The sequence below is a fragment of the Nelumbo lutea genome, chromosome 8, assembly GCF_056320005.1.
Source record: "Nelumbo lutea isolate HS-2025 chromosome 8, American lotus-T2T, whole genome shotgun sequence".
NCBI lineage: Eukaryota > Viridiplantae > Streptophyta > Magnoliopsida > Proteales > Nelumbonaceae > Nelumbo > Nelumbo lutea.
In genome coordinates, this window is record NC_142691.1 from 4041740 (window position 1) to 4185918 (window position 144179).

The 144179-nt window shown below is 37.9% G+C and overlaps 7 protein-coding genes and 2 pseudogenes across 15 annotated transcripts; 5 read left to right on the plus strand and 4 right to left on the minus strand.

Annotated features, from left to right (window-relative positions):
- Window positions 1-294: 294 nt before the first annotated feature.
- Window positions 295-24934, minus strand: LOC148842259 (myosin-17-like). 4 transcript variants are annotated; one of them, XM_088958278.1, is made up of 40 exons: window positions 24489-24714; window positions 21657-21785; window positions 21491-21560; window positions 17499-17642; window positions 17145-17290; window positions 16910-17066; window positions 16704-16762; window positions 13637-13796; window positions 13356-13505; window positions 13124-13260; window positions 12723-12869; window positions 12497-12598; window positions 12327-12384; window positions 12139-12240; window positions 11949-11986; window positions 11667-11793; window positions 11421-11591; window positions 8622-8753; window positions 8393-8502; window positions 8221-8281; window positions 7767-7944; window positions 6698-6903; window positions 6406-6525; window positions 6208-6306; window positions 5871-6092; window positions 5001-5140; window positions 4257-4374; window positions 4114-4164; window positions 3952-4032; window positions 3674-3844; window positions 3293-3448; window positions 2690-2893; window positions 2014-2151; window positions 1860-1930; window positions 1640-1739; window positions 1483-1539; window positions 1315-1371; window positions 1126-1206; window positions 868-950; window positions 295-768 (listed from the first exon to the last, which is right to left on the minus strand). In XM_088958278.1, the coding sequence occupies exons 2-40, from the start codon at window positions 21752-21754 to the stop codon at window positions 645-647; spliced, it is 4626 nt and encodes a 1541-aa protein (XP_088814404.1). In that variant the 5' UTR covers window positions 21755-21785; window positions 24489-24714; the 3' UTR covers window positions 295-644. The 4 variants fall into 4 exon arrangements, with proteins under 4 accessions (XP_088814404.1, XP_088814403.1, XP_088814405.1 ...); XM_088958277.1 differs by having other exon boundaries at window positions 21456-21560; window positions 24489-24628; XM_088958279.1 differs by lacking the exon at window positions 21491-21560 and having other exon boundaries at window positions 24489-24934.
- Window positions 24935-39089: 14155 nt separating this feature from the next.
- Window positions 39090-41177, plus strand: LOC148842260 (threonine synthase, chloroplastic-like). The gene has a single exon (XM_088958275.1). It carries the CDS (start codon window positions 39316-39318, stop codon window positions 40900-40902), a length of 1587 nt encoding a protein of 528 aa, XP_088814401.1. The 5' UTR covers window positions 39090-39315; the 3' UTR covers window positions 40903-41177.
- Window positions 41178-43434: 2257 nt separating this feature from the next.
- Window positions 43435-49494, minus strand: LOC148842261 (WD repeat-containing protein VIP3-like). Its single transcript, XM_088959834.1, has 2 exons — window positions 48978-49494; window positions 43435-44295 (listed from the first exon to the last, which is right to left on the minus strand). Exons 1-2 carry the CDS (start codon window positions 49314-49316, stop codon window positions 43663-43665), a joined length of 972 nt encoding a protein of 323 aa, XP_088815960.1. The 5' UTR covers window positions 49317-49494; the 3' UTR covers window positions 43435-43662.
- Window positions 49495-51174: 1680 nt separating this feature from the next.
- On the plus strand, window positions 51175-60618 carry LOC148842262 (aminopeptidase M1-like; annotated as a pseudogene). The gene is made up of 10 exons (XR_016102841.1): window positions 51175-51772; window positions 51840-51986; window positions 52076-52178; window positions 52483-52669; window positions 52768-52861; window positions 53060-53213; window positions 53716-53793; window positions 54878-54991; window positions 59663-59740; window positions 60211-60618. The product of XR_016102841.1 is annotated as an aminopeptidase M1-like (transcript).
- An 8040-nt stretch (window positions 60619-68658) lies between these two features.
- LOC148842263 (F-box protein VBF-like) lies at window positions 68659-69218 on the plus strand (annotated as a pseudogene).
- Window positions 69219-75913: 6695 nt separating this feature from the next.
- On the minus strand, window positions 75914-78296 carry LOC148842264 (uncharacterized). The gene has a single exon (XM_088956954.1). It carries the CDS (start codon window positions 78070-78072, stop codon window positions 76225-76227), a length of 1848 nt encoding a protein of 615 aa, XP_088813080.1. The 5' UTR covers window positions 78073-78296; the 3' UTR covers window positions 75914-76224.
- An 18190-nt stretch (window positions 78297-96486) lies between these two features.
- Window positions 96487-118819, plus strand: LOC148842265 (uncharacterized). 2 transcript variants are annotated; one of them, XM_088957853.1, is made up of 5 exons: window positions 96487-96835; window positions 110404-110532; window positions 113739-113934; window positions 118067-118108; window positions 118220-118819. In XM_088957853.1, exons 2-5 carry the CDS (start codon window positions 110417-110419, stop codon window positions 118253-118255), a joined length of 390 nt encoding a protein of 129 aa, XP_088813979.1. In that variant the 5' UTR covers window positions 96487-96835; window positions 110404-110416; the 3' UTR covers window positions 118256-118819. The 2 variants fall into 2 exon arrangements, with proteins under 2 accessions (XP_088813979.1, XP_088813980.1); XM_088957854.1 differs by having other exon boundaries at window positions 118067-118086; window positions 118527-118819.
- Window positions 118820-129769: 10950 nt separating this feature from the next.
- On the plus strand, window positions 129770-135926 carry LOC148842266 (zinc ion binding protein). The gene is made up of 6 exons (XM_088958930.1): window positions 129770-130159; window positions 130357-130431; window positions 131038-131168; window positions 132657-133170; window positions 135386-135499; window positions 135594-135926. The coding sequence occupies exons 1-6, from the start codon at window positions 130073-130075 to the stop codon at window positions 135660-135662; spliced, it is 990 nt and encodes a 329-aa protein (XP_088815056.1). The 5' UTR covers window positions 129770-130072; the 3' UTR covers window positions 135663-135926.
- Window positions 135927-138736: 2810 nt separating this feature from the next.
- LOC148842267 (uncharacterized) lies at window positions 138737-144000 on the minus strand. Of its 4 annotated transcripts, none has more exons than XM_088957856.1 (7): window positions 143758-143985; window positions 143333-143359; window positions 142353-142414; window positions 140558-140674; window positions 139652-139778; window positions 139449-139566; window positions 138737-139098 (listed from the first exon to the last, which is right to left on the minus strand). In XM_088957856.1, exons 3-7 carry the CDS (start codon window positions 142360-142362, stop codon window positions 139045-139047), a joined length of 426 nt encoding a protein of 141 aa, XP_088813982.1. In that variant the 5' UTR covers window positions 142363-142414; window positions 143333-143359; window positions 143758-143985; the 3' UTR covers window positions 138737-139044. The 4 variants fall into 4 exon arrangements, with proteins under 4 accessions (XP_088813982.1, XP_088813983.1, XP_088813985.1 ...); XM_088957857.1 differs by having other exon boundaries at window positions 143301-143359; window positions 143758-143964; XM_088957859.1 differs by having other exon boundaries at window positions 143301-143359; window positions 143481-143964.
- Between the last annotated feature and the right edge of the window lie 179 nt (window positions 144001-144179).

Sequence of the window (144179 nt, forward strand, 5' to 3'; positions counted from 1 at the left end):
TTCCATACATGTGGGTCCCATGTGTATAAAATACTGGCGTTTCACTTATGATTGGTTATACGTGTTTTTTTATTATTATTGTGTTTTAATAAAAAAAAAAAGCTAAATTCTTATTTTTATTATTCGACAGTCGTAGCAATTGGCATTAGAGCTTCTACCGTGCAAACCATCTGAGGATGTTAGTCTAAACCCCAACATAATTAACTTTCATTTATTCTCAGAAGAAGCAATTGAGAAAAGTAGGATAGTATAGGACTACCCTAAAATAAATAAAAAGAATATTACATGAGCAGATGCATACAAATAACTTGCAGCCTTTAACATTTAACAAATAATTGCCTAAAAATGCGGCTACTGTCATATATTACATTTAAAGTATTCTGACAGACTAACCACAAACAAATAAACTTGAACCTATCTGGTGTGACAACATGCTGCACCCTGCTACATGTTGCTCCCACAGCGCTATGGGCGCTATACAAAAACCCCATTTGTCGACAGGACATGGAGGGAAAGAAAAAAAAATCAATCAATCAATGGACGTGTAAAATATACATTGATATGCAGAAAATGAAATCATATGCACAGGTTGTAGCAACTGCATCATGGACATGCAGAATGCATGGACAACATGATCATGGAGATCACTCTGAACGTTGTAATAGGAACACAAAACCTGAGTTCTCACGCATCAGAGGCGGAGGATCGATATCAGCTATGTCCACTTGTTGCATTGATTTAGAGATGTCATCCACAGAGAATGGTATGCTGCATTGATTGAGCAAGAAAAAGAGAAGCTGTGATGATCCATACATATGATAACAGAGAAAGAGTTGTAGAAGTATGCAAGTCTGTCGAAAAATCTACCTCGAATCATCATCTAGTAAGAAAGAGCTGCTGACAGCATTGTTTGAATCCTCCGTCATCAGAACTTTCATGCTCGAAATAACCTGTGATGACAGTTTAAAGTGATTTGTTCACCAGAAAGATATAGCAACTGAAAAAATAGGGCAAAAACTGGAATTTGGATAGGATAATTGATACATTATAACAAGCTAGATACTGAGAAATGTGAATCACACTGACATGTCAGTACAACTCAAAACCAATTGGAAAGAGACTTACATCGAAAGAGACACTGTGTGTACCATATTTGTCATCCCAGTACATTGTACTGATCCTGTATAATTGTTGTATGCTAAGCACCTGAAAGAAGCAGTTCACAAGAATAAGAAGCATGTCCAGTCTATGAAGTTTGAAACATGACAAAAATCTAGGATAGAAGTTGGAGGTGCAAAGAAAAGAGTCACAGACCGGGCAAAGGTCTTTTGTTATCTCATTCAAGGTCTTTTTGGGCTTTTGGTGTATGACCTGGATTTCAAAAAAAAAAAAGCGTATTAAGCAACACACACACACACATATTTACAAGAGATATAAAAGAGTTAAAAAAGGAATACATATGAGATAAGATATAAGTCATACCAGGAAGCCAACAGCCTGTCTGATATGCTTCAACTCATCCCAAGCGGAGCCTGCATACTGAATACAAAGCAGATCTTTCAGACAAAATTTCCAAGCAAAAAAAAAAAACCAGATATATTGTAGGAAGAATATTTATGAGGTCATGTTTGATGCTCACCTCTTCAGTAGCATTATAACACCATTGCTCCAACTCAGCCAATCCTGCTTTTACATACTCCCCATTGCTAAATGAACAACACTCACGACGCAAAAGAAGACTGCCAAAATGAATAGAATGTCAAATAACGGCAAAACAGTGCTAAACTGCTAATAGACTCCATTGAGTTGAAATGTATTCAAATCAAACAATTCCAGGCAGAAGATTCAAACAAAATTACCTGTTAAATAGCTGAACATTTATGAAAGAGAATATTTGAGTGAACACTTTGCGGACTAAGAATGGGGGTACCTGTAAAGAAGCAGGTCTATGAGATTGATGATGTTGAAGGAAAAATTTAATTACATTGCCATATTCAAACTTTTAGAACTCACATAATTAGCTCTCAAAGTCTTCAAGTAATTGTTCAGGCTTTTCGCAATGCTTTGCCAGTGAGCAATTAAAGCTTGCTGAGCAATTGCATTTGCCTGAGAACGTCCTTTCACTAAACTTGCCCTGGATGTTCTAGGTGCCTGCATCATTTTGAAAAGATAAATGCTGACATCTACTTATCTATGAAGACAGAGCAATTCAATGAAAGCGAAGAAAGACAATCAAAGATGAAATGTCAATCAGAAAAGATAAAAATTTAAACTACCTTGGATAAAAGAACATGTATTGAACCTGACATATCTGTACATGGTCTCCCAGTATCAACTTTATGTCATAGTATTTATCATTATACTTTTTCCTTTGTTATTGTATTTTAATTGTTAAGGGTTTACTTTTCATGCAAACAAAAACTTCAACTTGAGTATGGTTTGGTATACCCAATGCACATGAAAGCTGAAAATATAACAAGTTTTAGACTGGTTGGCACAAGCCCCTACTGACATCAAATTGTTGCCAGAAAATATATGAAGACATGAGAAATAAGCTCTTTGCACATCATCTGTTCAGTTAACACAACTTACCATTAATTCAACATTCCAGCAAATTCTACTAATATACAAGGATACAAATTATTGCCACAGAAAAAAAAAAGGCGTAACAAAAATTTGCAGCAATTACCTGTATACATAATCCAAGCGAGGGGGAGATCTCTTTCTTCAGATTATCTCTTATCATTCCATATATCTTCTCAAGAAAGGCTGTAAGTTGTTGCTTAAACAGCAATGCTGGATATTTGGCTTCTACTTGCCGTAAGTCATCTAGTCCCAGCATATGACCATTAAGAAAAGAAAATCCCCCACTCTGTGGAGATGCTCGAAGACCCTAGAAAAAAATTTTAAAAGGATGATATAAGAATTTTCTAAAGCCCATATGTAATAAAATGAGAGAAAGTAGATAGAGATGGTTTTGTCACATGCTAGAAGACCATCTACAGCACCTGTTAGAAAAAGTGATCTGTTACAAGTTTAAGGAGCTTGAAGAGCTAGGGCCAGACCAAAAAGGATTTGGGTGGAAGTAATAAGAGATGATTTGAGTGCCCAAAATTTAACGATGGATATGGCACTGAAAAGAATGGAATGACAAAACAGGATTCATGTAGCTGAGCCCATATAGTTGGGACAAGGCAAAGATGATGATAAAATTTTAAAAGGAAGCATAAGTTTTTTTTGGTAGGAATTTTTTTTTAAGGTTATCCAAACGAAATGAACAATTACTTCTTACCTGAGACATCCTACCAAACAAAGAAGCTGATGTTGATCTCCGCCTTTGTGGTGTGAAGCTAGTTGCACCACTTGCTTTAAGTGTGCGTTGGAGGAGCAACAGCAATGTTGATGAATTAGATAACCAGTATGATAGTACATCATTGTTATCCTGGGCCTTCACCAACAAAGAAAACCAAATATCAACAGAAGTGGCATGGTAGCATTAGAGTACAAGAAAACTAGTGACTTAGTACTCATTGGTTTGGTAACAAGATTATAGCAATTATGCAATCAAATTCTCCTAAACCTGGGCCTGATGCTTACAGGATTAAATGATGAGAATGATAATTTACCAACCAAAGTACAGATTTTGAACCTCTAAATTGAAATTTTGAGGTACCTCAATAGCTGAGCCAATTGTCTGAATAATACGGTCAAAAACACTCGTTCTTTCAACTTCAAATGATCTCCAATGAAGGAGGCACTTGTATATGACACAAGCAGAAACAGGCCTTCCACCAGAGAATCCCAGATCTTGTGAAATACATCTAATCAACAGGTCCTGATTCTCCTGCACCAAGAAACCATATGGTGAGAAAGAAGTCCTAAGACGTAAAATAGACCTTCAAAATGAAATCAGGTTATACATTTGACTTCATAAATTTGAACATCCATTACCTGCTGCTTCTCATTAAGTGATTTCTGTGGCTTTTCTTCAGTTTCAGGTTCCCGTGGATTCAATACAGCAAGACTCAAATCCTGAGACAGATAGGAAAGAAAATATATAAGTTATATTTGTCTTCACAAAGCATACCAAAAGCGCCATGTTTTTCTACTTACTGATGCAACCCTTGTTTCTCCATTTAGAATATGTCCATTCTCTGGAGTCCTCTGTCATTAGTAATAGAAATCTCAATATAATTTCATAAAACTACATGTTATGGCCCTACAGAATGTATAATAACTTTTTACACCCTAGATACCTGAATAATGGTTGTTTTCTGCCTTGCCGATAATGCTTTTCCAGTTGGTGAAAAGGCCAGTGCTTGTTGACGAAGTACTTGATTCTCTGACTCTATATTAGAAAGTTTCTCTTCAAGCCTGAACCACAGGAGTAAAACTCAAAAATGTTCAATTGCCCCAGAGAGAGAGAGAGAGCACTCATCCATCCCATTATATTTCGGTAGGTCTTACTTTTGTTCTAAAAACTCATGACATATTTTGTTGTGATTGCACATTCATGTGCACACGCGCATGTGTGTGTGTGTGTGCAAGAGAGAGAGAGAGAGAGAACAGGGATAAGTTTTGCTCATATGAGTAAGCATGTCAGCAGTTCGAAGAATTAGAAAGAGTTGAAAACAAATTGCTGATAAAGATGGAACACGAAATTTATTTCACAGCTCCAGATTACTCATGGAGCAAGATGGAAAAAAAAAAAGGCAAATCTTGCAAATATTAAAAAGATATCAACTTAAAGTTACATGCATATATGACATGTTATGGTAAATCAGGACCTCATTATTGCAATTACTCCCACATGGGCCACAGACAAGGTATGGATTTTGGGAAAAGGAGGTGGGGTGTAAATAGTGGAAGGGACAAGTGTTAAAGAGTTGAGCCAACACAGATGAGCACAAACTAAGTCATTGGTTCTTCAGATGCTAAATGTAACAAAAGGAAAGAACTATAAAATTTCCACAGTTCATTTCTCAAATCATGATAAATACCTCTGGACAGAATCTCGAAGTTGATCCACTTTTCCCTCTGCATCTTCAAGCTTCTTGGTCAGCTCAACATTTTTAGCCTGAGCATCAGCATAGGCTTGCTTGGCCTCCTCTGCTGTCTTCCTTTCTGATGTCAACAAAGCCTGTAGCAATAACAAAAGTTTAGTAAGGCAAATGTGGCCCACATAAGGTTGTCTTCTGGCGGTAATTATAATTTGTTAATTAAGCTCATAAACCAATATCCTACGCCTTCTGAAGGATGAAAGAAACTAATAAAATTTCTAAATGCCACAACTTCCAATGCTTCTATATGAAGAGGATTCAAGGCAAGCTTGTTCAAGTTGAATTTGAGTCAACAAAATGAAGCACTAGAACTCCAAATGCATAAAGGAAATTTATATGAGAAGCTCTTTACCGCTCAAGTTTAATGTACACATAATTAATGTAAACAAGATATTGGGATCCTTTATGTTCTGTCAAAGGATCCAACAACTCGGTTGAGAATTTCATGCATATACTTTCTATACATGGATTCCATGCACAGAAAAGGAAAAAGAAAAAGGGTACAAAAACATATAAAAATAGAGGAATGGAACCTTCTACAATTATACTACTGCAGATTCAAATTACTTCCTGGATTGGATTACTTGATTATATAATAGCTAATGCAGTAGGAGCCAATGCTTGACGAGTCTACCAACTCTTACACTTGTATCTATAACACACATCTATTAAACTCAGTAACTTGTGAGGAGAGTATAATTACTCTTGGAAGGTCTTCCTAATGATAATCCTCAGAAAAAAAATTCATTGGAGGTAATGTAACAATAAGACCATAAGATAGCATAACTCATTCAAGCTTAGCAGCTCTACCTTTAGCTTTTCAACTTCAGCAGTTAATGCATCAACCTTCTCTGTATCTTGAATTATTACTGGTGTCTCCTTAATGACTGGAGGTGCTTCTTCAATAGCTTTCCGAGCTGCCTCTCGTTCTTTGATAACCTTGGCATTTGCCTCTTCTACTTGTATTTGCATGGCATCCAAAGCATCCTGTAGCTTTGAAATTTCAAGGGCCTTTGCCTCCTCTAGATCAGTCTGTAAGTGAATGAAGAGAAGTTGTGTTGTAAATCTATTGTAATAGCATTTGTATGGATAGTCTCCATAGCCACAAAAGCCTCAATTCCATCACTTAAAGATAAGACATCTCTACCCTTAATCGCTTCTCAAACTGCAAGCGCCATGTAAGTTCCTCCACACGTTTTTCTAGTTTGTCTTTCGCTTCTTTTAAGGCCCCTGTTTCTCTTGCAGCCTGAGAATATGAATGGAAGATTACCAATTTGAATGGAAATACATGAATCATTACAACTATGGGCCATGTGGAAAACCACACTAAAGGATCAGATCAAACCATTCTGAGCTTCCTGAGCTCTCTCCTAGCAACTCTTCGTCTCCAACCACATTGAGAAATGAGAGCTGCCTTCTGAAGACTCCTGTAGTATGAATGATCTCTGTGGCAACGCCAGTAAACCTAAGCAACCAACAATTCATGATCATCACCACTAACAACAATTCATCCACTACTCAAATTTAAAAACAATAAAACCCACTTTTGCAACAACTGGAGCGTTAATGTTTGCTTAAAGCATATAATAGCAAGTTTTTTTGTCAAGTTATGTTCAAGTAATTCAGAGCTATTCTACCTGGATAATTATAGCAGCCTTAATTTGCTTGCGTAATCTGAATTCATCCCGTGCAGTCATTGCCCTTAAGCCTGTCTGCAATGTAATTGCAGACAATCGTAGTTTTATGAAGGACTTCCTGGCAATATACCGACGGAAATTCTTCTGTATCTTCACAGCAGCTGCTTCACGTCTCAACTGTTCATACAGTTTACAGGCCATTTTACCTACAAAGGATAGGAACAAAATGATTGTTAAAGTATATAGAAATGTAGTTTAGAGAAGAACATAAAGAAGGCATTTGTTTTTATAGGAAAATAATTTCCTCAGCTATTTGCCACAAAAGAGGCCTCTCAAATGCCTAATCTTGTGTACTGTTAGCAAAACTAATATTGTCATATTTAATGTATATTGATATATCCTGTAGAGAACACTGATGTGGGCCCCACTGCAGTGGTCCCCACTGTGTTCGTAGGACAGCATGTGTAGCTATTTGTTCCAGTTATAGTAGTGTCAGTTTGAGTCAGCTTGTTAATTCAGTTGTTACTTATTTCAGCTTTTATTTACTTTATTTATTATGTAAGTACTAAGGGCAGATGTGTCCTTTCCATTATGTACTAAACATAACCTATAAATAATAAGAAAGTGGCGGCGGCAGATTAGTAAGAATCTGTCCCTCCTTTCAACCATTTGTGTTCTCCTATTTCTCTTCTATTCTCTCACCTTTTCTCTCCTTTTCTTCTGTTTTGTAAACATAAAACCTATTAGGATTCAAGACTGATTACAGTCTTGATCTTCTACTTATCCTATTAACTTAGTAGCAAGTACGAACTCAACAACTTTCAGAATTACAATTTCTGAATGAACATAAGTCAGTCTTCTAGAGTCACACTATCACATCTCATATGAAAATGTAAGATCAACACATCGGTTTATCTTAATTATATAGAAGCAATCTTTAAGTGTTAAGCATTGGATCAGTCACATGATGCTCCAGCTTAGTAAACAAAATGAAATGTTCAATGAGATCAGAAAAAACAACTATTTGTGGGATCATATGTGGTATGAAATGAAACAAAACGAGAAGTACCTCGCCAACGAGATTGCAAATGAATAGCAGCTTTCCTTAAGGAGATGAACTCTTTCCGAGCAATATATGTACAAATTTGTCTTTGAATAGTTCTGGCTGCATTTCCAAGCACCTCTGCTCTTCGTGCATCCAATTCAGCCATCTGACCAGCTCTCAGGAACACCTTTGTCTTGCCTAACTGTCAACACAACCAACCATATAGAACAAGTACAAATGAGAAAACCCTAGTAGCTTGATACATTGTAGATAATTTCTATGCATTCACATTTATGACAAATACTTCTCTAACAAGGAAAAATATAAAAGCACTTAGGATATTGATCAACAAAAGATTTTCAACACAGATGTTGCATATGACCATGAGTAAAACGGCATTAGAAATCATTGTAAGATCTATAGTAACCCTTTGAGTAGTATGAACAAAATCATGAGTTGGCAGGAATGTTGGGATCACCTGATAACCTTTCAATCCTTTTTTCTCTAGTATCATTTGGCATGCAACCTTGTCATCATAACTGTAGAAGAAAAAAGGCCATTTGATTATAAAACAGTGGGGGAAAATCCAGGAAAAATTTTGTACCCACCATATTGAATACATAAATTGAAGAAAGAACTACAAGACTTACTTTCCTTCCAAAACTTCTGGAGCAAGAACACCGAAACGATGAAGAAATTCATAGAATGTCCTTCTAGTAGGATATCCAGCACAGCTTATCCTAATTGCTTCAAGAACACCCTACAAGGATGGTGATATAACCAAAAAGATTTTGCTTAAAGAAAGAAGAAATATTTTATATGAAACAGCAGATAGTAAAGAAGGTAAGTAAAAAAATTTCTTCTTCATATTAAACTTACACCACAACGTAATTGTTGGATGATGTTGAAGTTCTCAAAAATAGCAGGTTTGAGGACATTATTTGGCTTTACACATCTGATGTAGTGAGGTTCTGTTGAACTCAAGGTTTCCATCAAGGATTGAAGTTGTAGCTGCAATTGCAAAAAGTTTTTTGGGTCAAATATTTTCTTGAGATGTTTCAGAGATGCAAGTTGACATATATATTCAATCACTTAGAAAACACAATAGCTTATACATCAGAAAGTCAGCGGACTACAAACAAAGGCACCAAAAAACTCTATGCCCATGAAAGGTTATTGATTGTGTTTTTAATATGGGAATATAAAAAAGGTTAGGAGACCTGATAACTTCTCTTTAAATTCAATTAAAAAGTTAAATAAGCAACTGATAATGGTGGCCCTACTTCTATGTGAATGCAGAGTCAAGGCATTAAAGAAGGTTTTTTGGTTCTAATGTGCCTTGCAGGCTGCAGGAGGATTTGGGAGTTAGTATTTTGAGTATGAGGGAAAAAAACGGGGTGGAGGTGTTGAATTGCATTGGTTGCTTTTGTTTTCTGTCTGTCTTTGGTTTTGAATTTGAACTTTGGGCTTGTCGTTCTATACTCCTTGTATACTCTCTCTCTCTCTCTCTCTCTCTCTCTCTCTCTCTCTCTCTCTCTCTATATATATATATATATATATATATATATATATCAATCAATCAATCAAACAAGTGGGAGAGTAAGTGAGAAGGAGTGAAAGGTTCACATATTTTATGTCAATTCAAACCACATTAGCATCCAAAAAACAAGACGATCAATTTGACAAACTATTTTTTTATAATAAAATAAAATTTCATAAAAGAGAAAAAAGAAGACAAAAGAAAGATGATAAGATATCACCTGAGAGAGAGAGAGAGAGAGAGAGAGAGACCCACCTTACAACACCGAAATTTAACATGACTCTAAGAACAGACTACCACAACAAACCAGACCTAATTAAAAACCAAAGAAGATCCCTCGAAATTTGACAAGCTATTAGATGCACTCTTATTGTCATTGGTAATTGAAAGAGTTGAATTTGGCATGTATTTAATTCAATGAACGTCTGAGGCCATGTACTTGATAAAACCAGATTGAAAGTACAGTTGTTGTCCATCTACTTGACATGAAAAATTGATGGTGATAATTAGATGCAAGGACAAGTAGAGGGTTGTTACTGAATACTGATATATGGCATAAACAGCATCACTGAGATAAAATAAGACCACTATCCATAAGATGACATTTAAAAGCACATGCGATTGGGTTTCACAAAGTTGAGAAGGAAATGAAAACGATATATGAAGAAAGGCAAAATAGAAGAACAAGAAGAAGAAGAAAGGAAGAAGAATAGGCTTGTATATGGCAGACAATTAGACAAGACTTTCCAAAATACTATAAAAGGAGAAAGATGAAGTTAAAGCTGGTATTGTGACTCGGAAAATTTGTCCAGTGCCATGGCAGACTGGCAGAGCCATGCATAGAAGACCACATAGAAATAGCCCAAGCAATTGTTTTCCTTCTTTAGGTGTTAAGACCAAAAAATTTAGAAGGGAATTTTGTATTGGGGAATGATTCCCTAGGAGGGGAATTTTTAATAAAGGAAAAGGAGGGGGGGGGGGGGGGGCAGCTTTGGGTTATATAACTTTGTACAACATTCTTTATATACTATTCTATTAATAAAATGGGAAATTTAGAGTTCAGTCTGCCTCAGGGATTTTTATTAGGTTTTACCCTCTCCCCCCTTAAATTTTGATTCACTCCCCCATGGCCCTTGCAAGGATGCTTTGGGTTATATCACTTTGTACAACATTCTTTATATACTATTATCTTAATAAAATGGGAAATTTAGAATTCAGTCCACCTCAGGGATTTTTATTAGGCTTTACCCCCCCCCTTGAATTTTGTTTCATTCCCCCACCTGTTACAGTTCCAACTGTACTATAGTTTATGGGTGGACTGAACAATAAAAACCCCTAATAAAATTTAGAATGTATAATGAACTATACTTTTGTCACTGTTATTAGCAGACAGGTTTTAGAAAGAAAAATGAGAAAGTGACATGTCCATACATATTTAAATTGTATAATTAGTTTGACAATAGGCCCTAATTATGTCATGATTGTAGGTCACACTTTGAAAAGGTGCAAAGATACAAAGCTCATAAAACTTAAGTGTGGAACTGCTGCTCCATCACAGCTGATAGTTCCACCAATCAAATGCAAGGGCCTTTTTATCTTTATAGATAACAGTAAAAAAGCAGAACAGAATGGTGAAAAAAGAATTCATGTAACCAACCCCATATAGTTGGGATAAGGTTTGGATGATGATGATAATGATTTACATGCAAGCTTCACTTCTAGTCCCTCAAAACAGTTGTTCCTGGTTTACCCCTTGTTTTGCAAGGTCATCAGCTAAGAATCTGTTTGGTTTGCAGGAATAGGAGTCCAGAATCAGAGTTGGAATGGGTCATTCTGATTCCAACTATTTGGTTGGGCAGAATCCCATTCCCATTTCCACTAGAATGGCACTCCCCCATTTGAGGGAATGGCCATCCCCCCATCCCTTGGGAATGAAATCCCATTTCAGCTAAATCCAATTCCAATTCCAGTTTGACCCAAACAGACTATGCGAATAGACCATTCCAATTCTGAGCTGTAGGGATTCCTTGTCCTGCAAGCTTTATTAATTATAACTGAAACATGTAAGCGCTAATTTGTGTATGCTAATTGTTCCATCTGAAAGAAGTAAAAGCAGGAAGAAAGTGAACCAAGAGTACCTTGAATCGTGATCCAATGGAAGAAAACTTAGATGATTTTGATGATTCCTCTGGAAGTGGAGGAAATAAAGCCGCCACAAATGAGCACTTTGAAGCAGTCAATAAATCTTGATGTTCTGCCACCACATAATCTCGGTTTTTTTCAAGAAAATAATCAGCTTGATATGCTACCTGCAAAATGTTAGAAGGTTCAGGAAAATTTGCAATTCCCGTATCACATAAAGAGAAAGTTAATTATATAATTACCTCTCCTGCATAATGACTTATGGTGAAATCAGTACGAGAAAGCTTTGGCTTGATAAAACGCTTGTTATTCTTAAATGTCTGGTACAACTTTTGGGCAAATGTTTCATGTGTAGACTTAGGAAACATGCTGCATGAAGCAATTAAATAGACATAAGTCTAAGAAGAAGCCCTCCCATCCATCAAAGGATGCAAGCTATCATATATATGAATAATACTTCTACATGCTACCAAGAAAGAACCATTAACAAAGTAGAGTGGAGTAATGGAATAATAACTGCATACCAAGCTTCATCTAGAAGTGCTATTATCCCTCCAGGTTTCTGCACAAGTATGGAACTTATCAGTTTTCATGGTCAGAATGCAACAGTATAAGTTTCAAAATATGACGAACTTGTATATTTTCATATATGGAGAATATAATTGCATATCCCACAAGTATGTTGTTGTGTATTATATATCACATAGTTAATACCTTCTCAATCAGATCCAAAACATCTTGGTTATCAACAAACTCTATGTAGCTCCAATTGATTTCCTCCTTGGTGTATTCTTCTTGTTCCATTTTAAAGACATGCTACAAACAGAAAACCACAATAAATAAATTTAATAAAGCAAACAACAAGCAATCTCCAAATAAATAAACTGACTACGCAAGCTAACCTGGTTGAAATGTTGTTGCAGCTTCTCATTTGTAAAGTTGATACAGAACTGCTCAAAACTGTTTTACATGAAATGACAAGCATGTCAAAAACCAACCAAGTTTTCTTATTTTGACAATTGTTTAGCATCAAAGATTTTTTTTCAAAATGAATTTCCATCTAATGCCTTACCTATTGCACTTAAAACTTTCAAAACCATAAATATCAAGAACTCCAATTAATGACTTTGAGTTTGGATCCTGCCCAATCGAAATGTTGATTTTCTCCACAATCCTGTAAAAATATATAAACTTGTCATATAACCTAAAAACATTCTAAGAAACCACTTTGCAAGACTAAGCCCATAAGCTTGTGTCCAAGATGAGAGAATAGGAGGGAGTATTATTTAAGCTCTTACCAATCAAATAGACGTGAATATATTGTTTTAGCTAAAGCATCTCTGCTACCCAATGCAGCCACGGGATCAAGAGTTCTTGTAATAACTTCTTCAGGTGTCACCATGACACGCTTTATAAGAGCATCCTCCAAGCTCTGGGCATCACACCTGTTAGGCAACATAGGTTAGTAGAAACATTATTTTCTTTATCATTCAAAAATCAAGAGGCTTTATTAGAAAACTAAGTATAGGTAAAAATAGCTAAAATATACTCCTCTTTATGAGTAAGAAACTGAGTCATCTGCCCAGCCACCCTTGGTTCCTCACAGGAAGGGTAGAACCCCAAAGTAACATAATCAAACAACCAAGAAAACAAAACAGGCAAATATTTCAAATACAGATATGGAATGGATTGGATGTACTTCAGAAGTTCAGCTGTCATTTTAAGATGGAATCTAGACTTTTCATCCTTCACAACAGAGGAATCAATCTCCTTTCCTTTAGCAAAATTGATATTACCAAGGTGAAGAATTGCTGCCACAACCCTAAAAATTGCCTCCTGTAGAAAATATTTAAGATCAGGAATCTGATCAAACCATCAAAAGGGGTCCAAACAATTTTCTCTTGGAACTTAGAATCACTGGGAAGGCTCACCTGTTCTTGCTCGCTAATTCCAACAATGTCCATAGCCCTTCTAGTTGCTAGATATTCATGGGCATCATTTACTCCATCCAACACATAGCAATTGGATTGATTCAAGTAATGGAACGATTTAGGGCTTCCCAATTTATATTTCTCTGTATCCTGCAAACTTAAATTGCAACCTTAGCATGTTGACAAATAACCTTTGCAACTATAAAAACTGTATTGGAATATATTAAAGCAAAATGGACAATAGCATGAACTCAAAATAAAAAAAGTTAAAATGTATATACCTCAGGTGGTGCTGCACAAAGCATGTAAAAGCAATGGTAGTTTCTCTCAGGATCTGATATTTGGCAAACACGGGATCTTTCAAGAAGATAGGTTCTAATGGCTGCCCCAGAAATTCTCCCATTCTTGTCAAATTGTATCTCAACAAATTTACCAAAACGACTTCAAAGTAATACCACAATGAACATAAAGAGAAAATATGATTAATCTTTGAACAAGATAAGCTATAAATTAAACAAAATAAAATGCAAAAAGAAATAATTGTAAGATAGTTTATCAAGAAAGAACATATAGGCTAGTCTAGACTCTGGATAGAAATACAGTGAAAATTCTTATAGAGGTGTGCCTTATATTATAATATCACTCCAAGCTTGCTAAGTTAGCTTGAGGGCTTTTGGCTGCACATTGGATATCAGCTTCAAGGTTCCCACTTTGCAACATACTTTTCTAAACCCAGATTTACAAGCCATTTTTTTTTCTTTTCTTTCCATTTTTGATAGATAATGTGAACACATTTCATTGATAAAAATAAATATATATTGATGAAGAGAAAACAAGCTTTCTCTTCCCCTTTAAGATATAATTATGATACAATTACAACTTGGCTCAAAAATTCACCCCTTGTTTAACCAGATTATTGGCCAAAGCATTACCTGTTCTTTGAACCCATTGCACTTGCACCAGCATTCCTCTAGTTAACTATTTAAGCTTCTTGATCTCATTCCTAAACCTCCACAGAACTTCTTCCTTGTTCCTCAACCAGCCCACCACCACCTTAGAGTCCCCTTCTACCACCACCTTTCCAATCTTCATATCTCTTGCCTTTTGTACTCCTTGAATCATAGCCAACCATTCTGCCCTTAGAGAGTTCCCTTCCTATTTACAGGCCGTTTCTAGGACACGCACAGCCTGATTTTTTTTTTTTATTAGTAAATGACAAGAATTTTTTTAAAAGAAAAGAAGTTACAAAAAGAGGACGATAAGACAGCACCCGAGAACAAAGAAAACCAAACAAAACAAAAGAGCCATCTAACAAACTAGATAACAGGCTCTGCATTACATATTTGATATCCCAGGACCTCTTCTAACCCACTCCCAAAATCCTCCTTTTTTAATTGACTGACAAACTGCCTAAACAAGACTGGTTTATGATCTGACATTAGAAAAAGCAGGGCTTCTTGAATCAGATTTCCTACATGTTCCTCCCAGTCCCCAGAATACAAACATCTGTCAAGTCTTCTTATCTTGCCCATTCCTCCATGTGAACCTACAGCCATTCAATGGTGGATCAATTAAGCCATTTCTTTGGATGAAATTACTGAACCTCCTCATTGTCACACTCTCCTCTCCATCCCTCCCCCCCCCCAACCTTAACCTTCTTACTACATTGAACCCCATCCCCTTCTTACCTCTTCCAGCTCTTCCCACAACTCCCCTCTCTCTCCTTCTGTTTGGCCCATACACACAAGATAACCCCACTGCCACCCTCCCTCCATCATCTGAAAACATATCGATATGGTAAACTTCCCTTTCTTTTCCCCTATCTTCCTCATGCTGCTTGGGTCCCACAAAACCACCATACCCCCTGACTGACCCACTGCATCCACCTCAGCCCATTCTCCTCTATCTGACCCTCATATCTCATTTTTCAACCTTAAATCAAAAGATTCCAATTTTGCTTCCTGCGACAATACAGCATCCAGATTGTGTTTTCTCAGAAGATTCTTGACCACCTCTCTCCTCTTCCCATCTCTTAGACCCCTTACATTCCAAGATAGAAGCTTCATTTCCACAGCTCCCCTCTCCCCCTCTATCTGCCCTTCTATTCCTCTTCCGTCAGCCCTGCGTGTCTCCCCTCCCCCTCTTCCCCTCCTTCAGCAACTCCCCTGTTATCTCTTCCTTCTTGTTTCTCCCTTATAGACCTCTCGTACTGATCAATAGCTTTTCTCGCCACTTCTTCTCCCCCTAGAAAAAACAGACCCAAGGCTCTTTACCTACCTGGCTACCTCTATCTACCTTTCTACTAGCTCTTTGATACCCACCTTTCTCTTACCCACTGATGTCTCCTTCCTCTCTACCACCTTCTCTCTTTCTTCCTGATTGTTTTCTGCCTCGTCCCTCAGCTCCCTCCTTCCCCTGCTTCCTCTCCCCAAGCTTCTTTGTTTTTTTTCTTTCTATTATAGAGTCTACTTGTTTCCTCCACCCCCCCCCCCTTTTCTTTTTGTAAACAGCCCCAGCATTACCCCAAAACAGAGGTGGGGCAGAGAAAGGAGATGCTCCACGAGAGAAGAACGACGAGGGAAAGAGCAGGGAGATAGGCCTTCCTCGTTGAGCTCACTCACTTCCTGCCAACTAAAAACATCTTCAAATCTACCTGGAACTACCTCGATCCCTACCAGAGGCAGAGCTTTGTCATTCGAAGTTACAGACGCCTCCACTTCATCCTCTTTGCCTTCGTCTACTGTCTCCACCCCAACTTCTTCCTCCCTTACTCCAGAAACAGTTGTAACCTTTGTTACAATTGTCTCTGGAGCATGATTGTCATTCACTAGAGACTTCTTTCTTCTTGGTGCTGCAGAGATCTCTCCCTCTTCACTCTTGGCTGTGTCTGTTTGAAGGAGCTTCGGTTTCCCTCCCTCCCAAACCATAATCTTCTCACCCCCTTTATATCTCGTAACAACCCAGATCCAACCCTCACTGTTGGACAATTTCCACTTCCTGCTCTGAGAGGCTGTTGAAGCCTGTTCTCCCTTCCTCGAAGACAAAAGGGAAGTTCCTGTAAGACCCCTAAAATTCTTGTCTTTTTTGCCCCTCCTCTTCTTTTACACTCCACCAATAACCTGCTAAAGCAGTTGTCCCTTCTCCTTCTTCCTTGGTTGACACAACCAGTTGTAACCGCTTTTCTATTTACCAATGTATTTTCTTTTTATCTTTTCCTGTACATCTGGTTTTTTATTACTTCAATAAAGTTTTTCATCACTGGTTTAAATAATCAAAAGTAAAAACGAAAAAAAAACAGTGAAACATAACTTCCTACTAGGACATGCTCCAGAGGAAATAAATTCTCACCTTGAGTTGTTATTCCTAACAGTTTTAGCATTGCCAAATGCTTCCAAAACTGGGTTTGACTGCAATTCATCAACAACCAAACACAACTTGGTCATCAATGCAAAATCTTTTAATTCCAACAAAAAAGAAAGACAAATAAAATGAATTTCAGAAAAGAAAATTCACAAATTTAAAGGTACAAGACAAGCAAGATAACTTCATCTTACTTCAAGAACTTGTTGTTCAACAGTTCTTCCTTCTATTCCAGATCGCCCACCCAAGTATGCAAGATATCTCATAAGCATCTTTGTGGTCTCAGTTTTACCAGCACCACTTTCTCCACTAACCAAAATAGAGTTGCTCTTCCCTTCATTGATCATTGCCCTATATTCTTATGAAAACCCACGTATGAATACAAGTATTACCCAAAAGAATGTGATATTTGAGAGAAGTAAGAGTCACCTGTATGCAACATCTGCAACAGCAAAAACGTGAGGGCTTAGTTCCCCAAATGCTGCTCCTTTATATTGTTCCATCATATGAGTATCATAAAGATGAGGTAATCTTTGAAATGGATTTATTGCAATTAGAATGTTGCCGGTGTATGTCTGCAAGGTAAGAAAAATAATGTTAGCATATCATATAAACTATTTACAACTTGCCCATTCTATTTCATTCGAAATCTTCTTTTTTTTCTAGAAAGATGGTAAGGTATCATATTATATTAGAAGAAACAAAAGCTCATGCGCAACAAGATGCTGTATGAGAGCTTTCTCATATTATATTGAAAGTAAGAAATTATTTAATGAGACTCACATAGATTTCATTAAGTTCATATCTAGTAGCCAAGTTTTGAAGGACACCAGGCTCATGCAAATATGAAAGCTTTGTCATATCATCTACCCCTCCAGGTGGAGCCTCTGTATCCTTTGGAAACACTTTAGATATATTGGCAACAACCTGCACACATTCAGCCACTTGATCAGATCACTGAACCATATTTACAGAGAAAATAGCAAGATTAAAATGTAATAATATGTTTAGACAGCCATTTTCCTAGATTCTTTTATAATAACAGGAAATTTTCATTAAAATAAAAAATTAAGAAAAAAAACATCGTTACAAACAGTCTAGTGTTGAGAGGACACTTGAGGCCAATTACAGAAAATTCTCAGGATTACATTCATGAATTTCAATAACATTCCAAAAATTAGACCCTAAGTCTGAAGCATTCACTTGAGAAAATTCAGGTAAAATGATCACCCAATCAGTGACAGCCCTTCCAATAGATGCCACAATCTTCTCTAACTCCCATGCATATCTTCAAACACTCTCCTGTTTCTTTCCCTCCAGATGGACCAGCAGACAGCAAATGGTAAGCAACTCCACACTATTTTAGCTTTCTTGCTTCCCCTAAATGACGGCCACTTAAAGAAGATTTCAGCAGGAGACCTGAGGAGTAGGCCTGTCAATGATACCTGAAAATTCGAGGCCCAATCCCACATCTGGTCCAATTATCACAGATTTGGATGATGAGTTTATGTAAACAGAACATATTCGGATTTTGCAATCTGCATCCAATTAATAATCAGATCGGATCAGTTTCGGATTTGAATCCATGTGATCCGATTCAAATCCGAATCCAATTATATTATAATAATCATTAATTTTAGTATATGATTTTTATATTATTACATTTAAAACTATAAAATATATTTTTATATATTATATTTTATATGAATTTATATATATATGATAAACTCAGCATGTTGTAATTACATAATTACATTAATTTATTATATATAAAATTTGAAAAGTAATTAACTTTTTAATGTTTTGCATTTTAAAACACTAAAGAGGAGTCAGATTAAATCTGAATCCTGTCCGAGTCCATTAGGATTCAAATTCTAATACGAGATCTTCAAATCTAACCGGATTTGGATGCAAGATTCAATAATCAGATTGGATTCAGACTTTTTTAATCCGATCAGAATCCGATCCGTTTACATCCCTACTGGGGAGAAACAATTGCATGCTGAACAGATCTGAATAACATTTCCAGCAAAGTCCAGCCAACTGCCAACCTGCAGGAGAAGAACAAATGGAAAACTGATTCCTCACTCTCCCTGCACATCAGGCAGATACTTGCCATACAAAAGCCTCTAGACTTAAGATGATCTATGGTAAGGACACCATCCATAGCCACCAACCATGTGACTACTTCTACCCTAGGTGGGGCCGGATTACCCCACACACCTTCACATCTTTCTTCACCCTTGCCAATTTTCTTGCAAGAGGATGGTTGGGAGATAATATCTGTTAGAGGGGGGCACTCAGGTCTGGAGGCTCAGTTATGAGATTAATTTCTCTTTTAATAGTCTTCAGTTATGAGACTATTTGGTACATCTTATTCATTGTTTTGATAGTCTGTCAGCTAGTTATTGTGGCTTGTGTAGTTGCCCCACACAGCCCATTTTTTCAGTATGTGGCAATTTTACCTTTAACCAATTAAGAAGAAAAAATATCTTTGATCAGATTCAAGAAAACTTAGGCTTAATCCCTACTGTGGTTAGTTGCATAAATTCTGTCTCACTGTTGTGCTCTATCATTTATACTTCATTCCATATTTTCTTTGGTCCTTCCCTTGCTCTTTTATAGGCTTTACTTATGCCAAATCATGCCTTTTTATTGGTGCAATCATTGGATATCTAAGCACATGAACTAACCATCTCAATTCACTTTCCCTCATCTTGTCACCAATTGGTTCTACTCCTAAGTCCTCGGATGTGTCTGTTCCCAATTCTATCCTTTGTCGTCTTGTGATTCATCCATCTAAGAAGTTTTTTTGGACATGTTTCTTGATTGCCCAACACTTCAATCTCTATAATATTCTAATCTTACATCCACCTTATAAAATTTTCTTGTCAGCCTCATTGGCCTATACATGTTACACAGGACACTGGACACACCTCTTAACTTCAACAACTTTGTTCTAATTCTAGTAATATGATAAAAAGATCGTATTCAAGCAGAAAAGTGCTTCAAAATGATTAAATGGATATTGAAGTGAATTTGGATGTGGAAAAACTGAACAAGTTATAATCTAGACAAGAATAAAGACTATAAAACATTGATGTAATGGCCTTTTTCATAACATTGAGGTAAACTTAGGTTCTGGTAAAAAATTAATCAGCCTGTGATCTAGATAATGTAGAGAGAATGGGCCGAATGGGCCATAGGATGCTTTTATTTGTTTATGTTTTTGTTTATGTCGTTAATGGGCCTTTTTTATGTTATGCTTATTTAAGTTAATCACCCAATTAAGGGCCTCTCTGTAAATATCAAAACTTGTAAATTATGTTTTAATGAAAAGGATTAGGGAAGAGAGAACATTTGAAAGTCTTCTCTCTAAACCCTATTTGCCACCAACTTCTTCTTCTCTCCTCTCCTTTTCTCTTTATGCTGATATCTAACAAATTTTCACAACTTTTAAATCAGTCATTTCATTCCTTAGGACTTTTTTCCTTCTTGGTATCAGAGTGGGCTCTCTTTTTCTTTTTGTCTCTCTTTTTTCCCATACACAATGTGTATGGACAGCTGAATTGAATGAGTGATTGAAGAAACTTCAATGGATTTTTGGAGAAAATGATGCTATCTTGGTCATCATTCTGACAGTCCCTGGAGTTTTTTGCCCAAAACCTTAATCAACTGGAGAATTCTGTTTGTGGGCCCCACAGGGAGCTTCATCTTGGCGCTCAATGATTGAAGGGGTCCTTTCTCTTTTTCTTGAAGATCGATTCAAGTCTTGTGGTGTTTTGCAAAGCCTACAGGGAGCCAGCTGCTGTTTTCTGATTTCTCCTGGGTTCTGGGTGAGATGCAGCTGGCAAATTCGACTTCATAGAGGTTGGTACTTGGTGTCTATTTTTTCCTGTCTTCCTTGCTTGTCATTGAAAGCTATTTGAAGTTCTGTTGGAGTTGTTTGAGGAAGATGGATATCTAGGAAGTTGAAAACAAGTGTGGGGTGAATCCGGACAAGTTCTAGGAGCTCCCGTTGACCCTCTATTGGCTGTGACCACAGTCAAACTGGATCGAACCAACTATCTACCATGGTCCTAGTCAGTAAAAATTCATGTTTGCAACAGAGGCAAGTGGGAGTATATCTCCGGGAGCAAGAAAGCTCCTCCGGAAGATGACTCATCTTATGAAAAATGGATGCAAGAGAAATATACTGTCATTGGATGGTTAGTGAACTCAATGCAACCACAAATCAGTCAACATTATTTATGGATGAATTCAGCCAAGGAAATATGGGATAGTGTGGCTGAAACTTATTCACAAAAAACTGAATGTGGCCAGGGCATATAAGTTAAGGAGTGATGTGAATAATTTAAGACAGGGGGAGAGACCTTTGGCCATTTACTTCTAAATGTTGAAATCTTTGTGGCAAGAGATAGACCTAATGGAAATTGATATCTTGGAAAGTACTAATGATGATGAAACTTACAAGAAATTAGTTGAGAGAAACAGGGTATTTGAATTCTTGATAGGGCTGAATCCCGAGTTTGACATCACTAGACAGAATATCTTAGCCAAGGATAATGCATCATTGTCTCAAGCCTATGTCACGGTGAGTAGTGAAGAGAACAGGAGGCTGGTCCAGGTTCAAGGGACCATCCCAAGTGACCATTTTGCCAATATAGGTCTAAAACCGAAGGTGACTACAGGCAGTTCAAGTGGTTCAGGAAAAAGGGAAGTTGTGTGTGAGTACTTAACCAAAACATACAAAAGATAAATGTTGGAAACTGCACCCGAAACTCCTTCCACCTCGTTTCCAAAAGAAGGTTGATAATGTGAAGATAGGAAGTGCCAACATAGCCACTGTTCCAGATAATGACAGGTGCATATTGGTAATATGAATCTCATATTAAAAATAAAAATGAGAGGCAAACTAAAAATCAAAATGGAAGTAAATACCTTTTTCCCATTTGTAGTGGTAATATGAATCTCATGACCATTGATTCGTGAAACTTCTCCATCAATCCAAGCCAATACAGGATCTTCAACCCATACATGAGAACCAACAACAATATTAACTGGTGCTGCCTGCAAAAGCAACCAAATTTTCAAGAAACAATTAAAGGTGCTCCACAATAATTACATAAACTAAAGATAGAGGACCAAACCCTAAAAGTTCTACATGTGAACAATCAAAATGTACACAGAGGAGGGGGAGGCAATTTCTTATCTGATCCAAAAAAAATCTGAAAGTGGAATGAAGGGAAAAAGTTTAATTGCTTTTGCAAATCAATAACGTATTGAGCCCTAACACGCTCTAGAAACTACCACCTGCCACACTAATAATAGAGAACACCCACAGTGCTGCACTGCCACCAAAGTGAATCCCTTGAGGCTCACCCTGACCTAAAATTTAAACAGGTCTAAGAAAAATTCATTTCTGGTTGGCCTTTTTGCTAACTAAACAGGATTTGTAGACATTTTGCCAGATGAAATCCAGAAAAATCTACATTTTTGCCTCATTCAGGTTAACATATTCAACCCAATAATGACCAGTAAGGTTTTAGTTCAGCATTTTTAACATGAACCATTCAGCATCCATAAGAAGAAGCAATATGTTGGAAGTTGAAGGGGCTAGTAGGGCTAGGAGCAAACCAAAAATGATATGAGTTGAAGTAGTAAAAATGATTTAAGCACTCATATTTTAATAACGGGTATGGAACTAAACAGAATGGAATGGAAAGATGGGATTCGTGTAGTCAACCCCATATGATGATGACGATAATGGTTCTTAACCTGAATTATTGCTAACCCTAACCATAGTGATCAAAATCTTATGATTTAAAATACAATCCATGATTCAAATCATGAATTCCAAGGATTCCTATTTGAATTATTTTTCTGAATATATATATATATATGTGTGTGTGTGTGTGTGTGTGTGTGTGTCTTAGTTCTCTACTTATTTCTTTTCTTTTTTTTTATTTAAAACCTTTAAACAGTAAAACTTGTTTATTATCTAAAAACCTGTTTAATGACATCTTTGAGTTTATTTCCCATCATATTTGTGTGTTAATTGACATTCAAGACAAACCTGATTATATATTCCCAAGTTCTGAAGTAAAAGCAGTAAACTTATATGATTCACAGTTCAATTCAAGCTTCGCTATGATTTACAATACAATTACAATATACAGAACATTAACTAATCACAAGCCCGAAACACCTTGCAAGCACTATTGCAGTAAGCATCATCCCCTGCAGCACCTTTACCACCACAAACATTGTTGTCACCATCTCTGCAGTATCATCAACTTTTTCAACAGGCCCCTCAGTTTTGTTATTGTTGTTGTAGTTCAAATTGTCACTACTACTACTACACATGCACCAAAATGCTACAAGTATGGAGTTTTTTCATTTATCATGTCAGAAGTTTCATTCTTTATTGTGCATCCCATGAGTTATTTTCCAGTATGTAGACAAAATCAACATAGCTAGCTAAACAGCCCACCATTTTATTGGCTTCTTAGATCTTCAATCCGTTTTGAGCTGTGGGGATACTTTTCAATTAGCTTCTGGGATTGTAATTTCATTTTGTTAAATGACAGAGCTGTTTTCTGTTGTATGTATTTCTTATTGAAATGGGGTGTTAGCTCATCACCCCATTTGGCATTGTAGTCCTCCTCTATTTTTAACAGAACTTTACTTTGATTTACCAACAAAAAGATTGTTCCATGATGAAACTTAACTGGAATAGCTTACATGTAACAGGCACCCTGAAAATATACATAAGCATGGATACATACATAAGCACGTCCATGTCTATATGTGTGTATGCACTCTGTCATACTCTTCAAGTAGTTCATACCTCATACTCTTCAATGAGTCAATTAATTATAAAACTTGAATCCATGTTCATGTGCAACCCATTAGTAATTAAAAATTAACATTAAGGAAATTTGGTTTGTTATGGCTTGCAACTGATCTCCAGTGTATTCTTACTTCATACAATACTAACACTTTTTTTCAATATAGCACCCGTGACTTTTCCTCCTGGTTTATGCCCCACTACCCCTACCTTCAATCCATCTTATCAATTTCTCTTTTTTTTTTTTTTGGGAATAAATCGTCTTACAAAGCAGCTCTTTAGCTTTCCATAAATCATTCTTTGCACAAATATAGCATCCAAACACGATAAGAACACGGGCATGCAAAGGGAACGGTGAATACTTTATTTCCCCACAATATCCTTACTTTCCACATGAACCCACACAAACACCACTAAAAAAACAAAGAGCAACAATATTTCAACATTCCCTGCAACAATGACAAACTCTGATAGAGCCCGCAGTTCATCTACATAGACTTCACGTTTCTTCTTTCTTCTTTCTTCTTTCTTCTTCTTCTTTCTTATTTCTTCTTTCTTCTTTTTCTAATAAGAGGCAATATCAATTTCGTCCAGTTCAAAACCTTAAAGCTTGTACGTTGGAGATGAGCATGGATTACTTACCACCAAGGTTCAAGTAATATACCCATCCTGACAACAGTTGACCTTAACAACACAGAATCCGGTTCCAATTTCAGTGTTTCACAACAAAATTCAAATTACACAAAACAATTCAAAACAACTAGTTACTTGTTCAACCAACTTGTTCCAAAAATGCATACCGAAATAAAAAACAAAATATCAAGACATAACTCTCAGAAAGCAAATCAATGATTACATAAACAACAAAAGAGGAAGAACTGAAAAGAAGAAAACTGAGTAAGATTCATCTTTTGTTAAAATACCATTGACGACTTTAAGGATTCGATCTCCTTCTCTAACACATCCGAAAGGATAACTGATGAACAGGCAAGGTAGACCGAAATTCAGTAACTCGGATCGGGGACAAGAGAATTATAGCTTCGGAATCTCCGCGGCCGTTTCAAGAAGATCGAGGTAATTTACGAAGCGGAAATTTTTCCCCTTTCTTTCTATTTCAGAATTGTTTTTTCCTCTCTTTCTCTCTCCCCCGAGTACTGAAAGTCGTAGAGTTTATAAATACGAAATCAAATATAACCTTCGAATTTTTCTCTCTCTAAGCTCGTTCGCTCAATATCTTTCTCCCTCTACTGTTCTCTCTCTCTTTCTCTCTCTCTCTCTCTCTCTCTAAACTTGTCTGGTCAGCTGGAAAGGCTGGTGGGACATTCGTGGTCTCCCAACCAGCTTCTAAGCGCCTCTCCTCTTCCGCACCAGCTTCTAAAAGACGACATGAGCGAGTAATTATTCACTATTTTCTGAATCTGGGCTTTCGTTTATCCTTAATTACAAAATCACCATTCCCTCCTTTTTCATAACTTCCTGAGCATTATAGATACTGTCTTTGGGTTCCTGAGTTTACCTCAATACCCATCGTTACAATTACATATACGGACATTAGCACCGATTATGCGCCTCGACCACGGGGTGCCAACCTTTAGTAATTAGTAATTTCACCATGACGAATCTCAGTGTTGTTGAGAAGAAAATTTTATTTATGAATTTATCATTTCATTGGACTAAATTAAGCAGGGTCAAAATTGTAATTGCGTGTTTTTAATACTTAAAAGAATTTGGGTTTTTCGACATCGCACGACAAGACAAACGGGTATCCGCTCGCCTCTGCTGGCGCGTTAAATAATTGGGATTTTTGCAAAACTACCGGGAATTTTTTTTTATTTTGGTATTAGAGAAGGTTACGAGTGCTTCGGGCACATGTGGGCAGGCTGTCTGAATTCGGAAACAGCTCCGTCTCCGACACAGATAGACCAAAATCACCCTCGGGAATTCCAAACTGCAACCTCCAAAATGGAGGGCATTTTCGTCAGCTCACTATTGGAGACTGTGACGACACGTGGCATACGTGCTCCCACCAAAGGATCCCCTACTTGGTCCGACCGGAATTTAAAAAAGAAAAACGTCCGTCGGTTCACTTGGACACCGATATACTCATATACGTTTCCCGTGGAACGAAGGGAAGGGTTTAGAAATTACAAGCAAGTGGTTGCGTTTTGCTTTGGTTTAATTCATGCAGAGAAGAAATCCACGCAATGCAAGTATTAACGTGAATACGGAAATATCGAGCAGCGTATTCAAGTAAATTAATTCATGCATAATCGCATTATTTAATGCACAAATTAAATGAATTAATTTGTCATTTGGTTTTGAATAAATATATATGTTCCGGCCTGGAGGAGACGGTAGAAGAATTGAATCACAAAAGCATTAAGTGAATAATGACCAGGTCTCGTCGGGGATGGCTTTCCCTCAGCGGCTTATGGCGTTGCACGTACGGTAGGCCTGAAGCTGTATTTAGTGAAAACATTGGATTGAGAAATTGACTTTCCGGTGAAGTGCTTTGATAGCTTTTTTAAAGCTCAGTCAACACAGAAGCCCTCTCAAACGGGCTCCAGGTTTATACGGGTGCAAATCCAACTTAAGACTTCGTTATGTGACGAAGGAAGAATCAAGAAGAATAAAGGGTTTTCACTATGTCGACTCACGACCCTTCAAGTCTTCAGCATTTAACAAATATACGATCCAAATCCCCTCAAGTGGAGACTCATATGTTGATGTTTTATCCTTAATCATGGTACGCAATATATCTTTATCATATAACAGTATTCAAGAATGCCATGGCCTTCTTCGTCTCTCTCTCTCTCTGGGGTGTTTAGTATGGTGGCATGGCATTGCATGTCATTGCATCTTTGTGTTGGTCAATACTAAGTAGGGAGAAATATTTGTGATGTTTTAAGTAGAAAGTAGCCATTTGTATTCATCAACTCAAAATGTTTCAGGTAAAGAAAAATCTTCACACAAATTTGTATTGATCAATCCATAACAGGACAACAACATCACTACAACAAATACCCCCTCTCTCATGAGCATTTGCATGGGCGGACTAAAGTACTATTTTAATCATAAAAGGTGACAACTGGCTCAGCAATGTCTTCCGCTGGTTGTATTGAAGGCTTGGAGGCTTGGAGGCTTGGTTCCTGCCTTCTTAGGTGATATTTGCTGTTGTGGGAATGAAGTGTGATATAACGATTGTTTATTCCATTTCAAGACACATAGGCGTCATTAAGTGCCACATAAGTGAAATGAAAGCACAGCAAGGAAATGTCGAAATTATATTTTTCCTCTCAAACCTTGTTTGTTTTTTGATAAGTTATTTTTGCTCAGGTAAATACAGTTACTTGGGTAAGTTTTACTTAGGAAATACTTACCCGAGTAAGTGCATTTACCCATGTTCTTTTACTTCTCATGTAAATAAGGCAATGACCATTTTAGTCATAAAATCTATTATTAAAAATGGCATTTTTGTCTCATTCAATTGTTGGTAACTTTCTCCCTAGGTGGGAAAGTTATTTGCCCACCTAGGAGATGGGTATCACTTAGGAGGTGTTCTTTTTCTAGATTTTGAGAGGGGGGAAAGTTGGTCAATGGGATTTTGATTCCCATTGACCAAGAAACCCATGTTATTTTTTCAGATATATGGGGGACTATGGAAAGTTTATTTTCCTATGTATCACTTACTCGGATTAGTGATACCCATCTCCTAGGTAGGTAAATAACTTTCTCACTTGTGGGGAAAGTTGCCAACACTTTAATGGGACAAAAATTCTCCTTTTAATATTGGATTTTTATAGTTAAAATGGTCATTGCCTTACTTATAAGGGAAATAAAAGAACATGGGTAAATGCATTTACCTAGTTAAGTGTTTCCCCTGGATAAGTGACACCTAGGAAAATAAATTTTTCCTTGCCCCCACATAAATCTGAAAAAAGAACATGAAATTCTTGGTCAATGTGAACCAAAATCCTATTGACCAACTTTCCTCCCTCTCAAAATCTGAAAAAATAATGCCCCAATAAGTAATTTCACATAACACGGGATAAAACAAAAAGTAGAAAACATTTGTACCTGATCAGCCTACCAAACAAGATTCGAGCATAGTCACCTATATGGCACTGATGTATCACAAAAATAGAATCACAATAGACATACAACACCATGATACCAAACACCCACCTAGGGATTTGGGAATTGGGGTTTTGGACAATCTACCCTCTCTTGTATAATTCACTTGTCACAAATAATAATAATAAGAAGAAGAAGAATTGGTTTCCACCCACACGCTGTTTAGTAAATCATGCTAAGGCACATGGAAAAGCCTCAATTAAGCAACAAAATCAAACACTATTACCATCTTATTCCCCAAATGGTCCAGCATTAATTCTGCCTGATGGCTTGTTAATATGAGAAAACATTGACTTGACTGGTTCCTATTTTTAGATATTCTAAAAAAGTGAACCGTGGAAAAGTGGACTGACCCATCAACATTTTGGTCCAATTGGGGGCCTAAAAAGGTGGTGAAAAACCCTAGCATGGATCCAACTAAAGTTAGTGGGTCCTTGCTACTTTACTAGGCTGAAGAGGTTAAAGCTAGTAATGCTTGGGGCAGATGGAGATCTCAAATTCTGAATCATCGACAAGATCTTTATTTCAAAATAGCAAAATCATCTTCAAAAAGTGTAACACATTGCATGATTTGGAGATCATTTTGCTTGAGAAAGAGGGGATATATATATATATATAACTCATTGACTTGTGATCCTGAAAATATAGGATTGGAGGACTGATCTCACATGTGAGGTTAAGAATTTCACAAATTACTGAGAGGCCAATGAATACACCAAGATGATCAAAGGACCAAATTCACCCATGCACACATGTGAAAATTTATTTTTGTTTTAAAAAATATAATTTTGATAGCTTAAAAAATTATGATTTATTTTGGAAAATCATGGAAAACCATGAGAGTTTCAAAAACGATCATGGTCCAAAATTGTTATATGGGACTATAGTGTTCCTTGAAATTGGCCAAAAGAGAAACCGGGACAATGAATACCACAAGGTCCAATCCAATCTAATAAATATTTTACCACTAAGTTTGGATTCGTCTAATTCAATATGTCTTATTGGTCTTTCCAATCCATTTAAATTGATTTCGGTTCGAACAGGATTCAACACAAATTTGGTCCACTGACACCCCTATCCATATATACAAGGAAGTTTTAATACCAAGTGTTAAATCCATGGTTTTTAAAAACAAATCGGTGACTGAACCAGTTAGGGGTTCAGTTACCGGTTTGAACGGTCCAACTGTTTGATTTAAATGGTTGGCCCATTCTGATAAAAAAATTAAAAAATTGGAAAATGGTCAAAACCGTTTGAACGGTTCGAACGATTAACCGGTTGGTTCAGCGGTTTGCTGACCAAGATCAATGGTTTTGAGGGAAAAAAGCGGTTTTGGAGGAAAACGGAACTGGTCAAGTGACCGGTTTGACTATCCGGTGCGGTTCAGTTTTGAAAACCATGGTTAAATCAACCTATCCAAAAGCTGCATGACTGATGAAACTAGGCAACATGGTTTTTAAAAACGAACTGGTGAACGAACCGATCAGGGGTCCGGTTACCGATTCAAACGGTCCAACTGTTCGACCCAAACGGCCAGCCCATTTTGACAAAAAAAATAAAAATAAAATAAAATTTTGGAAAACGGTCAAAACGGTTCAAACGGTCAATCATCTGATTCAGTGGTTTGCTGACCAAAATCAACAGTTTTGGGAAAAAAACGGTTTTGGAGGAAAACAAACCGGTCAGGTGACCGGTTCTCGGTTTTCCAGTCCAACTATCTGATCTAGTCCAGTTTTGAAAACCATGCTAGGCAGATCAAGCCATTTAACCATGTAGGCGCTAGTACAAATATATGGGAGTGCAAATGTAAAAAATGCAAATTATTGTTTTATTTTGTTTTGGATTTTACTTTGTTCTATTCATGTTTTAATTTACTTCATTTGTACTGAAATCAAACAAAATAAGCTAAATTTTGAAATAAAAATAGGTCAGAATTTACACTCAAATAATTTGCACTGTCATGGTTTTGCATCAGTGCAAATTTATTTGCTTTGCAACCAAACACAGCCTAATGGACAAATAGAAGAGCTTAATCATACTAAAAAAAAAAAAAAAACTGCCAAATTCAACTCAAATTTATAAAAAAAAATTCCTACCTTGTGGACCTCCATCATATAGGCCTATAAGGTGAGCTTCTAAGGCGGGGGTAGAGCTAGAATTTTTTCTTAAGGGGGGCCAAAACATAGAAAACATGGATAGAGGGAGCCAAAAGCTCAGGTTGAGTTTGGAAAGAGTACAAATGCAAATATATAGAGTGCAAAACCTTATATTTTGTATTATTTTATATGTATTTACGTTGTACATAATTGCATTTATATTCTTTCCAAACGGAGCCTAAAAAACATGGATAAGAAGGTCAAAATATAAGTGGAATTTAAATAGATTTTGTGAGAATTTTGAAGTCATAGGGGGCCATAGCTCCCCTCCGCGACCCCGTGGCTGCACCCCTGTTCTAAGGTGCTACATGTCTTTGTAGGAGAGATTGAGAACCCTAAGAATTTTCTTTTTTATCTTCTTTTCTTTGAGTGGGTGGGGGGTGGGGTGGGGGGGGGGGACTGAATAGACAAATCATTGCATAAAAGCATAAATTATGATAAAGTAACTATTAAAAATTTTACTTTTTCATCTTTGTATCGTAGAAATTGCATGTTATCATTTCATGACAAATCAACTTATAAGTTTAATACCAATACCCACATTATTATATCCAAAATGCAATTCAACATTTAAGGTGATTTAATAAAAAAAAATGGCAGATCAAGATTATAAACGAAAAGGAATATGAAGGAAAAAAATAATTAAGCTACCATAGTTGCAAATTCTACAATGTGTGAGAAACACAAAATGGCGGGTCTTACCGACAGACATAAGGGAATAATAAAAAAGAAAAAAAAAAAACTTAGTTATATAAGTTGTCATTGGCTATTATGACTAATTATTTTATAAATGTGCATGTGCATAATACATAGAAATTTCAAATAATGATAATGATAATGATCTCAATATTCTTATCAAAACCTAGGGGTGCAACTTCCCTGGGCTAGAGATGGAATATTGTTAAAATTTCAATGAGTGTGTCATTGTGGCCCAAAAAACCCCAAGTCCAGTGCAATGTAAACTCTTCTAATTAGGCACTCGATTTGCACCCTATTAAAACCCAAATAATATAGATTTTTTATATTTAAATAATATAGATGAGTAATAGAAACATGGTGTGTATTGGTGGATTTATTGTATTTCAACTTAAAAGAATGGGTTTTTTTATCTTCTTACTTGCGCTTTATATCAATGCTTTGAACTTTTAATTTAAGTGGATAAGTTGGATTGATTGACTAATCACCCTAGACAAATTGGCTTAGTTAACAATTGGATGACCATACTTGTTGGCCTATTTAACTAGGTCAACAAGCTACGGAGAAGAGTTTTTGTGTAATTTAATCATTTCCAGCATTAACACCAATAATTAACATTTTTACACATATTTTTTGTTTAATATAACAAATATATGATATTAAAGATATGTTCAAATATTTTGTAGTTTTTATAACATTTTATATTGTGTTAATTTTATTATTTAATTTGTGACAACACAAGTTGACATGTTTGACTCAAAGGAAAGCATGATTCTAATCAAATTTAGAACATTGATTTTTTGTTTTTTTTTTTTTTTTATCTCATGGTCAATTTGACATGTTAGATAGATTAACCTATCACCCGACTTGGACATTGGGTCTATTTACCACCAAACTACTTGGGTTTAGCCAATTGAACCATTTCACCCAACTAGTGGGGTCATGGATTAGACCATAATTATTTTTTCTTAATTTTTATGTTTCACTAGCAGGGACTCATGTGATGCACAAAAAAATCTAAAAGATTTAATAATTTTATTTTTCATTTAATGTTGATTTATAAAAAAATATTGTTAATTGAATATGAACAGATTTTTTTAATAAATTTAGTTTTATTAATAATTTGTAATAATTTTAATAGTTATATTACTTTTATTGTTTTTAAATAAAACTTTGATTAATTTTAAATAAATAAAAATAAGTATAAAAGCTAACATTTTTATTAATTCTATTAATAATTAACAATTATATAGGAATGACAAATGGGTGGGTTCAAGGTAGGGCACCCCATCCCTATTCCTGCCCCCATTGTCAAGACACTGTACTCTCGCCCCATCCCTAGTGTCACACGAGTTCAGGGCAAGGCAATCACTCCTCAATGTCGGGCAAGTACAGGGGCAAGGCAACCCACTCCTCATCAAAGACAAAGAATCATCAAATTCCCCTGTCCTGTCCTTGGTATTAGGTGGGTTCAAGTAGATGTGTAAATTGGGTCATGTCAGGTCAGCACGACACAACCCGCATGTGGCCCGCACAAAGTGTGAGTCATGTCGTGCTAGCCCATGAAGCGTCCTGAGCTGTGCCTCCCTCCTCTAGGACAATTTGGGGGCTAGTTTGGCACGACCCACAGCTCAAGCCCGCACGGGCCCATTATGTGTCGTTGGTTGAGCTGGTCCATGGGTCGAACCTTGGGCCAGGCCATGCCGCACACCAAGCCAAACTCAAGAGAAGGTACTCACTCCCCATCCAAGGTTTTTAAAATTGGACCAGATAGGGAACCATTATGGGGTCAAACAGTCTAATTATTCCGTTCAAATGAATGACCCACTCTGACCAAAAAACAAAAAAAGGCCAAAACTGTTGTATGGGTTGATGCTGGCAAGGTTTAAAAAATAAATACAATATGCCCCGTATTGGGCATGTCGTATCATATCTTTTGGGTCCCGAAACACCTGTTTTCGGGACCCATCTTTTTTTAATAAAAAAACAATTTTTAGCTCCCCAAAAACCAAACATTGAAAAAAAAAAGTATTTTCGTGTGTTTATAAGTACCGATACGCATAGGCGTATTGATACTTTGAACCATGGTTGACGGTTCAACCGCCCAAGTCAGCATTTCGCTAACCAAATAAACGGTTTTTGGACAAAAAACAATTTTGAGGTGAAAAGGTGTCCAGTTCCCAATTTTTCCGGTGTAACCATCTAGTTTGATATAGTTTTGAAAACATTGTCTCTGTCAATCCAATATTCAATTTGATGATAGAAATTGTCAAAAGGATATATTGAGTATCAACCACATGGTAAATTTCTAAGAGTACATTAAATTGTCTTTAATATTCAAAAATGTAATTTTATGAAAAATTTGGAAAATTTATTGTACTTGTGTAATTTTGAAAATGTATTCAAATCTATTTAAGTTTTTATTAAATAATTTATTTTCTTTTTAAATGGTTTACTTACATAATTATATTAATTTATCTTATATTTTATAATATAAACTAACCAATAATTTCCTTTTTCTAACATTATACTAATTTATCTTAATCATTTGTGTAATTATTTGTTCAAATTATAGTTTTCCATTTCCCATAGTCATTTATCTTTAATAATTTTCAATGAAAATTACATAAATTTTCAATAGTTTTCCAAAATCTATCAAATGTAATAATTTTTCCTAAAATTTCTAAAATATTCTAATAAATTTCAATAATTATTTAATGCATTTAAAAAAAAAAGTTTCCAAATACTTTATATCTTTTAATTTCAAAAATTTTATTTTATGAAAATGTAGTTTTATGAAAAATTTTGAGAAATTTATTACATCTATGTAACTATGGGGATTTATTAAAATTTTTTAAATTGTTATTAAATATATTTTTTTATTTGGTAGTTTACTAAAAAAATTACATTAATTATCTTTTATTTTTCAATATAAATTAATTAATAATTTCATTTTCTAAGTTCCCCATTTACAATAATAACAATAACTAAATTTTATACTTTTTGATAATTGTTAAATATAATTCTCAATTTTATAGAAATTAGTTGAAGAGATTTCAATTTCTATAAAATGTTGTTAATGAGTTAATTATTAACAATATTTATTAATTTTTGGTAATTTACTATCCATACTAATAAGAGGATTTAATTTTTGGTAATTTACTAACTGTATTTATTAACTTTTGGTAATAACACTTTAATACTCATTGATAACCGTATTTAACTTTTTATTAATTAATATGAATATTTTAAATGAGGGTGAGTGGATATAAATTGGGGGGATGCATTTTGTGAAACGAAAGTTAAACAATAAAAATACATAAGAGTATATAATTGTTTTATATTTTAACTTTTTAATAAACAATCCAATCAAACTCAAACCGAGTTGGTCAAATTTATAGTATTTCAGATTGGCTTTGATTTAATAAATATATATTAATATTTTATATTTTAAATTTAATTTGTTAACACAAGAAAGTAGGAAAATTCTCATATTTGTTAGTCTAAAATATTTTATATCATAGATTTAATTTTGTAATTTATTTTTTAATAATATCATTCCAATTTAGGAAATTTAAAGTTAATTTTCAAGTTTAAATCTTTTGAACAAACAAACTAAATAGAAAATAGACCCAAATCGATATAACCCAAGTTGGTGGATTTTTGCTAATGGTTAATCGGTTTTGAGTGATAAACTACTGACTTTACCAAATCGATTTGGTTGGCGAAACAATCTACAATTGAATTGAACCACTCATTGAACACTCCTAATTTCAACTAAATTTATAGTCTAGTCTCTAATAAATAGCAATAGTTTAATCTCCAATAATTATTGAAAATGTATAACAAACGTACACAATCATTGAAAATAAGTTTATAATGAAAATATAATAAATATATAATAAAAAAATAATAATTACAAAAATATAATAAATACTGAAATATACTAAATTATTCAATAAATAGTGTAATCTTAAATAATAGTTTAATATCTAATAAGTATTAATCTATATATTATAGAAATATATATAATTACTAAAAAATAAATTTATAACAAAAATATAGTAAATACGATAAATTAAATTTTGAAAGTTAAATAATAGTTGTTTAATCTCCAATAATTATTGATAATTTTCTATTAAATAACAAAAAGAAATACATTTATAAATAATATTGAAAGCATATTTATAAAAAAAACAATAAATAAATACTGAAAATAAAATAAATATTAATTATAGTATATATAAATATATAATGAATATGCACTATTATTGTAAAATTATTACTAATAAATATAATATTATTGATAGTTATTTTCTATAATTATTAATTGATATGAGTGAAATTAGTTATTTACAATATTATTTAATTATTGAAATAATATTGTTATTTAAATTCTGAAAATATTAATTATTTATTGAATTTAATAGTCCAAAAAACTATAATTGTACTATTATTACATAACTCGTTAATTTAACTATTTGAAAATTTGTCATGTTAAATATTTTGTTATTTAAATATTTAAATAATATGTAAAATATTTAAAATTTTGCATTATTTGAATTTTATTTATTTTAATGTTATTACATAATATTAAATATTTTGTTATTGAAATATTTAAATAATGTTTTATTTTCTAATGTTAATTTTTTATTATTTGAATAACATTTAAGTTGAATAATTCATAAAATTATAATTTATATTGTTACTACATAATTCCATGATGAATTTTGTAAAAATGTTGAATTATTAATAATATGAATATTATTAAATATATTAATTTTTTGTGTTTTGAATAAATATTTTAAATTTAGTATATAATTTCGTTATAACATTTAAATAGTTCTGAATTTTTTAAATTGAAATTTTCTTTAGATAGACATAGATAAAAAGTGGGGGAGAGGATAAATACAAATTATAGATAGTTTAGGAGATAATCTATCTACTAAATTAGAGATCATTTAAGAGATAAATAGGATTTAGAGATAATTTATGAGATAAATATGAATTAGATAGAATTTAGAAGGAAGTAGGGGAAAGTGGTGCCACTTGGCTAAACATTAGAAAAACAAATCCCTATTTCTTTATGGTTGTTAGAAAATAGTTAAGCATATGTAATTTCCTTATTGGTTTAATGGATAATTGTGTGGAATTAAAAAAATAACAAATTCAAAAAAACAGAAAATTAGGAAGGAGGGTTTGAAGCAAGGAGAGGTATGGGGATGCGCATAGACCAATTTTAATATATATATCTATATATATATATATATATATATAGAGAGAGAGAGAGAGAGAGAGAGAGATTTTTATCATTAATGAACATAATATTAAAGTCATGTTTTTCTAAAAAATATCTAGTATTATATATATTATTTAATTATGACATCATGAGTTGATCCATTTGATCTAGAAGGTTGAACCATTGACATACAATCTGAATTTGATATAAATCCAACATAGAAGATCTTATCAAAATTCAAATATAAAAGAATAAATTTTGGACTTTCCTACATCTAATTCATTTGATGGGTTTACACCGGCTACGTAAGAAGAGAAAGACTTATGTAATTTGGTATTTTGCCTACACCCATAGGAGAGATAGATCCATTATTCACTAAAAAGGATGAAACACACTATATGATTTATGGTGATTTATAATTCTTTTTTTGATAAGCAGCATTTAAGGATCATTGCACTTTCATTATAAGATAAACAATAGGAATGACCCCCCGTAGTAGGTACGGGACCATTAATCTAAATCATTTCAAATTTTTATATTATTTATAGTAGACATTTAGGTTAGGATTTTTGTTTGATTTAAGAGACTTACCATGTGTTATCTAGATAGTGACCCCATATTAAGGGGCAAATGTAATATCATTTATTTTGAAATTTACAATTTAACTATAAAAATTTAAATTAGAAAATTTAACATGGGTCTTACATCTTTGTAATTGACAATCTATTCTGACCTACTTTGTTTGAAAATAGATTTTTTATAGGTAGCAAGCAACAGAGAGGAAATAAAGAATAAAATATTCAAAAACACATAAAATATGTTATTAAGGTTTTAGTATTTTCAATTGGGATTAAGTGAAGCGATTATCTTAAATGAAATAAATGATGGTATGTGGTGGGGGCTATACAACAACCATGCATTTAAACAAATCAATATATATATATATATAGGTTGGGTCGGGTTGCCCGAGGGGTCAACCCTAACCCTAACCCGAACATCAACCCAACTTGTTGGGTTCAGGCCAATCTGGCCCAAATTGCAGCCTTAGTTGATTCCCATACTCATCTTTTGAAACAATGCTGTAAGGCTGCAACTTGGGCCAGGTTGGCCTGAACCCAACCCGAAAAAAGTTGGGTTAGGTTGGGTTGGGTTGATGTCCGGGTTAGGGTTAGGGTTGCAATTCATGAACCTGGCTTTACTTTGGATTGGGTTAGGATTGACCACTTAGCCAACCCAACTCAACCCGAACCCGGTTCTATAGTACATGTCATATATAAATATATGTTATATGTAATATATAATATACATTGATTTGTTTAGATTCATGATATTTGTATAGCTCCCACCACATAGTATCATGTATTTCTTTTAAGATAATCACTTCACTTAATCCTAATTAGAAATAGTAAAACCTTAATAACATTATTTTGTGTTTTTTAAAAATTTTTTTCTTCATCTCCTCTATGTTGTTTTCCACCCAAGAAAGATCTATCGTAAGTCATAACTCATAATAAATTATGGTCATTTCTAACTTGTTTTTTCTGAATTTTATACCAAAAGAACAAAAAAAAAAATGTCAACAAACAAATACTAATAAAACATAGTATTAATATATGTAGTGAAAGCTGAGTTAAGATCTAAAATCAATAAATTCTACGAAGTTTTAAGGGATGGGAAGAAGGTTGGTTTGGGCCCTATCCGAAATTGGGTTGGATTGGATTAGGGTTGAATTGGTTGGATTGAAGGTCGGATTAGGATTTAAAACTTGGGATTGGACTAGGATTGGTCTCATCCCAACCTAACCTGGCCCAACTTGCAACCCCAACATTTCCGGGCATTGAGCTTGTCCATAATAGAATAAAAGTTTTTCTTGGCTCCGTGAGCCGTAGTCTCATTGGGGATCGTAATAGTAAAGATGATGAAGCAGGAAAGGACAAGTAAAACTTAGATATATAATGATGTCAGAATCTGATGTATCTGGGAAACCAACTCAGTAGGCCCAAAATGAGAATTCATGGACACATTTCACATTGACAAATTAAACTTACAACTTTTTTCAATGGATCATAAATTATGTGTAAATTGAAATAACGCAAACACCAATATACCACAGTGCCATGAATCCCCTCAATAGGCAAGAATGATCCGTTGGGAACCAACCATGAACAAGAATGATCCGAGAGCTTAAAACAAGAATGATTTGGAGCAATTCAAATCATCCAATGATTCAATGAGCGAGTCTCTCAGAAAATATCGCTTAAGTTCACGTTTGTTGTATTTGTAGTATAGGCTTTGTATCATTTTTCTTGAGGAAGAAGATGATGAAAGTGTGTTTTATTTTTACTAGTAATTTTGACATTTTCAAAAGTTTTAAATCGCATATAAGGTCATGTGTATACATAATTGACTGACCATTAACAATAGGTACTAGATTGTTGTGCTTTGAAAGTTCAGGTATTGGATTGCCACATTTTAAAGTTTGGGGACCAAATTGTCACTCAAGCTAAAGTACATGGTATTGATCGGGAATTTTCCCTATTAATTATTAATTATTTTGTATTTTAATAATTTCCTTTATTAATAAAACATTTATTAATTATTATATTTTTATATTTTATGCGATGAATTATAGTAAAGGGAAAATTCCTGATTAGTATCCCATACTTTGGCTTGAGTGACAATTTAGTCCCTGAACTTTACAATGCGACAACTCAGTACCCAAACTTTCAAAATGTGACAATCCAATGCCTAAACTTCAAAATGTGACAATCCAGTACTTGTCGTTAAGCTGCCCGTTAATTAGCTGTTAAGTGACACTTAAAAAGTAAAAAATGCCCTAAGAATGCCATCTAATTCTCTTTATCAACCATCAAAACATTGACAATAAAATGAATAGTCCTAAATTCTAGATTCTACTAAACAACCAACTTTTTTGAATAGTAGATGCTAGGATTTGGGACTATTCAATTTTTTTGTTAACGTTTGGATATCATTAGAAGAGAATTAGACGGCATTCAAAGGACATTTTTGATTTTTTAAATGTCACATAATGACTAATTAACGTACCGATTAAACAAGTATTGGATTGTCACATTTTAAAAATTCAGGTATCGGATTGTCTTTGGAGATTAAATTCACTCCAAGTAAAATATAGGGTATGATAGGGAAATTTTCCTAATTATTATATAAAAGGTGACTTTTTCACTCGGACGATTGAACCACTGGCCGCAAACCGGGGTAAAAGCGATTCCGTTTCCGGTCAGTTTAAAAACACTAGTAGGTAGGTGCAAATGATTTTCAGAAAACCGGTTTTAGTAAAATTTTCCCACGCTGCTGCCTTACCCCGAAAAACGGCAATAATGACTTGTTGCTCGCAACGTATTCGATTCGATCTCCCGGTCCCCGGTACGCTCGCTCTCCAGTCTCCACCCTCCATATTTAGCAGAACCAAACAACTCTGCCCGCCGTCGCCGCCCCCTCTCCTCTCCTCGGACTTCTGAGAGAAAAGAGAAAGAGAGAACAGAAATGGCAGTGTGTTCATTGTTTCAGGCTTCTCCTTGCTCTCTCCGGCAAAAACCAAAATCCATCGGTCGAAATGCTAGAGTCCACGACCACCCCATCATCATAAAATGTGATTCTTCGCCTGATCACTCAAATACCAACAAACCCTCATCTCCTTCGACGGTCCTGAAGCACCGCCGCCCCGCCGATGAGAACATCCGCGACGAAGCTCGCCGCCACAACTCCTCCACCCACAAGCATGGCTTCTCCGCCAAATACGTCCCATTCAACGCCGATCCCGGCTCCACTGAATTCTACTCGCTTGATGAAATCGTCTATCGGAGCCGCTCCGGCGGCCTTCTCGACGTTCAACACGACATGGAGGCTCTCAAGAAGTTTGATGGTCAGTACTGGAAATCCCTATTCGATTCTCGAGTAGGCAAGACGACGTGGCCCTACGGCTCCGGCGTTTGGAGTAAAAAGGAGTGGGTCCTTCCGGAGATTGACAGCGATGACATTGTTAGCGCCTTCGAAGGCAATTCCAACCTTTTCTGGGCCGAGCGTTTTGGCAAACAGTTTATGGGCATGAATGATTTGTGGGTGAAGCATTGTGGGATTAGTCACACAGGAAGTTTCAAGGATTTGGGGATGACTGTCTTGGTCAGTCAGGTCAACCGGTTGAGGAAGATGAACCGGCCGGTTGTTGGCGTAGGCTGTGCTTCAACTGGGGATACTTCTGCTGCTCTCTCCGCATATTGTGCTTCAGCGGGTATTCCGTCCATTGTTTTTCTCCCTGCAAATCGAATCTCGATTGCCCAGTTGGTTCAACCAATTGCAAATGGGGCTTTTGTTTTGAGTATCGATACAGATTTTGATGGATGTATGCAGTTGATTCGAGAGGTTACGGCAGAGCTGCCAATATATCTTGCGAATTCTTTGAACAGTCTGAGGCTTGAAGGGCAGAAGACTGCTGCCATTGAGATATTGCAGCAGTTTGATTGGGAAGTGCCAGACTGGGTTATTGTTCCCGGGGGAAATCTGGGTAATATTTATGCTTTCTATAAAGGCTTCCGGATGTGCAAAGAATTGGGACTTGTTGATCGGATCCCACGACTCGTCTGTGCTCAGGCTGCCAATGCCAACCCTCTATACCTTTATTACAAGTCGGGGTGGGGTGAATTCAAGCCGGTGAAAGCTAATACTACTTTTGCATCTGCTATACAAATTGGAGACCCAGTTTCTATAGATAGAGCTGTCTTTGCTCTCCAGAATTCGGATGGGATTGTGGAAGAAGCAACTGAAGAGGAATTGATGGATGCCATGGCCCTAGCAGATTCAACTGGCATGTTCATATGTCCTCATACTGGTGTTGCTTTGTCAGCATTGATTAAACTTAGGAACAGTGGCGTTATTGGCCCTACTGACCGGACGGTGGTGGTCAGCACAGCTCATGGACTGAAGTTCACACAATCCAAGATTGATTACCACTCAAAACAAATTGCGGATATGGCCTGCCGCCATGCTAACCCACCAGTGCAAGTGAAGGCAGATTTTGGTTCGGTTATGGATGTTCTAAAGAAGTATTTATTGAGTAAGGCTCCAAAACATTAGTCCTTTTGTGGGAATTGGAAGTTTAGGATGCTTACTTTTCTTTTGCTCTTTAGTTGTTGGCGTTGCAATTTTATGCATTCCCTTCTCTGTAGGATTGAGAACCATTTAACGAGTTTGAGTTCTCAAGGTTTGGTAGAGAGAGAGAATCTTCTATGGTGCATTAGTTAGTGTTTTCAATTAGACAATGGTTTTGTTGGTACATCCTGTTTACCTCAACATTTGTAGCATTGAATTTCAATTTTAGAGAGTATCTATGAGATTGCAAAAGTTCTGAATGACTTTTTTTTTTCCATATACCCATTTTAGTAACCGGTACATGATAGAGTTCACTGTCTAGAGTAAACTTTCTAGTGCCTATCATCTTGTGAATCAATGGAGATTCAATTACTGTCTGATTTGCTTCTATAGTGAGAAAAAGAATTACATCAAGCATTATCATCATCCACCATATGTGAAAATTTGAAACTTGGCACGCATTATATGCATGTATTCATATTTATCAAAAAAAAATTATATGCATGTATTCATGTATATTTATGCATATATATCGTGGTGGTCTACTGGTACTTGAGCAAGAAGTTTACCCTTGGTATCAAGGGAACTAACTGGAGGTAGATGACTAGTGGTTAATGATTTTACAAGGGGTCTTTTTTGATAGAAACTTCAGGATGAGAGGCTCTCTAGAGTATATCTTTTTAGTGATGGAGCAACTTCTAATGGTAGAAAACAGTATGGGTTTCCATTCATCAAAAGTTATGTGTGCATTGAACAAATATTTGGCCTAGGAAAATAAGATTATTTCACCCAAGAAGTATTTCATTCTCTTCAAATTATTCAAACTGTAGTCGGAATATGATGTGAATTTTGGCCATAAAAATTAAATTTTGATTTGGTTTCACTTAAGGCCACTGGTGTTAAAGTTAGGGTTTGAAAATATGTTTGTTGAGGGATTATGGTGGGTTCACAAACTTGTTTCACAATTAAACTAATCTGGAGTTCAGTGGTTCCAAATGAAGTTGGTGCCTTTCTAATATTTTTCTTCTTGTTTTTTATATGTAGTGTGCCCAAGGTGACCTCAGTTGGAAGAAGGGTTTCTCAACTATTTATATCATGATAAATTTTTTTGGTTACCTACAAGGATTCGTTCAATTTTTGGATTTTGAGAGGGGAGAAAGTTGAATATCAAAAAAGGTGTGGGGTATATGAAAAATTTATTTTCCAGAAGTGATACCCATCTTTTTTTTTTTGGCAACAGAAAGGCAGCAATGCTAGCAAATTTATTTATATGAAGGGGAGACCGTCAATCTATTACATATGTAGCTAATATTAATATTATATATACAAGACCAATAAGCAAAAAAATTAGCTATAGTGTTCCGTTCATGTCCAACATGTTCTATCTGAACCTCCTCAAATGATCTTAGTAAAATGCATATATAATCTAAAAGCATTGTTTCAATCCATTTGTCATTGTATTCTTTATTTTGGATTTTTGTCACCGCTTGCGCTGCATAAAAAAATATAAGGACTTTTTTGAATCCTTCCTTTTTAGCTGCTTCAAGTCCTTTGATTATGGCACATAGCTTAACATCTTGGCATCTAGCTGCTTGACATGGAACTCCAGCAGATATTAGATGGTTCTCTTTAAACACTATAGCATAAGTTACACTGACATGTAAGCATGAAGATTTAAATTAGCCATCTTCTTGGATGGGACAAACTTGTCCTTTTTAATAATGGTATTTTATGGCTAAAAGGGTCATTGTTTTATTTGTTTGAGAAATAAAAAAAAATGATAAATGCAATTACCCCAAAGGATACCCATATCCTAGTTTCATTTGCATTTCTTGGTGGGCAAAATTGGTGAAAAAGGATAGGGTGAACTTCATGTATAACCAATGATTACGCTCAACATCAATATTAAAATACATGGGGCCCGCAATCATTTAACTTTTAGTGTAGCCCCGTTCCACAGCTCACTGAACAATAATTGCATTCAATTAGGGAATATTTCCCCATGAAATAAAGCATAAAAGTACATAGATGTTGTCAAGGTTTAAAATATCAATACATCCGGAGAATCCTATTTTTTGTTTTTTTTTAATTTAATAAAATTACAGTATTTTATATATTTTATTTGTTAAAAATAATATTAATCAAAACTCCTTTTAGACCGGCGGATCAAGAGTCAAAAGATAAAAAGTTTGAACCTCGTATTGAGTATCAGATCTTGAGCAAATGGTTGAGACTTAAGAGTAAATAAAAATTGCTCTTGCATTCAACTCTAAGACCACAAGAATAGGGAATTATATCGACCAGAAAGGACAGAAGACTTTGAGACTGAATGAATAATGTAAACCAATTTAGAAGGAAAGTAATTTAGGAAAACCAAGAAGCACTTTGCTGGTTGCAGCTTATCTATCTTTCTCCTTTTACAATTGCATTCATGACTGTTACAATTGAAGACAACTGCAAAAATAACTCAAATGACTGAAAGGAGATTAGTGGGAGGGCAACACAGGAGAAAAGAAATGATAAAGTCAAACATTTCACAACTTAAACATGTTAAAGTTCCTTGCATTCCATGATCACAACATTTCCGCCAGCAAAATCAAAGATAAATTAGAATTAGAAATTGATAAATAGAACAAAACTTTTTCAGTTTTTTTTCGAAACATAAAAATAAAAATTAGCAAGAAGCTAAAGACACATGTTGAAGCAGAAGCAAATCATCAGCATCCCGCCATCTTAACGAACTTGCTACCTTCCCGAGTAATCATACAAAGATATGCTCTTATCGTCTGACACGCTCACAAGCCGACCGGCCCGGACACCAGTTCCCCCTGGTGGGCGGAATGCCACTCCCCAGACCTGGTCTGTGTGATTGCTCATTGTTTGTACAGCGGCCCTCATGTTTAGATCCCAAAGCCGGACAGTGCGGTCACTGGAGCCTGTGGCTAGTGCCGCACCATCTGGGCTCACATCCAGACTCAAAACCCAGCTTGCATGAACTGACATAGCCCCAACCAGGGTCTTACCCTCTGCATCATACATGTGCACATGCGCATCATCTGAAGCTGAAAAAAGTACCCGTTCATCTATTGGGGAGTACACAAGTGAGCGCACGGGCATGAAATGGCCTTCCAGATGGTGGAGGAACTTCGCCCGGGCTACATCAAAGATGGAGATTGTACCGTCCATGGAACCGCATGCCAATCTTCTCCCATCTAGACTCCATGCTACTGAGAGGACAAACTTACCACTGCCACTTCTATCAGAGGGCCGGGATCCTTCAGGGCGTGGAACAGCTAGGGTGGCTAATAGTTGCCATGTTGCAGTGTCCCACAGCTTGACGGATGCACTGCCTCCACCAGCAACTGCTAGAATGGTACCCTGAAAGAGGTCAAATGCATTCAGCATGTTTAAACATTAAAAGAGCTAGTTCAGTATTCATGTGTTAATTAAGGCATTAGGTATACAGGTAGTACTGCAATAGCTTCTTTTTTTTTGAATAGAGAGTTGATATTATTATTATTTGATAGTCTCGCTAACTAGTTTCATAATGCATGCAAGAAGCCTAGGAATGGTGGCAACCTCACAGAAAATTAGATAAGAAATTGTAACTTGAAAACCAAAAGCAAAAAAGTCCAACTGCAATGTGATCATAGGCTAGAAATTGCATGTAGTATAAAACAAATTAATGGGGAATTGAGCACAAACACATGCAACTAAAGACTGGGGAACCACAATAAACTATAATGCGACAACCATAATCATATTTCTGCCCATACAACCTGGATGTGGCAGTATTTTGTGTGACCATACTATGGGAATGAATAATCAGTGCATTTACAAAATCTAATATTGATAACAAACAAAAGTTGAGAACACGTTGTGAATTACTCAAATGAGTTGTATCAGCATTTTCAGTCATTAGGTTGCCTCCATCAAGTATAATGCCAAAGCCTTCTTTTCTTGACCAACTGGAGCCATCGGTTATTAGGCTGAAATAAGTTAATTTTACCAGACTCATTTGGAAGGTGTGCAAACCAATAGCATGAGCATTAAGCAATTTTTGTAAGACATGGTTAGTATACTATAAGGCCTATGCCTTCACTACCCATGGTATAAAGTAATGAACTTGCATGAAATTAGCATGTGCAACAAGAAGCTTGGCCAAATGGACATAAGTCAGTTTTTCCTGCATGTTTTGGAACTTGGAAGCTAGTGAATCCAAATAAAACCCAATAGAAGAGAATGCCATGAAGAAAAAAAATCTTAGATCTGCACATAGTTTTCTGGGCACTAAGACTAGGCGGAAGCAGAGTGCCTTGTTACCACATCACCTAGGTGATGATAATGAATATATCTTATTAAGAAACAAAAAGTAAAAAACTGAAGGGGCAGAATCCACATTCTGATCATAGTTAGAAAGGATTAATGATAAAAATTAGTCTTTTATGATGCCCTTTTAAACATTTTCCTTGTACAAACATGATATGGTTTATCAACATTACACCTAAAATTACGGCACCTCCCATATGGAAACATTGAGGCAAAGCATAAGGTGATCCAAAAAATGCTTTATTGCCCAGGTGTGGCCTTGACAACTATGGATCTGCAACAGACCACAGAAGTGGGTCATGGTCCATTGATAAAAAGTTCAAGCTCAGTTCAGATAGCACAGCAGGATGTAATATCACAATACACTTCCAGATAATATTTGTCTTTCTAGTTTTCCACAATGGCTAGTTTCAATTATCCAAATACAGCTAGTAACCATCCTGATCCCAGTACACGACACCTTATAATCCAGGAAAACAAATTACCCATACCCAGTAAAACAATACTCCAAAACACAGAGACACTGATGAAATCACAGACTCATTAAATGGATATGGTATAAAGAGGTAACCTTTGTACATCGACAATCCCTCCCCAGGGTATTTTAAGGTGAGTATCCCTATGATGTTGAACTAATGTAGGATTTTAATCACAAAGTGGTTCTTGGACTAAAAACCTACCTATGCAACTACTAGAATTGTATTATTAACCAACTTGTAAGTAAGGGAAGCTGAGTAACACAAACATGTATACTGGTGTAAGTAGGTATTTCATGAAATCATGGATACTCTGAACCTTTTAAGATGGATACTATAAACTATTGCTAAGGGACCATTTAAGAATGGATGAAGTGACTGAACAGAATGGCCTATTGTTTGTCTTTTAGTGAATAAGTCATTAAGTAGGTTACAAACTCCTCAATGGTTAAAAGGCATGTTAGGCTGATTGTTTTATCCACTAAAAGACAAAGCACTATCATATAATTCAGTCATTTCAGCTGTTACAAATGGCCCCAAAGTAATATATGTATTTATTTTGCAGGAAAAGAAATTGTATAAAGCTTCAAAGTTCAAACTATGAAAAACTTCTTTTAGTTGGTAAGTCTAACATTCTTTCCATTTCTTTTTCAGTGGTAACTTTAAATGAACAAATAACAATTTTAGTAACTCAAGAAAACAAAATTATACAATACAGACATTGATGCAGTACTGGATCCTAGTTGCAACGTCACTGTAACAGGGATAATTTGGCTTGATCATGATAATCTTCTACAACCATTTGAGGATCCTGGTCAGGACACTTCATGGTCGGAAACATTTTGAAATGAAAACCTCTTTCTTTGAAGAATATCCCTTAGTAGATTCCTTTACCTTAGCACATCTTCCATCAAGACAATGTTCTCCTCCAATAACCTTTATCTATTTCATGTTTTCTTTTAATTTTTTTTTTTTTGTTTTGATAGGCAAATAAAATGAGTTTACTAAGGAGGGAATTTATAAAAGTACTGGTGCAACATGGGGACTTCCTAGGATGTCACCCATTCTAGTACTATTCTCACCCAAGCACATTTAATATCAGAGTTCTTTTAAATTTTAAGGCTAGTTGTCAAGAAGGATGAACATGCTTAAGGAAACCTCATCCAAGGGCATGATAGACAAGTTTGGTTGCATTAAGTGAGTCCACAAAATTAAGAAAGCAGGTGAGCTATAGGTAATTACAATTGACAGCATATTAAATTTCTGTAAGGAGCTGGGGTTGAAAAGCTAGAAAATGACTTGAATGACCGGTACTTAGGAAGGACTGCTACACAAACAAATGCAACAGCCAGGGGATGTTGATGCTAGTATTAAAGACCACAATGTTTAACAGGCTAGTATAAACTAATTCCTACATTTTCTAAACAAAGATTTGGGAAGTGCGACCTTTAATAGATCCCATGCATACATAGATATTGGTGAGAGAAATTTGGCACAAAGGGCAGAAAATAGTGTCAGTTCTTTGATTCTGTTGGGCATTGACAGACAGAAATTTTCTGATTAAGTTCACAAAATAGTATGGGATCAGATTGCAAAGAATAAGGTTTATGGTAGACAAGAAAAATGGGAACTTAAAATAAAGTCCTAATGTAGGCATACCAAGAGAACTGCATGGATGGGGAAAGCAGCAGTTCCTGGTGCATTGGGGTCTCAATTAGTCCTGATCTTAAATGATTACGTATAAATACATTTTACCTCATCAATCAATTCAAGATTAAGATTATTAAATGCTCTGTTGAGCTCTTAAGATTTATTTCTATAATGTGTTTGTACCATGTCCGGAGTGGCAGAGTAATTAGAACCATCTCATTTTTGTTCCTGCCACTTGTCACAGATTCTAGATGGAATACATTTTCCATTTTGTTGGTCAACGGCATATTATGATGATTGATGAAATAATTCTTTGTCATTAGGTTCCATATTTGTTGCCAATGTAATAGGGTGGATGCAAGCTGGAAACCTGGGAGTGTGGTCTCTTAGACAGCCTCTGAGAGAGATTATTAGCTAAGCAAGGGAGATTGGGGTGCATTTTAAATGGGTAAGAAGGTCAGCAAATGGAATGGCTGACACTTTATCTAAGCAAGGAGTTACTAGGGAGGCTTTGTTTTGGGACTGTTTGTAAGTTTTTGATTTTCTTTTTCCATCCATTTTGTGGGTGGTAAGGCTGTAATCTTTTCAATTCTCTAATGAAAGTTACCGTTTCCTATAAAAAAACAAAGGATGGCCAGCTCAATTTAAGTTCCAGTCAAACCCAGTCTGGTTTCTGAGAAACTAGTTTCCATCCCGTTTATTGACTTCAGAGTCATCTTTGTCCGTGCACAAATCTTCTCTGCATCATAAAAATACATAGTTTCAAAATGTTACTCTAGCAGTGTCAAGGACTACAAATTAAAATTAGAATTGTTATTTTTCTAAATCTAGTATAAGGTACTTTATCATTTTTTATCAAATATAAGGTACTTTATCATCACTCTCAACAATCTGGTTTTGATTTTTTTTTTGTTGTTCATATACATAATCGCAAACAGTACAAGGACAATAAATGTCAGATTCCATGTTATTTTGATTGGTTCAAGTTACTTTTAACCTCGGGCTCACTATTGCTGATTATTTTATTTGTTCAATTGCTTACCGCTTTTCAAAGTAAGGATTCTGCATAAATGCTGGAGAATATGCAAAATCAGCAACCATGAGGACTAGTCAAACGTACAATACCTACTAGACTACCATGGACAGCATCAACTGATACGTTTCAGTGGTGAAACAAACCCTTCTAATTGAGCTATTTATCCATCCATGGCCAAATTCCATAGAGATAAAATCTTCTCCCTATACTTAATAGGTAAATGAGATGCTTCGACCTAAAATTTTAAGTTCAACTCAAGAGTAGACCCTCTGAAGTAGGTCAGAGTTCAGAAGGTAATGGAGTTTTGAGTCTATCAACTGATTGAACTGCTTCCAAACCAAGATAAGCAATCCTAAAAGGCCGATTCATTATACTCTGGAAAAGAAAATAGTCGAATCAAAGAGATAAAACTAAGCAAATACTAAATTGTTTCTTTTCCTTTCTATTAATCTATTCATCAATGGATTGAAAAATAAACAGCAAAAAGATTTTTTAAGTTAAATTTCACATTAAAACCTTAGAAAAGCTGCAAATAAGAATAAATGACAAGAGACAGTAAGCTAGTTGACCTTGGGATCAAACCGCATTTGCCAGACTTCCGACGGTGGAGCTTCGAGAGTGGCGATTGTGGCGTTTGTATCGACATCAAAAACCCGAACAAAGCTATCGAGAGAAGCAGAAGCCGCGATCACTCCGGAAGGATGGGCAGCGACAGAGACCACGCCGAGGCAGTGACCCGTGTTGGTACCCTCCAAGACGAGCTCGTCTGACCTCCATAATTTCACAGTCTCGTCGAGAGATCCAGTGAGCAGAAGAGCAGGTCGGGCGTCAGTTGCAGGAACCCAAGTAACTGCCCATACTGATTCGTCATGAGCGTTTTCAATCGATTTCAGTCCTGCAAGCTTCATTGCTAAAGCATAAAACCTATAAACAGGAGCCCTAAGAGAAAAAGTGAGAAGAAGAAAGCTCCCTCTATCTCTGGTGCTTTTTTCTTCCCTGTGCGCCAACGAAGCTAGTTTGGGGAAAAATGGAAAACCGCTTTTACACTAAGTCCATTTTTTTGGACCCAAATCTGATTTTTGGCCTGTTACTGTATTGATTGGTAAGTTCTAATACAATTAACAAGCCCAATAGATGGAAATTGTGTAACCAATCACGATTTGACACGCAAAGTTCCTTACAAAGGGCTCATACTAAACAGGGTCTTTTTTTTTTTTTTAATCAAACCGGTACTACCGGTTTTTGGAAAACTGATAATCGAAATTGAACCGAAATCAATTGGTTAATTGGTTGGTTCATCGATTTTTTAGTTTTTTAATTTTTATAATATATTATATATATATCTAAATATATAATAAAATAATAAATAAATAAATATAATATTTTAAATAATAAATAATATATCATATATTATAAATATATATATTAAATTATGATATATAAATATATATATATATATATATATATATATATATATATATATATATATATATACGGTCGGTTTTCTATATTAATTAATCGATTTTTTTTTTCTCACCCCTACCTGATTTGGACTCATGTTATTTATTTATTAGACAAAATTTGTGAGAGTGATAAAAACCTTCCCTAAGGACGGCTGAGGTTATAATTTTAAAAAATCTTACGAGTTACCCTCCCTTCTCCCTTCCATTATTGTCTAAGTTCATTACCAAACTAAAAACATTGTTGTCTCCACAATTGAATTAGAAGTTATAAAATTGTCCTTATTCCTTACTACTTGTTATGGAATATTTTAATATAGTCAAAATATTAGATTTGTCTTTTCAGATTTCATTCAATTATAAGAGTTTACAAAAAAAAAGAAAAACTTTACGCTTTTTAATATGATATAAGAAATTTTTAAGTTAAAAATTAAAAGATTTTTTTGAATAATTTTCATCCGAATTAATAAATATGAAGATAAAATAGGTATTTAAAAAAAGTAATACATTAAACAAATGTTTTTTTTACCAGGGCAACAATGGAAGAGATATAACTGCAGAATTCACCGAGTTCAGATCTGTGCCCCACAATGTCCCACAACACATCCCCTCAGTGTATTGAGAACATCTCCCAATGATAACATCATCATTTTTTGCATATCATCGGGACATGTTCCCAATACATAGCGGAGATGTGAACTCGAATTACCACACCTTTTTCCCATGACTTTCACCATTTATTTATTTTTCACATTTCCTTTAAATTATTGTTAGTTATTAATGATTAATAAAAATTGTCTATCTAAGCATTTAAGGTTCCGTTTATTTTTCAAAAAGCTATTCACTTATCCGAGTACGTGTTTCTCTTTTAAGAATTGTTTTTTTTAAGAGTCCCCATAAATCTGAAAAATGAATGTAGAAAAAAAAGTTAGAGACTTTTGATCTACAACCCCCCTCAAAAATCAAATTTAGAGCCTCATCCTAATCTACTAATGACCCCCTATAAGCCCGAGTCAATTTAGAGCCCTATTGACCGACTTTTTCTCCATAAAACGAATGAAACCTAAGTATTTTATTTGGCTAAATTGACTCGGGCTTGGCCTCGCACCAGGTCCAACCTGCAAATATTTTAATAAGTTTGATTGAACATTAAGGGGGTAATTTGGTTATATAAAATCCTTAAATGCGTATGTGAGTTTTTGGAAAATAACGGAAATATAACGGAATGTGAATTTTTAGAGAATAAAATTCACGGGGGGCTCTATGGATTGAAATTTCTTAATTTACTGTCATTGTCGATAATGCAGATGCAGTGCAAAGACAGAAATCAGATGGGTCCGTTGGATTGGAATCCTGGCTATTGATGAACGGTGTAACCTAATAGTAGTTGATCCAGTTCTGTTGTACCTGTGCACTCCTGAATAGCCCATAACTCTGTATTGACTATCGGAGAAGGAGATTAACCTGCAAAACAATGGAGGTCTGGCAGTCAATGAGTCAATGGTGTAACCGAACAAGCAACTCTCTTTGGCCACCGGTATCCAGAGCTCTTCTGGATAATGGACGTCCAATCGAAACTCACTATTACCTCACGCCCTATAAATATCTATCCGAAGTCTGTAAGTATAGTTCAATTTCTGCACACACACACGGACATACACTGATACAGAGTTATACAGAGAGGGATGGAACAGAAGTATGAACATTTCAAAGGCCAGAGTAGGCTACCAAAGTTTGCAATCCCAAGACGTTATGATCTTACGCTGAAGCCCGATCTATCATCATGCACGTTCGGCGGTGACGTCGAGATTGATGTCCACATAAGCAAGGAGACCAAGTTCCTTGTCTTAAACGCGCTTGATCTTGCCATCGATGGCGTCTGGTTCAGAGCCTCTCATCATCGGGTAATTGATTTGAGTTCCACTTGATTTTTACGTTAAGTGTCCCATTCTTGGGTTACTTTATTTGCAGGTGGGTTATCCATCAGATGTATCAGTGGATAACGATGACGGGATACTTGTTTTGGCCTTCGATGATGTTCTCACTGTGGGAGATGGGACTTTGGGAATTAAGTTCTCCGGAGTCCTTAACGAACACTTGGAAGGGATTCTACAGAAGGTCATCAGATCATATATATGTTTTCTCTCTGTTCCTTTCTTGGTTAAACTCTAGCTATCCAATTATATTAACCTTAGCTTATCTAACAGTACCTATGTGGTCGGAGGAGAGAAGAAAAGCATGGCAGTTACACAATTCGAAGCTGTAGAGGCAAGGCGGTGTTTTCCATGTTGGGATGAACCTGCTCTCAAGGTACTCTCTCTCGTGGGGTCCCCCATAAATTCAATTGTTGATCATAATCCCTTGCATCCGAGCCAAGTGTTTCTGCATTTTTTTTGGGAAGAATCTGCGTTGTGGTTATATTCCATCGTTTCCTTTTAATAATAAATGATCTTATATAGCATAAGTATTTCAGTTTTTTAGTTTCTTTCTTAAATGCATATATGCACATACTTAAATACTAATCAACTATGCTTAACCGTTTTTAGGTCTATATTCAGTAAAACTGGTAATTTCTTTTTCCAATTTTCAGAAAACCAACCAATTATTTCTACAGGCTTCTTTCAAGATGACAGCAGAAGTGCCATCTGAGTTGACAGCATTGTCCAACATGCCTGATTTTGATGAAAAGCTTAATGGGCATCTCAAAACTGTTCATTTCCAGGGAACACCAATTATGTCAACTTACTTGGTAGCCTTTGTAGTCGGTCTATTTGATTACATTGAAGATACGACAACTGATGGTATGCCCAAGCATATCATCTTTTATATTTTTCTATTCTTTTATCTGATTGACTATTAGCTCTTGTTTTTTATGTGTTCTTCTAATTTGTGCTTGTAGGAATTAAGGTTCGTGTATATTGCCCAATTGGTAAGAGTGATAAAGGGAAGTTTGTTTTAGATGTTGCTTTAAGGGCACTTGATCTATATACAAAGTATGTTTTTTAATATTTTGTTCTATCTTTCTTTTCCTTTTTTTTGGTGATTCAATGTTACACATTATCAACCGAGCAATACAAAAAAAAAAAAAAAGTTTGAGTTCTGGTTCTGTTGATTCCTTAGCATGCAAGTAATGACTTTGTTGACTCTGAATTCAGTTCATTTTCTTTTTAACTCATTATGAATTCGCGTAGGTATTTTTCGATGCCATATGCACTTCCTAAACTGGATATGGTTGCAGTCCCTGACTTTGCCACAGGGGCTATGGAGAATTATGGTTTGGTCGTATACCGTGAAGTAGAATTGCTCCATGATGATTTGCATTCTACAGCTGCTAACAAGCAAATGGTAATCTTTATATCTTGATATACTTGTTTCATATATTTAGATTACCGTTGAAGCCTATGAATATATTTTCTTCTGTATTAAATAGTTACTGCTTTTAAGGCTTTTAAGTACTCCTCCCCCACCCCCACCCCTCAAACAAAGCTCTGCTATACGGGGTATTTATAGAAGAAATTTGAGATATAAAGCAATTTCTGTACTTTAGTCTAACCTGAAATTTCTTTTGAAGCCATTTTAATGATTATGTTATTCTGTCCAACATACAACTGTTGTAGCACATGAAGTAGCCCATCAGTGGTTTGGTAATCTGGTAACAATGGAATGGTGGACTCACTTATGGCTTAATGAGGGATTTGCAACATGGGTATTTCTCTATAGTTCATATTTACATTATATGTCTAATGGACATCGATGAGCTTTCATGTTGCAAATGATTTGCTGTTTTCATCGATATTTCTGTTCTTAGGTGAGTTACCTAGCCACTGACCATTTATTTCCTGACTAGAAAATTTGGTCTCATTTTCTTGGACAAACAACTGAAGGTCTACGGATTGATGCACTGGAAGAATCACACCCTATTGAGGTAAATCTTGTGAACTGTATATAACTCTACAGGATCTATGCCGCCATTGTCCGTGGTTCAGAATTCTTTTCACTACATGGTCATGGTGAACCTGGAAATTCAAAATATGTTGCTTGAGATTGGGAAACCAGATAGCTAGTGATAGGTTTATATCATGTGAATCTAACCCTGGGCATGTGTATTCAAATGACTCAGCTTTAAATATCTTTTGTTATAATATACAAGTATTTTTAGAGAAGTGTAGAGGCTTATATCTCAATATCAATATGATGCAGAGCTCAGAAAAGGCATCATGCTTCAGCCTTAGTCCTCACAGACTCATAAATCACTTGATACCTGAATCAGAATTTGCTGCACTTCCATTCATGAGTATTTATACATGCGTAATGGGATACCTATCACAGTGAAAGGAAGTGCAAAACAAGTGTAGCGCAAAAAAGGTGCAGTAGATGTGGTTTCTTAACATCCATCTATTGCTGGGCTATATTTGTATCATACACTTTTTACACCAATTGGAAGGGCTTCATCATAAAACCAGATGAGACTTCAGAAGAGAAAACTTTACTACATTTTCTTTTACAGTTTGAATAATCTAAAGATTTTTTGCTTAACATTTAAAATCATTTTGATGCTTTGTTTAATATAGGATTTTCCTTAATATCACAATGCTTCTTTCTTTTTTTTACCATTACTTGTGGCCCAGACACCTTTTGTCTTTGTATCAAAATCACAATTTCAATTACCTTTCAATACGAATTGGTAAGTTTTTTAAGGTTTGTTTCTGTTTGGGGAAGAGAGAAGAAAATTGGAGCACAAGGTGGTGTGGGCTGCTGCCCCACTCCTTATAATCAGGGCGAACATAATTAGATGTAGAACCCTGAGAATATAAAACCATACATAACAAGAGTAACTTTTTTTTTATGTTTCTCATAGAAAATTGAAATAAAAGGTCAATATTAATTGACACACTTTGTTTCTCTAAACATTATTCACTTCCACTGTTTTCTTCTTGTTGTTTCACTCTACTTCATGATGCATGTTTCATTTATGTTCTTCTTCTTGACTTAAAAGATATCTATTTCAGGTGGAAATGCACCATGCTCGCTCAGTTGAAGAATTTTTTGATGCCATAGGCTATAAAAAAGGTTCTGCTGTTATTCGAATGCTGCAACATTATCTTGGGGATGATACATTTCAGGTGTTTAAGTTTCTAAGTTCTTATAAAAAATTATGTTTGGTATATCGCTATTTTCAGGGCTTATATCTGTTGATGATATGACAACATGCCATGCATCAGGAAGTTAGCAGGATTTTGTTAACTTAGCTTGACAGAACCACTGGACATCATGCTCAAATTAGAATCATATTGAATGCACTCTCCATATTTTCTTAGAATACTAAATACAAATCCATCAAGTATTTTGCACTGGTCTGAGATTGACTGGGTTGCACAGTCAGATCCCAACCCATTCTCCATACTGGATTTTATAAGGATTGTTTTTTTCACAACATTGACTTGGTCAAATCCTTCATAGAGAAGAATGCTTGGTGTGGCATTGTTCACACCAAGAGACTTTTTATTTCTTCTTTACAAGCAAAATTACAAAGGTGCCCTTGAATAGGTTCCCAAATACAAAAAACACAAAAGGACAGAAATGCCCTCACACTCTTAACACTCCCCCTCAAGCTGAGCATAGATATTTATCATGCCCAGCTTGTTCAAATTGTTGTCGAGCTTTGATTTGGGAACACTTTTAGTAAGACAATCAGCCAACTGGTCTTCAGACCTCACATAAGGTAGACAATCTCTCCACTGGCAACTCTTTCTCTAATGAAATGTTGATCAACCTCTATATGCTTTGTACGATCATGTTGAATAGGGTTATGGGCTATGTTTATGGTAGCTTGATTGTCACAATATAATATCATTGGAGTATCAATTTGCACTCCCATTTTTGTCAATAAGTTTTTCAACCACAACAATTCAAAGACTCCATGTGCTAGCTCTGTACTGTACCGCTGCACCAGGTCGAGCCACAACTAATTGCTTCTTACTTCTCCAAGATACAACATTACCACCCACCAAAGTACAATAGCTAGAAGTAGACCACCTATCATCAATAGAACCTGCCTAGTCAGCATCAAAATAGGCCTCTACCTTCAAATGCTCATGATTAGAATACAATATCCCCTTTCATGGACATCCCTTCAAATAGCAAGTATTCTATTCATTGCTTGCATATGAGATGATCTAGGCTTGTGCATGTATTGGCTGACTACACTCACAGCATATGATATATCTAGTCTAGTCAGACACAAGTAGAGAAGGCGACCAACAAGTCTTTGATACACACCTTTGTCAAGAAGGACATCTCCATCATCAACTCCCAACTTATGATTGGGATCAATTGGAGTTTCAACCAGTTTACAATCTAATTTTCCTCCCTCTTGAAGCAAATCAATGACATATTTCCTCTAAGAAATATAAATGCCCCTCTTTGACCTTGCTACCTTAATCCCTAGGAAATACCGGAGATTTCCGAGATCCTTAATTTCGAATTCAGTAGTAAGGAAAGACTTCAGTTCAGCAATCCCAGAGATATTGTCTCCTGTGATAACAATATCATTGATATACAATCAATATAGTTGTTTTTCCATTTGCTCTCCTAATAAATAGGGTATAATCAACTTGTGATTGTGAGAATCCAATTTTTAAGACAACTTTCCCGAATCTGTCAAACCAAGCTCAAAGGGATTGTTTAAGGCCAATAAAGGGATTTCTTCAAATGACAAATATTTCCTTCACTCCTATGGATGTTCACTCTTGAAGGAAGTTCCATGTAAACTTTTTCCTAAAGGTCTCCATTAAGGAAGGCATTCTTAACATCCATACAAGGGCCAAGAATAGTGGGCAGCAAGAGACATGATAACTTGAATTAAATTCATCTTGGCCACTGGCGCAAATGTTTCCTGGTAATCAATGCCATAAGACTGGGTGTACCCTTTTGCTACAAGTCGAGCTTTGTACCTTTCAATTGAGCCATTAACTTTATGATTCACTGTGTAAACCCACTTGCATCAAACATAAATTTTGCCTTCTGGAAGAGAAACAATTTCCCATGTCTGTTTTTTTTTTTTAGTGCCTCCATTTCCTGGTTCATAGCATCTTTCTAATGAGGGAATTGCACTGCCTCAATAACATTGTGAGGGATAAAAACTGAAGCAACAAAAGAGATATAGGCACAATAAGAGGGTGACAAGGTATCATAAGAGACATAGTTTGAGATAGGATATTTAGCACATGTCCGTCTTGCTTTACGAATTGCAATAGGAAGATTGATGTTAGAATCTATAAGAGCAGGCTCAACAATAGATTCAATACAAGCATCGGAAATAGGAAGAGGTTCAGAATCCAAATTACCTGACCTGGGAGGTCAAATTGTAATGGACCTTCAATCTCTGGAGTCATCCTCTTTCTTCGTATGACGAACCATTGATGCCAAGACCGAAAAATAGGAGGAGGCACAACAGGAGGACTACTACAACCACAGGGAGGAGGAGGAGAAGAAGAAGGATTGACAACATCAGTTGCAGGAATCAGCGTACAAAAGGGAGTTTGATCTTCACTAATGCCCTCCCCCTGAAGAGAAGGACGAGAGATAAAGAAGAAGGGAGTAGACTCAGAGAATGCAACATCTTTGGACACATAACTTTTTCCAAAACAAGGATCATGACAATAATACCCCTTTTAGAGAGAAGAATAACCCAAGAAGACACACTTGATAGATTTTGTATCAAATTTCAGCCTAGAAGGACTCATGTCATGGACGAAGCAAACACACCCAAAAACATTGGGAGGAAGATGGAATGTATCATCGTCAGGAAAAAGAAGCAGATGAGGAGACCGGAGATGTAGGGTTTGCAAGGGAAGCCTGTTAATAAGATAAACAACTGTTTGAGTAGCATCCCCCCAAAACCGAGTTGGAACATGCCTATGGAATAACAAGCCTCTAGCAACTTCACTCACATGTCTGTTTTTCCTCTCTGATACCCCATTTTGTTGGGGAGCATGAGGGCAAGAACTCTGGTGAATCACTCCTTTTTCTTCAAGGAATGTTTGTAAGTGCTTCTCAAAGTACTCCTTGGCATAGTTAGATATAATAATCTTAATCTTTTTCTCAAACTGTGCCTCCACCATACTAAAGAAGCCTTTCACGATTGAAGGAACTTCATCTCGGCTCTTCATCAAATACATCCAAGTATACCGCGAGTATCAACAAAAAGAATGAAATATTTGTAGCCACCCATACATGGAATGGAATAAGGTCATCAAACAGCAGTATGTATTAAATGAAAAGCAACATTGCTTCTTTTGTTAACACATTGCTTCTTCTAATGGGTTTTGTAGATGGTATTCTATGCATGTGACCAATCCATGTCAGTCTACTGTCTCTCATTTTATCACCTGATTGAGCTACTCCAAGGTTCCTTCCTCTGACTTCATTTCTGACTCTGTCCTTTCTAGTTTTACCACTTATCTATCTAAGAATTCACATTTACAGCACACTCATTTTTTGGACATGCTGTTTCTTAACTGCTCAACATTCTGCTCCATACAATTAGGGTTTTGAACCTGTTGTTGACCCAACTGGTCACACCATCTGGCTCATCATCCTGTCATGATTCCAGTATTGGTTAACCCCTAACCAGTTTTTACTCAAAAATCCGTTGGCTTGGTCAGCAACCAGGATTATTGAACTGTCAACCTGCTTTACTTGGACTACAGGTCACAGGTTACAAATTACAATATGTATATTTTTAATTTTAGGTTTAAATTTTTTAATAGTACCTATATCTATGTAAATGTATCTGTGTATGTGTATGTGGGGGGATCCATAAAATTATGTATTTATGAATTTATTATTTTCTGCCTAGATTATTATATACATATAAGTTATTTTATCAAAAATTAAACCTAAGAAGAAAAAATAGAAATTATATATGCAAACTTTGAGAGGCCATAACTTTGCATTTGATAAGCTGTTTGGGTATTGCGACCATTGGTTTTGGGGTGCCTTTTTTGCATTCTAGATGGTGGAAATCAAAACAGATGATCGATCTAGTCCATTCAAAAATAAAGCGAAGAGGTGCAAAAACTTTTACACAGCATAACTTTGCATTTGGTGGGCAGATTAGGGTTTTTAGCTTTTGTGTAACTTCCCACGAACTATGTGCTGCAAGGTCTTGGCCCAATAATTTTACCAAAAAATTCCTTTCTTGGCCTTAAATCTCAATTTTTAGCTTTCTTAATTTATAAAAATTAAACCTGAAATAAAAAAAATGCAGAACATAATTATGTATTCTGAATGTGTGTATGTATAATGACGTGACAGGTTCACCTGTTCAACCTGGACGGTTGAACCTTTGACCTGCCACCTGGAGGGGAAAATAGTTCAGCCTCTAGGTCAGTTTTTAAAACACTGCATATAATATAATTTATTTTTAAAACCTGCTGCTTGGTGCAATGGTAAAATCTCAGATTGACAAGCATGAGAATGCAATTAGAGTTTGAGAGGCCACTTTCTGCAAGAAATTGCCAAACGTTTGGTCCATATCCAGTGACCCCTCCCAAGACCCTGGATAACCAGAATCAACATTGGGAATTGGCCATTTGGCTTTTCACTTCTAACCATGCAATTCATCAGCCATTCACCTATGCACTTCATTGATCTTCTCTGACTAGTATATGGTAATATATTCCATGATCCGAAAAATCATCACTTTATGCTTTGTAATATTGTTCAGCACTCTCTGGTTTACCCACTAGACTTCAATTTTGTGTATATTGTCTTATGTCTTCTGGTTGCAGGCACACTGGGACTTCATCTTAAACAAATGGGGTTCTGGGGGTCTACTTGCTCATTTCATTAGAGACATTGTAACACTGGTTAGTATCAATTTTATGCTCTTTGAAAAAGTTTTTGCAGTTTGCATTTTAACAATGATCAGGTCGTGATATGAAAGTTTGGCAACTGATGGGTGGCTTTTTTAACCCTAAGGCTGTGTTGTTTTAATATAAAATGGGTGGAAAGGTTTTCAGGCTGAAAAGCCTGAAATATATTTGAGTCATATTTTCCCCTTTTACAATGAAAACTTTGTTTTCCTTGTCATCTATATTAAAACAAAGGGCAATTTCCTTAAACTACCCTTACTGTTTAATTAATTGACTCACTCCTTTGTAGCTCAACCAAGCGACCTATCTAGTCCGCCGTCCGAGCTGTCCTCCAGCAGGGAGCTACCAGATCGCACACCATCATAAATAATATTTGAAATGTTTCGTTCTGAATCTGCAAAATGATTAGGTTAATCTTAAAAAGAAACCTTCTGACATACTTAACCAAATTTTTTCTGTTATAGTTTTGTAGCAATGACAAAGCAGATGAAGTTGAGGCATTTTTTGCAACACATGCCGATCCTTCAATTGAGATGAACTTGAAGCAAAGGATTAAACAAATCAGGAACAAAGCAAGGTGGGTTCAAAGTTGGCAGAATGAGCAATCTCTCAGTGAGCTCATTTGGTCTTTGGCTGGTCGAGAATAATCATCCATCTCTTATTTTAAGGCTAAAACTGATCTACAGTTGTTTCTCTAGCAGCTTGTAATCTCTCTTCCTACTTGTTTATACATTGCTCTCATACAAAATAGTATATTTACAAATGCATTACAGAAGTAAACATTTGATAAGAACAGTCTAGAGCAACAAGGTTGAATTCTTGTTAAATTGCCTATTCTCTAATTTAATAACAGAAGTAAACATTTTCTCTTATGGAGTTGGACTTTTTTTTTTTTTCGGTTTTTATGTTTTTGATAAGAACAGTCTAAAGAGAGGCAATTGTAGCAGGAAAGTCAGCTGCAGGTACAAGTTACATAGATGGGTGGATAAATATGAACAGTTTGCTAGTTGGTCCATTTGATATGCTTAAAATACTCTCGAGTAATGGCTGTTTTGCAAATGACCAAAGTACCACCAACCTGCAATTGAAGAACCCACTTGAGCAAACAAAAAATGAACACGAGGGCAAATTAATGCTAGGTTTTAGTGTATTAAATGGATAGTCCTGATCAATGCAAATCTTTATGATTACAGTCAAATCTTTTTTGTTTGGTAAAACTAGGAGCTACACAAATGGGGTTTTAGATAATTTTAAGCATAGTTAGTGAAGTCAAATGGAGTTTTAGATAAATTTCTTACATTTTTACCTCGTTAGGGTTTCCTGAAATTTATTCTAAACACCAGTAGGATTAGCACTGAATTTCAAATCAGCTAGGCAAGGATAGAATGCGCCTGGTTTGTGGCTTAAGGAGACCATCATGGCTAATCTGGATCCAGTTTACCTTGCTTCGGTCGAAAGGGTGTGTTTTATAAATTATAACTGAACCCGTTAGATTTCTGCACTCTAAACGACGATGTGAATTTTCCCCTTTGAGCCCCACCCCGCCCTGCCACAAATGAGGCTGGTTTTCTCCCATCTTAAACAGGGGATGGGACAGGGATAGAGAAACCCAAATATTTTTGCCTCGAATCGATGATGGGTTTGCATCGAATCCACCTTAAACACAGTGGTAAATTTTATAATATTTTATAATTTTTTAATTTTTAAAATACCCTTGAATTTCTTCCAACTTATAAATAACCTAACATTCCATAATTATATTGTTAAAATATCTTCAAATTCCCATAATCTTATATCTAAAATACCCCTAAAATTTAATATATTTTAAATAAGTTCTTCAAATGGGAAATATTTGAAGATTCCCAATACGATGTCTGTAGGGCAACTGGGCAAAGTAGTTAGAGTCGGGCGGGCAGTTTATGTTAAAACCGTTAGCAGGGTCAGAAGGCGTACATCCAAACCGGATTGCCCGAGTCAATTCGGTTTTATAACGCTTCTGATCATATGCAACCCAAACCGGATTGTCCGGATCCAAGCTTTTCAGTTTGTGAAGCTGTTAGATCGGAATTTTTGTGGCCAATGCGAATAGCTCCACGTGTAATCGAAGGACGGTGGATTCGAATTCACATCTGCCCCAACAGAAAGCGACAAAAACGTCCCACAGCACATCCCAACCGTCTATTGGGAGATGTTTCTGAGATGTGCATGTGGAGCGTTTTCGGGGCGTGTTGGCGGGAATCACCTTCCATTTCTATTAAATGGCGGGTACCACTTTCTGTTTCTCTTAAATGGATTGAACGAAGGCCAGCAGGGAGAAGGAGAGAAGGGTGAACAACTGAACGGTGTGCGTGTAAAAGAATGGAGAAGAAATAGAAACAACGGTAGTTCGAGACTACTGAAATTCGCAGTCCCAGAACGTTAATGATTGAAGCTCAAACAGGATATCATCGCAGTTCTCAATGCAGCTGATCTGGTCGCTGATAATGGTTTTGTGTGGTTCAAGAGCCGAAGCTCGTTTAAGGTATAAACAGATTCTACAAAATTCGGCTTCGGATTTGCATATTGTAAGAATATAAAGCGAAGATATAGCCATTTTGCTTTTCTTTTTTTATCAGGAATTTCGACCAAAGTTCATCATGTTATTGGAACCTGATGGAAGATTTGGCCGACCTCTCTATTACGTGACATGAGGCAAAAATAACAGCTCGGAAAAAGGGGCCAAGCCTAGGCGGGAACAAGGGGATACTGGCGGAATGAACTCCCTACAGGGGGCCCAAACTCACCATTTGTAACAGTTCGGGATACACTTCGCCGAATTGGCCAACTTTGTAACAGCTCGAGATACACTTCGCCGAACTGACCCACTTTGTAACAGCTTGGGATACACTTTGCCAAACTGACCCACTTTGTAACAACTCGGGATACACTTACACTTCGCCGAACTGACCCTTTGTAACAACTCGGGATACACTTCGCCGAACTGACCCACTTTGTAACAGCTCGGTATACACTTCGCTGGACTGACCCACCTTGTAACAGTTCGGGATACACCTCGCCGAACTGACCTGCCCTATAGATACCTCCGAGCTCAAGACTTCGCCTCGCTCAGCATTTCGCATCACCTTCTGGACACCAAAACCAAACAAGTCGTACCATGCCTGACACTAATGAAGTTCGTGCCCGAGGGCGCCGCGCATGACTGACTTGGGATCTGACGTTTGGCGGCAGCACTCTAAACGGCCACCTGCCACCGCCACTGACACCGCCATCTCCAGTTAGAAAGACGGTTAGGCAGTGACGGTTTTGTCTCAGCAGAAAGGACGACGACCGAATTGACAAGCACAAGGGTAATCATACTAGACCTGACAAGGGCCTCGGGGCGAGTGCACGAAGTGATTATAAGAGCCCCCTACCCCCCGACAAACGAGATATGCAAACTTTGCGCTATCTGGTATTACCTTGCTTTTGAAGGATTCTAACTTGAGCTTCAGAGCCTCTACACCGGGTTCCCTGCTACCCCGTTCAGAAGCAAGGCCGCGGACAATTAAGACCGGCCGGATCACGCACCATCAGAAATCGATGACGTTATTCAAAATGACAAGATGAAAGGATTCTAATAAAGGTAATCTACTATGCTTTCTCCCTTTCTTTCCAGCACATATAAACGGAACTTGTCCTGTTTTATTTATTTATTTATTTATAATTTTTTATTAGGATTAATAATTGTTTTTACTTACTACTCATGCGCTTAACGAGGAGAAGAAGAATATGGCGATTACACACTTTTCACTTAGACGCGAGTCTCTGCTTAATTTAACATGGTAGGACGAACCCGCTGTTAAGGTGGCTCACATTATTTTATGTTTTCTATCTTCTTATTTCTATTTTTATTCTTTTCTTCCTCTATTTGATATTTTTCTTTTACTCCTTATGTGATTTGTTTCGACTAGCTTTTAATATTACTTTACTTGATATTGACCGTTCCGGAACCATGTGAATGCAATTATTTGCTTTTTCTTAGAATTTGGAAGCATGATTTCGTAGCCCAAATAGGAAACACCGGGAAATGTTAATGAAGATAGATATGAAGCCATGTTATAGCATTTCAAGAAATTAATTCCTTTGAATATCAATATTCCAGTAAAGAATCCATCTTAGGCGATGGAGCCATGTATTCAAATGCTAAGGAGAACTTGATTGAAATTAAGGTGGAAAGTTAATTTTGTGGTTTTAAATGATTATTAATATGTTTTAATAAATGCTTTTTCTACTTCCCCCATTTATATGTTACAATGCTTAATCTTTTTTCTCCCTTGTGTCATTTCCAATTTTATTTTCTCGTCTGCTCCATGCAGATGGGATTATGACCATATCTGTGGATTGCTATTTAAATGAATGCCAGATAAAACCGGTAAATCTCTAATTGTAGATAACATATGTCCTCCGTTCTTTGACAATCACATTGTTTCTAGGCAACATTCAAGATGACATTGGATGTGCCATCTGATCTGATGACTTTATCCAAGATTCCAGCCATTGAAGAGAAAAGCTTGATGGGCATCACAACTCACAGGACAATCTTCTTTCAGGAGTCATCGTCATGTGTCAATTTATTTAATCATGTAGAAAATGAGATGTCCGATGGTAGAGAACCATGGGTATTCTGACCTCGTTTATTTCTTCCACTGGGTTACCTGCCTTCCCAATCTGTCTTCCATCAATGTTCAGGGCCTCAGGGGTCAAGGTTCAGGCATATTGTAAGGGAAATCAAGGAAATTTTGCTGATCAGGATGCTCAGTCTATACAAAGTGTATGCCTTTTTCTTAAAATTGATAACTTTTTAATGATTTTCAATTTGAGAATTCAGGTGCTTGTGTGGTGTTTTTGGATATCCAACACCTTTTTTTTTTTTTAATTTTTTGAAGTTACACAGATACCTTTAATGCGCTATATAGATACTTTAATTTGCTATATGTACTGCCTAAATTGGATATAGTGGCCATCCCTGATTTTACTGATGAGTCTATCGAGAACAATGGGCTGGTCACATATTATGAAATATGTTTTGTCCTAATTCACTCTACCTCATGCTATTCTTAATTTGTTTAGTCCTTTGGCTGTTCTTTGTGAAATTCCCAGAGAATGTGTCATCATGTCAATTTACTCAATTTTAGGTTGCTGTTGTTGTGGCCTAGAAGCTGGCACATTAGTGGTTTGGAAATCTTGTAATAATGGAATGTTGGACACTGTTATGGCTTAATGAGGGGTTTTCAACATGGGTATACTTACAGAGCCCGTTGTTTTATTATGTCTCTTAGGACTGAAGATGTAGTAAAGATCCATTAAATAACTTGTGTGTTTTGAGGTGAACTACTATTTAGCAGCTAACAAGTTATTCCCAGATTGGAAAATTTGGTCTAAATTTTTTTTGTGCAAATTAGCAGAATCATACCTTATTGAGGTAATTATTTGTGTTTATTGCTTCATCTTATTGGTATGATCTCCTTAAGTTGGAAAACTGCTTGCTAACTCTATATTTAATTCAGTGTAACCTATTTCATAATACTTTATTGTATAAGACTTATGTTTAAGGAGGAGATTAGCCATGCAGGTGAGATTGATGGAATTTTTGATTCTGTAAGTTAAAGAAAAGGTACCTCTGTCATACAGATGCTGTGAAACTTTGTCCTGAATGTTTTCAGGTTAGGTCATTTGGTTTCTTGTATCCATTATTTCCCTACATGGTTACTTCAATATCTCTATATCTTGGTCATGCCTTGGATATTTTAGAACTAGGTCTGAAGCATGTAAAATATTTGGAGGATTCATACCCGTTTATTACATTATGGTTACTTCAATATCTCTATATCTTGGCATGCCATGGATATTTTAGAACTAGGTCTGAAATATCTATTTATCACATTTAATTATCTGATTAATGCTGGATAGAAAAGGGATAAGGTAGGTTGATGAGTAGTTGAAGTTAAAAGGAATTTAGAGGACTGTCAGCTAGGTTAATCAAAGCTTGGGAGTTTGGAAATAGTACAGGAATTTTCTGACACTAGTCAGTCCCATAAATCTGACATAAGGTATAAAGAAGGATGCTAGATGCTAGTTGGCCTTTAATGGTTTGATCTTCCACCTAAGGGCTGATTATTCCTCAAAATTGAATGCCTCCTTAACGAGTGGTCAAGCTCAACCTTGGAGGTTGATCCTTGGAGAATCCATGTCCTTCAGGAATGTGGGGGTATTTAGGGACAAGAGATTCTACTGTCATACTCAGATCCCACTGAATCTGGAGGCTCAGAGCAGATACGATGTCCCTACTCTAGGGTCTTAGCCTTGTGGTTATTGGTAGGGACGGCGCAAATAGATATTAGCTCCCAGAGGAGAGGATTCTTGGGTGGTGATTGGTTTAGAGATGGGGTGTAAGGTTCTTGGGCCATTTGCCACTATACCAGGGAGGTTCAAACTCTGGCATCGGTTCAGTCATTGAGATGGGATCAGATCTTTTGACTTTATTATTTTTTTTGAAATTCAGAGAATCTGTGTGTGCTTACGTGCATGCGCGTAGGCCTGTAATCGGATCAGACTCGGATCGGAATCTAAATCCGAGTTCGATTCGACAGGATGTTAGCTGCATCTGATTCCGATCTGAAATCCAATCGGATTGTGTGCAGGGCATCTGAGTTTGAATCCGATCGGATTTTTTGGATTTTGGATTTTAATCCGACTCCAACTGATGCTATTGTAACAAAACAAAAGTAAAACAATTCTGTAATTTTTACTCAAAAGTTTTGAAACAATTCTGTAATATGTAAAACATAAATTTTTATTTCAAAAGTTTTGAAATAAAACAATTCTTTACTTGAAACGAAAGTAATTTATTCAGCACAAATGAAAAGATAATATGTAATCTATAATTTATTCAGAACAAACAAGAATAGGAGGTCAAATTAAATCTGTAATCTGTAATTTAAACATGTAACCTGTAAGGTTACAGGTTAGATTAAACCCGTAATCTGTAATCTGTAAGGTTAGTTAAACCTGTAAAAGAATGAAGAAAAGGGCAGAATAAAGAACGGCAAGTTGGCGACAGCCAGAGTTGTAGTCTTGTTTTTGTTGGCTGTTGCAGAGAGAGAGTTGAGAGAGGAGAGAACGGCAAGGTGATGGCAAGAGAAAATAACCTGGGCTGAGAAGAAAATGTCGAGTGATTTAGGGTTTATGGCTGGCCGACTGGGGGTTTGAGGTCTCAAAAAACCATTCAACTTAAAAGTTTAAGCTGTTAAGTGAAGTCTTTGAATAGGTTTTATTCTCTAACATGCCCCTTCACACGAAGCCCATTGGGCTTGAAGCATGGACAGCATAGGCTCACTCATACTTTGTGCTGAAACTTAATTAATTATATTATAATGGGGTGACGAGAATCGAACACTAGATCACTTGGTCAAATTGGCTCTGATACCATCTTAAAGATCCATTCGACCTAAAAGCTTAAGTTGTTAAGTGAAATTTTTGAATATGTTTTATTCTCTTACATAAGAAATAGATTTTCTCATTTACCCCCGGAGAATTTATTTATTACATTAATGTATAAAAAAATATATAGTATACTAATATATATTGGACTCGGATTTTTATCAGGTCGGATGGGGTGAATCCAGCATCCAAGTTCTATTCGATTTTTAATCAGATTCTTCTACTATCCAAATCCGATCCGATATGACATTTGCCCATCCGAATCCGAGATTATCGGATCGGCATTGCCTGTTTATCCTATACAACGACTAGAAGATACCCGTAAAGGAATGAAGCACTTTTTCCAGCTCAATCCATTCCTGGTTTTGCAGAAAACAGTAGCCTCCTACTCTTGCGAAGCAATTTGAATATGAGATTCTGTCAATGTTGAAGTGAAGAACAAGCAACGCATTCAGGTAGACAAGCTATAATGCTTCTGTGGTGAGAACATAGCCGGGTAATTGACTATTTAATTCATTAGTTAAAAATGAATTACGACCCTCCGATATCACATGGGAGATGAAGAAGAATACACCATACACGTCATTCATCTCCTCGAGTTAATGCAGAGGATCGAGGGCACTTAATAGAACACGTGAACCCTTGTATTCTCATCAGTCGTCACTCAGAGGAAGAAACATTTTGAGTGAAAGAGATTAAGAGCCAGAGATAGGTGTGGTTCAGGAAGCTGAATGGCTTATCATTGAGGACATCATAGGGCTTTGTTCGGAATTTGGCATTGTATTCCATTGTCAAGTTCTCTCATGCGCACAAGGGGAGGTAAAATAACTACAATAACATGTAGGATTAAAAGAAACTACGAGGACGGGATTTGGAATTGAGAACAAAATCAACAAATACAATAAAAAAGTTTGGTCAAATAAACGTAATACAGTAAAAAATAATTATAACCAATAAATCAGTAATCCAAATTGTTGGTCAAATTATTTGTGTTTTTTATGATTTTAAGCAGTTTGTAACATTCTCTTGAAAATCATCAATACGTGTATTACACGGAAATTTGCCCTGTTCAGATTTGTATCAGAATAGATGTGTTACTACTTGCTACTTAGATTCCAGTATCCCGACCCGAGCTCACATCGTCTGTCCCTTGGGGACGGAATTTTCTGTCCTTCCCAGTAGAATTTGAACATGTCATAGATCTTTCTACGTTTGAAATTAACGGAGTCCAAACCTTAATGTCAGTTCAGACTCTAAAAAGTGATGAAATGCATTTGAAATTTTGACAATCTGCCCAAACTCTCAAAGTCTTTCATTCCTTCCTCTATCCCGAATTCGTCTTTCTCCCTCTTCTTTTTCTTCCTCCTCTCTTACATCTGGTTCCACCAGTGCCACTGACCACCAGATACTGTTGCTACCAACTGTTGGAGATCATGTTCAACTGCTCAATCTTCTCTCTCTCTCTCTCTCTCTCTCTCTCTGAATTTCAAAATTTCAGGTTCTCAGCGGTGGCTGATCTCTTAGACGGTTGCTAGCTCGAAATCCATGGCAAGATAGACAAGATTGCCGTCCCGAGAACAGTTTACAAAACATACCTTGTATTCAAATTGGCGAAGAGCAGAAAAGGCCTCGACTTTCTCCAAACAAAGCTGTCTATAAGGTTTACTAGAATTAAGGGCGGAGATATCCAGAGTGTGTATCTGGATCCCTAATTGCCTCCCCAGCTGTATACTGGAGTGATTTTCAACCATGTACATAGCTGTAGGTTCACCTTGCAACCACCCATATCGCTGCCATCCATGTTGTTGGGTCAATAGGAGGCACATTACCCTAGGAGGAGAAGATGGATGGGTGGATAGAAATGGATGAGTTATTTAATGACATAGGAGAAGATGGGAAAGTGGATATGACTAACATGGAGGTGAAGGGTGGTTACCGGATGTCTAGTCTTATTATCCAAGGAAAAGAGATTAGGCCTAAATATAGTAAATAAATAATATAGGCTTTTGTTTTGCTCTACTCTGTATATACTATATACCTTTTCTTTTGAACAAGTATGTTTTGACAGAATCCATGTAAAATTCAGCTATGCGATGTGTTCTCGTCATCCTTGTTCTTGATCCATTTGTGCTCTATGGATTCAAAAATTTCATCAAAGGTGGAAAAAATTGGATTGCAAGCTTGAAATCCATTAAATTATTGTTGGTCAGTTTCACATCATTATACTAGAATTAAATAACATTGGCAATGTTTGATTAAAAACTTGGGATGTCATTAATCATTATTGCTTCTTTTTTTATCTTTTTTTTCTTTTTAATTTTCAAGAGCCTCCTCCAAAGTCTTACTTGTTCCAAGCAAAAATGAATCGGTTCGCCGATTCTTGGTCCTTGCCTCATTTCAACAAGAATAAGATATGGGTGATTAAAAATATCAATCATTTCATTAAAAGATTCTACAACTTTTAATGAATTTGTTTGAAATGGACAATTGCCAACCAAAATTAGAAAACATTGTTATAATTCATTGTTCTTTTAATTGTTGTTCATTCTGAAATTCTCTCTCCCAAAATGAGCAATTTGATATGTCTACATATCTTGGAATTGCTAACCAATTTACTTGGTTTCATTCCTAACCATCACATGGTATTCTGTGAGCTCAAACTAGGAGAGGGATTGGAGATCATTTTGACACTAGCAGAATTAGTGGCTTTTAGGGTACAAAGACCAAAACATAGTTTGCAACACTGAGTTGTATGTGGTTATTTTCCTTTGAGACATTTCCTTTTTTTTAATTTTGTCTTCCTGTGCAAAAAAAAAAAAATCCAATAAATCGATTGGTTATAACAAAGAACGTTGGTTTCGATTAGGGTGTAACAGGAACATTAGCACAACTCAATCTTGGTCGGTTTTTTTTTTTTTTTATGAACAAACAAAAACCATTAGGTAGTAGAAGGTACTAATACAGAGTGAAATATTTTCACCATTAGAGGCTTAGTTAGAGCTACTTCATGAGTAGCTCTATTACAATCCCTACTAATATCAAAAGACATACACAACCATATTTTTGTCCAGAATGCCTCAAAATCCCCAACAAATATATCCAAATCTGATCCATTAACAGCCAACTCTCACATTTCTATAGCCCTCTACATTTTCTTTTTGGCTCTTTATTCATAAGAGAAGATCAGGGGAAACAAAGCCTCATCACAGGCACAAAAGAAAGGACGAAGCCACAAGTGATTCAATCCAATGTAGACAAAATCAAGTGATTCCTGATCTAAAATGTCTTATGATCCAATGTGCCATTATATCCTCTAATGGAGGGAATAAATCAAATCCTGGCACTACTCAAGGAGAAACACAACTTCCTAACATTGAATGTTGTTAAATGGCGGTCCATTGATTCTGCTTCTTGCACTGCACACCAGAAGGAATATCCACTTGAGCTCTTGCAATACAAACTAGAAGTAATTTGAGTGAGAGGGAGAGAGGAACGGGCATCTTGAAACGAGTGCCGCTTGTAGCGGTTGCAGCATAGGAACAATTGGTAACTGTGGTGGAACTAGATATGAGAGAGGAGGAAGAAGGAAAAGGGAAAGAGAGAGAGAGAGAGATGGGTTAGAGATGAAGGAATAAATGAAAGGTGATCAATTATATGCGTAGTTGTGTATGTAATTAAGTGTGAATATGCGCATATACGTGTACAATACATGATTATATGTAAAGCTAAATTTAGATGATTCAGTCATGTCCATGGAATACCACCTATAGTAGTACTATAAGAAAAAAAGTGATTAATTATTGGTTGAGAAGGGCTGGGGGTAGATCAAATAGGAATAGATAAAAGTAATAAGAAATGATTTTTAAGTGCTCATAATTTGGCATTAAACAGAATTGAATGATGAAACACTATTCATGTAGTCGATCCCATGCCATATAGATTATGTACAAGTTGAAAAGTGAATATTTTTTAATTTTTAATTCAAAGAATAAAATTAACTCATTGAACCCTAAGCAGATCAGATATAGATTGGATTAGGATGCCATCCGGCCCTGTTATGCCCTATGTAGGATCAACATGTTTGTATCTCTTAAAAACAAAAATTGTGACACCCTTCATACGTTGGGAGTATCTCCTATAATTGTATGTTAAATTCATCTAGAGATGTTTTGGCTTCAAAAAGAAACAGATAGTATCAATGTTTTGTCAACGAAATGGTTTCTTTGATGATGGATAATGGGTAGGGGTGGCCACGAGCCGAGCTTCTCATGAGCTATTTGAGCTCGGCTCGTGAAAAGCTCGATAGAGCTGAACCAAGCTTGATATATAGGCTCATTTGCTAATCGAGGCGAGCTTGAGCCCAGTGAACTTCGGCTCATGAGGCTCACGAGTCTAGTACAATAAATAAATATTTTTTTATTATATACATGCATACACATATATATATATATATAATAAATAATTTTTATTTTTATGTATAATAATAAATAATTCTTATTTTTGTATGTAAAATTAAATAAATGTTTTTATATGTATATTTTTATTTTTAGAAGAAACTTGATTTGCAATCGAACTCGAACTTGAGAACTTTAAATTGATTTGAGCTCAACGAAAATAGCCAAGTATTTACTTCGGCTCAACTCCCGTGAATCAAATAGATTGCCCAGTATTCCACTAAACCAAATTCTTGAGTTCGTATAGATATATTAAGAATATATTACTCTGAAACATTAAGAAACTGGATTGGATGATCAGTCAAGTCTGTTGAATTACGGAGTCCCCAAAAAATTAAAATTAAAAACTTGTTGAATTGCCGAGTCCAATGACTGGTTAAAAAACTAGTTGACTTGCTTTCGAGTCTCTCGAGTTGACTCAGTTTAACCATAGTCACAACCAGGCTAAGCTTAATTATTAGGCTACGCAACCCCAAACTAAGCTTATATCCAAAGCAGCGTAGCTTCTCACTTGTCTTTTATTCAGAGGGTGGTCCGTGTGGAGCCATCATGGAGATTAGTTTCGGCCAGAAATCAACTTTATAGGGGACAAATGTCAGCACTTTTTTTTTCACTATGGACAAAAGCAAGGTACATAAGGAAAATACTTTCATAAAGCATTAAACATGATATCAAGGTTCAAAAATATTGGCTATCAAAAAAGGCTTTTGAAATGGCAATTCTATTTGGGAAATGATGAGAAACTTGCATAAGTCTTACAAATGCATTCATAACACTAATTTTGTAGTTGAATTAACCATGAAAATGGTTTAAATGCATAAGAAATATGTACTTTTAACATTTTGCATGGTCATATATTGCCACCAACATATTGCTTATGAATCAATTGTAGTTTACAATTGTATTAAAATGGAAAATATGCATCTGCAAACTATAACGAAAATACACGAGTGGTGAATCAATTGAAAATAATATACTGTAAAATTTTATTTTATATATAACAGCTTAGAATATATTAATAAACTTAATATGCAAGATAGTTCTTTCACATTTTTATAAATATTGATATCAAAATCCTATGTTATAATTCAGGCAAAATCTATCAGGCAAAAATTACATTTTGAAGCAAAAAAGTGAATCAGTGATAAAAGAGATATCACAGATGGCACTTTTAGCATTGTTGAAGTTTTTAATGTGATTGATTTTTTTTATTGTATAGCTTTTGCACTGTAATTACATTCTTAATTAAATTTTAAAATGCATAAATAATATAAAATTGTATTAAGATCTATATTTATCCTATGTCAATCGTTATTGACCCTATATCCATCTAATATCTGCTGTGAAGAAATTCACTTGTTTCACCTAAAATGCACCCCCAGTGACATCTCCATGTTGACTTTGAGCATTCTCATTTACATCACTAATTCACCATCTGTGAGCTTGGAATTTAATTTTAGAATTTCCCGTGGGCTGTGTTTGGATCATGGTGGAATTGAAATCGGGGACTGAAATGGGTCAGTGGCCATCTAAAAAAGTCCCAACTCTGCTAAGAAGCCAGTAGACTTGATGAGTCCACTCCATCATTTTGAGACTTCTGAATCTAGCAATGGGCGTAGTAATTTGAATTCCATACATTGAAGTGAGACAGAAAAGGAATTCAGTTACTTTGTTTTTCCTTAACAACATAACAGACAGAAATTAGCTAATAAGGCCAACAAGAAACAAACAGAGAAAGCTTTCAATCTCTACAAAGTCCTCCACGAGACCCTTAGTTGCTGCCAGTTACCATGTACCCTGCCTCGTTTCTTTCTATTTCCAACAACCGAGAAGATACATCTCAGCCCTCTAGAAAGAAACAAAATATCTATAGATTTCTTTTAGTTTTGTGTACATATTTTCATAAAACAAAGAAGCATGCCCTTGAATTTATTTGAACTTATTCTATATACACTTCAAATGTCTTGAAGATTGAAGCTGCATCTGTAAAATGGGACATCGACAGAACAAAATGACAAATGCTTTGACCAAACAAATAATAGAAAAAGAGGAAAGATGACAAATGTTGTGGGAAGTTGTTGGGTTGGAGTCCTTTGTGCTTATAATATGAATAAATTAAATATGTATTTTATATTCTGTATAGATAAAAGCACAAGGTTGGTGTGTGTAATTTATTTGGGATATAAGCAACTTAAGAAATAGAATATTAAATTTAATTTATATAATTGGAGCTACATAATGTGAATGGAAAACATCATCATCGTTACTATTTCTTATTGAGCACACGAAGAAGAATTTCCCCCTGGGGGGAGGGGGGTGTTATGATATGATACTTAACAGCCAAGGAAACGAAATGACAACATCACCGAAAAAGGAAAAAAAAAAATAGAGGAAGTAAATGAGAGTGAAGATAGGCTCCAAGAAGGAAAGAAGAGGGCATTCTTTTCCTTGTGTTGATAAAGATGGATTTGGATTCTTTGAAGAGTGAAAATAGTTGCCTGACAGTCGATGTCAAACAAATAGAACAGGAAAAGATGGGAGAGAATAGTTCAACTGTTGGATTCAAAGTTTGACAGAATTAATTGCTGTTAAGATTCAGGCACCTGTTTGAAAGAGGGGGAGGGGGCTCCATTCAAGAGAGGGTCTTGGGAGATCAACACGACTCATCATCATCATATATAAGTCTTCTCCCTACCAAATGGGGTCTGTGCCATATGAATACCGTTCCATCATTTCATTCTGTTCAGTATCATATCCATGGTTAAATTGTGGGACCTTAAATTTTTTCAACTTATATATCCTTTAAATTTTAATCCCTCCAATTGCTTCTCCTTGATGGTATACGCCTAAATAGATTCATTTCTGAGCCTATCTTCTCTGGTTTCTTCACTCCAGATATCTCTGGGTGCCCAATAAGCTTCTATAGAAATAGAAGCTTAAAGCTTGGTTATTGTTGGTTCAGAATAGCTACCACCATGCCTGTCAGTCCAGTCAGTGGTCTGTGACTCTGGTAAGCTTACCAACTCTCCGTCTCACCACCATGTGCTTGCCGCGGACACCATCAAAATGGGCCTACGCCTCTCTCAACTCGGTCTCCTTATATATGTAAAAAAGGAGGAAAGGAAGTTGGTACGCAATGTGTCCTTGTAATAATACCAAACGGCTGCAACGTAGCCCACGCAATTGATGTAGCTCCATATCTATAATCATGGATTTCAACTTTCACTTCAGCCATCTTCCAATTTCAACTCCCCTTGGGCGGTTCTCAACCATGACAATAGTTTTAGATTTGAAACATTCAATCAATTTACTTGCTCAATGGCGTGAGGGCATGAGGCAGAGGCCACCTCTCTCTCTCTCTCTCTCTCTCTCTCTCATCAGTCATCACTTCACCTAACCCCTTACTATAATCATATATCCACCACCTAAAACGCCCAGTTTGTCACCGGATCTCTCTGCCCCTTGGTCTAATATTTGACTCAGGATCTCCTGCTCATAAGAATTCTGTTCAAGTCTATTCACATAACATCTCAACCACATATGGAGAATATTTCATTCTCCTACATAATATTATGCATGGGAAGATGTTCCCTACATGGAGGTAGTGTGTTGTGAGTAGACGTGGACAGAATTCTTGTGGGCAGGAAATCCAGAGTCGTAATATTTTGCCAAGTTCTGAAACAATTGCTTTCAATGAAATGCCAAAAGAAATGCTTCATTTAATTGGCCAAAATTTTGAAATATTTTTTTACAATAAATTTCTAAATATGTCAAAACTAATAAAATTTTGAGCGACATATTTTGCTTGTAATGGTTGAGGTATAAAAATAATTTATCCTTATTATTTGATTTTTTGTGCTTGAAAAAAAAAACAAAAATTTTGATTTAATTTCATCTTGGTTTTTGGATTTTAAAAAACCCTTGCCATGACCTGTCAATGAATTGGGTCTTGGCCAGTTAGGAGTAGAGAGACATGCACCAACCTGTTAAGGAAAGAGGGAGCCCTGATCCCAACCCACACTCTATAACAGGCCCACGATTAAACCTCCAATTGCTCGGCCCATAATTGACTCGACCCATCGACAAGACTCTCGTGCGCGCGCAAAAGCAACAACAGAAAATTATAAACAACTGCTTTTGGTGTCATTCCATGTTTGTTACATACATTATCTGTTTATATTTGAATGACAAATATCAGCCAAACAAAAAAGAAAAAAAAATGGTCTCTTCCCAATAGTAATCAACCAGCAGTAATTGCAATTCATAGGCTAAAAGCCTCCAAACTCGCAACTTATACAAGAACAAAACAAGAAAAAAAAAAAAAAAAAAGAGAGAGAGAGAGAGAGAAACAGAATAGGAACTCTAATTGGAGAAAAAACACAATCAGAGCCCAAAGCTTTCTAAATCTAATTGTCTAAATATCTTCTTCTTCCATCTTCAGAGAGTTCAGAGTATTAACAAAAAAAAAAAGGAAAGAAAGAAAATGTGTCTTGTAAAGAACAAACTAGATCAGTAAAACCTTAAAAAAATAGTGAAACAGATTTTTCAAATCTGACTGGAAGCGGGGCCTTGGGCGGTTTCCGAGATACCCATCTCGGTTTTCTCCCTGATGGACTTCATCTTCTCCAGCCTCAATCCAGCCCGGAATCTAGCAATGAAGGTATCAGCTTTGGTGTTAACGTCTGGACTCGGACAGAATGGTGATCCACCCACCTCTGGGCTTGGACAGAATGCCGATCCGACCATATCTTCGCCGTTCATCATGGCTTGCATAAGTGTCGGTTCCTTCCTTGATGAGAGATCCATGAAATCCATGTCAGGCGAGCTGTCACGAGAGCTGGTTCTACTCCGTATTCTGACGTAGTCACCACGAACTACAAATTTCAGGTCTGGCATTCGAAATGGAGGTGGGGGTGGGGGTGGTGGTATTGGAATTAATGGAGACTGCCCACCACTGTTCAAGTTATCCTCTCCATCGTAGAAGCTGCTCATCTTTGCTGGTAATGGAGGTCGGCCGGATACGGTCGGTTTTCCCTGCCGGGAAGAATCGTCCGGAATTTTTGGTGCAGGTGGCGCTGGTGGAGGCGCAATCTTGGTCGTCTGTTTCGATGAACGTGATGATGAGGCGGGTGGCGGCGGGGGTGGTGGAGGTGGTGGTGGTAGCGATGACACTGAGTGAATCCGTTTACTCTTGCTAACCTTTTTGTGAGAGAATAAGCTATGAAAGAGGGAGGCAGGAGGTGGTGGTGGTGGTGGTGGAGGCGGCGGCGGAGCTGATGGTTGCGTTCCTGAATGCAAAGATGGTGGAGAGTGAAGGGAACTATCGTAACCGTAACTATCCTTGTTCTTCTGTTTCTTCTTCTTCTTCCTTTGATGGTATAGCGAGGCCAATGTAGTTGCTATGTCTTTCGCTCCACTGCTTCTCCTCTTTTCGCTTTTGCTACTCTTCTGTTCCGATTGTTGCGATTCCCGTCGCGGTGGGGGTGGAGGAGGGGGAGGTGGTGGCGGCGGTGTTTGAGCCTGTGGCTGTGGTGAATGGATTTTCGTGACTTCTGGTACACTATCATCGAGCTCTTGTGCTTTTTGTTTACGTTCAATATTTCTAGAGGGTCGCTTGATTTTCTGTTTAATTGCCGGTGGCGGAGGCGGAGGAGGAGGTGGTGCAGGTGTCGGTGACCTTGGAGGCGGAGAAGGAGGAGGTGGCCTCGATGAAGACAATTCATTAGGTGAAGGACGAGCCACAAAAGTATCCACTTGGATCGTCTTCAGTTCGGGATCTTGCCCCTGGAATTCACGTATATGTCGTCGTCGAACAGAGCCCGATTGCGATCGATAAGTATCGACCTCGATGTCGTCGTAGAATCGCAACCTGTCATCGCTCCCGGAAACCCACGAGGATTCTAGCCTAAGATCCGGGTAGGAGCTGCTGCTCCTCCTCAAGCGTCCGACCCTGGTGGAATCGGTGGAGGATGTCATGGGATTGTAGAAGCTGCGGTCGTGATACTCGAACCAGGGACGTGGGGTTGAGGATGGATGCGATTTGTCGACCACCTGGGAGGTGCTGCTGCTGGCAACATTGGTATATTCATCATCAATGCTGCCGGAGGACTCGTAGTTCCTCCTGCTGAGAATCCCACAGATGATGGCGAAAAGAACGAGTAGGAGATTAAGTGAGTCCCAGCTCTTCTTGACCAAGTTAGGTCGGAAAACTTGAGAAACGAAGGAGAAAAGGGAAGGAATGACAAAGAGCAAGAGAAAGAGAGCGGCGAGAGGCAATACGACGATCAGCACGGCAGAGTTAAGAAAGAAAGGAGAAGAAGAACGACGGTGGCTACGGCTGATGGTGGTACTAGTTTGTAGCCAAAAGGGTGGTGTGTCTGCATCTCCTTCCATGATTTGGGGTTGGTTTTTTTTCTTGCTTTTGGTTTTGCTTTTGATGAGAGAGAGAGAAGGGAGACAGACAGACAGACAAAGCAGAGACGCACAGAGACACAGAACAGAGAAGAAAGGAGAGATATCTCGCTCGCTTAAAGAAAGAGAGAGGAGTCGAGGACAAATGAGCTTTTTTTCACGCCTTTGCTTTATTGTTTTTTCCGAGTAACGTGTGGTACAATTAATTGGCATTCTTTCTTGATTGCAGATAAAACATATTAAAAGAGTTGTCAAGCGAGTCTTGTAATGATTAGTTATCTTCTCAAGGTACACACACGTCTCTGAAGTTATACCCACAGGCCACAAACAGTTGTTGTTCCTAAACCAAAATCAATTGAATTAAAACCACTGCTGAATGTTTTAACACTCTAGGTAAAGACGCAAAGTAAAAAAAAAAAAGCGAGGATTGATCGTTTGGTGTCTCCTGAACGATTGAACCGGAAATGGTAGAGGCGTAGAGCTGCCCTCTTTATTAGAATTACTTTAAGGCTGGCTTAAGCTTAATTAAAACGGTTATTTGTAATCTAATTTAATGGTGAAATGTCCCATCAATGAAATGATCTGATTAATCAATTTCCTTTTGTTCTGGGTCCAACGAAATGATGAGATGAGAGGGTTAAAAGCACTTTTTTTTGTTAAAAAGCACTTAAATTAAAAATTAGTGCCTTCTTTCAACCATCCCAATCACTATGCGATCTTCACTCGCCAAGAGTGCCTTTGAGCTTTAATTAAGGTAATTCGAAGTTAGAATTCTGATTTCCACCTCAAGATTGGGCCTGAAATCCGCATGGCAGATTCCCTCTGATTAGCTGGCTGTTTTACTTTTCTTGACTGAACCATGGTTTGATTTAAACATGTGGAGTTAATGGACTGGACCTAGCCGAAAAGCTCACCGTCGTCGATCAGCAGAAGGCAAAAGCCAAGAGCCAAGGCAAGCTACGAGCCTACGACCTGCATGTGAGAGAGAACACAACACAAACACTTGGTAGACATTTTAAGGGGGTCGTGACTCGTGAGCTTACTTTTGTTAGTGGCAAGCATCACCATCAACCCAAGCCCAGAAAATGTTAATCACAGCACAGAAGGAAACAGTGAGGCGGATTTGTTTCGAGCCCAGAAAATGTTAATCACAGCACAGAAGGAAACTGTGAGGCGGATTTGTTATCTCTATAACGATTACACGAAACCTTGGCTAGTCCCCACGAAACTTCCATTGCTTTGGCTTGGGTACGTGGGACTCCAGAAGTCCAGACTCCTAACTATATGGGCCAGGGAGACAGCTTTGAAAACGACAACCAGAGAGAAAAGGAACCCGTTTTTCTTTTTATTTTCTGTTTTCTTTATTATATTGGTTCTATATAATATTGTGATATAGTGGACACTGGCCCATTTTCTTGGCCCCTTAAGCCCATCCCCTCTAAAAGGCCAACCCAACCTCACCAAAAGTTTCCTTTAAGTGCAATTTGATTCCACTTCAATCAATGTGGAGTTGTGGATAATTAAGAAGTTTATTCCCATCTTAAAGTATTTTATCACTAATTCTGCTACTTGAGAACGTACAATAATGTTTTAGTTAAGAATAATTAACAATTTTGGTTGCTTTCTGCCTTTGCTCTTATCAATGGGGAAAATGAAATCATTCTATCTTTCCTTGTACATTTTGAAACCAGCTGAAACTTCCTCTCGGCTCTCGGTTATAGGAGTTCGGATTTTGCCCTCAGGAAATCCCTCCTCAGTCTTTTACAGCCATGTATTGACAATATCTTCTTATTTGTATGTTTTCGTTATGGGGAGATATTCCCAATGCATGACTGTAAGGGCTGTGAGGACGGATTTTGTGAGGATGAAACCCATTCCTCTTATATTAGATATTCATCACATGGGCCAATAGAATGCCATTTTGTTACTTTTAGAAATTTTTGTGATTTAAAAGAAATATATATATCCCATCACTGCATATTTTGCTTATATAAAGACCAAGATGCCCTTGTATTGCTTATTGGGTATGGAATGTACTAGGTTTCGAAGTTGGAAGAGTATTCTATTTGGGGGAAATCTAAAGAATCCATACAAACTACAAAGCAAGATATTAATGAAGATCAATTTTAATAAATAAAATAAAAAGAAACCCAGCATAAAGATGGAGATGGAGATTGGTTTCTATTAAAAAAAGAATGTTTTCCATAAGGATAAATTTATGTTTAGAGTTTGGATCTTATTATTATACAAGGGTATTTGTAGAAATGGATTTGTATCAATGGGAAGATGTTTTTTTATTGTCAATGCACATTTCTATTTTTTTTTTTTTTAGTGGAGAGGGATGTTTGAGCCTGTTTTTGAAAAGCAAGGGAAGCTTTTAGCTGATTCCAAAAAGTATAGGAAAAGTTTTTGAGTATTTTTCCCTTATTAATTAATCAAACCTGAAGAAGTGGTTTACCAAATAAATAGTGGGTCTCTTTCTGTATTGGAGAGAGAGAGAGATGGTCCATCTCCATCCATCCATGTGCTCTAATCTATTTAAACAGTAATCTAAAAGACTAGACCTAGAGGGGAATAAAATTCGTGCATGGCCAAAGATTACCTCAATCAAGGTCCTCCATAGAAAAATGCACCCCCACCACCATAAAAAAAAATAACAAATATAATTTGAGTTTGTTTTCTATCATTTCAGGAAGATAATATAAATGGGTTTCCGTTGATAATAGTTATTAGGGCTGAAAACATTGAAATAGTAGTATTTGGACGTAAACAATGGGCACCTCATACGGTTCAATGCCAATTCTTAAAATAGGCAGGAAGTGCACAAGGCCCCACCAATGTATTAAATCTGGGATCGGCACCGTTCAAACAACTTCTTGTAATCTTACATTGAGAATATCACACCATGAAATAAATCATAGAATTATGAAAATATTTTCAATACAAGGCTGTAAAGGCTGTTTGAAGGGAGCTTTGCAAGTGAAGTCAAGTTCATTAAATCTCCCCTTTAAATCTCATGATCCATCTTTACACAAGTTCAGATCTGTTACCAACAAACAAGTGCTCCAAACAGTGTATCAACTAGCCATTATAGGAAGACATCGTGAACATCTCTCCATGTATGAGGAGATATTCTCAATAAGCAACTGTAGTGGTTTTTTGGGATAGTGTTGAGAGTGTTATGTTAGTCGCATATCCCCACCCCTAATTTAGTCTAAGTTCATTTGCCATCAAAACACGTTCTAACCCTCTACCAACATGATCTTACACTGTACATCTCATACATGACAGGTTCCACTTTTATGGTGGGTCTCAGTTCCATGGGAGGTGTGTAGTATTAGATCAAGTTGATAGAGGGTTGGAACATGTTTTGTTGGCATAAAATCTCAACCCTTTCAATAAAACTCTTTTATAATCAAATAGTGACTTTGGAGAAGGCAATTTGACCATTTTTGTGGGGGTTTGCCTCACCCCGGCCTGGTTGGGATAGGTCTTTTGACTATTGATTGGGTTTTGGGATGGGTTTATTGGAAACACAAAACTTTGGGGATCATTGATGGGGTAGGGATGATATTTGTCCACTCTGCCCCAGCTATATTATATTACATAATTTATATATAAAATTATCAATATATGATAATATATATTATATTATATTGCATAATATAATACAATTCTTGGTATATTTTAAAAATATATAAAAAATTGCAAGTATGCAAGTAGGAATGGTCGGGGTAGGGCAGGGTAAATTTGAAGATCTCCGTTCCACATAGGGATGGGGATGGGATGTAGATTTCTAGCCCTTGATGGGGGTTCAGGGCAGGGCGTTTGAATTCAAGGTTGGGGACATGGTATGCAAGACCCAACCATGCTCGCCCCATTGCCATTCCTGAGTAGGGGTGCAAGTCAGGCGGGTTATGCCAAGTTTATGGGGTCCAACCCTAAAATTTGGGCTTAAGGCCTAACCCCGGACCGAGCCCAGTCTTTCCAACTCGAGCCCAACCCGCACTGTAATTTGATGCACTTGGGTTACGCTCAGGCTTAGTCAATGAACCCACTCTAAATAAATAAATAAATAAATAAATATATATATATATATGTGTGTGTGTGTGTGTGTGTGTGTGTGGGTGTGTGTGTGCATTTATGTATGTATGTATGTATGTGTATAGTTAGCTTGGGTTCGGGCTACCTAAGGGATAGTCCCTGGCCTAGCCTAAAAAATAAAAAAGCCAGACTTCTTGGGCCCGAGCCCAACCCGATGACCAGAAACTCATGTAAAATTTTGGGCTGGGTTAGTTTGGGCTCACGCTAGGCGTGCCCAAGTTGCACCTTTATTCCTAAGGGACTCAACTTGTAATTTTTTTTTTTCCAGTTGTAATGGAGACATGTCAATGGACCCTGTCCAAATCAAAACTAATTTAGACGTTGCCATGTTGGACAGACCAATAAGACATATTGAAGCGGATCGGTCTAGACTTAATGATCCAAAGTATTTATTGGATTGGACCAGACTAATCAGATTAAACCAATATTTGGTCCATTGGTAAAAGATAAGAATACAAGTATCAATGGACCACGTTTGGATTGGAATCAATCTAAATTGAAACCAATTTGAACAAATTATATGATCCATACATTGATTTGGACCACTCCAAAATAATAATTGGATTGGATTTGACTTGATCTATCTATAAGTGACTCATACTAGACCGGATTGGACCAAATCCGGTCCAATTGATACTCCTCCCTATAATAATGTACTAATCCTAACTCGTTAGGATCAACTATGTTTGGTTATGATGCAAATGCAAATATGTACTCTGCATAATTACCTTCTTTTCGGCTCATAAATGCAAACACGATTCACATTTTTATACTCATATTTTTTGTTTGAAATCGGTGCAAAGCATGGGCCCCATCATTAATGCTCCAACTACCTATGTTCCAATTCCTTAAACTTTGGTCAAAAAGCAAATTTACCAAAAACACAAAATTGTATCCAAAAATAGGTATAGTAATGTTCTCTAAAAAAATGTCAGAAAATTCATTTTTGTAAGCCTGGAACTTAGGTCGGGTTGGTTCGAACCCAACCTGAAAAAGTCGGGTTGGGTTGGGTTGGGTCAAGTTGATGTTCGGGTTAGGGTTAGGGTTGAAATTTACAAACCCGACTTTACTTCGAGTTGGGTTAGAGTTGACCACTCGAGCAACTCAACCCAACTTGAACCCAATTCTATAATACATATCATATATAAATACGTGTTATATATATGATATATCATACATTGATTTGCTTAGATGCATGATAGTTGCATAGCCCCCACCACATACTATCACTTATTTCTTTTAAGATAATCACTCAACTTAATCCTAATTGGAAATACTAAAATCTTAATAACATATTTTATGTTTTTTGAATATTTTATTCTTTATCTCATCTCTATTGTTTGCCACGCATAGCTTGTTGCATAAAAGATCTAGGGCAAATCTCTTAAATAACCCCAATTGTTCACGAAATTGACAAACTTTATCCTTATTGTTTATATATTGTCTTAAAGTACCCTTAAGTTTTCTGACAATTGACATTTTCGTTAAGTACTAACAAAAGAAAAAGAAATGTCGAATTTATCATTCACTATTCCTCAAATTTCATCCCCTATTTCACCGTCTGCCTTCACTGTCTCTCCATTCTTATAAATTGACAAACTGTATCCTTGTTGTAGCGGCGGCGATGAAACATGAACGAGAAGGAATGGGGGAGAGAGAGAATAAAGGGAATGAAGAGAGAAAGGGAGGGAGAGAGCCCTTCGCCGGTGGCTGTCGAAGAATCAGATGCTCCGATTGTTTTTGCACCAAATAACTTCTGAAATACTTTTGACTTCTTTGTGTGTATAGTGAAAATGCGACAGAAAAGAAGGAAACGTTGTATCATTTCTCGTGATTCATAAACTATCACTTATCTTATTCTTAAATATTTGGCGAGAAGAACACATAGACGAACCAGTTGAAGCAAAATAGAAAGTAAGAAACAAGAAACCTTAGCTTAAGAAAACTTGAAAAGTCCATTAAATACGAAGAAAAACACCAATATGATAGAAGTTCTTACTGTTCTGTTGAGTGGGCAGAACTTGATATTAGAGTTTCAGATGGTCTGGCTCTGCTCATCCAATAAAGTTGACCTTGATTTCAACGTTGGGTCCGGGAGAAGCACCCGAGTTCATTCCCCTAGAATGGCTAGTTAAGGGTATAACCGTAAAAGAACTAAGTGCCATTGTAGCTCTGCTAGAAACAGAGTAACCGACGCTTAACAAGAACATCGAGAAGGGCTCGGATGAAGGAAGATTTGGCTCAGCCTCGTAATTACGCAACGTGGCAAAGGCGACAGCTCGACACAACAACACGCCTAAGGTGCAAGCACCAGAGGAACCAACGGTCCAAACTCCCTATCAGCAGTTCGAACTCACTACTGGGAACCCGAACTCTCTCTTGGGCCCCAAGTCAAACCCAAACTGGCCTACCCTATGGCAGTTCGGAACACACCCCGCCGAACTGGCCTACCTTATAGTAGTTCGGGACACCTCACTGAATTGGCCTGCCTTATAGCAGTTCGGGACACACCTCACCAAATTGGCCTGCCTTATAGCAGTTCGGGACTCACCCCACTAAACTGGCCTGCACTATGGCAATACAGGACATACTTCCGAACTCAAGACTTCACCTCGCTCACCACTCCAGAACTTCACCTCCAGGATGCCAAACCGAACAAACAGTACCATGCCTGACACCGAGGAAGTTCGTACCCAGGGGCGGCGCACCTGACTGACTTGGAATCTGACGCTTGACGGCCGCACTTCAAATGGCCACCTGACACCGCCATCTCCAGTTACAGAGACGGCTCCGACAAGGAGCAGTGGCGGTTCTGTCCCAGCAGAAAGGATGACACCCGAACTGGCAGAAACAGAGATAATCATACCCGACCTAACAAAGGCCTCGGAGTGAGTGCACGAAGTGGTTATAAAAGGCCCCCTACCCCCAACAACAAGGTATGTGAACTTTGCTCCATATGGTCTTTACTTTGCCTTTGAGAGAATACTAACTTGAGCTTCAGAGTTATCTCACCGGGTTCCCCCCGGAGTTCCCTCATCTTCTCCGTTTCAGGCTCCCCGTTGCTCCAGTCAGAGGCAAAATCGTTGATAGCTAAGACCGTCCGGATTGCGCTCCATCAATTGGCGTCGTCTGTGGAAACGCTTCTAAAAGCCTCCCTCTAAATCTCTCTTACCTACTCTTCCAAAAAGCTCCAGCACTCATGTCTTCCTCCAACAATGCCGAATGTGGCACAAAAATGACCACCACCGGAGAGCAACTTCAAGTTCCCGTGGTGTGCATTGGGCAATCACCATCCCTCTTTCAGTGGATGGGATCCCTAGTTTGAATGTGCCACAAGCAGTGGTGCCCCTGAACCTTCCTTCGTTGAACACCCCTCTTCCACTCCCTATTGAATCAAACTTCACTAAACCAACTGTTGTCCCACTAGCGACCCGCCAGAACTAGTTGGATGACCTAATGCAATGCATGCGGGCAATGCAAGCCCAAATGCAACAATTCCAACAGCACCAACTCCAGCAACACCAGGTACTACACCACCTCTCTCAACACCATTATCAGCAGCAGTTCCCTCAGCTACCGCTAAACCAGTCACTACTTCCCCCCCCCGGCACCCTGTTTCGAAGCCGGTTAAGGCCTCCCCTCAAGGTGGACGCCCTCACCGAGGAGAAGCTTCCCAACTCCAGAACCCCCCTAATAGTCAGGCCTCATCCTCAGGCCGAAAGCAAAGAAAAATTACCCCCGCCTCGCAGCTCGCAGGTGGGTCGGGAACCTCACCCACAAAGTCACATCGGCGCTCCAAGCCCGAGTTCTCACTCATGGAGAACCGGTTCAGCACCCTGGCAGCAGACCAACATTTCGGGCCCATCGAGCTCGGCAACACGGAGGCCAGCAGCGCTAGCACCAGGCCCGCTCAAAGAAGGCGTCGGTGAAGTCGCTGAACTGCTACCCGTGTCCTACCCGAGCTCAGAGGCAAGGAAGAGACGAGCTCGGATGAGGTAAAAACTGTCCCAATTCTCTCAGTTCCTTCCCCCCTTTCACCAGAACTTCTGGCAGTCCCCATGCCCAGAGACTTCAAACATCCATCTCTGGACAAGTATGATGGGTCCTTTGACCCCAACGACCACGTCGACGCTTTCCAGTTACAAGTGCACATCGCTAGGGTCAGTGAGTCATGCATGTGCGTGGCCTTCACCACCACCTTTAGGGGGGTGGCCCGCACCTGGTACCGGAACCTAGCTCCCAGGTCAATAAGAAGCTAGGCCTAGTTCGTGCAGATCTTCACCGCACACTTTGTTACCAGCAAGCGGTGCCCTAGAACCTAGGAGAGTATCTTCGGAGTAATACAGAGGGAAGGAGAATCCATACGGAGCTACATCAAGCGGTTTAACGAAGCATGCTTGTAGATACCGTGATTAGACCCCGCGGTACAGCTCGCAGCGGCCAAAAGAGGGGTAACGAACAAGGAGTTCAAATGGCACATGGTGGCCAGCCAGTCAGCAACCGTGGCCGATTTCCTCAAGCTCACGGACAAATTTATGAGAACAGATGAAGAAATCAACCAAAGATCCGAAGGCGGGGTCAAGAAAAGAAAAAGAGAAGGTGAGCCCACCAACCCAGGCGACAAAAGAAGCCAGGCCCGAGAGGCGAAGCCAAGCCAGCCGTCCCAAGCTCCCTTAGCAGTTCGGACGGATTACACGCCTAAAGAGTAATCCAAACGAGAGAAATAAAAATCTATATTGTAATTTTCATAAAGATCACGGTCATTGAACTGAACAATGTAATAATCTCCAGGACGAGATAGAGGGACTCATCCGTCGCGGATACTTGAGAAATTTTGTACATAATGACAATAATAATAAAGCAAGTCGGCAAGGGGAGCACAGAAAGGATGCCTCCGAGTCCAGCAGCAAACCGACCAAAGCCTTGCAGCGACCTTCCCCAAAAGAGAGGCCAGTTCGGGGAACCATCCACGTGATAGTGGGCAGTCCGGTGGTAGCAGGTTGCACTTCGGCAGCAGCACGGGCGTCAGTTCGCGAGGTGGCCCGAGAAGAGCAGAACCCTCCAAAGAGGCCGAAGATGGAAGAACCGGTAGTTTTCATAGAAGACGACGCACAAGGTGTTCACTATCCCACGATGACGCGCTCGTCATAAAACTAAGGATCAACGACTTCAAAGTCCGGCGTGCACTTGTGGACCCAGGCAGTTCAGCGGACATTTTCTTCAAATCGGCATTCGACCAACTACTGTTGCAGAGAAGCGAGTTGAAGCCCACGCACACTCCTCTGGTGGGTTTCAGTAGAGAGGAAGTCAGGCCCCTAGGGAAGATAACAATACCTGTGGAAGTCGGCACATGGCCTTGTGCAGTAAGACTCAACCACGATTTCCTGGTGGTCGCGACCCCCTCCCCATACAACGCCATAACAGGGCGGCCAATTACGCATATTCTGTGGGCAGTGGTCTTCACCTACTATCTGGCAATGAAGTTCCCCACGGACTTCGGTGTGGGGGTAGCGCGGGGTGACCAGCTTGAGTCTTGCAAATGTTATGTTGCCGCACTAAAGGGAAAAACCAAGGCAGCCAACGACATCAAACTGGAGCAGCCTATAGAGTAGGGCGAGGGAACAAGCTTTGCCCATTGAGGAAACGGTCGCGATCCTGACCTCGACTACAGATCCGGTGCGAGCGCTACGGATCAGTGCTTCCGTCAAGGAGCCTCTACAAACTGAACTGGTGAGTTTCTTACTTCAAAATTTAGATATTTTTGCATGGTCCGCGGCGGATATGCCCGGTATTGACCCTAACCTTATAACTCACAAACTTAACATTGACCCTGTAGTCAGACCCATTAGACAGAAGAAACGCAACTTAGCCCCGGAGCGCTGGAGGGCGGTCGACAAAGAAGTCGAAAAGCTCCTCGCAACGGACTTCATAAGGGAAGTTCATTACCCGAGCTAGGTAGCCAACCCAGTGCTGGTGAAAAAAGCAAATGGCAAGTGGCGCATGTGTGTCGACTACACCGACCTGAATCGAGCTTGCCCAAAAGACTGCTTCCCCCTGCCCCGAATTGACTGCCTAGTGGACGCGACCTCGGGACATGAGCTGCTAAGCTTCTTGGACGCCTACTCAGGCTACAACCAAATCAAGATGGACCAGCTTGACGAGGAAAAAACCAGCTTCATAACCGAGTTCGGCTTGTACTGTTACAAGGTCATGCCCTTCAGACTAAAGAATGCTGGGGCTACCTTCCAAAGACTCGCAGGAATTAATAAAAGACTTAGATTCTGTCTTCCAAATTTTGCGCTAATATAGAATGAGACTGAATCCAAACAAGTGTGTCTTCGGTGTCACCTCGAGTAAGTTTCTAGTGTACATTGTCAACAGGCACGGTATTGAGGCCAACCCGGACAAGATAAAAGCCATCCTAGATATGAGTCTACACCGAAAAGTAAAAGAGGTTCAGAGGCTAAACGGCCGCATAACCGCTTTGTGCCGCTTCATGTCCAAATCGGCAGACCACTGTCTACCTTTCTTTAAGGCAATCAAAGGCAAAGGGTTCGAATGGACCCGAGATTACGAGCTCCGTTCGACGAGCTAAAGACCTACCTCGCCATTGTGCCAACCTTAGCCAGACCCGAGGAGGGCGAGGTCTTAGAACTGTACCTCTTGGCAAACGACGAGGTGGTCAGTTCGGTACTAATAAAGGAAGTAGATCGGGTCCAGTGGCCCATCTATTATGTTAGTAAAGTTCTGCAGGGAGCAGAGACGAGATACCCGCAAATAGAAAAAATAGCGTACGAACTGGTGATTTTAGCTCGAAAACTCTGCCCGTATTTCCAGGCTCACACCGTTGTCGTCTTGACTAACAAATCTCTGAGACAAGTCTTGCTCAAGCCCGAGGTTTCCAGTCGGCTGACGAAGTGGGCCATCGAGCTCAGCGAGTATGACCTCCAGAGTACAAACCACGGACTGCCACTAAGGCCTAAGCCTTAGCAGATTTTATTGCCGAGTGCACATTCAGCCTCGAAAACCCTGAGCAGGTTAAGCCTGAGATCCCCTAGTTCAGGTGAACCCGGAGCTCCCAAGCCAATAGAGTCTAAACCCCGTGAAGTAGCTGCCAGTGTGGCATCTCTCCTGGTTAGGCCGAGCGCGAACTGGGATGAGGAGCTCTGGATCCTTCACGTAGATGGCTCCTTGAACCAGCAGGGCAGCGGGGCTGGAATAGTCTTATGCGGCCCGAGTGGCACAAAATTTGAATACACACTATGCTTTGAGTTCGTGGCATCCAACAATGAGGCAGAGTACGAGGCACTGATAGCCGGGCTGAACCTAGCGCAAAAGGTAAGAGCAAAGCACATAGTCATCTGCAACGATTCCCAGCTTGTGGTCAACCAGGTTACGGGCGAGTACGAAGCACGCGATCTCTCCATGATCGCATACTTAGCAAAAGTAAAAGAGACCCTGCTCACCTTCCAATCACACTTCATAAGGCAAATCCCGAGGTCAGAGAACACTTAGGCCAACGCTTTGCCCCGGTTAGCCAGCACGAGTCACAACACCATGAGAACCGTGTACATAGAGGACTTACCTCGGCCTAGCATTCTCGGTGGGGCAGAGGAGGTCGCTCCCATCCTTGAAGCAGAGTTGAGCTAGATTAACCCACTCGCGAGCTTCTTGCTAGATGGAACCCTCCCTACAGACCGCAATGCAGCCAAGAGGGTGTAGTGCCAGGCAGCCAAATACGTCATAATAAATGAACGGTTGTACCGACGGTCCTACACACTCCCCTACTTGCGTTGCCTGCAACCTGCCGAAGCCAAGCTCGTACTCCGCGACACTCATGAAGGTCTGTGCGGCGGACACCTGGGGGGCAGAGCACTCGCCCAAAAGGCACTTCAACAAAGATACTACTGGCCAACGATGAAGGCATAAGCCATCGAACTCGTCAGAAAATGTGACAAGTGTCAAAAGCACGGCAATATCCACCATCAGCTTGCTTCCGACCTCAAATACCTCACTAGCCCATGGCCCTTTGCGCAATGGGGAATCGACCTCCTGGGGCCATTCCCGCCAACAACAGGTGGGAGAAAGTTCCTAGTAGTGGTAGTAGATTACTTCACAAAATGGATAGAAGTTGAACCTCTGGCAATAGTTACAGCCCGAAACATAGAGAACTTCTTTTGGAAGAACATAATATGTCGCTTCGGGCTACCTCAGGTATTGATCTCAGACAACGGCAAGCAGTTTGAGGATATCAAGTTCCAAGAATGGTGTCAGAATATGAAAATTCATCAAAATTTCACATCAGTCGTGCACCTGCAGGCAAACGGTCAGACAGAAGTAATGAACAGAGCCATCCTGCGTGGACTAAAAGCACGTCTAGACCGAGCTAAAGGGTTATGGGTGGACGAGCTACCAAGTGTTTTATGGGCTCACTGGACTACAGAAAAAACCGCCATGAGAGAGACCCCCTTCAATCTCACCTACAACACTGAAGCGGTAATCCCAGCGGAAATCGAAGTACCTACACTATGACTAGAAACATATGACGATCAGACAAATAGAGACGAGTTATGAACCAACCTCGACCTACTGGATGAGGTAAGAGACCTCGCGCACATCCGGACAGCAGCCTACAACGCTAGAGTAAAAGAATGAAGCTTCCGAGTCGACGACCTGGTTCTCCGTAAGATTATGGTGCCCGGACCCAGCGTCGGCAAACTTGGACCAAATTGGGAAGGGCTCTATAGAGTAAAGAGAGCGCTCGGGGGGGCATACGAGCTCGAAACTTTGGAAGGCAAACAAGTACCCCGAGCGTGGGACATCGTTAACTTAAGGCGATACTACCTATAGATCGCCAAGCGAAGTGGACGAAATCGCTACAAGAGCCTAAGGGCTAGGATGCCGAGCTAACAAGAGGAACCTCGACATAGGCAAGCAAAGAAAAGGGCATATTATCAGTTCAACAAAACATCAGTCAAGACTAAAGCGAAGCAGAGACAAGTATTAAACACCGAAACAGGTCGCACAAGTGCAATAACCCGGGCAAGAAACAGATCGGGCATATTATAAGTTTGGCAAAATATCTATTCGGGAAAAAGAACAACACTTAACCAAAAAGATTGTCTATTCCATTGCAAGAAAAGGAAGAGTACATTTAAAAAAATTTACAAGCCTAGAGCTACTTCTTCCTCGTCAGAAGGCACTTCAACGACACCCGAAGGTCTTGCCTTGCCCTAGGAATCCGGCTCGCCATCAACAGCGTTGGCCATCTCCTGAGTTATAAGCGAAGTGGATATGGCACTAATATCGAGATCGGGGTACGTGTTCCGGATCATCCACCGGCTCAGTTTGGATCCCCTTCTGTAAGAATCCACCATCAGGTCGTCAAAGCGCGATGAGGCGATGTAGTCATCAACGACATTCTTCTTGGCATCTTCGATACCTTGGGAAAAGATCTGTGTTTTCTCCCTTATGTTCTCTTGAAGATATTTGACCTGATGCTGCAGGTCCAGCCTCAAGTTCGCCATATGCTTCACGACCACCCCCATGGCCTCGGCATCCCTCTGAGACGTCGCCTGCTTGGCCATAGCAGCGCAAGCAGCCTCTTCGGCAGCATGAGCGGCTGCCTCAACAGCAAGGGTATTCGCCTCGACAGCTTGCGCCTGCCTCGAGCTCCTCTCCACCTGGGCCTCTAAGGCGTGTATAGAAGAGTTCACCTATCAAAAGGAACAAGTGATTAACGACAGCAAGAAGTATGAAAACAAAGAGGACCGACAAGAAATTTGACTCACCACCATAGCATGAGTTACGACACGACAGGCAATCTGGTTCAAGGGAAGATCGGTCCATGCCGCGATCGGTCCATGATAGGCAACAACATGCTCCTAAACTCCCCTTGAGCTCCCGAGCCCAAGGGCCCAGCTCGCGTATGAGCGGACCCAGAGTAAGCAGGAGCACTAGAGTAGGCGGGAGCACCCGTGTGAGTGGTCTCGGCTTAAGGGGCCCTTGCCGTTTCCTGCATTGAAGGAGCCACCTCGGGCTCCTTGGGCGGATCCTTCGACGTGTGGTCTGGAACTTGAGGCTCCTCATCCTGGGGCAGCTCAGTACGAGTTCTCTTGGCGACCCACTTCCTCCTCTTCATGCCTTGGAACAAGCGCCCCCCGCGAGTCCTCTTTGAGTCCATCACACCTACAGAAAAGAGTTCGACATCAGAAAAAAAAATGAAGGAACAAAGTGAACAAGAAACCTTTGAGCAAGGAACCTACCCGAACTCAAGCCGGCCGCAATAAGTTTGGCATCCGTCAAGTAATGATGACATTTTAACCCTTACCGTGCCCATTGCTGGAGGCCCTTCACCGTCTCTTTATCGAGAGTGACACCAAAATCAAGGGCGGCCTCCCCCCACTTCACACCCCGAAGTAGTCCCCCTTCCACGCCGGGACCTTGTTGGAAAGTTCGTGTAGAAGCTTAAAACCTGGACGAGGAGACAGGTAATACGCCTGCCTACCCCCGGGAAGAGAACCCACTTGTTTCTTGAGCATTAAAATGGAGGAGAATATCTCAAAGTCTAAAGGGAAGCCCTATTTGCAAAAAAGGGAGGTTGTCCCCACCAAGTTCCGAATAGAGTTCGGATGAAGCTGGCCAACGGTAATGCCGGAGTGGTTTATGACCCTGACGAGAAGGGGATGGAAAGGCAATCGCAGCCCCGCAGTGAGCTGCTTCTGAAATATCACGATCTCATCAGGACCGTGTTCCAAGGAAAGCTACCCGAAGGAATGAAATAGGTGTACCCCCAGGAAAATTGTAAGAGATAATAAGAGATTGGAGCCCCTCAGGCGTCATGGTCGAAGGACCAAACCTATCTAGCATCCGACCTCGACGAGAGGTAGACGCCAAATTGCCCGAAGCGGCTCGGCCTACGGGTTCAAAGTCGTCATCAAGTTCCACCTCAGGATCACTAAGGCCATCGGGAGATGAGACTCGACTCGTAGAACCTACATCAGACCTACTTGAAGAATCGTCTGAGCTATCCAAGCTAGACATCGAGGAGAAAAGGTGGATTCAGGAAAGTACTCACCCGATAATTATTTTGAAGGCTCCGGAAACTGGAACAAGCAAAAACCTTGAAGGCGAAATAACAAGCTTAGACGCGAACTGAAAGGCCTGGACGCGAGCTCAAGAAGCAAATCATAGAAGTGACAAATCGACTAGGGTCCCCTACTATTTATAGCCACAGTAACCAAGAACCAACAGTGCAGATCAAAGCCAATCCGACGGCCCGCATTCACGTTGACCGCACGTCCCCTGAGACCGAGACGTGATTGGCGCACGCCTTTCTGAAATTAACGAAATGTCAGCGCACGTCTTTCTGAAACTGTCGATGCGCCGATGCACGTCCTTTTGAAACTGACAATGCATCACGCACATGGCACGCTTTTTTCAAAATCAAAAGACCCGATGTCACATCTCCCAGTGGCGCGCTTTTTTGAAAATTGAAATAAGCGCGCGCCGCCACGTCTGTCAGCATTTGTAAGCAGGTAGACATGTCTCCCACCTTTTGGGACACTCAAGAAAACCGAAGAACCCTGACAAATCACCTCGCGCTATCAAGATCCGAAGTACGGACAAATCCACCTACCACCTCGTGAAACTCCCACGCGCCAGGGCAGGACCCTTGGCACAAGGAGTGGGGGGCAATTGATGAAGGAAGATTTGGCCCGACCTCATAATTACGCAATGTGGCAAAGGTGACAGCTCAACACAACAGCACGCCTAAGGCGCGAGCACCAGAGGAACCAGCGGTCCGAACTCCCTACCAACAGCCACTACTCACTACTGGGAACCCGAACTCTCCCTTGGGCCCCAAGTCAAACCCGAACTGGCCTGCCCTATGGCAGTTCGGAACACACCCTGCCGAACTGGCCCGCCTTATAGCAGTTCAGGACACCTCACCGAATTGGCCTTCCTTATAGCAATTTGGGACTCACCTCACCGAACTGGCCTGCACTATGGCAATACAGGACATACTTCCAAACTCAAGACTTCACCTCACTCACCACTCCAGAACTTCGCCTCTAGGACGCCAAACCGAACAAACCGTACCATGCCTGACACCGAGGAAGTTCATACCCAGGGGCGGCGCACCTGACTGACTTGGGATCTAACGCTTGATGGCCGCACTTCAAACGGCCACTTGCCACCGCCACCTGACACCGCCATCTCTAGTTACAGAGATGGCTCCGACAAGGAGCAATGGCGGTTCTGTCCCAGCAGAAAGGATGACACTCGAACCGGAAAAAACAAAGATAATCATACCCGACCTGACAAAGGCCTCAGAGTGAGTGCACGAAGTGGTTATAAAAGGCCCCCTACCCCCAACAACAAGGTATGTGAACTTTGCGCCATCTGGTCTTTACTTTGCCTTTGAGAGAATACTAACTTGAGCTTCAGAGTTATCTCACCGGGTTCCCCCCGGAGTTCCCTCATCTTCTCTGTTTCACGCTCCCCGTTGCTCCAGTCAGAGGCAAAATCGTTGACAGCTAAGACCGGCCGGATTACGCTCCATCAGGCTCTTTCTGCTTATATAATGACCTTTAGTTTGAATTGATAGAAGAACCCTTACAAGTAAATCACATTCGAAGTATGAAGTTCAAAAGTTCAAACGACGGAATCACTGCAACAAAAATAAGCCTCTTGTCATCGTCTGTGGAGGGCCTGCCGCTGCTGCACCGACGGTGATGAAATAGGAGCGAGAGGGAATGGGGGGAGAGAGAGAACGAAGGAGATGAAGAGAGATTGAGAGGGAGGGAGCCCTTAGCCGGTGGTTGTCATCTGCGACGGCTGTGCCGAGAGGGAGAGAGAACGAAGGGCTCATCGTCGAGCAATCTCCCTTTCTTTCTCTCGGCAGGCGACGATAGCCACCGGCGAATGGCTGCCTCCCTCTCTTTCTCTCTTTGTTCCCTTTGTTCTCTCTCTCCCCATTCCCTCTCGCCCCTATTTCATCACAGTAGCTATGCAACTTGCAGCAGCGACGGGGCCCTCCACGCACTCGGATATAGATGACCATGTTCCTTCGCCGATCTCTCTCCTCTCCCCTCTCTTCTCTTGTTCCATTTCTCCTTACTCTGCTTCTGCTTCCTCCATCTTCATCTACAGAGAACTACCATCGGCATCATCATCTTTGAGAATGTCCGTTGCAGAGAGAGAGGCCAGTTCTGGATTGACGAGAAGGAAAGAGGGTTGGCTCTAGCACCGGCGGCAACCGTGTGGTCATTGTTGCTGCGACCACGATAACAAATCATTGCTATCTATGAATTTTAAAATTATTACCACTCACAAAATCATTACCATCCCTGTCATGACATGTATGTGAATAGTACGAAAATTAACGATAAGGGAAGTTTTAGACAATTATTAGAAAATTTAAGGATATTTTAAGATAACAACTAAATAGTAAGGTGGAGTTAGTCAATTTCATAAATAATAGGGATAGTTTAAGAGATTTATCCAAATATCTATTATAGGTCATAACTCATAATAAAAGTGTTCATTTCAAGCACTTTTTTTTTTTCAAAAACATCAATAAAAAATACTAATAAAAATGTTGGGTTAATATATGTAATGAAAGTTAAGATCTGAGATTAAAAAGTTCTATGAGATTTTAAGGGATGGAAAGAAGGTTGGGTTGGATTAGGGTTGAAGGAAGTTAGTTAGAGTTGGGGGTTAGAACTTAGGATTGGCCTCAACCCAACCTAACTCGGCCCGATTTGCAGCCTTACATTTTTTATTTCTTAACCATTATTTTTTTTATATGTCAAACAAACACTAGCAAATATGAATTGAGATACATAAATACATTGGTTTGGCATTTGTATCGCAAACAAACATAGCTGATAGGAATTGATGCAATTATAAATGGATCAATCACATTAGGATATCAGTTTTGAATCAAACAAACCCGAACTTGAAAAACCGATACCATTTGTAGCCCTAGTAAAGAGTAAGGATAGTGGACTTGTTCTTTGAAGCATGGTTTTCAAAACCAGACTGGACCGAAAAAACTAAGAATCGGTCACCTGACTGGTTCCATTTTCCTCTAAACTATTGATTTTAGTCAGCAAACTGTTGAACCGGCCAGTTAACCATTTGAACCGTTCGAACGATTTTGACTATTTTCTAATTTTTTTTGTCAAAACAGAACGGCCATTTGGGTCAATCGATCGGACCGTTCGAATCGGTAACCGAACCCCTGACCGGTTCGTTTTTAAAAACCATGCTTCGAAGTTCAAACGTGAAAAGCGAAAAAAAAAATCGTATATCCTTTTTGTATGATAAAATTGCCCCTTTATTAAATTCAACAAAATCTACCCTTCCTCTTTCCCTCCTGCGTGCGAATGTTTTCTTCCCTTTCGAGTATCCGATCTCTTCTCTCCTCTCTAACCGCTCAAATCTCCTTGCATCTCTCGTTCTCTCGAGTCTCCAATCCTTTCTCCTTCTCTGTAATAACTTGAGTGTCCCTGCATCGTTCTCTGCTCGTTCGAGTGAAGCTTCAGCTCTGCGTCTTTTACTTCTTACTCGCATGTTTTAGGGAAGGTCTGCACATTTCGGTTCTCTGCTCGGAGTTTCTCTTCACCTCTGCCTGGTAAGATATTTATTTATTCCCTTATCAGTTTCTTTCTCTGCCTCTCTTCGCTACTTTTCTGGAATGGAAAATCAATAAAATTTACCGATGGAGGGTTAATAATGAACCCAGTTTCTTTGCCTTGCTTTCATCTAAGAAACTGTGCTTCCATTCCAATGTCGCCGATGGAGGGTCTTTTGTGCTTTCGTAACTTTTACAAGGCAATCATATGACTAATATTGCTATGTACTTTCGTAACATAATTCAGTTCGGTTTTCAAGTTGCCCACTGAATGTCTGTAATTAGGAATTAACGGTTTTCATGGTGTGGTGACTTTTATTGATTATTATATTAGATATTGACAACTAAAAAAACTAAAAGTTGTTGATAGGAAATCTTTCTCTTCATAACCATTTTAGTGCTTAGTCTGTCTTCCCGTCTCTCTTGAGAACAACCATAAACATAATACTCCTGTCTTGTTCTGCTTTGTTACAAAGAAAAAAAAAAAAGGATTTTCTGGTTTACTTGGCTCTTCAAATTGAACAATAAACTTTATTTTCTCTTCTGATTTGTGGGGTTGCATTTGTAGCTTATTTCTTGGAAGCATATCGTCAAGTTGTGAAAGGGGATCTCTTGTTAGAGGTGGAATCAGGAGTATTGGATATAAGGTAATTGAGACGGACCCAACAGAGTATTGTGTGGTTGCTCTAGACACTAACATCTTTTGTGAGGGAGAGTCAGTAAGGAGGGAGGATGAAGATGGGTTAGATGAAGTAGGTTATGATGCTGTTAGTGGAGTCAGAAAGCAGATGGCTCAAATACGAGAACTAGTGGAACTTCCTCTAAGATTGGTGCTTTTTTCTTCTGTATTAATAGACCAGAAATTATGTCAAAATTAGCTGGAGAGAGTGAAAGTAATCTCAGAAAGACATTTGAAGAAGCTGAAAAGCATGCACCCTCTATTATATTTATTGATGGGATTGATTCCATAGCTTCTAAATGAGAGAAAACAAATGGAGAAGTGGAAGGGCGGATTGTTTCTCAGCTCTTGACACTTGTGGATGGATTGAAGTCCCAAGCACAAAGAAGGAAACTGTCACTTGGCCCCTACATCTTAGGATTTAGGGTTCAGAACCTTTCTCGATTTTTGAAAAGCAAGAAAAGTTACCGAACTCATATATGACCAAATTAGAAAGAAAAATTGTCACCTTGGCCATTAGTGTGAAGGTATGCATCATATGGATTATTCACCCAAATAAGTAGATGAATTGTTTATTTCCTTCTCCAAAAAACTCAATCAGAGCAATGAATCTGCCTTTTGTATTCCATCTTCTTTCTACTAGGTACCTTCGATGTTCTTCTTTAGAGCTCTTCCATTCTGTATGTTTGCCTGTCTGTAGTGCTCCTTCCATGAACAGTTTGAACCACTCAACCACCTCAATACCTACCAGCATAACCATGGCTTTCCTCACTTCTCTGGTCTTCAACATTTCATTCCCTTTTACTTTGAACCTCTCAAAGAAAAAGTTTTTAGCTTCAGCCTTCAGAAATCTTCTCCAGGTTGCTTTCTGCATAAACTCCATTTTCCTCAAGAAATCTCCCTCACAGCATCCCCCTATACAAATAAAAATGCTGTATTGGTAGTAATAATTGTTTATAAGCATTAATTCATGGTTTTGTGATGAAATATGCTACATAGAGTCACGAGGGCAATATTGGAATTTAATTGAAAGTAAGGACTTTTCTTACTAATGTTACCAAATCCATTAGTCTCTTTTTTAAAAATAAGGAGCATTGATAAATGATGCTCACCAAACACCAAAAATTGACTTTTAAACAGAACTTTTTAAATCGGACCTTTTAGGAAGTCCAATAAGTTACCTAATCACAACCCCAAACACAGCCTTAGTTCTCTTTTTGAGGTTTTATTTTTGATAAGCTGGTTCTCTTTTTTAGGTTGAAAATCTTTGTGTAAACATCAAAGGAATAGTGGTTTAATTTTACTTTACCTCTTCTCTTATCTTGAAATTAATGAAATGATACTTTACCTCTTCTCAGAAAAAAAAGACACATTAGATACTAGTTGATCTCATCTTGGTGAGAGATCTGACTGGAACCTTTTACTTGTTTGTATTATGTTATGAGGACAAGCCACTATGTTCCTCTATATATGAAACCATATCATTCTTTTCTTAGTCTCTGGTGTCTATATCCAATTGAGGGCTTCATTTAAAGAAAAAGGGGTGGGAGTTTGCTATGCTAGACTACAGGATTCTAAAGTACTTTGGATGACAATCAGCTAGAAAAAGAGCTAAGCTACTTTGTCACTTACCAAGGAAACAATGCAAACCAAATTTAGGATTTGGATATAAGTTGACCCTAGCAAAAATGGTTACCAGTTCATCCATTTCAATGGAACAATAAATAACCTCATTAATCTACTAACAATTTCTGACTTTTGAGGTGGGAAAAATTCTGAGATTGAGATAGTTTCATTTCCTAATAAACATGAATTTGCTAAGAGTCGTCACTAACCCTGGACATTATACTGCAAGTACCAATTAAAAGCAACAAAATGTGAATGGTCCATTAACATTTAAGGAAACAACAATAATAATGGGGAAACATAGATCACCGGACTGAAATATATCAAATCAACAACAAAAAGTGTTCAGAATCTCCAAAAACCAACAGTGAAATGGAAATAAAACCAGTCCTGTTGATAAACCAGAGATACCCCTGTTAAACAGATCAAAGCTGGTTTTTTGAGAAGACAAGATCGAATACCCCTTCTGAGTTTTCTTTGTGCCTGTGGATGGATGAAACCTGTTCCTTTACTCATTTTGCTTGGATTCTGAGGAAGCGGAAGAGGAAATCAGAGATGATGGCTTGAAAGGAACACTGATTAGGAGAGGAGAGAGATTGTGGGTGGTGGAGAAGATAGAACTGCAGCCAAAAAACGCCTCTATCCACACTAGAAGCTGCTGTTTCTCTGCAAACAGAGGAAATGGAGGTGGGTAGAGCTGAAGAGTTGATTGTGTTCAAGCATTAAGCCCTACTCTAAGTGACGACCCAATTATCACCCTCAACCAACCCACCCTTAGCCCTTCTCTATGACCTAAATGGATTACTTGACTGACCTGCCTGTTAAATGGTTGGGTTGCAAGTGGCTGAGTCGGATGGGTCAAAAGTTGCCATCCCTGGCCTTGGATGGACAACAAAAAGCTGCCAAACAATCAGATGAATCCACTCTCACCTTCGTTCTTTCCTCAGCTTCTATAGTATGATCTTAGGAAATTCTTCACCCAAATTACCCCTAAGAATGTATATAGCTCTTTCAATCATTGACTGATTTTCCATCCAAGTCTATAGCTACCTTTTGTCATGACAGTGCAATAACACTAGCTTGGCACATCTCTGTTTCTAATAGCCACTCTGTGGGCTCCCACCCTCTCATTGTGTCAGCTGGTTGGAAGTTCAAATCATTTGCTCAATTAATGCAGTTCTGATGTTCACAGGACAAACTATTCTTGTACTTTTTGCTATATTATAGCATCACAGCAAAAACAAAGAAAAAAAGGAGAATGCACACTTGATTTCAGTTCCTCTGAGAAGAGCTGCCGGGAGGGAAGTTTCACTGGAAAATGTGCAGGTGTGGGAGAGGAGTGGCAGCCATTGACTGAAATAGGGCTTCAAAATGCAAGAGAGAAGAAATATAAGGCTATTTGAAGAGTTATGGGCAAAATTGCGTTTTCCAAAACAAGGGGAATTGGAGGGAGAACTTGAGAGAAGCATACCTGATAAAAATGACAGAGATAGGATTTCAAACCTTCTCTAGTTTTATGTTAAGCAGAGACAGATAGATAGCCTTTGGTTATCATGTGATCTGTATGGATCTGCTACCAGCACCATGCGCATTGCCAGAGGGAGAGGGAGAAAGAGCAAGAGAGAAGTATTTGGTTCCCTGGGTAATCTACGAATTACTTTAACCTCCCCTGTGTTTTAGTCCCTGCAAAAACCTCCCTACCTTTCAAATAAATATATAAACACACCCCTTCCGTTAAATCTCCTACAATGGAAGTCTAAAATGATGGCAATACCGAGATGGAGTCTGAAGGCTTCTCACCGGTGGGTAAGTGGAGAAAAGCTCTGAGAGTGAAAAGGAAAGAGATACTATTGGAGGAGATCTTCTACCAAAAAGATTTCACGATAAAGATAAGAGAAGGCAGGAGAGGAACGATTCTGCTAGTGGGCGAAGCTGTGCCTTGGTTTCAAAGTTTTCTAGATGGAGCAGTCCATGTAAGCTGGCGTGAATCCTAGATTGCTTCTTTCAAATAGCCGCGGAGAGAGTATGTTGCAGAGAGAAGGAAAAATGCCAAAGGCTGGTTTGTAATGTTGGAGGAAAAGTTCGAGAAGAAGAAGAAGCAAAGCATCATTATTCCTGAAGGCGGCAAGACATAGGGATGGACTGAGATGGCTAACATACTACACATGAGACTAGCCAATAAGGAGTCGATGACGGTGAAGACATAGGCAGAGAAGGTAGAGGGTGGACGCAGCAAGAAGGAGGAAATGATCGAAAGAAGGAAGAAGCTGGAAAAGTTGGGTTTAGAAGAGCCGGCTGAAAGTCAAGATAACCCAACGATGGGATTCACAATGCCAGAACCAAAAGTTTCAATGGTAGGGGAGAAAGGAGCATGGGAGAAGAAAGTAATCCTCTCTACAACGAAAAATGTCAAAGATTGGAAAGGGTTATTAGAGGAGGTGACAAAGAAACTCAGGCTTCACCGAACTGTTATTCTAATACCTTTCAATGAAAAGAAAGCAGTTCTAGATGTAGGAGACGAAACAGTTGAATTTACCATTTTGGTAACAAAGGAAGGAATTGTGAGAATCGAAAGATGGTGTCCTCTGGCTAATGAGGTGATCTCTGTCGATGGGAGCTTCAAACTGAAACTGCTGGGGCTACCCTTTCATTTATGGCAAAAATCCATCTTGGACAAGTTAGTTCTGGTGATGGCTGGTGTTCTCTTGTCGTGCAAGACCTTAGACTTGAGAGCAGTCAATCTAAGGGTAGCAGGTTTGAAGCTGGAAGCCGTTTCAAGAACACTCAATCTATGTGCAGAAGGTTACTGGTACAAGATCTGGGTTGTCTCAGAAGTTGAAGCGTCATAGTGGTATGGGAGGGTGAAGCTCGAATAAGATGATGATGTGGCAAAGTGGGTAACACTTGGCGAGAAGAAGGAGGGGATGTATGGACACATCTACATTTTGGGGAGGAAGCCTCTTCTAGAGAAAAGAAGAATTTTTCTTTGGAAGCTGAAAAGTCAAGTATGAAAAGCCGAGCAACCTTTATGAAAAAGTTTTCAAATAATTTTAAAAATAAAAGGAACACTGTTGCTGGTTCATCCTATACAGAAATGGTCAAATGGGGAACCGGTCAGACCAGGGGAGGGGCCACTTAGAGCTGGTTTCGAACACCACATGATCCGCTAATACTGTTGGCTCATGTGACTAATACTGGGTCGGTCTGGGTCGAACCTCAAGGAGAACCATGGTGCTACTGTTGGCTCATGTGACTCTTTAAGTGGTCACGTGAGTCGGGCATCAAAGGAGGCGATGGTAGACCTTAGTAAGGGTCTATCTTCTTCTCCATTGGCGCTGAAACCAGATGCAAGTGTACAGTTTGAAGGTGGACAGAACTCCTCGAGGCAGAACATGCGATGGCTTCCAGTTGTTAAAACTAGAGAAGGCAACCAAGAGAAGAGGGGAGAAGACAAACCAAATCCAAGATACACCAGGAATAGCAGAGATGAACTTGAAGGAGAAGATGACGGCTGGGTAAGCTGCGATCTATCAGAGGATGACATAGAGACGGATTGGGAAGCAGGAAGCCAGACTGATGACCGTAAAGAACAGTTGGAAGACACTTTTAGCACAACTATTCTTTTCTCTGAGAACGTAGAAGAGGCTATCGAAGTGCTGAAACCATCTACAGACAGTGGGATGTTTAACGAAGCCGAGCGCTACTTGGGTGCCAGGGAAGAAAATTGAACCTCAGGTGAGAAGGATTCAGGCCAGAATATGAACGAGGGGCGAGGAACTGGTGCGAAGACAACAGTTAATCACCAGATCTCAAACATGGATACATCAGGTGGGGATGAACGACATAGCCTTGGAAGTACTAACAATGGTGAATTAAGTCTAGGTTGTGGCCTGCAAAGTCATTCTCTGTTGTTGACTGGTCAAACCCATTCGATTGTTGATTGTCCATTCTATCCAGACCCAGGTATGGTTGTGTTTTCGGATTTGGTTACTAACGCCCACTCTGTTCATGATGCCTGTCTCCTAGATTCCAGTTCTGCTTCCTTGCCGAATACCCTTGGATTAGAAGCTGATAGAGGTGGTGTTGGTGGGGAGATACATGAGGGGGGTGAGAGGGAGCTGAGGGTGTGGAACTTAATAATAAAAGAGTTGGATAATTTGACTAGGGTGGAAATGGAGAAGGAAGAGGTGATAGAGAGGAAGAACAGTGAGTCCAAAATAGTTGAAGGAAGGGTGGAGCAAGAGAAGGAAAGCAAGAGGCACAGAGATGATGGAAATAAACAGACTAAAAAGGGAGATGAAGAAGAGGACTCTCTAGCTGAATTTGTTGAAAAGCTAGGGTGCAAGGTGAAAAATCTGAATGAGCTGAAAATTTGGAGATTAAAAAATGAAGCTGGGAAAAGGAGGAAAAGAAGGCTAAGTGAAGTTGAGAGGCTGAAATTGGATGTGGAGGGGGACAAAGAATTTAGTGAGAGGAAGGGTAGGGCAAGAAAAGGAGGTTCTTAGGAAAGAAGGTTTAGGAGAGGGGCAGACTATATTGGAGTAATGAAGATTGTAAGTTGGAATGTGAGAGGCTTGGGGAATGCAAGAAAGAGAGCTTTAATAAAGGGGGTCCTAAGGAAAGAAAACCCATATATATTTTTTTAATCCAGGAATCTAAACTCATGACTTTTGATAAAAGGTGGGCTAGAAGTGTGTGGAGAGCAAATGGATTGAGTTGGGTAATGAGTCCATCTTGGGGTTCATCTGGAGGGATAGTCACATTGTGGAAGGTGTGGAAGAATTAATGGGAAGATTCTCAGTCTCTGTCAAATTCAAGCAAGTGACAAATGGGTTTAAATGGGTCTTAGCTAATGTTTATGGCCCTACTGGCTACAAGCAAAGGAATGATCTGTGGGAAGAGTTGGAAGACATTAGAGGTCTTTGGGATGGGCCTTGGTGTTTAGGAGGGGATTTTAATGTGATCAGATTCAGTGCTGAGTGCAATAAGGTAAGACAAAGGAGTACTACTAGTATGAGGAAGTTTAACGAGTTTATCAATGCCTTTGAACTCAAGGAACTAAATCTCTCACATAATAATTTCACCTAGTCTAATCTCCAAGTTGATCCAATTTACTCCAAACTAGACAGATTCCTATTTACAACAAATTGGGAAGAGCACTGGGGAGATTTGGTGTCAAGGGCCTTGCCAAGAGTTACCTCCGATCATTGGCCAATTATGCTAAGCAAGGCAGATTTTGGAAATAGTGGTCTGTCCCCTTTTAGATTTGAGAATATGTGGCTTCTGCACCCAGATTTTAAAGAGAAAGTGAAGCAGTGGTGGAATGAAATTAACCTGAGCGCAAACTGAGTAGGAATGAAGTTCCACTGGAAACTAAAAGAGCTGAAAGTCAAAATTAAGGAGTGGAATACTCTTCACTTCGGGAGGATAGAAGAAATGAAGTAACAGTTGATAAGCCAAATTGAGGAATTAGATGCAAAAGGAAGAACTGGGATGTTTTGGGGAAAAGGACAAATAGGTGAGGTGGGAGTTGAGGAAAAATTTGGAGGACAATTTTTAAAGAAGAAATTAGTTGGAGGCAAAAATCCAGACACAAACGGGTGAAAGAGGGAGATAGGAATACAAAATTCTTCCATGCTATAGCTAATGGCAGAAGAAAGAAAAATTCCATTTCTAAGTTGGTGGTTGATGGTACAATTTTAACCCAACAGAATGAGATTGCTAGGGCCTTTGTGGAATACTTCAAGTCTATCTTCAGAAGGCCTCTAAACGAGAGATTAAGGATTGATGGGTTGGATTGGCCTTGGCTCCCCAATGAATTGATTGAGTGGTTGGAAAGAGAGTTTGATTTGGAAGAAATAAGGGATGCCATCTTCTCTATGGATAGATCTAAAGCCTCCGGCCCTTACGGTTTCACGATGGCTTTTTATCAAGATTGTTGGGAGATAATTAAGGCTGATATCCAAAGTGTTTTCTCGGAATTCCTTGAAAGAGGGGTGATAAATTTAGGCCTGATCTCTACTTTCATTGCCTTAATTCCAAATAAGGAGGGAGCTTGCCACCCTAAAGGGTTTAGACCCATCGGTTTGTTAAATAGCCTCTATAAGATCATTGCTAAGGTGTTATCCCGTAGAATTAGTGAGGTGGTTCCCACAATCATAAGCCCCAATCAATGTGCTTTTGTGAAGAATAGACAAATTGTAGACCAAATTTTAATAGCAAATGAGAGTGTAGAGGATTTTAAAAGAAGAGGGAAGGAAGGGATGGTATGCAAATTGGATATAGAAAAAGCTTATGATTTGGTTGATTGGTCCTTATTGCAAGAAGTACTAGAGTCCGCTGGTTTTGGGCAAAGGTGATGCAAGTGGATAAAAGGGTGTAATAGAACGTGCCAGTATTCTATACTGGTGAATGGCAGGGTGACAAATCATTTTCCATCTACTAGGGGTATTAGGCAAGGGACCCTCTCTCCCCCTTCTTGTTTACCTTGATTGCTGAAGTGTTAGGGAGGCTTATTGAGAAAGCAGATGCTAGAGGATTGGTAAATGGTTGGAGAGTTGGGAGGGACAGGGTTCCGGTCACTCATTTACAATTTGCAGATGACACAATTATGCTTTGTGGCGGGGAGGAGATTAGGTGGGTTAGTACTTTAAAGATGGTAATCAAGGTGTTTGAACATGTGACTAACCTCCAAGTAAACTTTGATAAGAGTTGTGTGATTGGCATCAATATGAGTGTCAGAGAGGTGGAAGAAAGGGCCCAAGTTTTGGGTTGTGGGATTGCTCAATGGCCATTGAAATATTTGGGGCTTCCACTAGGGGATAACCCTACCAAGAGGAGCTTTTGGAACCTGATGATTGATAGATTCACAAAAAGACTAGCCTCTTGGAAGAAAAACTACCTATCTTTGGGTGTAGGATAACTCTGATAAAGTCAATCTTGGCAAACCTTCTGATTTACTTTTTGTATGTGTTTAGAATTCTTGAGGGAGTATGTAGGATTCTGGAGAAATTAATGAGGGATTTCTCATGGGGACCAGGGGAGGAGAAAAGGGACCATAGAGTTAGGTGGGACTTGGTTACAAAAGCCAAAAATGATGGTGGCCTGGGTGTGGGTAACTTAAAGAAGAAGAATGAAGCTCTTTTGGGGAAATGATTATGGAGATTGAATAAAGAAAGGGAGAATTTGTGGGCTAAAATAATCCTAAGTATTCATGGGCAAGAGACAGACGACTGGGACACGAGGATCTCATCTAGGGCTACAAGGGCGTCTCCTTGGAAGTCTATTCATGCCATCCTTCCTTTTTTTCTTCCTTTTATCAGGTATGACCTTTGTTTTGGTATGTCTGTGAGTTTTTGGGAGCATATTTGGGTGGGAGACATTCCTTTGAAAGAGCAGTTCCCGTCTTTGTTTTCCCTCTCAAGGTTTAAAAATGAGCGTATAGCTACTTTTCTTACTTCGTCTGATTCTGCAGTTAATTGGAACCTGGGTTTTAGAAGGCAACTCAGAGATTCTGAGTTGGATTCCATCTCTGACTTGCTTAAGATTCTGGAGGAGGTAGTTATTGACCCCTCTAGAGTGGACAGTAGGGTGAGGTCTCTTGTTCCGTCGGGTATTTTCTCTTGCTCTTCCTTTTTCAAAGAATTAACATAGTCCAATCCGATCCTGGGTTCTCCTTTCCTAGTCTGGGAAGTTTGGGGTAGACCAATCCCTCCCAGAGTAGGTGTCTTCTGCTGGGAAGCTATCCTAGAAAAGTGTAACACTTGTGACCTACTTCAAAAGAAAAGGCCTAAGTGGTGTTTATCCCCGCACTGGTGCATTTTATGTAAGAAGAATGGTGAGAGATGTTATCACTTATTAGTTTCTTGCCCTTTTGTGAGAAAATCAGCCCCCCACAAGATTGCCCCCCACAACGTCCCACAACACATCCCCGCCATGTATTGGTAACATCTCCAGATGATGATACCAGAAATTATGATGTCATCATCGGGAGATGTTCACAATGCACGGCGGGAATGTGCTGTGGGACGTTGTGGGGGGCAATCTGGTGGGGGGGCTGATTTGAACTCGTATCAGAAATATGGTGTTGGTTTTTCTCTCTTTGGTTGTAGATGGACCCCCCCTCCAAGTGTGCAGAGCTTATTTAGTACTACATCAGTGAGGGGTTTAAAATGTGGAGATGTGCTAGAGCAGCTGTTTGCTGGAGTGTGTGGGAGGAAAGAAATCAAAGAACTTTTCATTAGAAAGAAAAAAGCAGGGAAGCCATCATCGAATTAATATATGTTAGGGTGGTTCGTTAGGTCAAGTCTATGAAGATATTTGAAGGTTGTTCAGCAGGAGACATCATTCGAAAGTGGGAAGAAGTGGTCGGTCTGCTCCCTTGGCTTCTTCTCTCAATCCAGCTTGGACTCCACCAGCTTTGGGATACATTAAATTGAACTTTGATGCTAGCAGTGAAGGAAATCCAGGTCCTTCAGGTATAGGTGGAGTGTTCCGGGATGAAGAAGGTCGAATTATTGCCATGTTCTCAGCACCTATAGGCTGGGGGGATTCATTGAGAGCTGAAATTTTGGCAGCTTTGGAAGGGATCAAAAGAGCCAAGCAGTTGAAAATCAGAAATCTGTTGGTGGAAGGAGATTCAAGGTTGACAGTTAACTGGTTGCAGGAGGAATATTCTAGTCTGTGGAAGTTCTCAAATGAAAAAAAGAAAATCAACCAGATTACTCGAAACATGCAAATTCAGGTTCAGTGGGCCAAGAGGTGTGCCAATTCTATGGCAGATTTTTTGGCCAAACAAGGGGTGGGAAGAGCAAATCTTTTTTGGGCTGTGTTGTAATATGATCCTTATTGTTAGGGAGGGTTAAGTGTTTTTACCCCTCCCTTTATACTGTATCTTTCTTTAATATTTTTTAATAAAAGTTACTGTTATTGATAAAAAAAAAATGATAGCAATACCCTTAAGGCAAAAACTTTGCCATACAGGTGCAGGCTCTAGCTCTCAACCTGACAGTTCATTCAGATGGATCCCTAGATCTGAAAATGCTTTGGAAGATTCATTAACTTAGGGTAACACAGAAAAGCTTCTATGGGTAATGCCTGGCTGGGGAGTAACTTGCAATCCTTATCTAAGTATCCTTTGCAGCCTTTGGGTTATTGGCTCATGCTGTCTAGATTTTTGGATAGTATGGCTTGTCTTGGAATGAAATCAACACTGTTAATTATATAAGAAAATAGTATTTTAACTCCATTAATTTCAATAGTTTCAAAAATAACGCAATAATATTTATTTATCAAAAAAGAACGCAATAATATAGTACATAATTAATGGAACAATTTCATATCTTTTTCTTGATAGGTAATGTAAAGTATCATTAAAAACAATTTCATATGAAATTCATTGTTATCAAATGTCCAACCAACCATTGACTAGTCAGCCGAGGGCTGGACCAGCTGCATCCTTGACTAGTTGGCTGATGCTCATGATGCAGTCACCTTGAACAACTACGCACCAATTAGGTCAACTAGTAGATTACCAACTCAACTGCAGAGTCATTTTAAATCTTTCTTTCTTTATTTATATCCCTAATTAAAACCTTAAAACAAGGGATAAGTGATACATAGATAGAGAATGGAGTGTATCAAAAGATTTAAAACACATGCTAATAAGTTGCACCCATAGCAAAACCAGCAGCAACCCCAAGATTTATAATTATACACATGCCCCAGAAAACTTGCATACAAGAACACAGGTTGCCACCTTAGCCAAAAGTTGAAGTTTCCTCTAAAAAACTACCCAACTGAACTCTTATTTTGAAAAAGCACTGAACCAACTGCAAGGTGCCAACCCAGCTGGTTGGTAAGGTCTCCTGCTGGTCGTAGTGGAGACTTGGGATTGAATCCCACCTGCACCTGGGTTGGGGGATGGTCTACGTTGTGTAGCCCTTCAACAGAAATTAAAAAAAGGCATTGGGTTTCCTGTATTGCCTTTTTTTTCTGAATAATAAATTATCTTCATTCATAAAAAAAAAAGAAAAGAACAATACATCCTCAGCAAAAGAAAACACAGTGGTAGTCTAATCAATCTGGACTGGACCCTCTTCAAACACAAAGCAATGCCATCAATTCTTGCCTCTTCCACCCCTAATTCTACATTTCATCTTCTCTTCAAACCTCAGAATGTCCTAAGGGGATCCCTTCCCAATCTCCCTCCAACCTCCGCTGGTCTTCCTATCTCGAGCTACATCGCTCAAAACCTTCAGTTAGTGATTTAAAAGGCATGCCTGAGGCGCACAGGTGAGACGCATTTTAGGGTATGCGCCTCACCTAGGTCCTAGGCGCAGCCCTTTCAAAAGTCGCACGCCTGGTGCGCCTAGCGCCTCAGCCCAGGTGTGCCCCCTTTTGAAAATTTGACGCTTTTTTGGCATTTTTTTTTAATTCTCTGACATTTTTTTTTGTATTTTTGCGCCTTGCTTCAAAAAGGTGCACGCCTCGCCCTGCGCCTTGCGCCTCAGGCACAAATTGACCCCTGTGCCTTGCACTTTTAAAACACTGCCTTCAGTACACCACTCTAAAGACACTAAAGATGTCCACCACAAAATTTTCATGGTTCCTCCTAGCATCCATGACACATTCATCAAGTCAAACTCTTGTATCTTCTTCTTCCTTCCTAGAAAAGGTGGCTGTGGCAAAGCTTTCTCCACCTAAGAAAAATTGAGTGAGTTAGACACTTCAACTATCCCAACTTCTTCAAAAAAAACCCCCGACTTACTACTTGATCCACCAGGAAATCTTATCTATCCAATGCATCTAATCTTATGTGGGATGTATGTATCATTTAAGCCCCGTTTCGTTTGCAGGCATAGGGGTCTGGAATCGGAATCGAAATGGGCTATTCCGATTCCGACTGTTTGGTTGGGTGGAAACGGAATCCCGTTCCCATTTGTGGTGGAATGGCATTCCCTCATTTGAGGGAATCACCATTCCCTCCCCCTCCATTGGGAATGAAATCCCATTCCTGGTGATTCCAATTATCATTCTCGTTCCTCTCTGAACCAAACAGACTATGGGAATAGACCATTCTGATTCTGATTCTGATTCCGGCTGTGAACCAAATGGACCCTTAATCATCTTTTGTGTACTGTAAATACCATTTTTTAAAGACTTTTGCTATGGTTTCACTTGATCCAAGTTAGTTAATATTTAATTCATATGAGTGTTTAATTATTTATTTATTTATTTACTAATATTAACTGCTTTTACACAGATAAGCAGAAGTAATGGCGGGACATGAAGATTCAGGGGCTTCCAAGAAAAAATCTACTGATTCTTCAAATGATTTACCAACCTTCAATGTGGAGAACTTGCAAAATAACACGAAAATAATCTACTATAGGTTTGTACTTATGCATCAGTATGTGTTAATGCCTTTCTTGTTTCAATTACTTTTACCACTCAAATAAAAGGTCTAATCGTCTTTTACATGAATATCCTATGTCTGCTTCATGAGAAGGTATTTTCAAAGGTGGAAGTCATTGAATCATCTATTACATGAGAGTTTGAGCAATATTGTAATATTACTAGTTACAAATTTGGGTATCACATCTGGACTTTGCAGGATATGGTAACTTTCTATTGAAGTAATCATGTTTGAGTAGCAATGCTACAATCACATGCCTTACTACCTATATTTGAAATATTACATTTAATATTGCTGTTTGTTTGGTTTCTATTATGTTTACTTTATTGCTTTATTAATTTTGGTTGGTAATGAGATTTATTAGTAGGGGATAGGAATGATGCATGGGTTGATCCAAGAACTATGCTTAACTATTTGTTTAATTGTTTTTTTTTTTTTTTTCAAAATGGACAATTGATTAAGAGAGGTTGGTGGATTTCCTTCAAATGCTATGGGGGAGATTGTACTTGTTTACACTAGCCTGTGGAAGAGAGGCTAGATTATCCTTGTTAACATTTACCTGGTTTGTTCTTGAGACTTAAATTAGTGAAAAATATTAGCATTGCTATGGGAAATGTTTAGATTTACCAATATTTAAATGAGATTAAATTAATGAAAACAAATTTCAAAAGCGCTTATAAAAAAACAAATATCAAAACCAATAACTTTGTATTGTTTTATATTACTTTTACTTATTTCTTAAATTTATGAACTTTATTATTGTTAGATAATTTTGTATTAATTTTAAATGAATTTTGAATGGATATTAGTTTTTAATTTATTTTATTACTTTTTATTAATTTACTTAATTTTACTATGTTTAATTAATTTTCATTATTTTCAAATGGAATGTAAATGGATTATAATTTTTATGATATTTTATTTGTAGTAATCAATTTTAAATTTTCTTATTGAATAATGTTAAAATGTGATATTTTTATTATATATAATTAATTAAAATTTGTTAATAGTTATGCATTTTCGTTAATAATTGTAATTAAATAGAAATATATTAGTGAATTTTAAATTATAATTTTAAGTCTAAAATGGAATTTAAATGGTTTATAATTATAATTAAATGTAATTTTATATTTCAAATTTTTATAGTTTTGTTATTGAGTAAAGAAAATTATATTTATTCTGAAATGTAATTTACTTGATTAATTAACTTAAAAATTAATTATCTTTTAAATGGAAGTAGGTTACTTAGCATTGATAAAAAAAGTAGGTTATTTATCCTAATAATCTACCATGGGTTATAAATTATAAGTAAATAGAATTTATTTTTTATTATGAAGTAAATAATAGTTGTATTAAGCTAATTCAATGTAATTAAGTTAATTATATTCTAAATTGTGACTTGATAGAATTTAATTTTTTGTGGAGGGGTTGGGAAGAGGATAAGAAAATTCACCTGGTTAGTTGGGATCAGGTCTGTTTGCCTGTAAAAGGAGGGCTGGGAGTAAGAAAACTGAAGACTTTTAATTCTGCCCTCCTAAGTAAGTGGATTTGGAGATTTGGCTCTGCAAGAGATGCATGGTGGAGGCATCTTTAGCTGCTAAATATGGTGTGGACTGGGGTAACTGGAAATACTTGGACCCTCTTCAGGCGTGGGACTGTTCCCTGTGGAAGGGTATTATGAAAGGTTTCCCTTCTTTTTCAGAAGGTCTGGAATATAAAGTTGGAGATGGTAAGAGGCTGAAATTCTGGAAGGACCCCTGGTTCTTTAACACCCCCCTTGCTGAGGTCATTCCTAACCTCTGTCAGTGTTCCTCCTTCCCTGTTGCATCAGCCTTTGACTCTTTTGAGTGGGTGGGTGGTTGTGCTGTTTGGTGTCCCCTCTTTAGAAGGAACCTCCATGACTGGGAACTGGAGCAGCTGCTGGAGTTATTACAGCTGTTGCAAAATCAGCATATTTCTGTTAATATGGAAGATGAGTGGAAGTGGAAGTGGAGTGGAGATGGTTGCTTCTCAGTTAAATCTATGGCTGAAAAGCTAAGTCAAGGTTCTAATACGGGGTTCCCTAGTAAGCAGATTTGGGTTTCTACTAGTCCCTCCAAGGCAAATTTTCTTGTCTGGGTGCTGGCTCTAGACAAATGTCTGTCAAAACTCAAAAACTACTTTGATTAGGCGTGGGGTTCAGATTCCTGATCTGAACTGTGGGTTGTGTGACACTGTGTTTTGGTTCAAGAATCTGGTGATCATCTTTGCATCCATTGCCCCGTGTCTGCTAAGCTATGGGAGTGCTTCATCAAGTCAGCCGGCATCGGCTGGGTTATGCCTCGTCAAGGAGGTTCTGTGCAGTTGGAAGCTTTCTGGTCTGAGTAAAAAGGGGAAGCTGGTCTGGAAAACAATTCCTGCAGTTATCCTGGTCTCTGTGTGGTCTGAGAGGAACAGTCGTGTTTTCTGCAACAAAGATAAAGCCCCTGAATACCTGCTTAAGACTGCTGTCAACAGACTTGCTTCCTGGTTATCCGTAATTTCAGACTTTGAAAACCAGAATGTATTTCAGCTTGTTGAATCTCACCCCATTTGGACTTTGTAAAATGGTGGTCTTCCTGGTGTTTTCCCACTAGGTTGCTGTTGTATTGTATCTTCTCTCATCAATAAAATTTTACATTACCTTTTCGAAAAAAAATTATAACTAAATGTAAATATATCTAATAGATTTAAAATTATAATTAAATTGAAATGGATATAGATATTGATAGAGTTGATGAATTTTAAGAAATCTAATGGAGTAAATGAGAAGAAGGATAATTAGTGGCATGAGTTATTGTAGGAGAAAGAGTAGAGAAAGTTAATGATGAATTAATGGGGAGAGATAATGGGAAAAGTCTTAATGTTGATCGGTTACTTGAGTTATTTTGTTCAATTTTAAAAATAGAAAAATTCAAAAAACCAGAAAAAGCATGGACATCCTTGTGCTTCAAGTTGTAATGGTATTTGTTACTTTTCATGTCACCTATATTATTTTTATTTGGAAAGTTCGTATGTTATTGTATTTTAAGTTGTGTTGGGCATCTTATAGTTTTTCTTTCTTAGCATCTTTCAACATGCCATTATTCACCTTTATTGATGTCACATCTACATTTTTTTTCATTTCCTATTTTACTAAAACCTAAATCCATTTATGTTTGCAGTCGAACATTTTTGTCAATCATTGGTGGCGTAATTGCTGGCATTTTGGGATATACTGGCTTGACTGGATTTGTCTTCTATTTCCTTATCATGGCCATTACTTCTATGGGACTTGCAGCAAAGGCAAAGTTCTCCATTCATTCATACTTTGATTGCTGGAATAGACTCCTACTTGATGGGTTTCTTGGTGGGATTTTGGTATGTATGGCTCTTTTTAATAGGAGTTATGATTAACTTTTAGTTTATTATTTATTGTATCCTTTTTTTAACCATCGTTATATACTATTTATCTTATGTTTACTGATAAAAATTGTAGCTTTTGTTGGTACATTTATATATTGTGGTATGCACTGGCATCCCCCCCATGATTCAGTTGACTGCAAAAAATAACACATCTATCTTGTCGAAGTCCAATCCTGCATGGCATTCTCATCATTGGGATTGGGAGTGGTTTTTATTTCATTCAATAAACAAACTTGTTCAAATAGAGTGATATTTAACATTCAAGACTCAAAGAACAATATTTCCTCCAAATCTTCACCCTCACATTGCACGTTGTACCTAAATTCCTGTAAGAGGCAATTAGAGCTGAACCAAAACAAGTAATAATTGACAAAAAACTGAAGAGAAGAATGAAAGAAACAAGCTTGTTCAAACAGAGTGATATTTAACGTTCAAGACTCAAAGAACAATATTCCCTCCAAATCTTCACCCTCACATTGCAGGTTGTATCTAAATTCTTGTAAGAGGCAATTAGAGCTGAACCAAAACAAGTAATAGTTGACAAAAAACTGGAGAAGAATGAAAGAAACAAGCTCAGAGAAAGAGAAGAGGGAGATGGAGAAGAGAGTTAATCGATCCTCTATCTAGTCCCCTAAATTCTTTTATTAGATCTAATCTGATATAAAGGGACAAATACATAGATGCCCTCAGTAGTGCGGCTAACTTAAACACCATAAAGAATAATTAATGGAAGGCCCATAACAATGAGGCCCACTAAGCTACAAGAGGACCTAATAAAAGAATAAAAAGAATAAAGGAAAAGAATAACGATTGAGGCCCATCCAGCCAGTCTCTCATCATTGCAAGAACCTTTGTGTAGGAATTAAGAAATGGTTTACTTTTCCTCCTTTCTAGGCTCAACAGCAATTGATTGGATCCAAAGCCTAAACTTGAAACATGCAAGCACCCTATTCAGCCCAACAATCATATTGGGATCTGAAAGTGATCTTGTCATGGTGTCCAAACCTCCCTTTAGATGAAACTTATATCTTAATTGAGATTATTTGCACTGAAATTAAAGGCATGTTTTGGGTGGCCCCAGTAGATTCATCCCTGACCCTAGATAACCTTGCCTCCACATCAATATTTTCTCCATGTTTACCATCCCAACATCCTTCATTTACAGTGAAGATGTTGATTCTCCAAACGTATCCCTGTTGAGGATGGAGTTTTCTTTCATAGGAGGGTTTATATGTAGGCACATTATATTTCCCTCAACAACTTAACAACTTTGATCCTGGAAAGATATGAGAGGTGCTGAACATGAAGCAGCTTTCTGCTGTTTCAATGTGATTAATTGAAGTTCTAAAAGAAACAGATGAACCTTTCAAATCTTCACTGAATATCATGAAAACATCTCCCTCATCTCAGATCTTGCTCTGTCCGAACTCCCAACAAGCACACAAGATTTATCTTCTTGCAGGACAAGCACCAACAATCAACATTGATGAAGCCTTGGCATGCATTTCTAATTGCTCTGCAAGAGGCTACACCAAGTTTGAATATGATGACCTAGAATGTGATTCATCTTCTGTATTTTTTTTTTTTTGAGAGAAGGTGAATTATAATTGTATTAAGACAAAAGTATAAGGTCCTTTGTACAATGAGAAATTGTATGAGAAACTGCCAAGTAGAACCTCAGAAAAAGTCAACCCTCAAAAAAGAACAGTCAAGAGTATTGCCTTTAAAAACATTATCTATAGACACGAATTTCTAATAGCGCCTAAAGCCAAACTGATGACTTTGGCTTCAGAAGTTGCTGTTTGCTCAAAAATTCTATTGTTCCTCGTACCATAAAGCCCAAAGGATTGCCAGGGGAATGGCAGACCAGCATACTTTCCCTCTCTTGGTCAAACCAGAAATGTGCCATTCCTCCAACAAAGCTTTCATTGAAACGGGCATGCACCAGCTCAGTTTTAGAGCCTCCAATGCTTCCAATTGGCTGGGTGGGGACTATAATGAAGTGACTGAATTCTCAGAAGGTGTTCCCTGGAAGGAAGTGATTGAAGCCAAGTATGGCAGAAGTGAATTGGGTGGGGACTCTAATTAAGTGACTTCTTCCTATGGTTGCAGTCTTTGGAAAGGCATTAGAAAAATTCAGGCTGAATTCTCGAGAGGAGTTAAAGTTTAAGGTAGGGAACGACATCAGAGTTAAGTTTTGGCATGACATCTGTTGTGATACTTTTTCTGACAAAAGGTTGCTTTTTGTAAAGCCTGCCTTTAAGCTGAAATGTTATCTATTCACTTGTACAGCCTCAGTGCGCATGTGGTTTTTGATTATTAATGAAATATATACTTCAAAAAAAAAAAGAAGCTACTAAGGAGCTCCAAACGTCAAGTGTTTCCTCTCATACATAGGAAAGTTTCTGGGACCATGGAATGCAACAGGTGCTCCCCCTTCCCCACACACTCTCCAGAAATGACCATCTAGTGAAGCTTCCTCATTTATCTACTCATTGAACATAAAAAACTGTCATACAATGGGACCAACATCTTTCATGTCATATCAAACGGAAGTGTTGATTGGCTGGGCCGCTGGAGAAGGGTTTATAAAGACTTGTAAAGAGATTTTGGTCCCTTTGGGAGGGTTGGCGTTTAATTCTAGCTGCTTAAAAATGGAAGCTAAAGGACTTCATTGAGTATTAGAAATGCATTTGAGTACATTTTCCACTAAATAAGATGAAGCTAAAGGAAAGAGTAAGGGGCATAATTGTCTATGTTGAAAGGTTTTAAAATGAAAAAACGGAGAAATGACCAAGCTTTAATATTGGTTGAGGAGACAGCTGGTAAGTGGCTGTACAAACACTTGTTCCAGCTCTATGTTTTTCACCAACTGTGACTTTGGTTTTCCATGCCTAAAAAATGTTGAAGTTTGAAAAAACGTGGCATGAAATCCCTCCTAAATGGGCGATTAAATGATGGAAGTCAACGAGGCTCAAGTGGCCAAACTCCAGAATGAACTCTACAATGATTGAGGCTTTCTTTTTCAGGATTTCAAGACCAAGAGTAGACCATTTCCATTGGACTCTTGGGATGTCTCTGGAGATTAAAATTCCAAGAGAGTATTCCATGGAGAGGAGAGGCAACATTAAGGACTTTTGCATGTCTCTCAAGCAGCAAGAATAGATTCAGTAAAAGGAAGAGAAAAAAGGTCAAACTGCTTCCAGTTCTGCTTATTTGTCAAGAAAAATTAACTGAGAGAAGTGGCTAAGTGGATTTTTGCATATGGTTTACAACGTATTTCTAAAACTTTTACTAGAAAACTGGCATGATTTTCCTTGATATTTTTGGCCTGCAATATCAGTATTTCCCTTTGACTTTGTCAAAATCCTGTGAGACCCACAGACTCCCAATGACTCCAAGCTTGCTCTTCCTGATTAGGTTATAGATATCGAATGCTTTCTTAAGAAAGTCTTAGAGATCCAAGGAAATTTATTAGGGTTATTGGAAAAAGATCAGGGTTTGTGAGAAAGCTATATTTCTTGATAGTGGTAGCTTGTTGGAAATATGAATCACTCGTTCTTGTGGATACCTAGGACTGAGGACAGCCTTGCTAATATGCTAACTGGGGAAGGGATGCAGAAAAATGGTTTGGACTGGGTCTGCCAGACCCTTAGAAAGATTTGTACTGATATTGTTTTCATCCATAACACAACAATTGTCAGCTCTAAGCTGTTTGTACTCATTTGCCATGTGGTTCTTCATGAATTGTATGGTTTTTTCCCAAGAATGAATGCATTTCTTGTTATGGTTTCTTGCAAACAAAATGGCTAGAAAATTCACTCTGCTTTGAAAAAAACGCTTCAAGTCTTCAACAGGTGATTTTCTTACCGATGGATGAAGCATGAGGAGGGTTTGAAATCCTGTGTTAAGAATTGTTAGAGTTACTTTGTATTTGTTTCCAAGTGCATTGGCATTTTTTTGTTCTCTCTCTCTCTTGCATGTATGTCTGGCCATTTTTAAGTCAAGGTTGTTGAGGCTTTCTTTATTGGTATTGCTACAGTTGTAGTAGTTCTATCTAACTGACATTATCTTTGTATGTTTGCAGTCATACGTTTTGTTCTGGACGTATCCTTACTATAATTCAAAGGTAGTGTGATCTTAAAAAGATGATAGTTCATTATGTTAAATAACATATCAGAATAAAGAGTAATACTAACAATTTTACTTATTGATAATGAAACTACTTTAAACAAAATAGGGTTTGGGATATGCCTCTACTGAAAAGGTATGCTAAATCAACCTGTTATTGAAATATTGGAATAAGAGATTGATGCTTTGCCATTCAGTGTAACTCCATAGACCACCTGTTATCCAATTGGCAAAATGGCTTCTCATTTATTGGACTACTCAATCAGAATTTCCATGGGTGGGATGGCAAAGGAGTTAATTTTGTTCATGGTCCTCAACTACTGGGTGGGACTCAAATCATATCATTCTTATTTCTTCTTTCTCCTTACCCTACTTTTGAAAATTAATGCTCTATTGATTTTCCTTAATGCACCAAGTTTTGCATATGACATTGTCCATATATTCTAAGGAAGCATCTGCAATAGAAAGGAACCACACTGTGATGATGATGATGATTGAACCCTGTTATTGTTACTGCCTGCCATTATCTGCTTTCTTTACCACCAGTGCGGGAAGGATGGTGCCTTCTAAGACCTTTCTGTGGTTTACTTTTCTGAGTACTTTGATGGTTGGGAGCAGTCTGTGTACTCTCCAGATTTTGCTTTCTTTTTATAACTTTGGAATTATATTCTGATTATTTCAAAATCCACAGTATATTGGCTTCTCCTAATTGATTAAGAACTTTAGTCGTCGCTGTTTTTTTTTTTTTTGGGGGGGGGGGTGTTAAAGAACCGATTATTCATTAAGATGGTGTTTGGTATTGATGTAGCTTTTCGGAGCAAAAGTGCAGCATCATGGATGTGTTTAACAAAAAAATCGCCAAAAAAAAATTATTTGGTTGAGCCGTTTATCAGATAAACTCTCTCCTTCTCGAAAATCATGAGTCGTTTATCAAAAAAAAAAAAAAAAAAAGCCAAATCTGATGTTTTTCATTTTTAAGACCGTTTTTTTACTGTTTGGCTTATATGGCAGTGGTAGAGGTGTAAATCCCGGTATGATGGTCTGTGGGCCATGCCAGGCCCGACATGATCATGCAGGCCGTGCTGGGCCTGGGGTTTTAGGTCAACAGGACAGGACGGCACGGCATGGCATGTGCCGCCCATGGCTTGTAGGCCGGCGTGGCATGGCACGTGCCGCCTATGGCCCGTAGGCCGGCACAGCATGGCATGTGTCGCCCGTGGCCTGTGGGTTGGCACGGCCCAACCCATAGCCTAGCATGGCCCATATATATTATTTATATATATTTTATATAAATTATAATTATATAATAATATATAGTATATAATATATTAATAAAATAAATAATTTTTTAATTTTATTATACTAATTTATTTAATTATTGTATATATAAGCAATTGTATATACAAAATTTATATAAAATTAAAATTTTAAATTTTTTGTCAATTTTTTTAAATAAATAGCTTTGACCCAATGCACAGTCTGATCAGGCCCAAGGCTCGGCCCACGGGCCAGCCTGGCCCGTGGCACAGCATGGCATGAGCCTGCACGGACCTGGGCTGTGGGTCATGCCAGGCCGATCCCCAAATTTTTCACCGGGGAGGGTGGTACAGCCCACAATTTACGGGGGCTGGCCCACACGGCCCACTTTACACCTCTACGCAGTGGCGCTAATGGCGCTGTGTAAAAATATAGTACAAAATGATTTAAACAGATTGTCTCGCTTTTTAAGACAATTGTACAGAACGTTTATTATATAAACGCCATCAATGCCCCAACTGAACAACCACGTAAGAAAGAGAGGCAAGGAGTTCGGAAACTGCTACTGTTTCTGTATTAAGTGATGGACAAATGTTCTAAAATTGCAGCGAACGAGGTCTAAACTCTAAACCCCACTCATCAACAACAGCGGAACAACTACTTTAGTGTCGCCGTGTCGGTGTTTGTTCATAACACATAATTGGCTTGCGGGATAACCACAGTTTATAACTGTTGGAGATAAATCGATAATATATCATGTACTTCTGCAACTTCAGTCGATTGTGAATCTGATTCCACCACCGGGTTTGTCCAGCCATGATCCTTCCAATGCGAAACGTAATTGTTATCTGATAGCCAACAACTTCAAATGCAACTTATCCCATAGAAATAGAATTACTATTGTTGACGTCTACCCCTCGAATCTCTAATGATAGAGAAAAACATTTCCTGTGACTGTCGCATGCAAACCCTAATGAAATCCTAACACACTGGTGATTGAAATAAAAAGAGAAAAAAGGGTAAATCTCTTAGACTACCCCTACAGTCCTATTGTTTGCGAAATTGGCTAATTCTGCCTTTACTATTTACATATTTTTTTAAAGTATCCTTAAGTTTTCTGACAATTGATACGCCTGTAAAGTGTAGTCAATAACGAAAAAAATAAAATATCGAATTTGCCCTTCACTATTCATCAAAATTTCAAAATAAAATCCAATTGACTGTGCAGATCGGTCCATTTATGCATGGGTGCCAGAAACACTACCCGATCCAGATATTGGTTAGAGTCTCCATTGTTTTTTGAATCGTATTGAGTAGGAAATCCAGTTTGTGTATCGAGTTTTTGAATCATTTGCTCCATTTTCATGCGCTAGGATGAAAATTGGTGGTGCAACCGTTCCACTCCCCGTCTTTCATTGTGATCGAGCTGAAAACGGTTGCAAATTCTTATACTTTGAAGGCATGGAGACGTAGAGCTCCACCAAAAGCACATATTGAAGATGGTATGGGTAGCGCAATTGGAGGGAGAAGAAAGATTAATCTAGCATTGGATGGTGCTCTTAACAGAGCCATGAACGGCTATAGATCCACATGTTGGTCTCCTGTCAGATTGTCTTGATGATGCTCCCCGATTTTCCAATCACACCACCGGCATTAATATCGTGGTAGAAGAGGATGTGATATGTGGCGTAGGCAGAGGAGAGTTTTAGGTTTTTTGGAGGCGAATGCTTTGCGTACAAAGGGACCTACTCTTTGTCATTGTAGATAGCGGAGGAGACGAGGAGTTGATCGGTGGCATACTAAGACCTCTAGCGGTGAGTATCTGATCGGTGGCGGTTTGGGTTTGAATATTCAAAACCTACTGTTGAGAATGTTGTGGGGATGTTCGTGTTGTGGTTCTAGCTACCTGGCAGAAATCAAACAACATTGCTACTGAGATCTTCTTCGCCATTGAGTGCAAGAAATGTTTAGAAAACCTAAAGTTGATTAACATTCCCATTCGAAGTGGCGCCAATGTATTCTTCCTCAATTTCACAAGGATCGAACTTGAATTACTAAAGGCCGTGCTCTCAAGCACATCGATGATGGTTTTATAGATAAATATCTTGAAACAAACTCTTGAAGCAAATAAGAAGGTTCAACATATCTTGCTTTGTAGCAAGGGACCTACAATAGATGAAGTTCTTGAAAAGTGGAATAAGTTTCTACAAACCTACAATGAACCATTCTCCCCTCCTTATACTTTGAAGGCATAGAGACGTAGAGTCCCACCAAAAGCACATACTGAAGAATGTCTGGGTAGCGCAGTTGGAGGGGCAGAGGGAGAAGAAAGATTGAATAAAGCAGTTGGGCTTTATTCCTCAAACAACTAGTTTTTTGGGGGTTTAACAGGAGTGGAATTGCACATTTCCAACTCGATCTTCTACGGAGAATTTTATTTTCAAGCTTCACAGGACATACCCTCAACTCCGTGCTTCAAGCAACAATGCTTAGATTTTTCTCAACTTCTTCAGGTAATTTGGATTATGAGAAATCGAATTACCCCAGTCAAAACCTAGAATTCAAACATCAAGAGATTGAGGGACCTATGGTCAAACTATTACCATTCGGAAATTGTAGTGGTCATCGTCACCTGTGGCAACGATACCAAAATGACCGCCACCGTTGCAACTTCCAACAATGGTGGTGAACAATAAGAGTATTTTAGGAATTTTAAAATAATTACCACTCACGTGATGTCAATGTGAACAGAGTGTGATGAAAAATTAACGGCAATGGAAGTTTTAGACAATTGTCAGAAATTTTAAGGGTACTTTAAGACAATATGTAAACAGTAGGGGTAGTTTTAGAGATTTACCCAAAAAAATTCAATTGATGTGATGTCATGAATTTATTGCAAATGTTGGCGTGTTTGCATTTTATCTGGGGTCTTTGGATTGTCGCAGTTGTAGGTTGCTGGCGGATCAGTTGCAAATGAAGCCATTCATCGTCGGCGGAATATCACTATCATCAATAGTAAGGGTTAGGCTTTTCATGGGAGAAGACTGTTTTAGAGAAGCAAAGAAGAAGGAAGATTTACCTACTCTCTGTCTCCGATCGCTGGAAGAAGATTTCACCGTCATTGATGCCTTTTGTCTTCGTTGGTTGGAGAGGATAGCAGAACAAGGGTTTGGTGGGTCGATTTGGGTGGAGACTAGAAAGACACGGGAAAGAATAGAATAGAAAGGGTATGTTTTGAATGAGGGATGACTAACGGCGTTCGTAGTAAATGCCTGTTCACCACCCTCACACAAATATAAAATGCACATGCACTTATGGACGCGTGTCATTCTCTCATAATGTTCGAATGGTGTTTGAACGCATAGAGCTTTGACTGAAGCCCAAACCTCAATAGAATGCCATTTTGTTACTTTTAGAATTTTTTGTGATTTAAAATATATAAATCCCATCACTGCATATTTCGCATATATAATGACTAAGATGCCCTTTTATTGCTTATTGGGTATAGAATGTATTAGCTTTGGAAGTTGGAAGAGTATTCTATTTGGGGGAAATTTACAGAATCCATACAAACTACAAAGCAAGATATTAATGGAGATAAATTTCAATAAACAAAATAAAAAAGAATGGATTTGTATTGTCAATGCACATTTCTATTATATAAGGGTATTTATAGAAATGGATTTGTAATCAATGGGAAGAGGCTTTTTTTTTTTATTGTCAATGCACATTTCTATTTTTTTATTTTATTTTAGTGGAGAGGGATGTTTGAGCCTGTTTTTGAAAAGCAAGGGAAGCATTTAGCTGATTCCAAAAAGTATAGGAAAAGTTTTTGAGTATTTTTCCCTTATTAATTAATCAAAACTGAAGAAGTGGTTTACCAAATAAATAGTGGGTCTCTTTCTGTATTGGAGAGAGAGAGAGATGGTCCATCTCCATCCATCCATGTGCTCTAATCTATTTAAACAGTAATCTAAAAGACTAGACCTAGAGGGGAATAAAATTTGTGCATGGCCAAAGATTACCTCAATCAAGGTCTTCCATAGAAAAATGCACCCCCACCACCATAAAAAAAAAAATAACAAATATAATTTGAGTTTGTTTTCTATCATTTCAGGAAGATAATATAAATGGGGTTCCGTTGATAATAGTTATTAGGGCTAAAAACATTGAAATAGTAGTATTTGGACGTAAACAATGGGCACCTCATACGGTTCAATGCCAATTCTTAAAATAGGCAGCGAAGTGCACAAGGCCCCACCAATGTATTAAATCTGGGATCGGCTTCAGTAAGTGCAAGTACATGTTCAAACCGTTCAAACAACTTCTTGTAATCACACCATGAAATAAATCATAGAAGTATGAAAATATTTTTAATACAAGGCTGTGTAAAGGCTGTTCGACTTCACACCATGAAGTCGAGTTCATTAAATCTCCCCTTTAAATCCCATAATCCAGCTTTACACAAGTTCACATCTGTTACCAACAAACAAGTGCTCCAAACAGTGTACCAACTAGCCATTATACGAAGACATCGTGAACATCTCTCCATGTATGGGGAGATATTCTCAATAAGCAACTGTAGTGGCTTGTTTGGATAGTGTTGAGAGTGTTATGTTGGTCACATATCCCTACCCCTAATTTAGTCTAAGCTCACTTGCCATCAAAACACGTTCTAACCCTCTACCAATATGATCTTACACTGTACATCTCATGCATGACAGTTCCACTTTTATGGTGGGTCTCAATCCCATGGGAGATGTGTAGTATTAGATCAAGTTGATAGAGGGTTGGAACATGTTTTGTTGGCAGAAAATCTCAACCCTTCCAATAAAACTCTTTCAAAATCAAATCCACCTAAAACTTCACAGACCTATCATTGCCATGTTAGACAGTGTATGCCCTTAGTTCCAATCAGATTGATGTACTTATTGCCATTTATTGTAAATGAATAAAGTGTATAATTGATTCGTGTTGTTATGGTGTGTTTCTGTGTAATACCCTTAAACTGGGCACTTATGAGACTCGTGTTAGTTTAGAATCTTCACAGTTGTTGGATAAATCTGGGGAGATTTATCCTACCAAGGCTGACACTGATGTGCCACCAAATTGGTTGTGGTGGCTTGTCTTAACTGCCAGGGTGAGACCTGAGGTACATGCAGTGTAGGTTTTTCTTGAAACCATGAACTGAACCAGATTCCGATATTGCCCTAGACCTTGGAGATAGATGGGTAAAACTGAATGTTACACCTGACCCCTAAACTCAATTATGGTATTGCACTAGGTGTCAGATTGAGTTGTCTTTAATATGTCAATCAGTGAGATCCTTAGAGGGGGCTAAAACCTGGGTTTGTTGGGACAATCTGAGAATTCACCTGAGTGGGTGATCATAGTGGCGACATCATCCCCTTTGTTGGACAAAGTGAATGGTTGTAGAATGCACTCTTTCTGATGGAAACCTAAACTGCTGGCAGTGGATTTCAAATTTGCTTGAAATTTATTTTTGCAAAATATATTTATATAGAGATATGCATGCATACATATATACATACATATATACATACATATATATATATATATATATATGTGGTTTCAAATTGTTTGCAAAATGTTTTAATTCGTAGGATCAATGTGAGTAGAGAGTGCAACACTATACCTTGCAGCCGAGGGAGATGTCCTCTCTTGTCGGGCAGTGTTTGATCATTAAGGGCTGAGAGGTTAAGTGTATGACCGTTTAAAGATAATAAACCTGATGGGCTAATCTCATATAAGTCCATAGTCTTTGAGTCTTCATAAGGTTGTTGGACTCAGGGACCATCTAATGTAGATGTTGGGCCCACTAAGAGCCCATATTGATGGGTTCAAGGGTTTATTTGGCCAGGCCTTGTAATAGAGGTTGGGCTAAACACATATGCCTTTTGTGGAGATCAATGCTAGGGTTCCACACCATACAAAGTGAACCAAGTTAGCTAGCAGTTAAAGGAAGTGAGCCTAAAAGCTTAATGGGCCTTAAAAGCCTACATCGAATTGGGTATTTAATTAGCTTAAATAAGAAGGTGGCAAATTGGGTTTATAATAAGAATATGATTAGCTGATGGATAAGATAAGTCTTATCCATTTAAGAGTCTAAATTCAAATACAAATTTGAATCAAATGAATTATTTCCTAATTAGATTAGGAAGATGATCCAAAAGAAGATTATAAATAGGAGGGTGAATTTCTCTTCAATACAGAGCATTATCTTTCTGCTTTTTCTCCCTCTCTTCTTACCGCCACCTACCCTATTCGATCCCCATATTGGATTGATTAAGATTTGATCTTGATATTATTTCTTGTTAAAAGAAATAATCTTGAAGTTGTGCTCACATCTTTCGCGTGATTCTTGCTGAAGAATTGGGGTTCTTGTTGAAGAACCTCCCTACTAATCCTGCCTCATCCTAAGCTGTGTCACCTTCAGTGGATGACGAATTTGACACTCTCTTTGGGCATGAGCACTTACATTGGGAGGAGCATTTGCGTGGATTCCGTATTAGGTACCTCTCTCCCTAATCCTTGGTTCAGATATGGTCCAATTTGTTTCAAGAACGATCATTGAAAAATGCAATTTTTCTAAAACTGTGAATAAGATTCCCGGAAAGGAGAAAGAAATTTTTGAAAATTCGCCCAACCTTCCTGCATGGTTCAGCCACCCATTTGATGGATCTTCATTCCCTTCATGCCAAACTTTACTATGAAAATATTACTGATTAAAAAATTGAATATTAATTTTGAATATTTGTGAGTTTGGATCCAGTTTCATCTTTTGTCCATAAAATTTGCGAGATTTGCTTGAGAAACAAAAAAAAGGAGAATTTGTTCTTTTTAAAGAAATGTTGTGGTGTTTTCATTTTCAAATTTACAACTAATTTATATTCTAGAATAGGTATGGGCAAATGCTATGATGCATATGCCGAAACATAAAAGCTTACCTCATATATGAGTCACTCACTCACACACACCCCTTGTGAATCTATCAATCCCCTATGGATTTGATAAATTACCCACCTGTGACATCACCCCTTTGTTATATATATGAGCTAGGTTTTATAGGTGGTGTTTGGAACCGTGGACATTTATTGAATAAACTCTGCCACATAGGAGTCACTTCAGCATTTCCCTCATTAGGCGGATCCATACGCATAGAACTTTGCAAAAGCTAATATTGATTTATGTGCGCATCTACCATTTGGGAAAGTTTCACTTTATTGCATCCCCAACGGATAGACGTTTATTCATTGTTTTGATGATGTGGTGTCTAATGGCACCTAATGGCATCTAAATGTCAATAAACAGATTCGTTATTTTTTTCTTTATTTTGCAAACAAATCAGACATAAACGTTAAGTGAATAAACTCCCACGGTTCCAAACACATATATATTTGTAGTAAAGCTCATAAAGTGTAAGCCCCACATTTCATTGTCAACGGAGGGGTGGTTTGTTGGTATTTCATATATTCTTTTGTTATTACCGTATTAGCGATGGAGCTTTATTATCCTCGCAAGGGTCATGTAGTGATAGGATAGTCCGATACATACAAGGCCTAACATTGAGTATACAAAATGGAGAGCCAGCATTGGGAAGGCTTGAACATGTAGTTGAATCTGTTATCCACAAGATTGCTATCCACACTAGTTACAAGACACTACAGCCATGCATCTGTAACATAAACAAATATGGAAGATGTTTATGTTGTACAACTGCATTGCCTTATGGGTAGATGTGTGTAGCATTCTTGTGGATAGCAAATCCCAAAGTCTAGTGGCTCCGGAGATGGCAATTTGACCATTTTCGTGGGGGTTTGCCTCGCCTCGACCTAGTTGGGATAGGTTTTTTGACTATTGACCGGGTTTTGGGATGGGTTAATAGGAACACAAAACTTTGGGGACCATGGACGGCTGTCCACCCAGCCCTGGCTATATTATATTACATAATTTATAAAATTATCAATATATGATAATATATATTATATTACATTATATTATATATATTACATAATATAATGTAGTTCTAGGTACATTTTAAAAATATATAAAAAAATTGCAAGTATGCAAGTAGGAATGGTCGGGGTAGGGTAGGGTAAATTTAGGGATCTCCGTTTCACATTGGGATGGGGATGGGGTTTAGATTTCTAGCCCTTGATGGGGTTCAGGGCAGGGCATTTGAATTCTAAGTTGGGGACAGGGCATGCAAGACCCAACCCTGCCTGCCCCATTGCGATTCCTAAGTAGGGGTGCAAGTCAGGTGAGTTGGGCCAAGTTTATGGTTAACCTAGGTTCTGACATTAAAATTTGGGATTAAGGCCTAATCCCGGACTGAGCTCGATCTTTCCAACTCAAGCCCAATTTGCACTGTAATTTGATGCGCTTGGGTTACACTCGGGCTTGGGCAAGGCTCGGGTTTGTCAATGAACCCGAGCATTTATGTAAATATGTATACATATATGTATGCATATATGTATATGTGTGTATGTATGTATGTATATATGTATGTATGTATGTGTATAGTTAACTTGGGTTCGGGCTACCTAAGGAATAGTCCCAGGCTTAGCCCGAAAAAAAAACCTGACTTCTTGGACCCGAGCCCAATCCGATGACCAAAAATCAAAGCCCAACTCGCGTAAAATTTTGGGCTGGGTCAATTTGGGCTCACACTAGGCCTGCCTAAAATTGCACCATTATTCCTAAGTGTCTCAGCTTGTAATTTTTTTTTTTTTGTTCAGTTATAGTGGAAACAGGTCAATGGACCCTGTCCAAATCAAAGTATTTATTGGATTGGATTAGACTAATCAGGTTGATCCAATATTTGGTCCATTGATAAAAGATACGAATACAAGTATCACTGGACCAGGTTTTAGTAAAACCAATTTGAACAAATTATACGATACATACGCTGAATTGGATCACTCCAAAATAATCATCTGATTGGATTTGACCTGATCTATTTGTAATAGATTCATGCTAGACCGGATCAGACCAAATCCGATCCAATTGATACCCCTCCCTATAATAATGTCCTAATCCTAACTCATTAGGATCTATTGTGTTTGGTTGTGATGCAAATGCAAATATGTATTCTGCCTTCTTTTCGGCTCATGGATGCGAACACAGTTCACATTTTTAAATCCTTTTTATACTCATCTTGTTTGTTTGAAATCGGTGCATAGCATGGGCCCCATCATTAATGATCCAACTACCTATGTTCCAATTCCTTAAACTTTGGTCAAAAAGCAAAATTACCAAAAGCACAAAATTGTATCAAAAAAATAGGTATAGTAATGTTCTCTCAGAGAAAAAAATGTCAAAAAATACATTTTTGTAAGCCCACAACTTGGGTTGGGTTGGTCCAAACTCAACCTGAAAATTAAAGTTGGGATGGATTGGGTCGAGTTAGAGTTAGAGTTGAAATTTACAAACCCGACTTTAGTTTAAGTTGGGTTAGGGTTGACCCCTTGGGCAACTCAACCCAACTCTATAATGTCAGAAAATACATTTTTGTAAGCCCACAACTTGGGTTGGGTTGGTCCAAACCCAACCTGAAAATTAAAGTTGGGATGGATTGGGTCTGGTTAGGGTTAGGGTTAAAATTTACAAACCCGACTTTAGTTTAAGTTGGGTTAGGGTTGACCCCTTGGGCAACCCAACCCAACTCTATAATACATATCATATATAAATATATGTTATATATATATGATATATCATACATTGATTTGTTTAGATGTATGATAGTTGCATAGCCCCAATCACATACTGTCATTTATTTCTTTTAAGGCAATCACTTCACTTAATCCTAATTGGAAATACTAAAATCTTAATAACATATTTTATGTTTTTTTTTTTTGAATATTTTGTTCTATATCTCCTCTCTATTGCTTGCCACCAATAGTTTACTACGCATAAAAGATCTATTATAAGTCATAACTCATAATAAAACTATAGTCATTTCAAACACTTATTTTCTTAATTTTGAATTGAAAGAATGAATAAAAACATCAATAAACAAATACTAATAAAACATAGGGTTAATATATGTAACGAATGTTGAGTTAAGATATGAGATTAATAAGTTCTACGGGATTTTAAGGAATGGGGAGAAGGTTGAATTGGGTTAGGGTTGAAGGAATTTAAAATAAGGTTAGGGTTAGGGTTGGGGATTTAGAACTTAGGGTTGGCCTCAACCTGACATAACCCGGCCTGGCTTATAATCCTACATTTTTTATTTCTTAATCTTTACTTTTTTACATGTCTGATAAAACGCTTACAAACGCTAATCATGATACATAAATACCTTGATTCGGCGTTTATATTGCAAACAAACGGAGCCTATAGATGCAATTATAAATGGATCACATTAGGTTACCGGTTTCGACTCAAACAAACCCGAACCAGAAAAACGGATACCATTTGCAGCCCTAGTAGAGTAAGGACAGTGGACCTGTTCTTCGAAGTTCAAACGTGAAAAGCGATCCAATTCTCTTACCAAAATAAATAAGAAAGAAGAAAAGCGATCCAATTCGCTCAGCAATCCTAATAAAATGGCTAAAACCCATTCTAAACCCTAGGAAGTCACCTCAACGGAACTCCAAATTCCACCTCCATAACTCCATTTCTTAAAGTTGTTGTCCTGTGGATATCATCATATTTCCTTAACGTTTTTACGCAGAGAGAGATGGTTTGGTTTCAGTGCGAGGACTGCGGTGAGAACTTGAAGAAGCCCAAGCTGCAAAATCATTTCAGAATTTGCTCTGCAACAAAGGTCTAATTTATGTTCTTTCTCTGTCCGGTTATCTTTATTTCTTTCTCTATTTTCATTCCATTTTGTGCAATCCCTCGGCGTTTACTGTGTTTTCTTAGTATCTGATAATTCCTTTTTATTCCCTCTATTTTTGTATCCATAACTGGTTGATTCTTCCATTTTTTTCTCATTATTTTTTTCGCTATTATTTGACACAGTTATCGTGCATCGACTGTGGAGAAACATTTGGGCAACAAAGCGTTCAAGGCCACACACAGTGCATTACAGAAGCGGTTCGTTTACTCAAATAACAATTTCAACATATGGATCTCTCTATCTTTCTGACTTTTTGTTTGATCTTTTTCACTCCCTTTTTGGAATTTTTGTATGGAATTTGGATTTTAACTTGCCTAGCAACTTTACTAGAGTAAAAATCGTTTGGACATTTGTTGAGTTCCGATTATTTGTCGAATCTTTTACCCTCACGCATTTGCATTGAAAGCGTCTAGCTTCAGAAACTCCTTTAACCTTGGTCTCTATCTCGATTTATCTAGAAACGAGGTTTTCTTATTCAATTTTATACTTTGAATCAATCCTTGCCAATATCCCACAGTATAAGGTGCTTAATCTTCAACGAGTGCTATTTTAGGATAAATAATTCTCTGTAGAATTCGATTTGAAACAATTATCTGGCATTCACAAACTGTCTGAACTGAAATGACAAGAAAAGATATAGATTTTTTTCCTCATCAACAACCGTAGTGAATCCAATTTATACGGTGACTGTGTGTCAACTGCTATGAAAAATAAGGTATTTCATCTCAGGTGGCATTCAGCCATACCAGTATAACCTTATAATTTTATCTGACCAAAAGGAGTATGCTTTTTTTTTTTTTCAGGAGAAATATGGTCCAAAAGGCCAAGCAAAAACTTCAAATGGTACACCAGCTAAGCCTAACAATGAATCGAAGCAAAAACCTGATATTGATATAAATGTTGGGTTATCTTCACGGCCCCCGTGGTTTTGTAGGTGAGTTCAATCTCTGATTCAACTTTTTATTATTGTTATTTTAGGGGGATGCTATTTTGGTTTTTTCTTTCTTTTGAGTTTTATAATTGCTCTGTACAATTAAATCTGTTAATACTGAATGTTCATTGTTGCTCTTTTAATTTGTTCAGAAAACTATATGCATGAAAATACACTTGTCTACATATGAAGACTTTGGGCATGTTTACACAAACTAGTGATTGTGAGCCATCAATAATTCAAGTGATTCACATGTTGATGTGTATCAAATGAATATAGATGTGAATCAAGTTACATGAAGTGAGTTTATTTTGTGATTGAATGCTCCCCCTCCCCCTTAATGGTGCTATTTTGATTTTCTTCTTTATTTTAAAATCGATTTGTACAATTGAATATGATAATACTGAATGTTCATTAGCTTTATAATATGTAAACAAAACACAACACACACATACACTCTTCTACATATAAGGACTTTTGGCAAAATTATCAATGGTTTAAGTTGTACGCATGTTGATATGTATCAACTGAACATATGCATGAGTCAACTCATCAAATTGTTGCTTGAGCTTGCACATTCTGAATCCCCACCTTGTCCATATGTTAACCCATAGGAAGGCATCTGCTAGTCAAGCCATTTTGTATAAAAGTTCAAACACTCTAGGAAAATCTTGCATGTGGCAAGTTAACTCACAACTAGAAGAACTCTCCATCGTTCCTTTTCTCACTCTATACTCATGCAACAAATTGCCCCATATGATGTTGCCACCTATGCAAAGTAAATAATTTTAAGGAGCTATTATTAGTCAGGCAGGCGAAGCTTCATTAGAAGCTTGGTGTAGGCTGTGGAAGTCGATAATTTGCAGATCCTGAACATTCCTTCACATGACATATTTAGGTGGAGTTGTGCAGGGAGAACTGAATGAGGCTAAGCACAGCTGCACAGGGGTACCTGTCACCTAAGCATCTAGAGTCTAGACACCCTTATAGGTGATGCATTTAGCAAATAAAAGGTTTAATTTGTAGGAAATGTTCCGTGTTGGCATGGAATGATGGGACATGCTTCAATTTCATCATAATTTTACATTGGAAGTATAATAAAACTAGGCTAAAACTGTGTCAAGGGACATTATTTTTGTCAATTTTATTAGCCCCTTGTCACCATTTTGCAAAGGGTATTCCCTGCCAGAAAAAAAAACCCATTTCCTAGGGAAGAAGAGCGCACCCACAAATGATGAATCACATATCAAAGATAGGATTGTCCATACTCCATACCTGATGAACCTCTTTTTTTCCGATCTGCATCCATACCTAATGAATCTTTATTTTTTCTTACTATCTAAATAAAACTATGATTTTGGAGTTAATAAACTTGTTTCAGTTAGAAGTTTTCAACATTTTCCTTTTTAATAGTATCATATGTTTCTTGTTTGTATCTTTCTTTTGCTAATCATTTTTGTGGTTGTTTCTTTTTCAATCTTATATTTGCAGTCTATGCAACACCAATGCTACGAGTAGGCAAACCTTACTACTGCATGCAGAAGGAAAAAAGCATAGAGCAAAAGCCCGGGCCTTCCATGCTGCTAAGCAACAACCTAAAGGGACAGAAGAATCTACGCCAAATGTGAAGGATTCAACTGTTAACCACCACAATGAAGAAATACTTGGCAATAAAGATGTAGAAGAATCAAAAGGTCAAGATCCATCAAAAGGTACTATTCTTCTTGAGAACACAGAAGCAGATAATGTACCATCAAAGAAAAAAATAAAATTGGATGCATCTTTAAATGGAGGTACTAGAAGGAATGAAATTAATGAAAATTCAGTTGAGACAAGCAATGGGGAAGTTATTCAAGCAGAAAGAGCAGAAGCAGAAAAAGCAGATGGTCAGATTAAGAAAAGAAAACATGTTAATGTGCCCAAAGAGGAGGACAAAACTGAATGTACAGAGGAGTCAAATAAGAAAATAAAGTGGAAGAAGCTGGTTACTTCAATCTTGAAATCGGTATGTATCCTCAGTGCAAAATACTTCTGGCTGTCTATTTTGTTTTCTTGATCTAAAGTGAAAATGTATTAAATGTCAAATGTGAAATATAGAGTATATGGAAGTTTCCAGGTGTAACCCCTTTGAAAAAGGCACATGCTTGAGCCGGGCGTGTCCTTCAGCCTGGTCCTGCGCCTTCAAGGATAGTGGCTAGGCTGGGGCTCCGCCCTTGAACCCTCTTGAGTTTTGAGGCATGCCCAAACAAGTTTATGTAAAGGTTCTAATTCCTAAATCCTTGGCTTGTATATAAAGCAATTGTTTTTTTAGTTGTAGGTCATTATATTTTAGGATTAGGAATCAAATGTTGCTCGATAGAAATGTCTTGTATTAAGAAGAATGAGAGAATGACACTAGTAAAAAGGGGGGTTCTGTCGGAGCTTGTTTGAACTTGTGTCAAGGGGTTTAGTAGAGGCAGAGGGTCAGCCTCATAGAAATAGGAACAGAAGATGTTTAATATTGCATTAGCTACCTGATGTAATGCAATTGGGAGAGGCATAAACAGATTGAAAGTTTCACATGCTTGAATATTTATGTTAGGTTTGATTTTATTTCTACATTTTCACTTTAAATATGTTTTATACATCATGTTTATATATTTTAATTTGATAAGCCAATAGGCGTTCAAAACATTTGGTTTCTTTTAAAATTTAAGTTACATTTTTTGAATTAATATGATTTTAATTTTTTTGAAATTTTTAAAATAATTTTTGCCTGCCTTCATGAAAGCATGCGCCTTGCCTTGTGCCTTGTCCCTTGCACCTCAGGTGCAAAAAGCCCATTGTGCTTTTTTTTTTTTTTGTGTGTGTGTCGTGCACTTTTAAAACACTCTGCACTGCGGGCTCCTAATACTTGAATATATACTAGTTCGATACTATCTTTTGGCCAGAAAGATCCCTGTAATACATGACTCCTATACTTTACCTTTGGCCTAATTTAGATATGGAATATAAAACATAATCTCCAATAAGATGGGGCTTCTTTATTTATCAAAAAAAAAAAAAAAAGATAGGGCTTCTCCTTGTTATTGAAACACCCAAGCATCTGTCTCCTTCCACATGTCTGAAAAAGGCTTGTATAGATATATCCCTTTTCTCTTGCCATGATATTAGTTCATGGAGGAAATTGGGACTTCTTTAGAAGATCCTGCATGTCCTGATAAGAACAACAAACTTAGGCTCAACAAAGAGGGAAAATGCTCTGGCCTCCCACTGCAGGAACTATCATCCTATGGTTCTACCCTCATAAGAAAACATTTCTTATGCATTTAAGTTCAAGAATATCAATAGCCTCTCTTAATTGCAGAGCCTTCTCCTAAAGCCTAATCTTTTTCATCTATCCAAGGCTCACATTCCTTTACAAATGCAGACTCATAAAAAGACACAGATATTGTTTGATCTTATATGGGAAGGAGGAATTGTATTATTGATATATTTCCAAGTGCAAGCCCAAAGCTACCTAGGGCTCCTAAATATTTGTCATCTAATGCTTTATCTTTTAATGCTTTGAGGTCCTTGCCATGTTTATCATCATATTCCAAGTTTTATCCCAACTATATGGGGTCAGCTACATGAATACTGTTTCTCCATTCCATTCTGTTTAGTGCCATATCCATTGTTAAATTATGAGTGCCTATATTATTTATTACTACAACCCATGTCATCTTTGGCCTGCCCCTAGACCTTCTGGTCCCTTCAACTTGCAATTGAAAAAAAAAAAGGCATGGCTACCAATAAGAAAAATAATGACACAAGCTGTAGGAAAAGCAGTTGAACTAAATGGTGGAAATAAGGGAAAATAACAATTCCTTTTTGTGAGCTAAAGAGAAGGGATGTGACCAGAATATTTGTCCATGTTGCTTGTATCTGATTATCAACCAGCTGATAAGCTTTTCAATAAGCCAAGAAATAATAATTTATGTGGAGTCTGGCATGACTCCAAAAAGATGGATTTATTCAACAATGACATTTAGAAAGATAGCTACATGGGTTTACTTTAAGATTGTTCTTTATAAGCTTTTCAATAAGCCAAGAAATAATAATTTATGTGGAATCTGGCATGACTCCAAAAAGATGGATTTAACCAACAATGACATTTAGAAAGATAGCTACATGGGTTTACTTTAAGATTGTTCTTCATGCATATACAGTTATTTTCATCTTTGTTGTATGTAAATCAGAGCCCTGATGGAGTTCTGAAGATGAAAAAATTACAAAAGCTGGTTTTAAAGTCCCTCCAGGAGTCTGGCATCACTGAAGATGAAGAGCAAGTCAAGAACATGGTCACGCAGAAGGTAAAGTCAATATAATATCCAATTCAATGTTACTCGATCTGCTTGCAGGTTGCACTAGTTACAAGCCTTAATTCACAATTTCTTTATGGCGCAGATAAACTCAAGCTCCAGATTCACACTTGATAATAAGTTTGTTCGCTTGGTGGACAGAAGCCGGGGCTGATCTTGGTGGACACAAGCGTTCCAGTTTTGGCAAGGAAAGCAGTTTCTTTTTCACTCGTTAAGTCAAGAATCATTTTCGATGTATTTTCATTTCTTGTTATGTATGGACTTTTGGGGATCAGGTTGAACTTATTTTTTATTTTCCAGTCTTTTCTAATGCTAGAAAAGTTTGTGGAAGAAAATTTTGACCAGGTCCAGACTCAGACACGATTATAATTAATATTCTTTTTGACAAGCACATAATTTAAGACCATGTTTGTTTAAATTCTCATTCTTTCTCATTCGCTAAGATGAATTCTAAAATGAACAATAATCGGTAAAAATAGGCAGAATTAGAAAATATTGCTATAAATCAAACACTTTTTTCTTAAAAATGAATTTCTTTTCAGATTGATAAGTGTCCTGTGTAAAAGTACTTTTGTAGAAGTGCTTTCAGAAAAATATTTTGATAAAAGTACCTTCATAAAAGTATTTTTACAAAGTGCTTTTATAAAAGTATTTTTATGAAAATTTTTTTAAATGCTTTTATAAAAGTTTTACGAAAGCACTTTTATAAAAGTACTTTTATAAAAGTGCTTTCGTAAAAGTACTTCTAGGACAGTTTTTTAGGCTCCATTTGATTTGTGGGAAGATTTGGGTGGGATGGGAAAGTGTAAAAATCTACTCGTCCATTGTTTGGTTTTATAGATGTGAAAATAATGGGAAAATACTGTTATGAGGGAGAAGGGAGAAGAGAGAAGGTGAGGAAGAAGGAAGAAGAGAGAAGAGGAAGATGGAGGGAGAGGCAGAGAACTCTATGACTGAAGCTCCGATCTGTGTCTGCAAGCTCAGATCTAAGGCAGAACTTAGATCTATGTCTGTGAATCCAGATCTAAGTTCTACCATGGCAGAACTTACTGTGTCTGTGAACTCAGAAGAAGAAAGAGAAGAAGAGAGGAGAGAGGGAGGAAGGTAGTGGCTGAGAGGGAGTGCCGCCACTGCCGCTCTGTTTTTGGATTCGAACGGGGAAGGAGAGGTAGCAGATCACCGATGGTAACGAGGAATGCACTGGTCCTCTCCTTGTTTGTCTATGAACAATGCTTTCTCAAATTTTTTGGTACAACCCCAAATCCACGATTTTGGGATCTGACATCCCATGATTTTCTCATCCCATTCCTCTTTTTCCCTCAAAACAAATGAGAGAAAAAAGGAATATTTTTAGAATATTCCTTTTTCATCCCCATCCCACAAATCAAATGGAGCATGATTATTTTTAGAATATTCCTTTTTCATCCCCATGGCAGCAGTTTATAGGCAAGAGTTTCCTCAAAAAACAAAAATGAGCTAAGTGGGGCATGATTATTTTTAATGCTTTAAGCTACCTCAATTTTTGTGCCATGGGTTGATTGTTCATGGTAAGAATTTTATAACAAAACACTAATAAGGCCCAAAGAACCAAATATGAGTTGTGATCCAATAAAAAACTAATATATTGTCCGGTAATATTGGATTTGTAGCAGTAAATCACTATCTGATATACACTTGGCCATTCCGAAATCGAAATTTAGAACGGAAAGTTTATAATTGGCACCTATATATTGTTTTGGTTAGTCGATCGTTTCCAACTTTCCATTGCTTTACTGGCTATTCGTCAGATGCCGATTACAAAAGTAAAGCTTTGATTTGCAAATGCAAATGTTCAACGGGTTCAATTCTGCAAAACTTGCAGAGAGATGTTGCGTCGTCATGATTTGTCACGGTATGAAAATGAAACTGGAGTGGTGATGATTAGCTGAATGCAATAGCTGTTCAGCAGTCAATCAATTTTTTGGGATATCTGAACTTCTGGAGTGACTGAAAGCAGCCTAATCAACTTAGCTGAATGTTCAGATCAACCCTCCTAAATGGGCACCGGGGATTCATGGGACTGAACTGAAGGAGGTTCACTTGTGCATCTGCATGTTGTGGCGAGAATTCATACCCCTGGTTGGGCCAAGCACAACAAACATATTACTATTTTAGGTGTTTCAGGCAGGTTCAAGGCTAGCCTGGCCAAACCAACGGGAGCGTGAGGTTGGGAAACAAGGTTCTGAGTATTCGTATCGCAAAGAATATAAAGGAAGGTGATTTTAGCTTTTAAGGCCCCATTGTTTGCAGTGGTGTAAAGTGCAAATGGGCTTAGGGTTGAATATACTTGTGAAGAGTAAAATGCGAAGTAAAATGGTGCGGCATCTATACCTTTGTTCTAAATCAAAATTGACATTTCTAGTATATTGATTGCAAGTTGCGACATCACAGGCTTTTAAATTATATGCTTCTTATGTGTTTATATCTTATTGATGAGCCAACTCAACTGTAAATTTTGACATTTTGTGTTATTGAGTATTCTAAAAATTTAGTAAATATTCTTGTTATATCCACAGATTTAATTATTTTTTTGGCTGCAACACAGATTTAAGCCTCTTCAAAATACCTTGCAATCGTTGCACGTAGAAGAATTTTGAAAACAGCTGAAGTGGGTGAACTGAATCACTATTAAAGGTACCGTAATCGACCCAAGGTATCACTCAGCCAATAAAAGACTCACAGCCTACTCAATAGATCTGTTTTGGCTTGGAATCCATCCAAACCACAATCAATTTGGGCAGATTGAATGGACCAACAAGACACATTGAATTGGACCAGTCCAGATTTATCGGATTGGATTGGACCTGGTCCATTCATAATGAATTTATATTGGATTGGGTTTGATTGAGCCAATATCTGATAGGTTGATAGAAGATAAGAATATAGGTGCTAATGGACCAAGTTTGGGTTAGAAATAATCTAAATTAAAACAAATATAAACAAATTGGACAGTCTAGACATTGAATTGGACCGGTCCAAAATATTCATTGGATTGGATTGAACTTGGTTGATTTGTAATGGACTCACATTGGACTGAATCAGATTGGACCAAATCCAATCCAATTGACACCTCTAGTCAGTCTGTATCCAACAACACGAAGAAAAAAAAGAGTTATTTGAATTGAGAGCCGAATAGGCCATGGACCATATGGTGTAAAATTATAAATCCCAGTGGCACAACATGGGGAATTTTGCGAGCTCAAACGCAGATGAACCCAATCACCATTGATATGCCAGAAGATTCTGTATTGCTTTACGGATTTAAACAATTTCTCTATCATTCAATTATCAATACAACTTTCAAGAAATGGGGTATTGGGCTTCTTTAGCCGCATACAATTCGAGTATTATAGCACAAAGGTGCAGTTTTCCAGATTTCTGGAATCATTTCGCCACATCAGTAATCTTGCACTCTTCAGTTTCTCCACTAAGATCACAGCGAAGACGTCCTGGACCTTTTCTTCATGAATATTACAAGGTGGTGGAACTGAACATAGTTAGAAAATAAGAACTGCGACAATGATCAGCAACACAACCGAGCATATCAATGCCTGAAATAGCCATTTCATTTGATTAAAAGTTGAAACTTGGTAAGCTATGTCTAGATTACCATCACAAATTAGTAAAAATGACAAAAAAAACCACAGGGATCAACTCGTATTGACAAGTATGTATTGCATAAAGAAATGTAAGAAGATAAAGAAATGGAAGAACAATAAAAAAAAGAGGATTATAGCCTTGAGTACAGAACTTAAAAACGATGATATTCATTAATCATTTCCTAAATGAACATGCAAAAAGGAATAAAACTAGGTAAATATATCATTCTTGTACAAACATGGTAATACTGGCTAATGTGACAAGGGGTCTATCTGCATGAGGTCAGAGAGAGAGAGATTACAGCAATTGCGGAAGCAGCAAGACCTGCCCGCTCCCTTGGATCTTTGCGGTAGTAGTTTCCAAAATAAAGAATTGTAGCATAGTACCACATGCATGGGAACACAAAACCTAGTAATAGACTGCAAGAAGAAATGTAAACCATTAGAGAGAAATAGATAGGAGAGAGGGGGAAAGAGAGGAGGGAGGGAGAGAGGGTTTACTCACCAAAACCATCCTATCCCACAGCCAAAGCAAGGAAGGGGTTTGTCATACATCCCCAGTTGACAGCTTTCTGTATCCCTAATAAGGGTATACTTCCCTTTTGCATGATCTGCAACATCGGTGGAATGCCCTGCATAAAACAACCCTTATATACCTGTTCAGGTATCATTTGTGAAATGCCTAGTGTTTCAAATTTTAGAAGGAAAGAAAATAAAGCATTTTAAGTTTACTTCAACAATAGAACATAAGACCAAATGTGGTTTATTCTATAAACCACAAGATAGCTATTTACACCACGACCTAATCATGGATCTGATGTAGACCAGGAGACAAGAAATGAAGTTCCATAACATGGATGAGAAATAGGAATGCATAACTTCTCAGAGAAAATACAATTATGAGAACTTAAATGCAAAGTATAAAATCTGAAAAAATAAACAATTTAAAGAAGCAAACGTTTTTTGGTATTTGAATTTAAAGAAGCATACTTTACTAAAAAAAAGAAATGTTGCAGTTGCTTAGATTTCTGTTCTTTTTCAGTGGCTAGAAATATTTTAGCCTCAATTTTTTATTTTTTATTTTTGTTTTTTTGTTTTTTTGTTTTTGTTTTTTTTTTTTTTTTTTGGGGGGGGGGGGGGGAGAGGGGAGAAAGAGGGCTAATAATTTTTTTTTGAAAGAGAAACAAAATTTCATGAAAAAGAAGGAACTAACAAATCACCATTAATTCATGCATGACATGACCATTTCACATACATGGAGTACTTGTATGGGATACATTACTACAGCCTTCCAAAGAAGCTAACCCAAAATACATTTAACTTCTAAATCTGGACAGTTGAATGAATATTTTCCCAAGGAAAACTTCAGTAACCTTATTGAGCATCTCTTAAGCCCATGTAGGATCACTACCTTTAACAACTGAATGATATCGAGCTGACGGCCTTAAAAGATCAAAGTGCTTATCGGAAACTGATCTCACCAACTCGAGACCATCTCTTAAACCCTCCATCTCCTCAACAGTGGTATCTGAAACACCAAGAAGGCCCCATTTAACTTCAAGCTTTTGTGTGTGTGTGTGTGTGTGTGTGTGTGTGTGTGTGTGTGTGTGTGATAACTTGGAGAGTAAAAATAGATTTCTTCATATCAGTCTGCCCTGTGACCTATCCCAACTTAGCGTTCCTTAAACTATTCGAACAGACAGTTGGCTGTCATTTAATTCCATGTATTCTTTTTATGATTTTATTAGAGAAAGAGGAGAAGACATGCATACACCTTGTTGTAATTCATTAAATGGGGGGAGGGGGATGATGTGATGGAAAGGTATAAATTGCAAAAGGGAATTTACTGCCAAATTCAACTATGATTCACATTTATATTGATTTTTTAGTCATGATTTAATAGAGCTTGACTTTTGCAGTTCAATGGTGGTTCCATGCCTGACTCAGCTTGGATCCATGATGCAAATATGATCCAGGGGCACTCTAGACAGTTCAGGGCACAGGTTCTGCACATGTTTCTAGAGTAACTGCAACACTGAATGCTTTCTAAAGGGGGATAAAGATTCTGCATCTTAATTGCCTAGTTAGAAGCAATTGAGCAAACGTCCACAGTCAATAACCAAAATAAGATCCACTCCTTTCCCTAGCCAATTTTATAGAGGTATACACATCTTATCTGTGGCATCAGACAGTTCCAATCCTCGAAACGTATTCCCCATTAAGGAGAGGCAATCTGAGTATACTATTGATAACATGTAAACCTCAAGGATATTCTACAATAACTTAAATACAAACCCCAGTACTCTTCAACTTGAACACTCCCTGGTGAACAAGCACGAGAGTGAAATGTAAGTGTTGTGAGTTTTGTTTTTTGTAGTATGCTCCTTTGTTTTTAATGAATTACCTTTCCAACAAAGAAAAAAAAAAACAAGAAAACAAAATAGAGTAAAAATAGAATATGTGTCTTACTATTTTTTCCTATTTCATTTTCTTCATGGAGTTTTTATATACGTCTCGATTCCCATATTCTGAGCATAACATCTCAATTTGTAGCAAACCCAAGATTGTTTCAAACCTTTTGTAGGTATTACTGGCTTATGATTCTCACATTTAGTAACAGTAAAACACTATAGTAGATTTTGCTTGAATCTTCATATTCAGCAGGAAATCGAATTCAAGCAAAATCAATTTTTAGTTGTATAACATTGCCTCCAAGAAGATATATTATATTTAATAGTTGGCCACAGCACAGTTGAACCTGTCAAACATTATATTTTTCATTGCTTTGAAGCTAAGATAGCTATTCTGTTAAGAGAAACAATACAAAGATCTCAAGCTTTGTTCTGTGAGTGTATGGTTAACACAACAACACAACCATCCTTTAAAAAAGAAGTAATTGGAGAGCAAGTGAGCAACAAGCATAAGCATGTTGAAAGGACTCCATGGTGATACATTGTTTTGAACCATAATAGGCAGCTGTCCATTTGTACTAAATCCTCCTTTAAGAATCCTAACATACTGCTAATCCATTTTCCATATAATTATGGTAATGATATAATAATGGGCTATCCGTTTAAAAAACATGGAAATTACGACCTAAGATAGGTCTCAAACTGATGGATGCTCATTTCTTTTCAGCATAGTAACATAAATATGAACAACTATAATCAACTATTATAAATCTAAAATTGAGGATAAGCAATTACTCTGATCCATTTGTCTGATAGCTGATGTATTCAGTATGTGATCAGCTCACTCGTCAGTTCTTCTGCCAATGTCCAAAAGACATGTACCAAGTAACATGAGCATTTCAGTAACAGGAAAATGATAATAGAAGCTAAGATTTTAAGTTAGATAAGTTTTCATCTCTGTATTCCTTCTTTTTTAATTTGTAATAATCTAGAGGAATCTCATTTTCATTGCACAAGTTGTATCACAAAAATAAGTAACATAAATTGTGGAATGCAGATAGAAACCCGAGGTCCATGGTATGGTTTGGATGGAATCAGAAACATCTAGTCCAACTACTTAAAAGTAGTGCGCACACTAAAACTTGAAAGTGAGAGTTTCTTTTTAATTGAAGCAAGCTTTAATTTACGTACTTCTCTACAGTTGCATTTAGAATGATGAATTTTGCATCTCATACTGTATCAGTGGCACATCATCCCATGAAAAAAAAGACTTCTCAATCAATGACACCTTTTAGATGCAGTATATGGCGTAAAATTCAACAAATCAGGAAAATAGGAAAAGACAGTTTTCTTAAACTGGAAAAAGATGGATTTCCCGAGGAAAAAAGAGAAAGCCAACAATAGAGATTATTGAACAAATTGGATCTAGATAAATCACTTCATGGGGAAATTGCGTACTCAGAAGATAATTTTCTGCTTTGTGAAATACCTCACCAATCAGGGAAATATGAAAATGAAAAATAGTAAATAATCCCCCCCCCCCAATATGAAGCAAAGGTCCCCCATTATTTAAAAAATTGGCACATCAACATTCGCAACCAGAGCAGATAACTTTTTTTTTGGATAAATGAACCAGAGCAGATAATATCGTCAATCCATGATAATTATTACAAGCCATAATTGACATTGGGTCATCCAAATCGAAATTGCTTTCCAGTTCAAGAAAAAGTAATAATCACGTACAAAATTCCAGTTGAACTCAACTGTCATCATACCTTATCAGCTGAGAATTGAAATTATTCCTAAACAAACCAACAACAGCAACACAACAGACAAAATTATCAGGTATTCAGAAAGATGATATAACTACAAGAGGATAGGAATTACTACTACTTTTTAAGCATAAACTCCACCAATCCCTACCTTTTGCTTTCCCCCTCAAATCTTGTTCCACAAAAGAAAAAAAGCACAATTAAGAAGAAAACAAAAGAAAGAAATTTCCACCTCAATTAAATTCAGTTTCATGAAAATCCATCAACCCAAAAATTCAATATTTCGACTGAAAATCAGAAAAGAATAACAAATAAAACAGACGAGAAGGAACAAAATGAGACCCAAAATTATCTGAAAACTAAAAACAAGTATCGTCTTCACAGTAATGAGATATCAAAGAATGCAGATGTTATTAGTTATTACTTGCCTTGACGAACAAATTAGACCCGGAACCATGAAAAATAAGCTTTTCCGGTCATCTCCTATTTTCTTCAGATTTGCCCACCAAAAGCTTTCAGAATTTTCGAGGAAATCGAGAAAAGTTTTTGAGTTGGGTTTAAACGAAACTCTCCCTTTCCACCTCTTTGAAAGAGCGAGAGTAATGTAGTAAGCCTTTGCCTTTGGACACTTGAACAACAAGAATATACCACTCTTCCTTTTCTTGTACTGTAAGTGGAAGAGATGTATATGAGACCACATCTAGCTGTGTTCTCTCTTGGTAAAAGCCGTCAGATTGGGACATTTAACTTTAGGATTGATTCTGTAGAATGTGCTCTATGGCTGTGAAAACGGTATTATGCTCCGCAATATGAAGATACGAATCCAACAGCAAGACAAATTTCCAACTTT

Excerpts from the sequence above, each read along its gene's own strand:
- LOC148842260 (XM_088958275.1), top strand. The coding sequence starts at position 39,316 with ATGGCAGTGTGTTCATTGTTTCAGGCTTCTCCTTGCTCTCTCCGGCAA.
- LOC148842265 (XM_088957853.1), top strand. The coding sequence starts at position 110,417 with ATGGCGGGACATGAAGATTCAGGGGCTTCCAAGAAAAAATCTACTGAT. Across the intron at positions 110,533-113,738 it reads ACGAAAATAATCTACTATAG|TCGAACATTTTTGTCAATCA; the intron begins GTTTGTACTTAT and ends TTATGTTTGCAG. Across the intron at positions 118,109-118,219 it reads ATCCTTACTATAATTCAAAG|GGTTTGGGATATGCCTCTAC; the intron begins GTAGTGTGATCT and ends TAAACAAAATAG.
- LOC148842261 (XM_088959834.1), bottom strand. The coding sequence starts at position 49,316 with ATGAAGCTTGCAGGACTGAAATCGATTGAAAACGCTCATGACGAATCA. Across the intron at positions 44,296-48,977 it reads AAATGCGGTTTGATCCCAAG|GGTACCATTCTAGCAGTTGC; the intron begins GTCAACTAGCTT and ends GACCTCTTTCAG.
- LOC148842266 (XM_088958930.1), top strand. The coding sequence starts at position 130,073 with ATGGTTTGGTTTCAGTGCGAGGACTGCGGTGAGAACTTGAAGAAGCCC. Across the intron at positions 133,171-135,385 it reads TTACTTCAATCTTGAAATCG|AGCCCTGATGGAGTTCTGAA; the intron begins GTATGTATCCTC and ends TATGTAAATCAG. Across the intron at positions 135,500-135,593 it reads AGAACATGGTCACGCAGAAG|ATAAACTCAAGCTCCAGATT; the intron begins GTAAAGTCAATA and ends TTTATGGCGCAG.
- LOC148842264 (XM_088956954.1), bottom strand. The coding sequence starts at position 78,072 with ATGGAAGGAGATGCAGACACACCACCCTTTTGGCTACAAACTAGTACC.
- LOC148842267 (XM_088957855.1), bottom strand. Across the intron at positions 139,567-139,651 it reads TGTGGGATAGGATGGTTTTG|TCTATTACTAGGTTTTGTGT; the intron begins GTGAGTAAACCC and ends TTCTTCTTGCAG. Across the intron at positions 139,099-139,448 it reads TTGCTGCTTCCGCAATTGCT|GCATTGATATGCTCGGTTGT; the intron begins GTAATCTCTCTC and ends TGGCTATTTCAG.
- LOC148842259 (XM_088958277.1), bottom strand. Across the intron at positions 13,261-13,355 it reads GAATTAGCGAGCAAGAACAG|GAGGCAATTTTTAGGGTTGT; the intron begins GTGAGCCTTCCC and ends TATTTTCTACAG. Across the intron at positions 7,945-8,220 it reads AAGGATTGAAAGGTTATCAG|TTAGGCAAGACAAAGGTGTT; the intron begins GTGATCCCAACA and ends TTGTGTTGACAG.